Raw genomic sequence first — 144,179 nt, forward strand, 5'->3', positions numbered from 1 at the left:
CCCAAAACCTGATTCTACAGTATTTGCAATATTGTGTTCTGTCATTCCCGATACCTGAGGCGAGCTGTTGCCGACCGATCGATCGATAATGCTTCCCTGTTCACTACCTGTTTCACTGTCTACACAATTATTTGACGCCCGCTCCATTTCCCTATGCATAGTTACCAAATTACTACTTTGAATGTCTGTTAATTCATTACACAGTGGTGCTGGTAAGCTACTCTCGTCGTCACCATTATTTCTCAGTTTACTTTGGAGCCTAGTGTTACGTTTTTCACACGTCATTATTGTCACAATATTTCACACGATAACACAGAAAAGCACAATTTGAAGAGCAAAAATAACAGAACACATTAACATAGCGCTTAAAATAATATCTACTTAATTGCAAGCGCAGCTGCGAAATACTTGGTGCAAATCTACATTCATGCCACAACTGTTTTACTGTACAACAATGAAATACTGCAACTACAAAGGAGATTCTCTCTACAAATACGCGATAGCATTAAACAAAAGCTACACTATTTACACAAACTACAAGAAAAAATCAGAAGATTCCAGTGAGGTATCCTCGGCTAAGGGTCGACATATGAAACGTCCCCTTTGAAAAATTATACAAGACTGAGCTTAAGCTGACACACACTATTTTCAGCGCAACGTAATCTGACTTTCAAAAATCCCTACAAAAGAATGGCCCTGACTAACATTAACCTATACGTTTCATAAATCGCTTATCTCACAAAAATCTTGGTTACTCTAACTACTGCAATACAGCGAGCGCCACTACTGCCAGCTAAATAAAAGATTCAAACTACGGAAGGCACTAACTACTGATAGGGATAGTTAGCAGATGAAAGATTTTAATAGAGAACAAACAATGTATTTACCTTAATATCATCAAAAGTCATAGTATATATATAGCAGATCATGACATCCAATCTTACAAATTTCAAAACTCCGCCATTTCTCGATTGCTAAGTTGTTGGCAACATTATTACGACCGTATGTGGACCAATCGGATTCGTACACCAGCAATTCTGCATATTTCATCAGTAGGGGTCCGGCAGGAGGAAATATTAGTTTTGATGTGGTATCGCTATTCACTGCCGCTCCGCTCATTCAAGTGCTGCAGCGGCTGAATCGAATTTTTCCTCCCGATATTGCAGAACTATTTAACTATTGCCTCACAACCACGATTTCTAATGTAACGATTAGTTCTATGAACAGACGGATGGTGTCGCTATGGGGAGTTCCTCTACGGGCGCAGGTTCGAATCCTGCCTCGGGCATGGATGTGTGTGATGTCCTTAGGTTAGTTAGGTTTAAGTAGTTCTATGTTCTAGGGGACTGATGCCCACAGAAGTTAAGTCCCACCGTGCTCAGAGCCATTTGAACCATTTTTGAACAGAACCACCAACCACAACAAAAGCAAGGCATCATGAAAACATTGGGAGATAGAGCAAAAAAATCTGCGAACCAGAGTTGCTTGAGCACAATTGAAAGATCCCATCTATGCATAGCTCAAGAATGGTTATTCGTTCCCTGAGGCAAAAAATAACATTAAAACCACCGCGTAGAAATCATAGCGATTTTCAAGCGCCGGTGAAATAGAAAGTTTTCCTGCTTTCATTTAGGACTTCACTGACTTCAAAGGAAGAAATCTTGAAAAAGCAGAACATCACAGTAATCTTCAAACTCACACGCAAGATACATCATCACCTAAAATTGGTCAAGGATGATCGCCAACCACAATTCCTAGGATTTACATCGACATCTACATCTACATTTATACTCCGCAAACCACCCAACGTTGTGTAGCGGAGGGCTCTTTACGTGCCACTGTCATTACCTCCCTTTCCTGTTCCAGTCGCATATGGTTCGCGGGAAGAATGACTGCCGGAAAGCCTCCGTGCGCGCTCGAATCTCTCTGATATTATATTCGCGATCTCCTCGGGAGGTATAAGTAAGGGGAAGCAATATACTCGATACCTCATCCAGAAACGCACCCTTTCGAAACCTGGACAGCAAGCTACACCGCGATGCGGAGCTCCTCTCTTGCAGGGTCTGCGACTTGAATTTACTAAAAATGTCCGTAACGCTACCATGCTTACCAAATAGCCCCGTGACGAAACGCGCCGCTCTTCTTTGGATCTTCTCTATCTCGTCCGTCAACCCGACTTGGTACGGATCCCACACTGATGAGCAATACTCAAGTATAGGTCAACGAGTATTTTGTAAGCCACCTCCTTTGTTGATGGACTACATTTTCTAAGGACTCTCCCAATGAATCTCAACCTGGTACCCGCCTTACCAACAATTAACTTTATATGATCATTTCACTTCAAATCGTTCCGTACGCATACTCCCAGATATTTTACAGAAGTAACTGCTACCAGCATTTGTCCCGCTATCATAAAATCATACAATAAAGGCTCCTTCTTTCTATGTATTCGCAATACATTACATTTGTCTATGTTAAGGGTCAGTTGCTACTCCATGCACCAAGTGCATATCAGTCGCAGATCTTCCTGCATTTCGCTGCAATTTTCTAATCTACTAGGTCATTTATATATATTGTGAAAAGCAATGGTCCCATACCCCTCCCCTGTGGCACGCCAAAGTTTACTTTAACGCCTGTAGACGTCTCTCCATTGAGAACAACATGTTGTGTTCTCTTTGCTAAAAACTCTTCAATCCAGCCACACAGCTGGTCTGATATTCCGTAGCCTCTTACTTTGTTTATGAGGCGACAGTGCGGAACTGTATCGAACGCCTTCCGGAAGTCAAAGAAAATTGCATCACCTGGGAGCCTGTATCTAATATTTTCTGGGTCTCATGAACAAATAAAGCGAGCTTGGTCTCACACGATCGCTGTTTCCGGAATCCATGTTGATTCCTAAAGAGTAGATTCTGGGTTTCCAGAAATGACATGATACGCGAGCAAAAAATACGTTCTAAAGTTCTACAACAGAGATATAGGTTTATAGTTTCGCGCAGCTGCTCGGCGACCCTTCTTGAAGACTGGGACTACCTGTGCTCTTTTCCGATCATTTGGAACCTTCCGTTCCTCTAGAGACTTGCGGTACACGGCTGTTAGAAGGGGGGTGGGGGGGCAAGTTCTTTCGCGTACTCTGTGTAGAATCGAATTGGTATTTCGTGTAGCTGTGGGGAGGTGTACGTGGATACTACAAAAAGAATGGTCAAGAAATGACTAGAAGAGAGCAAGGCCAGTTGCAGAAGAGGGGACATTGACAGATCAGCTGTTGTGGAACATGTCTTGCAGCCCGGAGACCAACACATTAATATTGATGGGAAATCAAGTACTGGCAGCCACAAGCGGAAACCATGAAATGGTATACAGAGGGACCATAGAGATCGTAAAACACCCCAGGAATTTCAGTAGGAAGGAAGAGGGCGTGAAACTGAATGACGTCTGGATTCCGGCGCTGGAGAAGAGGCTCACCGGAACAGCACACGACGGCAGTCGAGAGCTGCCCAACTGCGCACTGGTATTCAAAACATGTGACGTCACACCACTGCGCGGAAGCCATGGAGGTAAGAAAAGAAGGGAACTGGCATTACATCACAAACGTGAAGCCGATGTGTGCCATCTTTAACTAGCGCATAACTCTAGGTCTAGCGCATTTGTACCCCCACAGTTCACCGCGGTGACGCTTCCCCGTGACGTCACTCTGACTATGTCGTATTACTAGAGCAAATACGCATTCATGAACAGAAAAGCGTTCGAAATTGTCTTCCTGGCACTATGTTATTCATGTAAGCTGTATAATTTTTAGTATTTAAAGCAGCTGTTGTACGCACACGATGAAATTAGAAAAGAAGCTTTCGTATACCGTGGTCTGCTAATGTTTCGGGCAACTTAAATTGGCGGCTGGATCCGCCCACTCTAGCTTCAAAACAACGTACTGCGTAAGTCTGTAGTTCTTTTTTTTTTATCTCCATGGCGGAAGAACGTGTAAGCGGAATTCTGGTGCAGTCAGTAGGGAACCAGGGTGTGAATCGGACATACCGTTGCAAATGTTCTCCACAGATGGGGACGAAACGATGCGTTTAATGTGAAATCCATTCGCTCGCGAATTGGTCGACTCGCATGCCTGAGTGAGAGATCATGGCACAATATCCCACGGTGCCTTTTAAAAAGGGTATAGCATTACTGAAAAATTATTTTCCACATCTGTATTTGCATAGAAGTCCACAAGACCCTTTACAAGGAGAAGTGACAGTAAAATGATTAGTTAATTTGTCAGTCGTGTTAGAAGCAGAGAGTATTATGTACTACTCTGGCTGCACATATTAAATGATTCACTATTTACAACAAGCCACCCAAGATAATATCGTTAAGGCGTATGATATCGTTAAGCCGTATGTTTCATTGTACTTGCGATGCTATTGGCACCACTTTGTGTGAACATTTAAACGTTGAAATTGACATTATTGCTCACATTACATACTTTCTGCACGCCGTCCGGGGTGGCCGAGCGGTTCTAGGCGCTACAGTCTGGAATCGGGCGACCGATACACATTGTGATCAAAATAACAAAAACTCATTTTAATTAACATGTCGATCTACAGATTTAATTTTCGTGAAATAACTCTCTTTTTTAGTAGGGACGGAGTTTATTACGTATTCACACAATTCAAACATTGACCAAACAATGACGAAACAGGCAGTGACGCTTGATTCAGATATACCCCCAAGGACTCTGTCACGTACACATATACAAACACAGCGACACTGATCTCGGTGTGTCTCACTACTTTTTCACCGCCTCCGAATAATTAGCAGTGCTACCACAGGTGCTGAAGGACCGGGCTGCTTTCCTGGTTCCCGCTAGAAGATATGGAATCGCGTCCATTCAGTCTCGCGAGGCCAAATGAGGAGACGCTGCTTGAATAAAGAGGCGGCGGCATCACCAGGATTCAGCTACCGGCAACAGCGGCGACGTCTTGATCACACGTTCCACGATCATAGATCGCTCCTCGTACTGCCTTGTAGGCAACAGTGGGCCGAACTAGTATAAGACCTAAGCCTTGAGTGCTGTTTTTCATCACTACTGATTTTTGAAGGCAAAATAAGCTACACACTTAAGCGACTTCAAAAAAAAAAAAAAAAAAAAAAAAAAAATTTATGCTGCAAAAACTTTTTTCTAATTAACTTTTTAATGTCATGTAATACTTTTCGAAACACGTCATAGCGTCCATTAAGTGTTGGAAATATTTATTTTTACTATTTTGCACGCGTCAAACTTTAAAAATCTTCTGGCATGTAAGCTTGTACGTTCACATGCGACTATCAGATCATCATACTTCACACTCCCTAGCAGCCTTAGGGTATGTGAAGGATGACCTGCGTCTACAGAAAGCGGACGTTTACCACGTACCATGTGGATGTGGGATGGCATACATCGCCCATACGACCATTACTGTTCACATCAGGTGCAGAGAGCACCAGAGGCACGCCAGAGACAGGTGACCAAGTCAGTGACTGCTGAACATTGTTTATAACTAAGTCATTCTATGAAGCATAATCATGCCAAGATTTTAACACAAACATCGAGATACTGGGACAGCGTCATCAAAGAATCTATTGGGATGAAGGTTGCGGAGTGTTGTGGCTGGCAGGAGAGCCAACACACGGTTTCTGAAGGAGGCCGAAATCCACGAGTTTTAGCTCACTCAGGCTGGCGTGAGGTCTGGAACATGACAAGGGAATTAGAATTGACGTAGCTGGTGGAATACTTAACTTTAATCCATTAATGACTAACGTCGCTCTTGACGGTACATAATTTACAATATCAATAGAAACTGATCCTGACGCCTTGCTAGGTCGTAGCAAATAACGTAGCTGAAGGCTATGCTAACTATCGTCTCGGCAAATGAGGGCATAATTTGTCAGTGAACCATCGCTAGCAAAGTCGGCTGTACAACTGGGGCGAGTGCTAGGAAGTCTCTCTAGACCTGCCGTGTGGCGGCGCTCGGACTGCAACCACTGATAGTGGCGACACGCGGGTCCGACGTTTACTACCGGACCGCAGCCGATTTAAAGGCTATCACGTAGGCTAGGCACGGACTCGTGTTTCAGTAACTGTTGTTCAACATCGATTAAAATGGACAGGGACTGAGATTGCTGTGTTCGGATGAGTGCTGACTTGGCATCCTTTCGCTCACAGCTGCAATCGGCGCTGACTTCGGTCGCGCATCTTGAGGCTGTTGCCAATGGGCACCACTGTGGGGAGCCGGACTTGGGTATCACGGGGATGTCAACCTCGTCCCGTCTTTCCCCAGATCGGTCTTCCGCTGTGGTTGCCCCGGTTGCTGCCCGCAGTGGGGCTGAGCCCTCACCTGTAGTTGATTGGGAAGTCGTTCCAAGGCGTGGCAGGCAGCGAAAGGCGTCCCCGGAGGCTAATCAGAAAGCCTCCCCTGTGCGTCTGACAAACCGGTTTCAGGCACTGTCTCTGGCTGAGCCAGATGCAGCTGCCTGCCCTGTTTCAGAGGATCATTCTCAGCCTCCTTCAAGGTCCAGGCAATCGCACAGGGTGGGCTTACTGGTAGTTGGGAGCTCCGATGTTAGGCGCGTAATGGGGCCCGTTAGGGATATGGCGGCTAAGGAGGGGAAGAAATCCAGTGTGCACTCCGTGTCATTCCGGGAGGAGTCATTCCTGATGTGCAAAGGGTCCTTCCGGATGCCATGAAGAGCACAGGGTGCAGCCAGCTGCAGGTGGTGGTACATGTCGGCACTAATGAAGTGTGTCGCTTTGGATCTGAGGAAATTCTCTCTGGATTCCAGCGGCTATCTGATTTGGTGAAGGCTGCCGGTCTTGCTTACGAGAAGAAGACAGAGCTCACCATCTGCAGCATCGTTGACAGAACCGACTGCGGACCTTTGGTGCAGAGCCGGGTGGAGGGTCTGAATCAGAGGCTCAGACGGTTTTGCGACCGTGTTGGCTGTAGATTCCTTGACTTGCGCCATATGGTGGTGGGGTTTCGGGTTCCGCTGAATAGGTCAGGAGTTCACTACACTCAGCTGGCGGTTACATGGGTAGCGGAGGCTGTGTGGCGTGGACTGGGCGGTTTTTTTAGGTTAGAAGGCCTCGGGAAAGTGCGGGATGGGCTGCAATGTCAAAGGGTGCTTGGCAATTACAGGACGTGCTTGGATAAAGGAACAGTCGGAATTTTAGTTGTAAATTGTTGTAGTTGCGCAGGGAAAGTCCCTGAGCTTCAAGCGCTAATAGAAAGCACAGAAGCTGATATCGTTATAGGTACAGAAAGCTGGCTAAAGCCTGAAATAAGTTCTGCAGACATTTTTACGAAGTCTCAGACGGTGTTCAGGAAAGATAGATTAGGCAGAATTGGTGGTGGAGTGTTTGTGTCTGTCAGTAGTGGTTTATCTTGTAGTGAAGTCGAAGTAGATACTCCGTGCGAATTGGTGTGGGTGGAGGTTATACTTAACACCCGAATTAAGTTAATAATTGGCTCTTTCTACCGACCTCCAGACTCCGATGATACAGTTGCGGAACAGTTCCTAAAAGACAATTTCCATTCCTTCCGAACTGACTATGCGAATGTAGACGAGATGTGGCTCAAATTCAAAGATATAGTAGCAACAGCAATTGAGATATTCATACCTCATAAATTGGTAAGAGATGGAACGGATCCCCCGTGGTACACAAAAAAGGTCCGAACGCTGTTGCAGAGGCAACGGAATAAGCATGCGAAGTTCAGAAGAACGCGAAATCCCGAAGATGGGCTAAAATTTACAGACGCGCGAAATTTGGCACGTACTTCGATGCGAGATGCCTTTAATAGGTTCAACAATGAAACATTGTCTCGAAATTTGGTAGAAAATCCGAAGAAATTCTGGTCGTATGTAAAGTACACAAGCGGCAAGACGCAGTCAATACCTTCGCTGCGCAGTGCCGATGGTACTGTTATCGACGACTGTGCCGCTAAAGCGGAGTTATTGAACGCAGTTTTCCGAAATTCCTTCACCAGGGAAGACGAATGCAATATTCCAGAATTTGAAACACGAACATCTGCTAGCATGAGTTTCTTAGAAGTAGATACCGTAAGGGTTGCGAAGCAACTCAAATCGCTTGATATGGGCAAGTCTTCAGGTCCAGATTGTATACCGATTAGGTTCCTTTCAGATTACGCTGATACTATAGTTCCCTACTTAGCACTCATATACAACCGCTCGCTCACCAATAGATCTGTACCTACAGATTGGAAAATTGCGCAGGTCGCACCAGTGTTCAAGAAGGGCAGTAGGAGTAATCCATTTAACTACAGACCTGTATCATTGACGTCGGTTTGCAGTAGGGTTTTGGAGCATATACTGTATTCAGACATTATGAATCACCTCGAAGGGAACGATCTATTGACACGTAATCAGCATGGCTTCAGAAAACATCGCTCTTGTGCAACGCAGCTAGCTCTTTATTCGCACGAAGTAATGGCCGCTACCGACAGGGGATCTCAAGTTGATTCCGTATTTCTAGATTTCCGGAAAGCTTTTGACACCGTTCCTCACCAGCGACTTCTAATCAAGCTGCGGAGCTATGGGGTATCGTCTCAGTAGTAGTAGACGGCAAATCATCGAGTAAAACTGTAGTGATATCAGGTGTTCCCCAGGGAAGCGTCCTGGGACCTCTGCTGTTCCTGATATATATAAATGACCTGGGTGACAATCTGAGCAGTTCTCTTAGATTGTTCGCAGATGATGCTGTAATTTACCGTCTAGTAAGGTCATCCGAAGACCACTATCAGTTGTAAAGCGATTTAGAAAAGATTGCTGTATGGTGTGTCAGGTGGCAGTTGACGCTAAATAACGAAAAGTGTGAGATGATGCGTTCCAAAAGAAATCCGTTGGAATTCGATTACTCGATAAATAGTACAATTCTCAAGGCTGTCAATTCAACTAAGTACCTGGGTGTAAAAATTAGGAACAACTTCAGTTGGAAGGACCACATAGATAATATTGTCGGGAAGGCGAGCCAAAGGTTGCGTTTCATTGGTAGGACACTTAGAAGATGCAACAAGTCCACTAAAGAGACAGCTTACACTACACTCGTACGTCCTCTGTACGTCCTCTTGCCAGGTGGGATTGACGGAGGACATCGAAAGGGTGCAAAAAAGGGCAGCTCGTTTTGTATTATCACGTTATAGGCGAGAGAGTGTGGCAGATATGATACACGAGTTGGGATGGAAGTCATTACAGCAATGTACTACATGTAGATGTAGACGTAGCAAGTGTGGTGTCTGGCGGTGACACCACACGGAGAATCTTATTAACCGGGACACCGGTTTCCAGCTGAGCTCGGCCTGGAACCCAGCACTCGATCTTCTGAAGACGCAACGTAGACAACATCCAGACCACAAGGGACACAAGTATATAGATGGAATTAGAGATGACAGCCCGGTACATGTAAATAAGGACGTACGTGAAATGACACCTCAGACAACAGACAAAGTATCTGAGGACGCTCTTCCGAGTTTCGAGCGACGATTTGAGCACGATCAGCCTGAAAATGACGCTGCAGCCGCTCCTGGGGGCAAGAGCTTCGGACGGAACCGCTAACACGACACAGCACGGTAAAAGAACGTCCTAATTCACAGAAGGACTCACGCAATGTCAATCTGAAGATAAAACGTCTAGCACGGCTTGGACGCCATTCAGAACTTATTTCAGCTATATTGACAACGGATGATAACGATAAAATATGTGCACAGCGTTCGGAACAGCCGTGGCTAGAAGAAAACGCTACAGCCGTTACTATTGGTCGGCGCAGATCACGGACAGAGCGCCAGATCCGGCGCGGACCGCAGAGGGAACGCCTAGCACAACGTAGGCATAAATACCGGACTCGTTCCACGCTGGAGTCAGTACCAGACAGCACCCGAAGAAGACTGCGAGTCACGCAGCTGAAATATCGTGCAGGAAAGACGCGAATAACCGGCAGAAGCCCAGTTAATCAACATGACAACGCCTCGCCGGGGAAAACTTGAGGAATTACACTATTTCTTTGTTTTGCAAAATAAATGCTGTTCTTTCGACACAAGAATAAGTACACGGGAGTGATTGCATGAGGATAGAAGATGTTTCTAGCACGTGTAATGATTGGCAGCTTTCTCTAAATGTAGTAAAATGTAAGTTAATGAAAATCAGTAGGAAAAACAAATCCATAATCTTCGAATATTATATTAGTAACGCGCTGCTTAACACAGTCATGCCGTTTAAATATCTGGTAGTAACGTTACAAAACGATATGAAATTAAACTTTCATGTGAGGATTGTGACAGGGACGGCGAATGTGCTACTTCCTTTTACTGAGAGAATTTTGGCAAAGTGTGATTAATCTGCGAAGGAGACGCGATATTTTTGGGCAATGGTCAAGTATTTGGTATCCGCACTACGTAGGATTAAAGGAGGACGTCGAAGCAATTCGGAGGGGCGTTGCTAGGTTGATTACCGGTAGGTTCGAACAAAACGCAAGTATTACGAAAATGCTTCGTGAACTTAAATGGGAGTCCCTAGAGTGAAGGCGACTGTCTGTTCGAGGAACACTATTGAGGAAATTTACAGAAGTGACATCTGCAGGTGACCGCAGAACGATTCTACTGCTACCGACGTACATTTCGCTCAAGGACCATGAACGTAAAAAAAGACAAATTAGGATTCACACGGACGCATATAGACAATACCGTTTCCTCCGCTGTATTTGTGAGTGGAAGAGGATAGGAAATGGTTAGCAGCGCTGCAGGTACACCCAGCCAAACACCATACTGTGTCTTGCGGAGCGTAGATCTAGATGTAGGTGTAGAAATCAGAGAACGTACGAGCAAAACAGCCTTATATCACATACTTGATTATACTGTATCAAGGATTTGCTGCAGCTACGAGCATCAATGGCAAGATAAAATCGCATCAGTGATGTAGCTGCCGAGAATTTCTATCATCCCGGCTAAAAGACTCGTTTCAATTCAAGACATGTTACACGAGCGAACATAACATCACAATTCAGTGCAGGGGTCTCTGTGATCGTCGCTGTGCAACATAGCCTGCATGTTACCAGTTTCCGGGGACAACGCCCAACCCAACATTGCTGCTGAATTCACGTCACACAGCTATGCGTCTCGTCTGGCCAGCACAGCCGCTGCGCTGGAAGAATGAAACTGTTTTGAGCTTGTTTGACATGCCGAAAGCTACCGACATACATTCTCTGGAAGCACCAAAAATACTACCGAGATTAACATTGTTTTCACGTGGATCACGAAACATGGGTATTCACGTACTCCTGTTAGTAATCTTATACATCCACAAGAAGAAACCCTCTTAGCTGATCTTATCGTTCCTTCCCAGCCGTGATTATTAGTGTGTATCAGAGTAGATGTGTAATAATACGTATGGTTTGATGCTTTATTTACGTGTCTTTCACCTCATAACTACGGTTGACGTGTATCTTGCTGACTTTCACTACAGAAAGTAGCTAGTGTCTGTGGCCGTTGGGGGAACGTGGTAGACGTATTGGCTGTTTTTCGCTAATACACTACTGGCCATTAAAATAGCTACACCACGAAGATAACGTGCTACAGACGCGAAAGTCGACTGACAGGAAGAAGATGCTGTGATATGCAAATGATCAGCATTTCAGAGCATTCACACAAGGTTGGCGCCGGTGGCGACACCTACAACGTGCTGAACATGAGGAAAGTTTCCAACCGATTTCTCATACACAAACAGCAGTTGACCGGCGTTGCCTGGTGAAACGTTGTTGTGACGCCTCGTGTAAGGAGGAGAAATGCGTACCATCAAGATTCCGACTTTGATAAAGGTCGGATTGTAGCCTATCGCGATTGCGGTTTATCGTATAGCGACATTGCTGCTCGCGTTAGTCGAGATCCAATGACTGTTAGCAGAATATGGAACTGGAGGGTTCAGGAGGGTAATACGGAACTCCGTGCTGGATCCCTATGGCCTCGTATCACTAGCAGTCGAAATGACATGCTGCATCTTATCCGCATGGCTGTAACGGATCGTGCAGCCACGTCTCGATCCCTGAGTCATCAGATGGGGACGTTTGCAAGACAACAACCACCTGCACGAACATTTCGACGACGTTTGCAGCTCGGACCATGGCTGTGGTTACCCTTGACGTTGCATCACAGACAGGAGCACCTGCGATGGTGTACGTACTCAACGACGAACCTGGGTGCACGAATGGCAAAACGTCAATTTTTCAGATGAATCCAGGTTCTGTTTACAGCATCATGATGGTCGCATCCGTGTTTGGCGACATCGCGGTGAACGCACATTGGAGACGTGCATTCCTCATCGCCTGGCGTATCACCTGGCGTGGTGGTATAGGGTGCCATTGGTTACACGTCTCTGTAACCTCTTGTTTGCATTGACGGCACTTTGAACAGTGGACGTTACATTTCAAATGTGTTACCACCCGTGGCTCCACCCTTCATTCGATCCCTGCGAAACCCTACATTTCAGCAGGATAATGCACGACCGCATGTTGCAGGTCCAGTACGGGCCTTTCTGGACACGGAAAATGTTCGAGTGCTGCCCTGGCCAGCACATTCTCCAGATCTCTCACCAATTGAAAACGTCTGGTCAATGGTGGCCGAGCAACTGGATCGTCATAATACGCCAGTCACTACTGTTGATGAATTGTGGTATCGTGTTGAAGCTGCATCGGCAGCTGTACCTGTACACGCCATGCAAGCTCTGTTTGACTCAATGCCCAGGCGTATCATGCCGTTGTTACGGCCAGAGGTGGTTGTTTCTGGGTACTGATTTCTCAGGATCTATGCACCCAAATTGCGTGAAGAATGTAATTACATGCCAGTTCTAGTGTAATATATTTGTCGAATGAATGCCCGTTTATCCTCTGCATTTCTTCTTGGTGTAGTAATTTTAATGGCCAGTAGTGCAGATGGAAATTGCGTTGTGTGCTAGTTACCGCCGACAGTTACGTATTGTAACTGCGAATGGCTCCGGTGTTGAAGCGGTAGGGCAGTTTTTTACAAATTCTTTGTGCGCCTCGCCAGTTTCTCCAGCTATCGGCGTCACCTGATGAGATCTGTCAGGTATTTTCGGCATGCGCAACACACGAGAGCATGCAATTTGTCACCTGACAGTAGCTGTCTTAGCTGAAAGTGAAGAAGGTCTTGTAGTCTTACTGAATAGAATGTATAATGTTATGGGAGAAGATTATAATATGAGAATTAATAAAGCAAAAACAAAAGCAATGGCGTGCGACAAAAAAGATCAAGTGAAAGTCCAAGTTCATGTAGGCAATGAACCGCTTGAACAAGTTGATAAATTTACTTATCTGGACAGTAATATTACCAGGGATGGAAGCAGCAAGGCAGAAAAGAGAAGTAGAATTGCTCAAGCTAAGGCTGCTTTTAACAAGAAGAAAAACATCTTAACATCTAAGAGCATCAGCTTTGAAATCAGGGAAAGATTTTTGAAATCAAATGTGTGGAGTGTGGCATGCTATGGGTGTGAAACATGGACTCTCGGGACAGAGGAAGACCAGAAGCTAAATTCTTTTGAAATGTGGTGCTATAGATGCATGCTCAAAATAAAATGTATCGGCTAGGTCACAAACGAAGTGGTTCTGGAAAAAGCAGGTGAGAAGTGAAGCGTCTCAAGTTTCATTGTTAGAAGAAGAGTGCAATTTACAGGCCGTCTATTAAGACATAAAGTACTCCTGAACACAATCATAGAGGGATATGTCGAGAGAAAAAGACCAAGAGGAAGGCCACGACTGTGGTACATGAATCAAATCGTGAAAGATGTGGGATGTGACACTTATAAAGAAATGGAGAGAAAAGCTGAAGGACACAGAATGGAGACAAGCTGCCATTGTAGCTGTTGCAAACCAATCCTTGGATTCCAGAATGAGGTTTTCACTCTGCAGCGGGGTGTGCGCTGATATGAAACTTCCTGGCAGATTAAAACTGTGTGCCCGACCGAGACTCGAACTCGGGACCTTTGCCTTTCGCGGGCAAGTGCTCTACCATCTCAGCTACCGAAGCACGACTCACGCCCGGTACTCACAGCTTTACTTCTGCCAGTATCCGTCTCCTACCTTCCAACTTTACAGAAGCTCTCCTGCGAACCTTGCAGAACTAGCACTCCTGAAAGAAAGGATATTGCGGAGACATGGCTTAGCCACAGCCTGGGGGATGTTTCCAGAGTGAGATTTTCACTCTGAAGCGCAGGAGAGCTTCTGTAAAGTTTGGAAGGTAGGAGACGGATACTGGCAGAAGTAAAGCTGTGAGTACCGGGCGTGAGTCGTGCTTCGGTAGCTCAGATGGTAGAGCACTTGCACGCGAAAGGCAAAGGTCCCGAGTTCGAGTCTCGGTCGGGCACACAGTTTTAATCTGCCAGGAAGTTTCAATCCTTGGATTGACCACTACAGAAGAAGAAGAAGAAGAAGTGATGACGTAGGTCGTGGCCAGATCTACAGTTGTAGCTTCTGTCTGGCAAAAGAAGTGAAGCATCCGGAAGAGATATTCGGATATCATTGTAACTTAGTACACTTGCACATCATCGGTGGGTAAATAAATGCCTGGAGTTAAGATTCTCTCCAAAAGATAGAACGACCGCGTGGGTGCATTAGTATTGTAAGCAGGCCTGGTAGAGTATCTTAGCGACTTGAACAGCGTAAGTTAATGCACTGAAGAGCCAAAGAAACTGGTACACCTGCCTAATATCGGACAGGGCCCCCGCGAGCACACAGAAGTGCCGCAGCACGACGTGGCATGGACTCGACTAATGTCTGAAGTAGTGCTGGAGGGAATTGACTCTATGAATCCTGCAGGGCTGTCCATAAATCCGTAAGAGTACCAGGGGGGTGGAGAACTCTTCTGAACAGCACATTGCAAGGCATCCCATATACGCTCAATAGTGCTCATACCTGGGGAGTTTGGTGGCCAGCGGATGTGTTTAAACTCAGAAAAACGTTCTTGGAGCCACTCTGTAGCAATACTGGACGTATAGTGTGTCGCATTGTCCTGCTGGAATTGCCCAAGTCCGTCGGAATGCACAGTCGAAACGAAGAGATGCAGGTAATGAGAAAAGATGCTTACGTACTGGTCAGAGTAGTATCTAGACGTATCAGGTGTCCCATGTGACTCCAACTGCACACGCGCTACACCATTACAGAGCCTCCAACAGCTTGAACAGTCCCCTGCTGACATGCAGTGTCCATGGATTTATGAGGTTGTCTCCACACCCGTACATTTTGAAACGAGACTCGTCCGACCAGGCAACATTTTTCCAGTCGTGAACAATCCAACGTCGGTGTTGACGGGCCCAGGCGAGGCGCAGACCTATATGTTGTGCAGTCATCGAGTGTACACCAGTGGGCTTACGGCTCCGAAAGTACATATCGATGACGTTTCGTTGAATGCTTCACACGCTAATGCTTGATGGCCCAGCATTGAAATCTGAAGTAATTTGCCGAAGGGTTGCACTTCTGTCAACGATTCTCTTCAGTCGTCTTTGACCCCGTGGTTCTTATGAAACCCACTTGTTTAAATTTAGAAAACTCATATTCGAGGATACGGCAAAAATTCTGCTGCAACAATTAAAAATCTCGAGTTGCGGTTATCTGACAAGTGAGGTTATGGCAAGCACCGAGGCATGCAAGCGATCATTTTCCTCTTACCCGTACGAGCACGGAAAGGGGCAGACAGTCGCTAATAACTGTGCGAAGTACCATCCGATACTGAAGGGATAGAATTTAATTTTTTCTTCATTTGACGAACACCTTTCATCTATATCTATACTAATAATAAAACTGAAAATCTGGTAGTTCTGTCGTTCGTCTGTTCCAAAACACTAATAATCAAAACTACCAGACGAATTTTAATAGGGTCTTGGCAGTGACTCGAGCGCAGCTTGAGGCGACGTGTAGGCTTTATTTCATCGAAATCGGTTCACAGTAGAAAAACATCTAATAATTTAAAGTTTTATCTAAAATCATCCGCTCATCTTAGTAGTTCGCTGTTAGTTTTTTTTAAAAAAACTCATAATAGATATACTTGCGGAAGCTTACATAAGTGACAGAATTAAGCCCCGTAATATCATCTTTATGAATGTAAACTGAAAACGAATTTACTTGGCTAGAATATACGGATTTCTTATTTCGCTTTGTGTGTTAAAAACATAACGACATTGCTTTGCTCCTTTCGATCGGTTTTATTAATATTCTTTGCTAGCAGAAACGGGTTTATTAAATTTGCTTTGTGATTTGGACGCCTTCTCATTATAAAGTATTTCGATTTCGTTTTGTTTATGAGTAGAAATGCCTAGAAAGCTATCGAGTGTTCCTGAATACACCAGAATGGCTCTAAGAGTGAGGTCTACACGACCTCAAGAATCTAATGGAGATCGTGAGGCGACGGTTGTGCGGGTTCGAGAACATGAGGCATTAACTCGCTCTTTGGAAATACCTTGCTAAAATGAGGCGCGAAGTACCTCTGATGGAGAGCGTCAGGCGTTAGCTCGCTTCTCAGAACATTCCCTCACAGAGGCTTAAAGTTACCTCTTCAGCATAACTTCATAGAATAGGAAGTTTTGACGGGAAGTGGCGCAGGCGAACTAGTTTTACACCCCAAATCCCGCTTGTTCCTAACAATTTACTACTTTGCTTTAAACTTGTAGAGTTAATCACCTCCTTTGATACCAAAATGGGTGGTTGCATTCTCTCTCTCAGTTGCCTTGCCATGCTGTTGAAAGCAAGTCTCTTAATTGCTAATGAGTTTATGTTAAGCCATGACAATAAACAAAGCGCAAGTACAGATGCTGCTTATTATGGACGTGCAACGTAACGCCTGTTGCTTTTCGCACAGAGAACCCCATGCAGCTCTCTCCCAGGTTGCTGAGCAAACAAGCACTTCGTTCATGTCCCCAATCGTAGTGCTTGAAAACTTGTGTCCAAAGGAGCTTTGTAAGCAGAAAACAAATTCCATGGGTACGAAGTCTCGGGTACAGCTAAAAATAAATATACCGGCAGCTAGTACGCACATGAATCTAGTAGCCATCTTCAGCCAGTGAACCTATATGGATTGCATTTATTGTGCAAAGCAAACATCCATAGTCTCTCGTTAATCCTAAACTGCGGATCTTTTATAAGAAGTTTAGGCGTCCTTTAACTGCAGGATAGTTCAAGAACAGATTTGCCGCATTTAAAATTATTCAACGACGAATGGGAAAGTTTTTTCATTTTTTCTGCGTACACATTCTTTTTGATTTGTCTGTCTGGTGGGTGATGCGAATCCCCATTTATGTTTATATTACCTGGATCTTTCAATTTCTGCATTCGTGTGATGCTGTATTCCCTTGCTCGTCTGCTATATATACGTGTTCTACAAAATACTTCAATAAATTTTACTGTCTGATGCTCTGTTTTTAAATCAAATAACCTCGGACAAATTAAGACACATCTCTTTGACTTTCGAGTTGCTCTCTTTCTTCACGTCGGTGAAACAAACAAGCTCTTCGTTCATGTCCCCAATCATACTACTTCAAACATTGCATCCAAAAACGCTTCCTAATCTTCTGCCTTAGTACTTCATTTGTTTCTTTGATATATAACACTCCTTTGTTCCCCAGTGATATGAATTACTCTCATTAACAGTTCCTATAGTGCTCACCAGTCTTTCTGAACAGCCGGCCTCTGTGGCCGAGCGGTTCTAGGCACTTCAGTCCGGAACCACGCTGCTGCTACACTTGCAGGTTCGAATCCTGCCTCGGGCATGGATGTGTGTGATGTCCTTACATTCGTTAGGTTTAAGTAGTTCTAAGTCTAGGGAACTCAGATGTTAAGTCTCATAGTGCTTAGAGCCATTTGAACCATCTTTCTGAACTTAGTTGATTCCAATCAGTCACAGCCTTTTACCTCACTTCTATTATTCCTGTTCCTTGCTGTATCAACAGCAGCCATCCTCGTAACTTGTTCAGCAGTTTTTCAATTTTAATTTTCAGCTAAACTTTTGTAACTTCCTTGCTTTGTTCGTCGTGCGATATTTTGCTCCCAACATAGCAGAATTCCTTAACTTCGTCTACTTGGCAGTTGATGTTTACTGCTAATTTCCTTTATGATACTCCTCATTTCTTACGCCCGTCTTCGATTTGCTCTCAGTCCTTATCCAGCACTCATACGACTGTACATTCCATTCAGTCCTTCTTCCCCTGGACTGAGACTGGCAACGTCATCAGCGAATCGTATGACTGATATCCCTTCAACCTGAATTTTAATCTGACTCCTGAAACTTCCTTTCGTTTCTGTCACTAATCCTTCGATGCAAAGATTGAACAGTACGGTGAAGGACTACATCTGTATCTTACTCCATGTTTCTTCCCTGTCCTTCGTTCGCGGTCATTCATCCTTATTGTTCGTACTGATATACAGGTTGTTCGGAAATTCCTGTTATAAATTTCTAGGACGTGTAGGGGGGAGTGAGTATATAATATTTTGAATCCGTGCTAAAACCATTTGGAAACACGATGGTAACGCGACCACTTTTACAAGTAATTGATTAGGCGGGACCCAGTACATCAAATGTTTTAGAGTTCATCTCATTAGTAGCCAAAGAAATTGCTCGTGTACTAGTTGACGGGTTCTCGTCAACGTCATACAGTACGGTCTCATTCAGTTTTGGTGAACGGCATCTCCTTTCAGAGCACCACAGTAACGCCTGCTAACGGTGAAGGTACCATTTCGCGAAACCGTTGCGTTAACTGTGACGAAAAGGGGAATTTGATGGAGTCGGACTTTGTGGATAACGATCTTGAGAGAGGCGACGCGCAACTCTTCCATAGTGAGAGCTTCACCATTCAGAAGGATTATATCAACATCTACATATATACTTCACCAGGCACGAAACGGTCTGTGGCGGAGAGCACAACTCGCGCCAAAGTCATTTTCCCCCCTCTGTTCCGCTCGTGGATCGCGCGAGGGAAAAACGACTGAACGCCTCAGTACGAGCTCTAATTTACCTTATCCTTGAATGGTGATCATTGCGCGATTTGAAAGTTGGTGGTAATAATATATGCTCTACATCCCCGGCAAAGACCAGATTTCGGAATTTAGTGAGCAGCCCCTACCGTTTAGCTCGTCGTCTATCTGCAAGTGTGTCCCACTTCAAACTTTCTATGAGATTTGTAACGCTCTCGCGATGGCTAAATGTACCAGTCACGAATCTTGCTGCTCTTCTTTGGACCTTCCCAATCTCTTGAATGAGACCCAACTGGTAAGGGTCCCATACAGACGAACAGTACTCTAAGACTGGACGAACTAACGTATTGTAAGCAACTTCCTTTGTTGAAGGACAGCATCGCTTCAGGATTCTAACAATAAACCGCAATCTAGAGTTCGCCTTACCAGTCACTTGTGTAATCTGATCATTGCATTTGAGATACTTTCGAATAGTCACACCAAGATACTTGACGGATGTTACCGCTTTCAAACACTGGGCATTTATTTTGTACTGGTACATTAATGGGGATTTTCTCCTTGTGAGACGCAGTAGGCTACACTTACTAATATTGAGAGATAACTGACAGTCCTTACACCATGCATTTATTTTCTGCAAATCCTCACTGATTTGTTAACAACTTTCGTGTGATACTACTTTCCTGTAGACTACAGCATCATCGGCAAGCAGTCTAATGCCGCTCTTAATACCATCAACCAGATCATGTATGTAAATCGTAAAAAGCAGCGGACCTATTACGCTGCCCTGAGGCACACCTGATGTTACGCTTGTTTCTGTTGAAGTACCCCATTCAGGACGCATATGCCGCATATGCCATCGAATAGACCGTAAACGCGCACTTTTTGTAGCAAGCGACAGTGCGGAACTGAGTCGAACGCTTTTCGAAAGTCGAGAAATATGACATCAACCTGGGAGCCTGTATCTAAAGCCTGTTGTATATCATGCACAAGGAGGGCCAGCTGTGTTTCGCATGACCACTGTTTCCCAAAACCGAGCTGGTTTCTGAAAATGAGCTTCTCAGAGTCTAGAAAGTCTATGTCTGAACACAAAATATGTTCCATGATTCTACAACAAATCGACGTCAGTGAAAATGGCCAGTAATTATGTGAATCCGATTTTCTATCCTCTTTACGGATTGCTATGACCTGGGTATTTTTCGAGTCCCGTGGAACTTTCTGCTGTTCCAACGATCTCTGATAGATGATGAATAAGAATGGTGCTATATTTGTCGAATAGTCAACATATAATCTTACGGGGATACCGTCTAAGCCAGATGCCTTCCTGTCCTCTAAGGATCTTAACTGTTTTACAATCTCAGATACACTAACCACTATGTCAGCCATCCTTGCGTTTGTTCGATAACTGAAAGGGAGATGGTGCTGCAGTCCTCTAACGTATACGAGTTTTTGAAAGCTATATTTAGAATTTCGGCCTTCTGTTTATCATCAACCCGTACTGTCAGCAAGAGAAGGTACTGAATTATTTGTAGCGTTCATAGATTTTACGTACGACCATAATTTTTTGGGGTTGTTTCTAGACTCTGCAGACAAAATATTCCTTTCAAATTCGTTAAAAGAGTCTCTCATTGTCGTTCTGACAGCTTCTTTCATTTCGCATAATTTCTGTTTGTCAGCGGGGCAGTGACTACGTTTAAAACGACTGTGAAAAATTCTCTGCTTTCTTAGCAACTTGCTAATACGTTTGTTGTACCAAAGTGGGTCCTTTCCCTCCCCTATAGTGTTGCTACGCACACACTTCTCTAGCACGTGGTGGGCAATGCCTTTAAATTCCGACCAAAGATGCTTAATATCTTTGGATCACGCGGTGAATGCTTGGAGCTGACTATGAAGATATTCATTAATGACACTTTTATTTGCTTTCCGAACCTAGAAAACTCTACGCTGTTTCTTTGGTTTTTTTTGCAACTTCCACTGACTTAGAAGCCACAACGACATTGTGGTCGCTAATACCTTCTTCTAGATTAACTTCCTCAAAAGGATCAGGTCTGTTTGTCGCCAAGGTATCTAACGTGTTCCCATCTCGAGTTGGTTTTCTAACCAATTGCTCAAGGTTGTATGTTGAGAGCGCTCCTAGAATAACTTCACACGAATCTTTGTTTCTGCCCCCTGTGATAAACGTCTAATTTTCCCAGTCGATAGATGCTAGATTAAAGTCTCCACCTATAAGTAATGGATAATTTGGATATTTACTTCCTATGTACTCAATACTTTCCCTGAAACGTTCTGCGACGTTTGTTGCGGATGCTGGTGTTCTATAAAAACATCCCAATACAATGGTCAATCCTTGTTTGATTGACAGCTTTATCCAGACTATTTCACGGCCCGACGCAGTATCGATCTCAACTGCGTTTAAACAGCTTTTAACTGAAATAAACACACCACCTCCCACAGCATCAGTCCTATCCTTCCTAAACATTGTCGAATCATAGTTCAAAATTTCACTGCTTTTTATGTCTGGTTTCAACCAGCTTTCTGTACATAATACAATATTGGCATCGCTACTGTTTATTTGGGAGGTTAACTCGGGGATCTTGCTACAGACACTTCGACAAGTTACTAATATGAGATTAAGCATATTTAAATCCTTTGGGATGACCTGTTTAGGCGAACTAACAATTTTTACAGTTGGCACACCCACATCAGTCTCATGAACTGGTATTTTTTCGGGCCAGCGGTGTGTTTCCCACGGGGAGCAACCTAATCTAAAAATAACCCCTGTGCACGCGGCAAGTACTGTGCTACCCATGTAGCTGCTTCCTGTGTGTAGTGCACCCCTGACCTAACGAGGGCCGTCCTACACCCTTCCACCCCATAGCGTAGGTCGAGGAATCTACAACCATTTGAGACTTAACATTTGAGATCATCAGTCCCCTAGAACTTAGAACTACTTAAACCTAACTAACCTAAGGATATCACACACATCCATGCCCGAGGCGCGATTTGAACCTGCGACCGTAGCAGTCACGCGGTTCTGGACTGAAGCGCCTAGAACCAGTCGGCCACCGCGGCCGGCTGAGGAGCTCTTCCATTACGGGGGCTTTGCCATTCAGAAGGATCATCTGGCGGTATTCTGCAAACGTGTACTTAACCGTATTGCTCTAAAACTCACAGACACGTGAATGAGGCGGAAACGGTACATTTTCGACTGAGTTCCTGCTCTAAATATTATGTACTCACTCGAATCTACAAGTACTAGAAATCTACAATGGTAATTTCCGAACAATCTGTACATCGTATATTGTCCGCATTTCCCTACAGATTACTCCTATTTTTCTCATAATTTCGAACACCTTGCACTATTCTTCATTGTTCAACACACTTTGCCCAAGTTGACAAACCATTTGAAGCCGTTTTCATTTTTCTTGGGTCTTCCTTCCATTGTCAATCGCGTCAGAACCGCCTCTCTGGTGCCTTTGCGTTTCCCAAAGCTAAACTGATCGTTATCAAACTGATAATAAATTTTCTTTTCCATTCTTCTGTATACTAAAATTGTCAGCAACTTGTTTGCATGTGCCGTGTTGCTGATTGTGCTATAGTTCTGGAAATAAATTGTATGCTGTTGCATTTTTGGCCCCCGTAGAAGCGTTCAGTGTACTGTTTTCAACCAACCGCTCTCTCCTCTGCTGTCAGCTATGGAATTAGCAGTTCTGTCTTAACTCTGACGTCCATCGTTCAATTACAATCCAGTTTGCATGAGTATTCTATGTGGTGAATCAGTCCTACCAGCTACTAATTCTTTTTAGATGTCTTCACATTATCGGTGCAGCCATTTCACATTACCTTCCCTGTATTTCCTGTTTACTTTGTTCCTGAGTTGCTTGCATTTCTCTACTTCTTAGTTTCCCTCAACGTTTTGTGGTTCCTCCTTTCGCCCATCACTTTTATGCGTTACCCAAGTTTTTTGACAGTTAGCTTCCTTGTTTCTATTTTGTCTGCCTTCTGTGATTGCCCTTTATAGAGATGACTATTGCTCATCAAATAAAAAAAAATGTCGTGTGACTAGGGCCTCCCGTCGGGTAGACCGTTCGCCTGGTGCAAGTCTTTCGATTTGACGCCACTTCGGCGACTTCCGCGTCGATGGGGACGAAATAATGATGATTAGGACAACGCAACACCCTGCCCCTGAGCAAAGAAAATCTCCGACCTAGCCGAGAATCGAACCCGTGCCCTTAGGATTGACATTCCGTCACGCAGACCACGTTTTTTTAAATTGATCTCATTTTGTTCGTTGTATCTGCTCGGGGCGGACGTCGCAAGACACCCGTTTCAGTGCATCGTTGATGCGTTCACTCAGTTTTTTTTTTTTTTTTAATTACAGAGGGCAGCTAACCCTCTGACCGAACACGCTGAGTTACCGTGCCGGCATCACTCAGCTACTGGGGGCGGACTGCTCATCTACTGTAGTATTACTTATCGTAGCCTCTGTAGCTTTAGAGAACTTCGTACGTATCATTCCTCAGTATGTCAGTATACAGCGTCCTATCACATTCATTTTTCTGAACGAGTCTGTTACATTTAAGCCTATTTTTCATCATTAGTAAATTTTCTTACTAATCTATATCTGCTCCTGTGTACGCCTTCCAATCCAATATCCAAATGTCTGAATCCACATCTCACCACGATGTCATCCAAACTTCCGTTATCAACAGTATTTTTTGAAGTACATCTCCTCCTCCTTTGGCTTTGAACAGCGTATTCGCTATTACTAGCTGAAATTCTTTCTCACCTCTCACTTCCATTACCAAGCATACATTACTCTGTAATCCTTTGTTCTACTCCTTTCTCTACAACCACGTTCCAGTCACGCATGACTGATGGATTATCGTTTCCTTTTGCCTACTGAATTACCCGTTCAGTATCTTCATGTACTCCCTCCATCTCTTCATCTTCTGCTTGTGATATCGAGATGTGTACCTGAACTATTGTTGTTGGAATTGTTTTGCTGTCGATTGTGATGAAAGAATGTAAGCTACTGGTGAGCGTGAGAGATTGTAGTGGAGGGGTGTAATAGAACCTTTAATTGAATATACTAATATAGCTCTGTATGTCTGACACAAACTAATCATTACCCACCAAAGCAATGATAAGGAAATCTACATGATTACGAAATCACATAAGGGTCTGACGTAACTAAGTTTATTACGCCTAGGATCAAAAGAAGTGGTTTAACAGTGTGGCGTGCGTACTGTAAGACCTTCAGTACACACACCATCAGATTATTTGACTTGTCGCTCTAACGAAGTAGGCGAGTGTAAGCAATATGTCTCGTGGTCTTATCGTGGTGTGTTTATCTTCTGCTGTTAGGTCAGACGACAGAAATGCCACTTGCACGCTTAGAGTAGCAGATTGACGGTGCCCAACTTTAAACAGAACTTGATTAATTTTCACACACATTTATTAAAATAATAAAAAGCATAAAAATTACTTAACTTGGTTCTGGAGGCTATTTACAATTGAAAATCTGAAGTTCCTTTGGTATTGGTAAGTTAATTTTATTCTCACACGTATGTCAGATACTTGACAAAAGTGTCTATACATTTATCTTCATGGACACGTACAGGAATATGGTAATCTTATTAGGCGCAGACTGAAACTTGACTACAGGCCGGTACATACAAATGTATAACTCGTATAGACTGTTGCAGACAAATGCAGACTGACTAATTGGAGGTATGTACACTTGTTATAATACATCGCTCTTTCATATATCACTGTGCGAGTGTGATCCGCGAGGAGAAAAGGTTCTACGTTAGCACCAATCTCATTGGCTGCGTTACATATTAATACACGGATCGGCGGAAGCAGAATTTGGTCCGTCTCTATGGCAGTGCCATCTCTTAGTGTGGAGACGGCCGAGCGCTGCGCCTGCGCTGTTGTGCTCAGCGGGGCGCGCTCTAGTGGGAAAGTTGTGTACGCGCTGGCTACGCGGAACTATGTACACAACAAACAGTCACTGAAAATAATCATCAAATATCTTGGAAAATCTGCACAAGGGATCTGGAATGTGATTCAGATGAAAGCGTATTTGGACAAAACGTTTACATTCGTAGAAGTTGTATCGAGATTGCCGAAGGCTAGTACATAGTGATAGAAAATGCTAGAGAAGGATATGCGTGTAGACATATAGCTGGAGTTAAAGCAGTTTGAACCTCTAGATGCAAACAAGTCTTCCGAATAAAGATCGAAATGACTGAAAATCGTTAAAATTAATTCGACTTTCCCCTCAGTTCGTCTCACTGTTGCAGCTGGATCTCACCATACTCGTAATCTGCAGACAGCATTAGTTCCATGCCAACAAGTTACGTCTAAGTTTAATTCTTCCGGATGAGAGCATCACGCAGCATTCGAGCCTGAAGCAGTCGTCTAGAAGTGAAGTCGACACATGGAGAATCCTACCAGAGAGATAAGTTGTGGGACCTGAGCAAGGCGTCTGTTTCTCGCGGTCTTCAGTGCAGGCGAGGCCTAAACGCTCCTGCACTCTCTAAGATGTCGTCACAAGAGCCCGGCGGATTCTGACTTTCTACGGTTTCTTTCCACAACAGCATTTCCTCTGTGACCTCAACACGCAGAACTGACTAAGAACAGGCTAGGTTTCCCCAGAACAACCTGGGGATACAGTCTGTATCGTGTGAATCCTGGCGTCTGGTGCCAAGGTGGGATTCCTTCAATGCACTCTTCAGACCGATGCTAGTCACGGCCCTTCGCACGTGTGCTGCTGGAACTCACGAGAATGCTGCTAGGGGCCGGTCCCCTGCCGGTTTTATGGCCAATACAGCACGTTACCTCGTCCATAGTAAGTGCAACGTCTCTTCACAGTGGCTTCGTATTTAGCTGTATATGCAATTCAGCATAGAAATTTGTAACCTAAGTAGTTAAGTCGCTGGTACTGATAAATATTTCATTTTACAGTGGAGATTAATTTATTCTGATTTAATCTCGCGTCTTTTTTCGGGCTTTACATCAGTTACGGGACAGTACCAGAAAAAAAAATTAAAATGAAACGGTGATGCAACATACAACCGTACCGTTGAAATGTTCTCAATAAATCACACGCTGTCCTACTTTCCTATGCGTAACGAATTCTACCCTATTTATATCTTTTCTTCTGCTGTTGATATTATTCCATATCCGTTAGACATGAAATCCTTGTCTCCCTTCCATTTCAGTTAGTTTGGAGGGAAGCACTGTCTGGAGGTGAATCACGAAGTGTATGGAAACTGTAAGGCAGAAAATCGAGCATTTGAGACGTACTGCTGTGCAAACATGTTGAAAATTGGGTGGACTGATTTCCGCAGAATCAGTGAAGAAAGGAACATACGGGAAACATTGAAAAAAAGAAGAGACAATATCATAAGGCTGCGATAGCGTATACGACTGTGTATATTGCAAGGAATGACAAGAAAGGCAGGAAAATATTTCTGCTTATCAAGAGTTACGAGATACAAATTGCAGAGTAAACATCAAATATTCAGTGTTGAGAGCGAAGATGAGAAGCACAAATGAAAAATTTTCAAAACTATTATTCAATATGCCTTAGAGAAGTGACTTCCAAGCAAGGTCTTAAAGGATTGTATGATGATGATGATGATTGATTTGTGGGACGCTCAACTGCGAGGTCATCTGCGCCCGTACAAAGCCCCCAATATTTTCACACTCCAGTGTTTTGCGCAGTTCAATCTGGCCACTGTCACGAATAATGATGATGGTGATGATATGATCAGGACAACACAAACATCTAGTCCCCGGGAAGAGAAAATCCCCAACCCAGCCGGGAATTGAACCCGTGAACCCATGAGCCAGAGGCAGCAACGCTAGCCACTAGACCACGAGCTGTGGACTTAAATGATGGGAAAGACCCACCGTGGTTTAATAGAAAAGTGCGGTGTAAATAAAGAGAGTTTCATCACAGACTCAAGAGATGTCAAAAACTAGCTAACAAACAAAAGCTGAACAAAGCGATATCGAGCGTAATAAAAAGAATGAGAGAAACTTTGAATGACTTTGAAAGTAAAATGTTGTCAACCGATCTGAGTAGAAACCCTAAGACGTTTTGGTACATGTAAAAATCACTATTTCGAAACAACCTACTCAGTCACTGAGTTACCATAATGGCATTGAAACTGAAAATGACAGAGATAAATCTTAAATACTGAATTCGGTCTTCCGAAATTGTTTTAACACGGAAGATTGTAATACGATCGGTCCTTTGAATCACCGCACGGATTTCTAAAAGTCAGCTACTGACGTTACTGATTTCGGAATCGGAAAACAACGGCAATCGCTTTGTAGTGGAAAGCCATCAGGATCGGATGAGATATCTGTAAGATTCTACAGAGATTATGTGAAAGAACATGCTCATTTTCTACCAACTGTTTACCCCAAGTTGCTGGAGCTACGAAGCGTATCTAGCGGCTGCAAAACATCGCAGGTCATTCCCATTTTCAGGAAGAGTCGCACAACATTAGAAATTATAGGCCGACATCGTTGACGTTAATCTGTTGTAGAATTGTGGAACGTGGATTAGTTTTCTGAGAACGAATATCTCCTCTGTTAAAATAGAGATACTGCGAAACTCAGCTAGCTCTGTCCCCCACATGAGATCAATCGCGCTGTAGACGTTGGCCCTCAGGTTGATGCATTGTCTGCTCTCTGCATTTGACACTGTCACTTACTGCTGATTAGTGAAAAACAGTACGAGTGTACCGAGTATTGAACCAGGTCTGCAGCTGCATTCCAGACATCCTTGCAGATAGAACTCAACACGTCGCTCTTAACGGAACAAAAAGTTAATTCCGGGAGTTCCCCAAGGAAGCGTGATAAGACCGTTATTGTTTGCAGTGCATATAAATGAGCTATCAGAATGCGTGGGAAGCTCTTTAAGTCTATTCACAGATGATGCGATTGTTTGTAAGAAGATGGCAACGCAAGAAGGCAACACCCATGTGCAAAATGACCTGCACAGGTTTGACCATTGGTTTGAGCCCTGGTAGTTTATACCTAACGTAAATAAACGTGACGTATTGTGCATACAATCCACAACTGTAAAACAGCACTAATGGTGACAAACTGCTGGAAACCGTATCCACCTTAAAATATCTTCGAATATCTAGAGCTGCCGTAAGTGGAATGACCACGTAAAACAAATGGTAACAAAGGCAAATGCCTAACAGATTCATAGTAAGAATATTAAGGAAATGTGATTCATCAAAGAAGTGACTTACAAGGCACTTGTCCGACCGATTCTTGAGTACTGTTTAGCAATCTGGGATCCTTATACGTAGATGACGAGCAGAGCGTTTAATCAAGGAACCGTTCAGTCCGCGCTAGAGTGTTTCTGATGCTCAACAACCTCCAGTGGAAGATGCTACAAAAGACGCGTTGTGGATAACGGAGAGGATTATCGTTGACACCTTCTGGCGGTTTAAAACTTTGTGCCGGAATGAGGCTCAAATTTGATACCGTAGCCTTTCCGGGCAACCCTCTACCAGTTGAGCAACCCGCACATGAGTCATGGGCCGTCCTTGTAGCTTTACTTCCTTTAGTACCCCAACACCTTCGTTCCAAACTTCACAGAGGTTCTCCTGCGTACTTGCGTGACTAGCACTCAAGGAAGGAAAGCTATTTCTGATATATAGCTTAGCCACAGCCTGCGGGTTGTATCCAGAATGAGATAATCGTTCTGCAGCGGAATGTACACTGATACTAAACTTCCTGGCGGCTTAAACTCTATGAGGATATGTCGTGAGTTGTGCTTTGGTAGCTCATTTGGCAGAGCAAAGATACCAAGTTCGAACCTCTGTCTGGCACACGATTATAATCTGCTAGGAAGTTTCATATCAGCGCACGCTTTTGCTGCAGAGTGATAATCTCATTCAGGTTTACAACTGGAATTTAGAGAGAGTAATGTCCGGGAAGAGTCAACGAAATAGTTCATCCTAGAAATGTCTCTCGAAGTGACCACAATAGGGGAAATTCGAGAAATTAGAGCTAATGTAGAGGCTTACCGAGAATCATTTTTCTCACGCGCCATTCTCGAGTGGAGCAGGGAAAAGGGGATTTAACGGTACCAGAAGTTCCCTCTGCCAAGCGCTGAGATGTGGTTCACAGAATATTTACGCAGATGTAGAACAGCAAACAACCTTCGTGGTACTAGAGGGAGCTGTGTATGGTAAAAACTGTATGGGAAGACAGAGATTGGAATTCATCGAACAAATGACTGAGGATGTCGGTTACAAGTACAACTCTGAGGAGAACAGGTTGGCACAAGAGTGGAACTCGTGGCGGGTCGCATCGAGCCAGTGAGAGGAATGATGGCTCAAAAAAGCAGATCGATATTTTCAGTTATAACATCCCACTGAACTTCACAATACTTGATTTCGATTTTTAGCACGTTTTCCTCATATGCACTGCTTTCCTATTTTTCATAACTCTTGTCTTTATTCTCTATAACCCTTCCTCACAATGTTGATAACTTCCATCTAGGAGAACAATGTATTCATCCAACATCAACGTCATTATAATTTTGTCTTGTTGTTGTTGTGGTCTTCAGTCCTGAGACTGGTTTGATGAAGCTCTCCATGCTACTCTATCCTGTGCAAGCTTTTTCATCTCCCAGTACCAACTGCAGCCTACATCCTTCTGAATCTGCTTAGTGTATTCATCTCTTGCTCTCCCTCTACGATTTTTACTCTCCACCTGCCCTCCAGTACTAAACTGGTGATCTCTTGATGCCTCAGAACATGTAATACCAACCGGTCCCTTCTTCTAGTCAAGTTGCGGCACAAACTCCTCTTCTCCCCAATTCTATACAACACCTCCTCATTAGTTATGTGATCGATCTACCCATCGAATTTTCAACATTCTTCCGTAGCACCACATTTCGAAAGCTTCTATTCTCTTCTTGTCTAAACTATTTATCGTCCGTGTTTCACTTCCATACATTTCTGAAAGTATTTGTATGGAGATACAGATACTTCCAGAAACGACTTCCTGGCACTTAAATCAATACTCGATGTTAACAAATTTCTCTTCTTCAGAAACGCTTTCCTTGCCATTGACAGTCTACATTTTATATCCTCTCTACTTCGACCATCATCAGTTATTTTGCTCCCCACATAGCAAAACTCCTTTACTACTTTAAGTGCCTCATTTCCGACTTAAGTGGACTACATTCCATTATCCTCGTTTTGCTTTTGTTGATGTTCGTCTTATATCCTCCTTTCAAGAAACTATCCATTCCGTTCAACTGCTCTTCCAAGTCCTTTGCTGTCTCTGACAGAATTACAATGTCATCGGCGAACCTCAAAGTTTTTATTCCTTTTCCCTGGATTCTAATTCCTACTCCGAACTTTCCTTTACTGCTTGCTCAATATACAGATTCAATAACATCGGGGAGAGGCTACAACCCTGTCTCACTCCCTTCCCAACCACTGCTTCCCTTTCATGCCCCTCGACTCTTATGACTGCCATCTGGTTTCTGTACACATTGTAAATAGCCTTTCGCTCCCTGTACTTTACCCCTTCCACCTTCAGGATTTGAAAGAGAGTATTCCAGTCAACATTGTCAAAAGCTTTCTCCATGTGTACAAATGCTAGAAACGTAGGTTTGCCTTTTCTTAATCTAGCTTCTAAGATAAGTCGTAGGGTCAGTATTGCCTCACGTGTTCCCGTATTTCTACGGAATCCAAACTGATATTCCCCGAGGTCGGCTTCTACCAGTTTTCCCATTCGTCTGTAAAGAATTCGCGTTAGTATTTTGCAGCCGTTACTTACTAAACTGATAGTTCTGTAATTTTCACATCTCTCAATACCTGCTTCCTTTGGGATTAGAATTATTACATTCTTCTTGAAGTCTGAGGGAATTTCGTCTGCGTCATACATCTTGTTCACCAGATGGTAGAGTTTTGTCAGGACTGGCTCTCCCAACGCTGTCAGTAGTTCGGATGGAATGTTGTTTACTCTCGGAGCCTTCATTCGACTTACGTGTTTCAGTGCTCTGTCAGACTCTTTATGCAGTATCATATCTCCTATTTCATCTTTATCTACATCCTCTTCCATTTCCATAATATTGTCCTCAAGATCATCGCCCCTGTATAGACCCTCTATATACTCCTTCCACCTTTCTGCTTTCCCTTCCTTGCCTAGAGCTGGGTTTCCATCTGAGCACTTGATATTCACGCAAGTGGTTCTCTTTTCTCCGAAGGTCTCTTTAATTTTCTTGTAGGCAGTATCTATCTTACCCCTAGTGAGGTAAGCCTCTACATCCTTGCATTTCTCCTCTAGCCATCACTGCTTAGCCATTTTGCACTTCCTGACGGTCTCATTTTTGAGACTTTTGTATTCCTTTTTGCCTGCTTCATTTACTGCATTTTTGTATTTTCTTCTTTCATCAATTAAATTCAGTATCTCTTCTGTTACCCAAGGGTTTCTACTAGCCCTCGTCTTCTTACCTATTTGATCCTATGCTGCCTTTACTATTTCATCTCTCAAAGCTACCCATTCTTCTTCTACTGTATTTCTTTCCCCCATTCCTGTCAATGGTTCTCTGATACTCTCCCTGAAACTCTGTACAACCTCTGGTTCTTTCAGATTATCCAGGTCCCATCTCCTTAAATTCCCACCTTTTTGCAGTTTCTTCAGTTTTAATCTACAGTTCATAACCAATAGATTCTGGTCAGAGTCCACATATCCCTCTGTAAATGTCTTACAATTTAAAACCTGGTTCCTAAATCTCTGTCTTACCATCATATAATCTATCTGAATCCTTCTAGTGTAATAATTTCTAAATCTGATTTGTAGGTGTTAGCGTAATGAAGCAACTACTCTCTTCCACCGTACGAAATACGTGACATTAGTCACAGCTTAACAGGCACCACCGCCCATATTTCAAGTCAGTTTGATAACGATCTATTGTCAGGGCAGACTTAAATTATACAGTAGTGCAATTCTAGCTGTTTGCCGTTGGGAGTACAATGAGCCAATGTCTGCTTAACAGTCGGGTCACGCAGACGTTTTCGGGTTCTCCTGACGCCTTGGTCGCCTTGGTACGTCCCCTCTTGCCAAGTCGTGAGGCGCTTTGCCAGCTTGCCTACGTGTTTAAGGTCTTCCGCAAATCGTGAAGATGAGTCAGCAGTTCTAGTTTAGAGAAACTACTTTTCTTTGTAGTCCGAAGACTGATTTGATGGACTTTCTACTTTAACCTATCAATCTGTTCCACTCATGACTCTATACGTCAGTATTACAATTGACCTCTGCATCCACCAGAACGAACCTACTGTATTCCATCTTTGGTACTCTCTACAGTTTCCCTCCTCACCTGTTTTCCATTACACACACACACACACACACACACACACATACACACACACACAGGCTCGCGCGCATGAACACACGTCAGGCACTACTATTAACTGAAGATAAAAATCATATGTTTTATTGGTGAAGAAATGACTATGGGCAAAACCATCTATTTAAAAGTTACCTAATAGAAATAAAAGTGGAAAATCACGAAATGCAACTCTGCATTAAGACTAGTGTATGAGGCAGCGTTACCTCTTACTTGTTTTAAACTCTATGTCGAAGCAACAACACAGGCAATATACAAGAGCTTATAAGAGGAATAAAAATACAATTCAAATAAAATAGTCAACCAGCTAACGCTTCGCAATAGCTTAACCTTTATGGGAACCGCATATACGTCTTAAATTCATTGCTCCCCTCTCTCTGCCCATCTTCTCATGGCCCCTCTCTCTTCGTATAACTCCTCCCCCCCCCCCCCCCACCCATCTCTATGGGCATAACCTCCTCTCCCCCTCTCTCCGTCCATCTCCTCCTAATTCCCCCACCCCTCCTCTATGACCATTTCCGCCTGAATGTTCAGTGGAGTATCGTGTAAAAATTTGAAGTAAATCCGTCAAGACCTTTTCAAGATTTCAGTTAACAACGTTTCCCTTCTTGTATTGCATATGTATTTATATATGTAATATATTACAAAAATATTATACAGTTTGTTGGTCTGAAACTTCATTAGCGTGTTGTGTAAAAGTTGCAAGAATATCGGTCAAGAACTTTTCGAGATTTGTGGTAAAAAATCTTCCCCCTTTATGTATCACATATCTTACAATAATATATAGCGTATATGCGTATGGCCGTTAGAATATTGTGTAAAAATTTGAAGTAAATCGGTCAAGAACTTTTCGAGATTTGTGGTGCATACACATCGCCTTCTATATATTACATACGTCTGTATATGTTACAAAAATATAAAGAGTATATCCGTCTGAACGTTCATTAGAATCTCATGTAAAATTCGTAGTAAATCGGTAAAAAATTTTTCGAGATTTTCGATAACACCGTTTCCCCTTTACACATTATATATGTATTTATTTGTTATATATGTCACTGTCAAACTAAGTTGATTTGTTATGAGAACATGTGACAGCAGATTGTCAAACTAAAAGCAAAAAAATTTATTTGCATTTTCGTATCAAAAATACCATCTGCATCCATAATTATGAACACAAAAAAGAATCAAGGAAATGGTGTAGATGTTCTCAGCTGATCTTTTACACTTCATTCTACTTTCTGACTTTTCCTCTCGATTTTCCAACAAAAAAAAAAAATATTTCATATAACGTTATCCCGGCAGAAGACAGAAGTCAACAAAATCTGTCGAGCCAAGCCCGTTACCTGCAACTCTCTGTTCTACCTTCTTTCACCACACTATGGCTTCATAGGAAATCCTAGGTCTCAACACTGTGGTGTATATCCAGTGCATACCCCTGGGGCTTAGGCCCCAGTTTTTGCCACAAATCCTTCTAGTACTCACTAGAGTACTTTTTGCCTTGGAGCAGTTACTCTTAATGTGAGGGGTCCATGTTAGCTTCTCATCTAAGGTTACTCCTATATATTTCACTATCCCCTTCACAGGTAGAGTTTCATCGAAGAGCTTCGGATTCCAACTTGGGTGCTGAATATTTCTCTTCGTAAATGGCAACACAACAGTCCTGTTTGATGTACCAATTTTGCACAACGTCGAAGCATCCTTGTGCCATATTTCTAACTGCGTCAGTAAATTTGCCAAGTATTACTATGACAAGTTCATCGGCATATCCTTGGCAGAAGTACTGTCTGGAATTTAATTCCTCAGTGAGTTCATTCACCACTAGATTCCACAATAGAGGGGACGAAACTCCACCTTGTGGGCAGCCTCTAGCAGTGTTAATCACCATCTTTTCATTCACCATGGTAGCCTCTACTTTCCTTCCACTAAGCATGGCTCTGGTCCACCTGCACATAGTGGTCCCCAGGTCCCCCACCTCTGCTGCCCTTACCATGGAATCGAAGGTCGTGTTACTGAAGGCCCCCTCGATATCCAGGGAGATGCAGAGGGCTATTTCTTGGAAGTGAGTGCTTTCTCGACCTTCCCAACGAGTTGGTGTAGAGCTGACTCGCGTGATTTACCTGGTTGATATGCGTGTTGGTTTGAATGGAAAGAGGCCCTACTTAGCCGCCTCTCCCCAACATAAACCAGTTTTTCTAATGTTTTGAGAATGAAGGACAGACTGATTGGTCTCATATCCTTAGCCTTGGTATGACTAGTTATCCTGGCTTTAGAATGAAGACAACCTTCACTGCCCTCCAAGCACTCGGAATGATTCCTACCGCTAGGCTAACCATGAATATCATACATAGGACTCTTATGAGCTCCTCTCCTGCCTATTGCACGAAAGCTGGAATAATTCCGTCTGGGCGAGGTGACTTCAACGGTTGGCATGTTCCCACCACCCATTGGATTGTATTAAAGGTCACAAACTCCTTGGCCGATGCTCAGTCCTCCCTTCGAGTGCTTGGGAACCATTGTCTCTCCGGGATCACATTCTGGACCGTGTTGTCCGGCAGAGCATACTGAAGAAAGTGAGCTTTAAGAAGCAGTTCCAGCGTCTCGTGTGCTGTCTTTGTATATTCCCCATCCTCCTTCCTCAACATACCTCCTGGACTGGTTGGTACTCTAGTGAGAATCTTGTGCAGTCTGGCTTGTGCAGTTGTGCACTCCACTTCCTCGCAGAATACCTTGCAGGATGCCTTCTTTGATTGCAAGATTGTAGTTGAATAGGGTCTCACGGTCTTTAGCCCATTCTTCTTTACGTCTCCCAATATTAAACAATCGCCGCACCTGTTTTCTTTGCATTTCTAAGATGTTACTCCACCAGCAAGGGAACCCGTGGCCTAGCGGTAGCGTCTTTGATTCATAATCAAAACGTCTTCGGTCCCGGGTTTGATCCCCGCCACTGCCTAAATTTTGATAAATAATCAGCATTGGCGGCCGAAGAGTTCCGGCATAAGAAATCAGCCTCATTCTGCCAACGGCCTTGTCAAAGAGGGCGGAGGAGCGGATAAAGGTTCAGGGCACTCTCTTGTCCTAGGGGTGGGAAATTGCCCCCAAAGGCAGAAGAATCAGCAATGATCAACGACATGAGGATGCAGAAGGCAATGGAAACCACTGCATTAAAGACACGTAACGTGTATCCACAGGACATGTGGCCTGTAGTTGAAGAAGTGTCATGATGATCTCTCCATTGGCAAAACATTCCGGAATAGTCCCCCATTCGGATCTCCGGGAGGGGACTGCCAAGGGGGAGGTTACCATGAGAAAAAGATTGAATAATCAACGAAAGGATAATGTTCTACGAGTCGGGGCGTGGAATGTCAGAAGCTTGAACGTGGTAGGAAAACTAGAAAATCTGAAAAGGGAAATGCAAAGGCTCAATCTAGATATAGTAGGGGTCAGTGAAGTGAAGTGGAAGGAAGACAAGGATTTCTGGTCAGATGAGTATCGGGTAATATCAACAGCAGCAGAAAATGGTATAACAGGTGTAGGATTCGTTATGAATAGAAAGGAAGGGCAAAGGGTGTGTTACTGTGAACAGTTCAGTGACCGGGTTGTTCTAGTCAGAATCGACAGCAGACCAACACCGACAACGATAGTTCTGGTATACATGCCGATGTCGCAAGCTGAAGATGAACAGATAGAAAAAGTGTATGAGGATATTGAAAGGGTAATGCAGTATGTAAAGGGAGACGAATATCTAATAGTCATGGGCGACTGGAATGCAGTTGTAGGGGAAGGAGTAGAAGAAAAGGTTACAGGAGAATATGGGCTTGGGACAAGGAATGAAAGAGGAGAAAGACTAATTGAGTTCTGTAACAAGTTTCAGCTAGTAATAGCGAATACCCTGTTCAAGAATCACAAGAGGAGGAGGTATACTTGGAAAAGGCCGGGAGATACGGGAAGATTTCAATTAGATTACATCATGGTCAGACAGAGATTCCGAAATCAGATACTGGATTGTAAGGCGTACACAGGAGCAGATATAGACTCAGATCACAATATAGTAGTGATGAAGAGTAGGCTGAAGTTCAAGACATTAGTCAGGAAGAATCAATGCGCAAAGAAGTGGGATATGGAAGTTCTAAGGAATGACGAGATACGTTTGAAGTTCTCTAACACTATAGATACAGCAATAAGGAATAGCGCAGTAGGCAACACAGTTGAAGAGGAATGGACATCTCTAAAAAGGGCCATCACAGAAGTTGGGAAGGAAAACATAGGTACAAAGAAGGTAGCTGTGAAGAAACCATGGGTAACAGAAGAAATACTTCAGTTGATTGATGAAAGGAGGAAGCACAAACATGTTCCTGGAAAATCAGGAAAACAGAAATACAAGTCGCTGAGGAATGAAATAAATAGGAAGTGCTGGGAAGCTAAGACGAAATGGCTGCAGGAAAAATGTGAAGACATCGAAAAAGATATGATTGTCGGAAGGGCAGACTCAGCATACAGGAAAGTCAAAACAACCTTTGGTGACATTAAAAGCAACGGTGGTAACATCAAGAGTGCAACGGGAACTCCACTGTTAAATGGCAGAGGAGAGAGCAGATAGGTGGAAAGAATACATTGAAAGCCTCCATGAGGGTGAAGATTTGTCTGATGTGATAGAAAAAGAGACAGGGGTCGATTTAGAAGAGATAGGGGATCCAGTATTAGAATCGGAATTTAAAAGAGCTTTGGAGGACCTACGGTCAAATAAGGCAGAAGGGATAGATAACATTCCATCAGAATTTCTAAAATCATTACGGGAAGTGGCAACAAAACGACTATTCACGTTGGTGTGTAGAATATATGAGTCTGGCGACATACCATCTGACTTTCGGAAAAGCATCATCCTCCCAATTCCGAAGACGGCAAGAGCTGACAAGTGCGATAATTGTCGCACAATCAGCCTAACAGCTCATACATCGAAGTTGCTTACAAGAATAATATACAGAAGAATGGTAAAGAAAATTGAGAATGTGCTAGGTGACGATCAGTTTGGCTTTAGGGAAAGTAAAGGCACGAGAGAGGCAATTCTGACGTTATGGCTAATAATGGAAGCAAGGCTAAAGAAAAATCAAGACACGTTCATAGGATTTGTCGACCTGGAAAAAGCGTTCGACAATATAAAATGGTGCAAGCTGTTCAAAATTGTGCTGTACAACAACCAAGAGGGAATAATAAGAGTGGACGATCAAGAACGAAGTGCTCGTATTAAGAAGGGAGTAAGACAAGACCGTAGCCTTTCGCTCCTACTCTTCAATCTGTACATCGAGGAAGCAATGATGGAAATGAAAGAAAGGTTCAGGAGTGGAATTAAAATACAAGGTGAAAGGATATCAATAATACGATTCACTGATGACATTGCTATCCTGAGTGAAAGTGAAGAAGAATTAAATGCTCTGCTGAACGGAATGAAAAGTCTAATGAGTACACAGTATGGTTTGAGAGTAAATCGGAGAAAGACAACGGTTATGAGAAGTAGTAGAAATGAGAACAGCGAGAAACTTAACATCAGGATTGATGGTCACGAAGTCAATGACGTTAAGGAATTCTGCTACCTAGGCAGTAAAATAACCAATGACAGACGGAGCAAGGAGGACATCAAAAGCAGACTCGCTATGGCAAAAAAGGCATTTCTGGCCAAGAGAAGTCTACTAATATCAAATACCGGCCTTAATTTGAGGAAGAAATTTCTGAGGATGTATGTCTGGAGTACATGGACTGTGGGAATACCGGAACAGAAGAGAATCGAAGCATTTGAGATGTGGTGCTATAGACGAATGTTGAAAATTAGGTGGACTGATAAGGTAAGGAATGAGGAGGTTCTACGAGAATCGGAGAGGAAAGGAATATGTGTAAAACGCTGATAAGGAGAAGGGACAGGATGATAGGACATCTGCTAAAACATGAGGGAATGACTTTCATGGTACTAGAGGGAGCTGCAGAGGGAAAAAACTGTAGAGGAAGACAGAGATTGGAATACGCCAAGCAAATAATTGAGGACGTAGGTTGCAAGTGCTACTCTGAGATGAAGAGGTTAGCACAGGGCCGCATCAAACCCGTCAGTAGACTGATGAAAAAAAAAACACCAACCCACACTCCTATTTGTGCCTTTCTTGATGATTTAGCAGTTGTCCTGATATGACGTCACTATGAAAGAGGTAACAATCTCTGCAACGTCCTCAAATTAAACTGGATTCCTTAGCGAGATTTTAATTTCCGATAAGCCTACATCAAGGTCCCTCCCATATGTATCCCAGTCTGTTTTTGTGGGATTACTATAGGTCATGGTCTGTCTGATTCCCATTTCAACCTTGAATTCAATGTACATATGGTCTGATGAGGAATGCTCCAACACCACATGCCATTGTTTGAAATAGCTGCCCATCATCATGGAACCAAATGTTATGTCAATTACTTCTTTCCTTCTGCTATTCCTGAATGCAGTTTTATTGCCCCTATTTAGAACCTCTAGTTGTTAGCTAAAAGGAATTCAAGAAGGTACTCACCTCTACTGTTGGTGACCTTGCTGCCCCACAGTAGGTTGTGGGCACTGGCATCACATCCCACCAGCAGTTGGTCACCTTGCCGATGGCAAGTCTCTACCAGTCTCCTCAGCTACAAGGGAGAAGGAGAGCTGTCTTCGATAGGGAGGTATGCTGAGGCCAAAACAATTTCCCTCGTGATACCTTCCTCACATTGCTGCATTTTAATGGTCACTAAGTCCCTAGAGCAGAAATCCATCATTAGCGTGAAAGAAATTCCTTTACTTACATAGATGCCAGGGAGGTTTTTAGATTTCTAACATAATCCAGCTTACCTCCAGTGCCACCGAGGCCCGATACACCCCCTTTATATAAATAGAGTTCTTGTATCAGGGCCACGTCCACTGCTTGTCTCCCCAGGCAGCGGCTCAGGGCAGCAGAGGCCCCTTTTCTGTGCTGCAGATTAATCTGCAACACCTCCAGGCTCCGTCTTGCTGCCATCTTTGAGGTCTTTGAGAACCCTGACGGTGACCTGCGAGAACACTAAAACAAATTTCAGGCCCTGCTCCCGCATCACCTTTAGGGACTTCTCTCCGACCTACACTACCAGGGCTCGTCCTTCTGGTGCAACCTGCTGGTTGATCACTCTCCAATCTTCTTTCGAAACTTTTGGATTCTGGATCCCTATTTTCCCAAACAGTCTCTTAGGAGACACTTCCGTAAGAATCTTTGGTAACCATATTGATATCTTTGCGGTCTTAAGAAGCTCTGCTGGTGTCTTAACCAGCAGCTTCGCATCTCCCCATGGGGATATCATGGGCACCTTGTCGTTGAGCCATTCCACCGTGTGCACCCCCTCACAGACAAAGATGAGTGCACCACAGTCTAGATAGACCCTCCTGAAGTTGGGACCTGGGCCAGTGTCCCCCCCCCCCCCCCCAATGTTTTCAGAGAGGGCCATCTGTACTAGTTCCTCCTGCTGTGAGGTAATGGCCACCAGTGGATAGCCTTTCTGGATAACTGTCATCCTAAAAACCGAGATTGCAGTACTATAGGTCTGTTTCCCTATTTCTTGCCCTACTTCTTTCTGGACTCGCCTATCCACGAAGGAGGGAGTCTTTGAGTCCTCCCTTATCTGCTTGCTGCCTGTATTTGACGTAGAGGGGATCTGCTTATCCCCTTCAACCTGAGACAGTTTCTTCCTGGGGGTTATAGGTTCAAGTTCTTTTAATTCCCTCAATTTGCCTTAGGAAGCCATTCCTTCCCTTCCTTTTTCCTATGTTCCATTGGTAGTTTACTCCTCTGGGCGCCAGGCAAGCCTTTGATCTTAATGTGGTGTAGCTTCTCGTTTACAAATCCCACTTCTGGCTCATGTCTCGACCCTGATTCAGTAGTGAGAGTGCCTTCCACCGGTACTGACCACAAAGTTTCGGTATCTGAGGTCTGAGTTTGACCCTTAGTTTGGTTTTCTATCTTTTCCTTAATCGTGTCCATATTGGTCCCACGAGATTTGGGAATCTGCAAGGTCCACACCACGAATACCCCACGCAGTGTAAGGCTACTTAATCAGGGAGGTCGCAAGGTATCCCTGAGGCTCTGTTTGCGACACATCTTCCTATGTGCTTCGCAACCCTTGGCACCGATCGCGTCACAACTTGGATTGTGTCAGGGAACTGGGTGGGATTAAGAGTGGGTAGGGACGATGCTACGCTGTGGGACGCTCTTAGTCTGATCCATCGGCCAAGGCCTTTCCGGCACTAGGTCCGGCATAGCCCTCAGCTTCACCCGCACGGACAGTGCTTCGTCTAGGTGATGTCCCCCAGAGAGGAACCTGATGTTAAATTTGCAGGAATTATTACCTGAAAACAAAAGAAATGTGAGTGTATAGAAAAATAAATTTTAAACCGTTTCTTTTTCATGAAACTCGATCCAACGTGGCGAAAATGGCAAAAAAAGGTACAAAAAACGGTTTTCCTTAAATAATTAAAAATCTGTAGCTTCTGTCGAAAAATGTTAAACGAGGACGTTGTAGAGCTTAAAAAGTTCTGTCGGATGCTTTTTTTATATGTACCAAATGCTTTGTTATTTTTCGAGACATATCGGAAAAACGTTAAAAACCGTTAAAAATCGGATCCTCTGTAACTCGTTAATATTCATGCTGTAATATTTGCTGTTTGCTGAAAGTGTAGCCTGCGGAAAGTCGAAAAAGAACTTAAAAACATTAATTATTTTTCGAAATGTATCAATTTTTTTGAAAAAATGGCTGTCCAGCTAAATCAGCTTTCTCTTTTCGTGCATGTTCCTACAGTAACGATTTTAGGCTTATTTTCTTCAAAGAGAGTTGTAATAACATACTACTAAATACTTTTTAAGATTTCAATAATTGTAGATACCAAAAAAGACATAAAAGAACTAGCAATTTTGTTGGACGTGTCTTTTAAATAATTATCTCAATTTTTATTTTATGAAAACAGCTTTTATAAAAAGAAATTGATGACACTTTTTCACGAATTTAAAAGAAAAAGTATTTTTTTTTCTATGAGTTTTGGGAGCGGAGATGAGTTTTTTTTTATCTAGTGGACACAATTAACATTTTCGCAGCGATGCACTTGGTGGAGGGTAACAGCGAATACTTATATTTTCAAGAAAAACTGCCGGATTATCTTTCATTGGTTTTTAGCATTAGTAACAGCATAATAAAGTGAAGCGTGCACGAGCAATGTGCATCAGCTGGAGAGGGCGACGGAGGAGAGGGAAACGGCGCGCGTTCGCTCTCAAAACTGATTCTAAATGGTCGCGCCTACATAATATTTGACATCTCGACGCACTCCGTCGTTTGATCGGTAGGAACCAGGAAACATCCCGTCATTAAGACTCTTCGCCCGGTGACGCCAAAACTGTTCCAGCAGCCCATTGTACTTTAATTCTTTCTATGAACGAACTATAGCCCATAATTGAATTTGTTTTGTGAATAATTAACAAAATAGTGATCACTGAATTACTAGACGCAGTTGAACTACAAAGTGACAACTACTGTTTATAACTTTTAGTGAGTATTAATGTTTGAAAATATAATGGTCTATGGTTCAAATGGCTCTGAGCACTGTGGGACTAAACTTCTGAGGTCATCAGTCCCCTAGAACTTAGAACTACTTAAATCTAACTAACCTAAGGACATCACACAACACCCAGTCGTCACGAGGCAGAGAAAAATGGTCTATGAATACACTAAGCAGATTAAGAAGGATGTAGTTTGCGTAGTTACTTGGAAATGAAGAAGCTTGCGCTGGATAGAGTAGCATGGAGGGCTGCATCAAACTAGTCTCTGAAGATCATAACAACAACAATAACAACGGTGTAGAATTTGAGGACATTGATGTTCTACACGAATAAATTTTACATGGATATTTTCTAAACGAAAATTCTCTACACATTAGTTTCTATTAATTTACTCCATTGCAAAACTCTACTCAGTCGTGAAATAAATTGTTATACACTGTTGCAGCAATAAGAAGCCGAGATCTTCGCAAACACATACTTACTGTATTAGACATACACCGAGTTATGCACATAGTAAACAGCAAGTATGGTGAAGTGAATGTCAAAGAGCTAGAGAGAACCTGAATTTAACAGTTTTGCAAGGGTTTTTCAATGTACCTCGAAACATAACAAAACAGTAGATACTTCTAACAAAGCAATCGATAGATCTTTTCAAACCATACAATTTTCTTACATAACAGTTTTCGATCGGAGCTGTTGTTTTTACTTATGTAAGTGAAACCGTTATTTACAACTTCGCAAATTTTTTTAGCCATATTCGCCATCTTGGATAGAGTTTGATGATTTAAAAATTAATTTCCTATAGGCTCATATTCTTTACTTTCAGGTAATAATTTTGGCAAGCACTCCTCCATAATAGTTGGACTACAAACCAATCTTTGGAATGATCACTACGCCAATATCAGGAGATATTATTTGGTTATGTAAAAAGTGTAAGTTTGTAGCGGACCTTTTTATAGAGCTCAGCTTTCAGATCAGAAATAAATCTGCAGCGAGCAGATACCAACTGATCTAAGGAAGTTTAGGAATTTAGAAAGAGATCGAACAGTGCCTGACCACACGACCTAGGAATTTTGATCACAGAGCGTATTCATCGGTAGAGACCAACACTGGTAATGAACAGAACCCTGAGGAAGTGTTCACAACTTCAGTCGAGGTGTATGTCGGAGGAGAGTTTGGTGGTGGCTTTTGGCAAGGGCATTCGACATTGATGATGAGGATGGCCCTAAGATTGCTTTCCTCTTAACCATCAGTTCCTTCATGTAATGCTTTCTGATCATATATTTATTGCTGTTGTAATGAAGTTTACTACACTTTCAATAGATTCCACAACGAAACACTGTCTCGAAATCTGGTAGAAAATCCGAAGAAATTCTGGTTGTATGTAAAGTACATAAGCGGCAAGATGCAGTCAACACCTTCGCTGTGCAGTGCCGATGGTAATGTTACCGACGACTGAGCCGCTAAAGCGGAGTTATTGAACGCAGTTTTCCGAAATTCCTTCACCAGGGAAGACGAATGGAATATTCCAGAATTTGAAACACGAACAGCTGCTAGCATGAGTTTCTTAGAAGTAGATACCTTAGGGGTGCGAAGCAACTCAAATAGCTTGATACGGGCGAGTCTTCAGGTCTGGATTGTTTACCGATTAGGTTCCTTTCAGATTACGCTGATACAATAGCTCCCTACTTAGCAATCACATACAACCGCTCGCTCGCCGATAGATCTGTATCTACAGATTGGAAAATTGAGCAGGTCGCACCAGTGTTTAAGAAGGGTAGTAGGAGTAATCTATCGAAATACAGACCTATATCATTTACGTTGGTTTGCAGTAGGGTTTTGGAGCATATACTATATTCAAACATTATGAAGGGAACGATCTATTGATACGTAATCAGCATGGTTTCAGAAAACATCGTTCTTGTGAAACGCAGCCAGCTCTTTATTCGCACGAAGTAATGGCCACTATCGACAGGGGATCTCAGGTTGATTCTGTATTTCTGCATTTCCGGAAGGCTTTTGACACCCTTCCTCACAAGCGACTTCTAATCAAGCTGCGAGCCTAAGGGGTATCGTCTCAGTTGTGCGACTGGATTCGTGATTTCCTGTCAGAAAGGTCGCAGTTCGTAGTAATAGATGGCAAATCATCGAGTAAAACTGAAGTGATATCAGGTGTTCCCCAGGGAAGCGTCTTGGGACCTCTGCTGTTCCTGACTTATATAAATGACCTGGGTGACAATCTGAGCAATTCTCTTAGGTTGTTCGCAGATGATGCTGTAATTTACCGTCTAGCAAGGTCGTCCAAAGTCCAGTATCGGTTGCAAAGCGATTTAGAAAAGATTGCAGTATGGTGTGTCAGGTGGCAGTTGACGCTAAATAACGAAAAGTGTGAGGTAATCCACACGAGTTCCAAAAGAAATCCGTTGGAATCCGATTACTCGATAAATAGTACAATTCTCAAGGCTGTCAATTCAACTAAGTACCAGGGAGTTAAAATAACGAACAACTTCAGTTGGAAAGACCACCTAGGTAATATTGTGGGGAAGGCGAGCCAAAGGTTGCGTTTCATTGGCAGGACACTTAGAAGATGCAACAAGTGCACTAAAGAGACAGCTTACACTACACTCGTTCGTCCTCTGTTAGAATATTGCTGGGCAGTGTGGGATCCTTACCAGGTGGGATTGACGGAGGACATCGAAATGGTGCAAAAAAGGGCAGCTCGTTTTGTATTATCACGTAATAGGGGAGAGTGTGGCAGATATGATACGCGAGTTGGGATAGAAGTTATTAAAGCAAAGACTTTTTTCGTCGCGGCGACATCTATTTACGAAATTTTAGTCACCAACTTCCTCTTCCGAATGCGAAAATATTTTGTTAAGCCCAATCTACTTAGGTAGGAATGATAATCAAAATAAAATAAAGAGAAATCAGAGCTCGAACAGAAAGGTTTAGGTATTCATTTTTCCCGCGCGCTGTTCGGGAGTGGAATGGCAGAGAGATAGTATGATTGTGGTTCGATGAACCCTCTGCCAAGCACTTAAATGTGAATTGCAGAGTACTCATGTAGATGTAGATGTAGAAGAATAGACGAAACACATGCTAAGTGTAATGAGAAGATAGCTAGATTTATTGATGTATCAAAGGATTAACTGGTTCTTCCACTGTTTTCAACAGGTAATTAATCCGTTGCCTTTGGACACCAGAAAAATTATGTAATCGTAATGAACAAGCGTATTCACACTCCTGAATGATTTTACTCGCAATCTCAAAGTCACTACTCATTTCCTTTATCTCCAGTGCAATACTTCGACGTGGCATGGACTCAGAAAGTCGTTAGAAAGCCCCTGCTGAAATCTCACGCCATGCTGCCTCTATAGCGTCCATAATTGCGAAGGGGTCGGCTGTGCGGGATTTTGTGCACGAACTGACCTGTCGATTCCGTCCTGAAAATGATAGCGGTGGCCAAATCATTCGCTCAGAAGGTCCAGAATGTTCCTCAAACCGATGGCGAACAATTGTGGCCCGGTAATAAGGCATTGTCATTTCTAAAAATTCCATCGCTGTTTGGGAACGCGACGTCCATGAAAGGCTGAAAATGGCCTCCAGGTACTGGAACATATTTCTAGTCAATGATCAGTTCATTCGGCTAGAGGATCCACCACATTCCACATATACACATTATGGAGCCACCATCAACTTGCACAGTGCCTTGTTGACATCTTAGCTCGGTGGATAGTAAACAATTCTTGTCCGACTGCAAAGTTCGCTGAAGATGGGCTGATGTGATTCGCTAGAAGCAAAGGATGTGGCACGCAGAACAAAAGTATAAGGCGGTCTTCTCGGTAATCGAGCTGACTTGGAACTACAGCCGCCACCTGGACACAAAGTCACTGCCGCGAACGATTACACCGCTGCCAATGAGATGGAAGCATCCCCTCTTCGGAACTCCAGCAGGGGGTGTACATAAGTTCGAACATTCATGCAATGACTCCATTTTGCGTGTTTGCCAGATGAATACATTTACGGACTTTCATAGCGGCCTGGGCTTGACATCTTCTGAATAAAATTCTATCGAAAAGTGATAGGCTTATAAATATTTTCTATCTGTACATATTTCTTCATTCAAATCTACTGTTAGCAGCTGACGCTGCAAATACAGCAACAAAGTTACGTAACGGTATTATTTTTTGTTATTTGACGTTACCTGTAGAATAAATTAATATCTGAATTCTCTGTTCAGGAAAAGCATCTGTCCCTCGCTCCAGTCTCCACTGAAGAACCATACGGCCTGCAGAGGAAGGCATAACATTCCAAATTTGGTGCACGGTCAGTCCGCTGCCTCCCTGGACGTCTGATTGTCTGAGAGGACTTATAATCGCACAAACGCCCAGAAACTGCTTGAAATGTTATGTGATATGGTTGGTGTCTGTGAGGGTACTTGTTTTGGTATAGCTGTGCTGCCTCTTGTCCGTTTCTATCTGCTTGGCGGTCCATAGACACCATCTCGACTTGTTCCAGACAAGAATACCCAACAATTCTGCTGCTTGTAGTACGCTGCATCAATGAGACAGCCAGGAACGCACAAGGAACACACGGAAAGTGGTCAGAGGAACTGTCGTTCATCAGCGCCATCTATCGCGGTAACGATGCATTTCCGGACACATATTCACAGCACCTTTTTTTCTCCATTTCCGTCCCTGCAGTCTGTCGATTGTATTAATGTTCACTCTGGGTATGTACACACATACAGACGTAAAATTTGTGCAGATTGTAACCACGTTGTCCACATCAGTACATGGAACACTAAATAAAATGTGAACGTGCTTAGTGCATTTGTAAATTCAGTAATGTTTATCCAGAGCACAACACAATTTATATCGGTCCCAGCTTTCCACTGTACACAGACTGCAATCGTTCACTGCCCGCACTACAACAGATCGTACCTGAAAGTGTTAATCGTGTAGGTAGTATGCAAGTTCTTGATGACACACCACAAAAATCTTAGTGTATATTCCGAAAACACTTCAATGAAAATGCAGTGCAGTTAACAAACTGCACTTTGTGGTGCCAGTCCTGAAGAAGATATGCAACGAAGTCTGAAACCGGTAAGTAGTAATAAAAGAAGTGATTCATGAGCTGTTTGTTTATTTATTATTACAAGAAATACAGTTTAGTAATGTTACTGAAGTTTCTCAGAGATACATTCACAAACATATTGGCAAAAAAACAGGGCGTTCCAATATGAATGTACAGGATTTAAGGCTTTGTAGCATTGTTTTTTTACAACCAACTTACAATTATAAGTAACAAATCAAAAGAAAGAGCAACTCCACAGTTTTGTTGGTATACCTGGGTGCAAGGGAACAGTACCGGATGACCAACAGCGGCTGAAAAGCTTGATCAACCAGTGAGAGTCCTTCACTCGTAATTCCAAGTAATCGTTTCGGAATGCTGAATTAGCAGTTCCAGTGAAGTCTGTGGGGAGACTTTTAAAGAGACGCTCACAACTACGTCCTTATCGTTCGCAACTCTGAGAAACTCTAAATCAAATGCGTTACCTAGTCAGATAAACGAAAATTGCAAAAAGTTTAGAGGGTTAAGAACAAAAAATTCATGAAACTGAATATCAAAATCAGTTTCAATAAACAATGTTTTCTAAAAAAAGTCACTCCTAAATACGTAAAAATTAATTTTTTTCCAAGCCTGATGTCACGGATGTAAAAAGGAAGAGTAGCGTATTTTTTATGAAAGCCGATATCAGGAATCTCTACAAAGAAAAGCATGGCTTAAACCACAAAATGTGTAAGTTACCTTTATCGTTAGGTGATAAACTTCCCACTGATGCTCTCGAATTTGTTGTCTGTGATAACTGGATAGATTAACTGCTTGTAGGAAGCTATTACCGAAAAACATCAGAAGAAAGTAGACTTCTTAGTAACACAAACAACATAAATTAAAGCTAGAATATACTAATGAGGTGCATGAATTTTACCCCAGAGTTTCAAATTTTACTAACATTCAGTTTACAAACGCTGAGAATGCTAAGCTTAATAAAGGCCTAAAATACAATTTGACTCCCCTTCATAATTATGCTAATATGAAACGATTACAGCTGATTTCAGGATCCCCATCAAACTGGCTAAATGCACTAAATCCGAAACTTGTCAAATAGCACTTAAAACCAAGAACTGTATTCTTAATAAGAAAAACAAAAACCAACATAAAGAAGGTATAGACAATAATTAAAGGAATCAGTGATAATTAGTAGCTAAAATGCCATAATTATAAATGCAGACTGAACTGTGAATTTACTTTCAAAATCTTTTCTTAAACAATTTACTTTTTTTACTAGCGATTCATCAAGAACATTAACACATTTAATCACATTAGGTGAGCGTGGAAGTAGTTGCCAGGAAGTAACTGATGAGAACGAAATTAACTTTAAGAAATAGGAACTTAATCCCTAAAAGCTTTTTCAAAAACAGATTTAAAATTATAAGCAGAATAGCACCCTCTAAATGTCAAGTTACAAATTTATTTGGAGGCAGAAAGAACAATATTAACAATATCAGCCTCTACCGTATCTTTCTTCGTCGTCGGCGTTGTCGTTGTTACCGTGAGGCACCGTTATACCAAGAGGAAAGGCGCGTCGATCTTAGAGCATGAGATATGATGACCTTAAGCCATTGACCACACACAACGGTCACGGTAGCACCTGATTCCAGAATATCTGCAGTAGTTAGGTTCTACGAACTATCCCCTCTTGACCAGGTCCCCAAAACTTAACTCGTAACGAGATCCCTTCAAAGCAAATTGTCATAACGATCGTCTATAAAGGCTTCGTACAACGGAAGAAATGTTACAGTTTATGGAATAACAACAGATACGACCAAACTGTCTTCTCTCTTCTGCTTTATTTAACATAACTTCGTTCACAGTTACATTTCGCATTCACCACTTATTCACCGAAAGCCTTTGATGAACAGTTTTGGTTGCTTGACACCAACAGTCAAGGATAGTAATACAGCTTTTCTCCTACTTATAAATTGAAGCCCGCTCTCCGCGATATAATTTTTTTAAAAAAACGGTCTCAATACCGCGGCCCTCGTGAGATGCGAATAGACTTATCCTGGAACTGACCGCCCTGTAGGTGTACTCAGTTTAATGGCCACACTTCGCTATCCGCTATTTCGCGTAACTGAATGTCCATTTGTTAATCTGATTATACACTGTAGCTATTTAAAATTCGCTCCTATATTTTTCACAACGCACAATTAGCACTTCTTTACTTTTTTTTCTAAGAGTAAACGGAAAAAAAGACGCCACATCATCGGCTTAGTCGATATAAAGCAAAACACCTTAATATGCCCAATTTTATCTCTTCTTATAGGATCGGCTACCCTACTCATTAATTTACTACATATTATTTCCAATAACACTAAACAGTTATCGCCGTTATATTTTAATGGTATTCAAAAGCATGTTACTATTATTATGACCGACCAAATCGTAACAAATCGTGCAGCGTGCGTTTTTAACGATAACTTTACGCTATTCGAGTTCCGTTACAGCCATCTTGACTCGTAATGTTACAAGCCTTCGGGCTGAGAAGCTTGCCTGCCCCCTTTCAACACGGCCGCCGAACACTGTGGCAGACCGGTTCCAGGCGCTTAGGTCGGGAACCGCACTGCTGCTACGGTCGCAGGTTCGAATCCTGCCTCGGGCATGGATGTGTGTGATCTCCTTAGGTTAGTTAGGTTTAAGTAGTTCGAAGTCTATGGGACTGATGACCTCAGATGTTAAGTCCCATAGTGCTCAGAGCCATTTGAACCATTTTTTTTTTTCAACACGGCTGTAGTCACGACCGCTCACAACAATCTCTGAAAGAGTACACAGGTGCAAATCTACAACACACCAGATTACTCAAAACAAAACAAAAATTAACAACTCACACAAACACCAAACTACGCACTCCGTAAGAGGGCTGGTACAAACACTCACATTAAGAAATTATTTGCCACCGAAAGTGCAATTTTTTTAGGACTTATCTGGTGGAAGGGTGGCAACCTTATAACCTAAAAAGTGTATTTAAATAAAACTCATAAATGCAGACTTACATAAAATGTACAACATGCTCTGCATTACACATATACCACCTCGCAAGATGATAGGCAAGATAAAAACATATTTCAGGAATTCGGTCTTTAAGCAATAAATTCGTTAACACCGAAACCGACGAACTGACAGAGGCAGCTATTAACGTATGGCAGATTAACAGTGGGGGGGGGGGAGGGGGTTCTGAACAACCCGAACCGCAGATTGCTCTAAACCTCCCCAACTCCACAAGGGAAAACGGACCACCCAATCACAAATGGTGGGACGACACGAAAACAAAGCGGCTGGTGACCTCACCAAGAAAACAAGTAGAATTTAACAGGTAAATGAAACAACATATCTCCCATCACTTAACTTCTAATAAATTGCGGTTTCTGGCGAAGACCTGGCGCAGCATCCCCAACGCTCTCCCGAACCGTCCGCTGCCAGCCGCTTGAACGGACGCAGGAAGGCGCGCCGATCTCCCGTCTCACGGCGTCGCAGCTCGCCCCGGCCAGCCCGATGACGTGGTTTCGCTCCTGTTGCTCTCGTGTGAACCGCGAAGCCACTACCCCTTTGTATACGGCGCTGCCCACTGGACTCACGTGGGGACCTCACATGGCGCCGACGCTCAAGGCGGAAAAGTCATCTCGTGTCTCAGTGCGCGACCGACCAACCAACCGATCCAACAGCCAATGACCGTTGCCCGAGCAACTCGAGCAGGCTGGCGGCCTTAAAGCCGTCGGCACGCGGACCGTGCAGTCGAACGTTAACGTGGAGCGTGCCAAGTTCAACGTGCTGCTGAACGCTCAGGAGCGTTGCGGCTTGTGTATGCGGTACGTGGGTCCCAACGTGGTATACGCGAACGCAACGCACTCCAGCGGCAGTTGACGGATGTTTCTAGTTCGTAAATCACACTGTTTGCTTAACCGGGTGCGCGTAAAATTCCCACGTTTGCTTTATTAAAACGCACATTTCCTCCATCGTCCCCGAAACGGAAAGTACCATGTCCAATGAATGAGGGCACAGGCTGATTTAAGTTCCACTACAAACAGTGCGGTAGAAATTTGGAATACTTCTCTGCATAAGAGAAACATTATTTCATCATTCCAAATTTTAGTAAAACCCGAAGGTCAGTCTGACTTGATCACTGTTCCTACCCAGTAGCAGAATCTTTGCAACATGTGAATTACGAAGCGTAAAAGAAAAAGGAGCAAAATATCTTTATACAACTAGCGCAAGTTGTCCTGTAAATTAAGCCAATCGAACAATGTCACCCCTCTAAAAAGGTGAACTTATATTTACATAACATCAAATATTATAGCATATAGTTATATAAAACTAATAATAAAGTATCATAACCTAACAAAAACGCGAATGTTAGGGAAAAAATTTGGTAATATTTGGACTCAAACTACCGCCACAATTACAAATACATTAGTCGACACCGACGCTACCATTACGCTAAACTAACAGCACACGCTTGCTGTCTAATCATATTATGTTAACCCATGCTACAAACGTTAATCGTAGATAATTAAGTTATTAATTGAAAGTTAATTATAACAAATTTTTCCAAGAACAAGGCGTTATGGCTGGATCTTCAGTGTGTCACTGCCTTCATATAGCCTACTCTCATAATACGCAAGATACAATAATTCTTTTGCCACGAATATGATGTCTCTCATTATTTTATTGGAACGAATCACACAGTTAACAACGGGTTTTCCAGTGATTCTCCATTTCCTGGTGCTCAGAAACGGCACATAGGCTTGAAATGAATGCCAATATGGCGGCTCACCACTCTGTACTGAAGAGAGACGGCTTGTGTATGACGCAGGTGGCGTTGTGCTACCTCATTGGTCAACGCTCAGACGCACGCTCAGAATGTCTGGCATGCCAGATATTGCTCTGCACGTTCGGAAAGACTCCCGAGCGTGCTATTCCACGCTATGACGTCAGAAAGTCTGCACGGTCAACGCTCAACGTTCGGATGCACGGTCCGTGTGCCGACAGCTTAACGTGCAGACTCAGATGCAGGAACTCAGCCCCGACCGGGCGACCACTAGCTGAGTTCTCTTACTGGCGGAGTGGTAAGACTCAAATTTTCTGGCTTTAAAGTTTGATCCAAATGACAGACATACTAGCATTCCGACGACAGACAGGCACTAACTGCTGCACAAATACCTATACAAACAGGTAGGCTGTCAGCGACAGGCTACGCCGCTCTTCAGCCATAGTGTTGACAATGACAGAACACAGGTTGGAGAAACAGAATGAACATAGTGACGGGCTGAAAAATAGTGGTCACAGATACACAAAAAAAAACACGGAGCCGTTCACACTCGACGATAACGACACCGAAAACACGTTGACACGGCACACAGAACACTGACGAATCCGATGGCACAAGTGAACGTAGAAGCGTGACGACGGACACTAAAAACACAAAAAGATGTCTCACACACACACGAGACACAGATGGCGATGATCTCCGGCGCGCGAAAGTCCACGTAGTGTGTGCGAGTCTGGAGACCTGCCAAGAGGGAATGAATGATGAGGGGGGGGAGAGGGTGGAGAGGGGAGAACAAAGATGCCAATGGCTGAGGAGATGGGAGGAGGGGGAGAGAGACCGGGGAGGGGAAGCCCGGGGGAGGGGTGGGGAGAAAGGGAGGAGGGAGGGAGGGTGCCCAAAGGAACAGACAGAGGAAGAGGGAGGGAGGATCAAAGTTGATAGGAGGGGTAGATGGATGGGAGGAGGACATCATCAGGGAGGGGGAGCTGCCGGAAGCCACCTTGGGAGAGGGTAAGGAGGGTGGAGAGATGGAGACTGGGTGGGACGTGGGAATACAGGCGCGGCAGCGGGTGGTGTTGGGAGAGAATAGGCGAGACAAGTGGGTGAGGAGGGTCGAGTTTGCGAGAGGTGTACAGGATCTGTATCCTTTCAAGGAAAAGGAGGAGGTGGGGGAATGGAATGAGATCATACAGGATCCGCGTGGGGGAGGAGAGATGGATGTGATAGGCCAGGGGGAGAGCATGGCGTTCAAGGATTTGAAGGGATTTATAAAAGGAAGGGGGGGCGGAGATCCAGGCCAGATGGGCGTAGCAGAAGATAGGGCGGATGAGGGATTTATAGGTGTGGAGGAGGGTGGAGGGGTCCAGACCCCACGTACGGCCCGAAAGGAGCTTGAGGAGGCAGAGGCGGGAGTGTGCCTTGGCTTGGATTGTCCGGAGATGGGGGGTCCAGGAGAGGCGACGGTCGAGGGTGACGCCAAGGTACTTGAGGGTGGGAGTGAGGGCGATAGGACGGCCATAGATGGTGAGATAGAAATCAAGGAGGCGGAAGGAAGGGGTGGTTTTGCCTACAATGATCGCCTGGGTTTTGGAGGGATTGACCTTGAGCAACCACTGGTTGCACCAAGCGGTGATCCAACTGCCGAGCTGATAGCCCCCCTTAAATGCACGTGAACAGGCAACCTTCCCGCTTTCCCACCAGAGGGAGACACAAAAGCTGCGACTGCCACAGCGGCGCCACCGCCAGAAACGGAGGGCGACTGCTTCACACAACGCACTGCCGCGCGCTCTTCAAAACAGTAATTTGTTACCACGGCTTACAGATAATGGGAAAACCTTAACAGTAGAACATGAACAGCTTTAGATTTCTAATACCTTAGTATTCCTTAGTGAAAACAATATTTTATAGATCATGAATGATCCAAGACCTAAGTCCGATAAATTTAGAAAAAAATGTTATTCTTGAAAAAAAAAAAAAAGATCTCTGAAAGTTACGAAACCACAGCTGCCGAAATTAAGGCCTCAGACGAAGTTACACAAGACCAATTGTCTATGTGTCCGATAGTTAGCGATGTAAATCCCACACCTTATGAATTAAGTAAAAATGTTCCAAAAATTTTTAATGGATTAAATGACGCTGTACCCGACCGCTGGATTGCCCACAAGGGCCGGACGACACAGCTCGCTTTGTATGGCAACCACTTTCACACAAGTTCTGGCGCCACGTCATTGTTACCTTTTAGTGTGCATTACGTCTATGTGCCTCCGCTACCAGCTGATCGAGGCGACTTTAGAAACAGCATTGGTGCAGACACAGCGGCCAAGGTTGGAAAGAAGTCGCCCTTCGACACGATATGTCATGAATGGTGCTCACATTGAGCACTTGTAATAAATTTTAATTTTAATAATTAACAGCCTCAGTTGAACTGTTTGCCCAGAATTTACCTAGGTTTCAGTCGGGATAACCCAACCTTCTTCAGAATAACAGCAACTACAGTCTTTCCATAGTGGACATCGTCAAGCTAAAACTACAAATCCATAAACTATCGTCAGACTATAAAGCGAATCTGGAACTGCCTCGGCCACACTTGGCGACCGCGATGCGGCACTGTACTGTACTGGAACTGACCGTAGCGGCATGAGGCAAACAGTGCAACTGAGGCTGTCAATTATTAAAATTAAAATTAATATTTACACAGTTGCTGACAGGACCGCGAAATGTTGAAGGTATTTAAAAACTTGCAATAAAAGTTATTTGAGTTGTTATTTCTCTTGATGTATTATTTATAATTATAATTTGAATGTAATGCATGCTTCAAAGCCTTGGAACCTGTATACATCTTGCAGCATTTTCCATTCATTAGCGAATACACTCCACTTCTGCAATAATACTTTCGGCCAGTTCCTCACAACACTCAAACAAAAGAGCAATGAAACGATAGCAGCTACGTCAGCACTTCCCAAAAACGCAATTTCATTAACGACGCAGTGTTTTTGGCTGTTGACATGCATCCCGCTGACTGCCCGGTGTCTGTGCTCCCGACAGTCACCAGCTGTCTCAAATGAAACTGCAAGTAGCGTATTAATGGAGATAACAGGAGGTTCACATGTAGTTGGTCCTACTCTACAAGGGATCGCATTGTATACTGTGCGTGATTTCATTAACAGATGTTGCACTCGCCTACTTGCTTAAGAATTTCACCCATTGTTTCCAGTTTACATTGCTTCAGTCACGTAACCACATAATGTTGGTTTTCTTCCTCTTCGTTGTGGGCATATCTTCATGTAGCCCGATTTTAGCAAACTTGTCAACATCGACAGAACCAAGTCTAATTTCTAAGCCTCTCCGTATTCACTTACAAAAGTTCATCAACGATACTTTTTGTTGTAAGTTTCTGAAGTGGAAACGAGAAACCAAGTTTCACATAAAATGCATATCTTCTTCTCTATGCTGACAGAAGAAAAAAGAAACTAACGTGCTCGGGCTCTTCAAAAACATCTCATGTAAACTCTACAAAGATGCTCAGGGAACAACACACGTACGATGCGTGAAAATTTTCCAAGAAACAACACCAACGCACACCAATATTTTTCCAGTAAAATGCCACAACAGCAGACTAGTGTTCGCTGTCAGATCGCCACCTATAAATGTTTTCTTTCGATTTTCGTGGTAAAGCGCTTTGCGGCAGGGATTACGGGACCTCCCAGGACTTTCTCTCAACTGTAGAAAGCAGAATGGGTTTCACGCTGATCTACACATGCCGACAGCTTCCTGCGCTTTTCAAGCAGAGCCTCAAGAACCTTGGTGTGTATTTATTCTCATTTGCTATTCATTATGTATAGCACATCGAGACTCTTTTCCCGGGCCTCATCTGTGCGAACACAGTCGAGTATTGCCCTGTTCATTGCCACTGTACCACGTCCACAAGGTGCTGCAATGAAACTGCAGGCTTTCAGAATACTCATTAGTAACTGAATAGAGATATCTAACTCGTATAGCGTAGGAACTCCTTTCACTCTGATAAACTTGGCGATGTAGTGTGAGATGTACCACACGATACACCAAAAGCTTTCCAGACCCACCCAACTCAACTCGTGCAAATTGGTGCGAACTGGGCTAAAGACGCCTTCGATGGAGTATTTGATGACTTATCAGGACTAAAGTGAAGCATCCCAAGCACACTGGTGCACTGTCCTGACGTAAGTATAGGTAGCCTATAGAATGCGGACTCTTTAAGATACTTACCACCTATAAGTGATTTTTCACAGGATTAAGAAGGAGAGAAACCCTGTTTATTTCAGTTGTACAAGGCACTACTGTGGTCCCACATGCTTGTATGGGTGGTAGGTGGCCTGTAATTGAAAAAGTGTCATGATCATCTCTCCATTGGCAAAAGATTCCGGAATGGTTCCCCATTCAGATCTCCGGCAGGGGATTGCCAATTGGGAGGTAACCATAGGACAAAGACTGAATAAAAACGAAAGCATGACGTTCTACAAGTCGGGGCGTAGAATGTCAGAGGCTTGAACGTGGTTGAGAAACTAGAAAATCTGAATAGTGAAATGCAAGGACTCAAACTAAATATAGTAAGGGTGAGTGAAATGAAATGAAAAGAAGACAAAGATTTCTGGTTATAGGAGTATAGAGGAACATCATCAGCAGCAGCAAGTGATATAACAGGTGTAGGATTCGTTATGAATAGGGCAGTAGGGCAGAGAGTGAGTTACTGTGAACAGATCACTTATATGGTTGTTCTTATCAGAATCGACAGCAAACCAACACCGACAACGATAGTTCAGGCATACATACCGTCGTCGCTAGCTGAAAATGAAGAGATAAGAAAACTATATAAGGATACTGAAAGGGTAACAGAGTACGTAAAGGGAGATGAAAATCTAATAGTCATGGGGGACTGGAAAGCAGTTGCAGGGGAAAGTGTAGAAGAAAATGTTACAGGAGAATAGGGGCTTGGGACAAGGAATGAGAGAGGAGAAAGACTAATTGAGTTCTGTAACAAATTTCTGCTAGTAATAGCAAATATTCTGTCAAGAATGACAAGAGGAGGACGTATACTTGGAAAAGGCCGGGTGATACAGGAAGATTTCAGTTAGATTGCATCATGGTCAGCCTGAGATTCCGGAATCAGACACTGGATTGTTAGGCATACCCAGGACCAGATATAGACTCAGCTCACAATATAGTAGTGATCAAGAGTAGGCTAATGTTTAAGACATTAGTCAGAAGGAATCAATACGTAATGAAGTGGTATACGGAAGTACTATGGAATGACGAGATGCGGTTGAAGTTCCCTACGGTTATAGCTACAGCAATGAGGAATAGCTCAGTAGGCAGTACATTTGAACAGGAATGGACATCACTAAAAAGGGCAATCATAGAAGTTGGAGGGAAAAACATAGGTACAAAGAAGATAACTGCGAAGAAACCATGGGAAACAGAAGAAATACTTCAGGTGATCGATGAAAAGAGGAAGTACAAAAATATCTTGGGAAACTCAGGAATAGAGAAATACAAGTCGCTGAAGAATGAAATAAATAGGAAGTGTAGGGAAGCTAAGACAAAATGGCTGCATTAAAAAAGTGAAGAAATCGAAAAAGAAATTATTGTCGGAAGGACAGACTCAGCATACAGGAAAGTCAAAACAACCTTCGGTAACGTTAAAAGAAGGGTGGTAACATTAACAGTGCAATGAGAATTCCACTGTTAAATGCAGAGGAGAGAGAGGATAAGCGGAAAGAATACATTGAAAGTCTCTATGACGGGAAACATTAGTATGAAGAGATAGAAAAGGAAACATCAGTAGATTTAGAAGAGATAGGGGACCCAGTATTAGAATCAGAATTTAAAAGAGCTTTGGAGGACTTATGGTTAAATAAGGCAGAAGGGATAGATAACGTTCAATCAGAATTTCTAAAATCATGGGGGGGAAGTGGCAACAAAACGACTATTCACGTTTGTGTGTGGTATGTATAAGTCTTGTGACATACCATATGACTTTCGGGAAAATATCATCCACACAATTCCGAAGACTGCGAGAGCTGACAAGTGCGAGAATTATCGCTCAGTCAACTTAACAGCTCATGCATCCAAGTTACGGACAAGAATAATATACAGAAGAATGGAAAAGAAAGTTGGCGATGTATTAGACGACGATCAGTTCGGCTTTAGAAAACGTAAAGGCACGAGAGAGCAATTCTGACATTGCAGTAGATGATGGAAGCAAAACTAAAGGAAAAACAAGACACATTCACAGCCGGCCGGGGTGGCCGAGCAGTTCTAGACGCTACAGTCTGGAACGGCGCGACCGGCGGTCGCGGGTTCGAATCCTGCCTCGGGCATGGATGTGTGTGTTGTCCTTAGGATAGTTAGGTTTAAGTAGTTCTAAGTTCTAGGGGACTGATGACCTTAGAAGTTAAAGTCCCATAGGGCTCAGAGCCATTTGAACCATTTGAACCACATTCACAGTATTTGTCGACCTGGAAAAAGCGTTCGACAATGTTAAATTGTGCAAGATGTTCGAAATTCTGAGAAAAGTAGGGATAAGCTATAGGCAGAGACAAGCTGTTACTGATTTGTTAGAGTTATGGGGCTGCTAAGTGGTATACCACCTACTGCACTCCCCTAACTTAAGCCCTCGTAAGTTTAACCCGCTTTCTAAACATGTACAAGGGCCACGGAGGGATAATAAGAAAGAACGAAGTACTCGGAATAAAACGGATGTAAGACGGTATGTACTCTTTCACTCGTACTTTTCAATCTGTACGTCGAAGGAGCAGTGATGGAAATAAAAGAAAGGAGCAACAGTGGAATTAAAATTCGGGGTGGAGGGATATCAATGATATGATTCGCTGATGACATTGCTATCCTGAGTGAAAGTGAAAAAGAATTACATGATCTGCTGAATAGAATGAACAATCTAATGTTTACAGAGTATGGATTGAGAGTAAATCGAAGGAAGACGAAAGTAATGACAAGTAACAGAAATGAGAATAGCGATAAACTTAACATCAGAATTGATGGTAACGAAGTAAATATAGGTAAGGAATACTGCTACCTAGGCAGTAAAATAACCAGCGACGGGCGGAGTAAGGAGTACATCAAAAGCAGACTATCACTGGCGAAAAGGGCATTCTTGGCCAAGAGGTCTACTAGTATCAAATATAAGCCTGAATTTGAGGAAGACATTTCTGAGAATGTACATCTGAAGTACAGCATTGTACGGTTGTGAAACTTGGACTGTGGGACATGTGGTGCCACAGACGAATGTTGAAAATAAGGCGGACTGATAAGTAAGGAAAAAGGAGGTTCTGTGCAGAAACACAGAGGAAAAATGTGGAAAACACTGATAAGGAGAAGGACAGGATGATAGGACATCTGCTAAGACACGAGCGAATGACTTGCGTGGTATTGGAGCTGTGGAGGGCAAAAACTGTAAAGGAAGACAGAGATTGGAATGCATCCAGCAAATAACTGAGGAGGTAAGTTGCAAGTGCTACTCGGAGATGAAGAGATTGGCGCAGGAGAGGAACCTGTAGCTGTCCGCATCCAACGAGTCAGGAGACTAATGACCCAAAAAAAGAGTAGTAGAATCATGAGAGGCTCAGTACGAGAGCACGATTAAACGTAATTCCTCCAAACTTTTCAACTGAAGGCTCAAAGATATTTATGCAAAACAAACTTTACTAACACTCTACATCATTATTATTCAAGCCTGCAAATTTACTTCTTGGTATGTTTGACTCTGTTGACGGTGTCCAAACCTCACCGCTGCCTGCAAGACTTCATCGCTACCAAAGTGAAGTCGTCGAAGAGGTTCTATAAGTTTTGGAAACAACAATTGGATGGGATCAAGTAAGGACTGTATGAAGGATAATCAATGAATGGGAATGAAAGGTGTCGGGTTGTTGCAGATACCGCAGCGCCACTGTGTGGTCGGGCATTGTCGTGCTGAAGAAGAGCGTGCTCCTGTTTGATTGAACTCTTCAAATTCATACTTTGTTTTCTAATAGTCTCGATGTACGCTGCGGGGTTTATAGGCGAGTCTTTAGGCATGAATCCCAAATGAACGACACCTTGAACATGCCAAAACACTGTGAGCACCTCTTTGCCTGCTGATGGTATTATCTTGAACTTTCCACACGTCAGTGATCCTTTGTAGGATGATCTGTTTTTTACGGGGCAAAATTATGACTCCAGCTTTTTTTCACCTGTCACAACGTTTTTTAAGGAACCCATCACCCTCGCACCCAAAACGGAAAAGAAATTGTTGGCAGATCTCCAGTCTCCTCTGATTCATGGAAGGAGTGAGCATTATAGGGACCCCCCGTGCATTGCAGGTCTGCAATGATAGCCTCTAAAACTGTCATATGTCACGATTACCTGAGACCTGTGTCAGGGTTATCAGACGATTTTTTCTGATGAGTGCGTCTACCCAATTCCGACGAGTCTCATCTTTTGACGCACGCTGGCGCCCGCTCCAAGCCCTACTGATGTCGATATAATCATCACCGTACAGAGCTTTCATTCTACAGCTGGTTTCAGTTGGAGACACATTTTCTCAGGTTGGAAATTCGAGTACGTCCTGCTGTTTGTCACACTCCTACATAGTTATGTTGAACCCTTCCATTTTACACACTATGGTGTAATAAGCATGACGTACAATGCCTCACGTGATACTGAGATAAGAATTTAAAAAATTTGAAGCATCGCTTTTGATCACGCCCTCACTTAATAAAATCATCAACCCTACGCATTAGAGGGTGCGAGTGTTCTCTGGCGGAGTTTGGTGGCCACGATATGTCACAGGCAGCTCGAAGACGGTTGGAGCTTCTATTGCTCAAAACTTTCCATCAGGTTTTATGTCAAGTGGGCATAGGAAGGTAGGTGTCGAATCCACAGTCCACAGTGCTGATGCGTAATTCTCGAGTCACCTACCGATGGTGTGTTCAGCGCCGCTCTGGAGCCGAGCGAACCTGCATTCTAAGTATTTCAGACCAGCAGCGTATGGGCTGCTTCAGATGCTTTCGTCAGTTTGGCATTGCTCTGCTGTTAGCAAGGTGCACCGTCAGCCTGCCCAGCTGGGCTTGACGCCTGGTTGGTGATGCATGGTGTCGAAGGCTGCCGAGTGGCCTGTTGGCTGGCGGTGACTGAGGAGGCGTGGGGGGTGGGGGGAGGGCCTCAGCGCACTGACTCCTCAGCCGGACCTTTCCAGTAGGCTGTCCAGTCAGGATGATTGTTGTGCGATGGTGCCCTCATGGCGGAAGCCTACACTACAGTGGATGGTTCGCCAAGTTGATGCCCAGCCTGACCAGACGACCAGTATTTATATGTGCCTGAGGGAATTTGTTGTTGTGTGGTGGACACAGGTCTCGCATACGCCACTTGCCGTTCACTGCCGAAGCGTCCTACGTTATGGAAACTAAGTTTGACATTGTCCAGACAGCTGTACTGTAGCTCCCGAGTAGGCAGCATGGCGTAATGCTGAGCCAACAGTATGTAGAAAGTAGTACACTTACAGCTAAGAGCCCTTTCCTTTGACTCGTGTCTTTACATCACTATAAGAGGATAAGGACGACCATGGGTACTGATGTCTCCTGGTCCCCAATGCACATCTAGCGGAGACCTCATGGTGGGAAAGTCAAACTAGGTGACCTTTTGCAGGAAATCCTCTTACCAATTGAAATATATAGCTGTGACTCACAACAAGGACTCACTTCTTTCAGTACTCCTCTCCTACTTTACAAACGTCACTGTTCTCCTGTATATATTGCGGGACTGACGCTGCTAGAAAGATAGATATTATGAATAAAAAGATGGTTTAGGCACAAATTAGGGTTGCTTTCCAGAATGGCTCTTTCCCTACGCAGCGGAGTGTGCACTGTAATTAAGCACTTTTTTCCTGGAGTGCTAGTCCGGCACGGTCAGCACGATAACTGTGAAGTTTAGAAAGTAGAAGGAAACTACAGCAGAAGTGGAACAGTGGCGGTGGGTCGGGCCAGAAGTGGCTGGTTCACTGCCAATTCAGGGAAACTGCAGTGTCTAGAAGCTACAAATGGCTCTGAGCACTATGGGCAGAAAGGTTTAGGGGTTCGTTTCTCCCGCGCGCTGTTCGGGAATGGAACGGTAGAGAGATAGTATGATTGTGGTTCGATGAACCCTCTGCCAAGCACTTAAATGTGAATTGCAGAGTAATCACGTAGATGTAGACGTAGATCACACACAACCATGCCCGAGGCAGGATTCGAACCTGCGACCGTAGCAGGCATTAGCTCCTAGATCCACTCGGCCACTCCGGCCGGCATGTTTAATAGCTCTCATGCCGTGACTCCATTTGGAATCAGTGTGAAAGCAGTGGCTATTGTTACCATCCAGATACCAGTTCTTTCCATGGGACGGACTTAACAGCTACATCAGATGCTGAGGAGATCCAGGACTATTTTAATCCTACTTAAACATAGGGGTCAAGCACTCTCTGTTATGTTATAACATTACATTGCAGTATCTTCGTGAACACCACAGATATTTGTCTACAAACATACAGGGTGTTTCAAAAATGACCGGTATATTTGAAACGGCAATAAAAACTAAACGAGCAGCGATAGAAATACACCGTTTGTTGCAATATGCTTGGGAGAACAGTACATTTTCAGGCGGACAAACTTTCGAAATTACAGTAGTTACAATTTTCAACAACAGATGGCGCTGCAAGTGATGTGAAAGATATAGAAGACAACGCCGTCTGTGGGTGCGCCATTCTGTACGTCGTCTTTCTGCTGTAAGCGTGTGCTGTTCACAACGTGTAAGTGTACTGTGGACAACATGGTTCATTCCTTAGAACAGAGGATTTTCCTGGTGTTGGAATTACACCGCCTAGAACACAGTGTTGTTGCAACAAGACGAAGTTTTCAACGGAGGTTTAATGTAACCAAAGGACCGAAAAGCGGTACAATAAAGGATCTGTTTGAAAAATTTCAACGGACTGGGAATGTGACGGATGAACGTGCTGGAAAGGTAAGGCGACCGCGTACGGCAACCACAGAGGGCAACGCCCAGCTAGTGCAGCAGGTGATCCAACAGCGGCCTCGGGTTTCCGTTCGCCGTGTTGCAGCTGCGGTCCAAATGACGCCAACGTCCACATATCGTCTCATGCGGCAGACTTTACACCTCTATCCATACAAAATTCAAACCCGGGAACCCCTCAGCGCCGCTACCACTGCTGCACGAGAGACATTCGCTAACGATATAGTGCACATGATTGATGACGGCGATATGCATGTGGGCAGCATGTGGGCAGCATTTGGTTTACTGACCAAGCTTATTTTTACCTGGACGGCTTCGTCAATAAAGAGAACTGGCGCATATGGGGAACCGAAAAGCCCCATGTTGCAGTCCCATCGTCCCTGCATCCTCAAAAAGTACTGGTCTAGGCCGCCATTTCTTCCAAAGGAATCATTGGCCCATTTTTCAGATCCGAAACGATTACTGCATCACGCTATCTGGAAATTCTTCGTGAATTTGTGGCGGTACAAACTGCCTTAGACGACAAAGCGAACACGGCCGACGTCTTTAATTTCCTGAATGAATATTTCGATGATCGTGTGATTGCTTTGGGCTATCCGAAACATACAGAAGGCGGCGTGGATTGGCCTCCCTATTCGCCCGACACGAACCCCTGTGACTTCTTTCTGTGGGGACACTTGACAGACCAGGTGTACCGCCAGAATCCAGAAACAATTGAACAGCTGAAGCAGTACATCTCATCTACATGTGAAGCCATTCCGCCAGACACGTTGTCAAAGGTTTCGGGTAATTTCAGTCAGAGACTACGCCATATTATTGCTACGCATGGTGGATATGTGGAAAATATCGTACTATAGAGTTTCCCAGACAGCAGCGCCATCTGTTGTTGACAATTGTAATTACTGTAACTTCGAAAGTTTGTCCGCCTGAAAATGTACTGTTGTCCCAAGCATATTGCAACAAACGGTGTATTTCTATCGCTGCTCGTTTAGTTTTTATTGCCGTTTCAAATATACCGGTCATTTTTGAAACACCCTGTAGATGTGTCTAAATAAAATGCAACCACCACTGCCCAGTAGTATACGCTCATCATATCATCAATTTCTGGCTTTCAAGCGGGTTCACATGGAGATACACGTTATCTATGATGAGATATGCTAGGGTAGGGTCCCCTACATGCAGTTGCCTCATTGTTGAAGCACAGGACTGTGTGTCATTCTGAAAAGCATAGACTGAAATTGAGAACTGACAGGCTACAGCTGGTAAAACCTAACAAAGGAAAAGAGGTTCCAGATCATCTCCAGAAAGGACACTACCCTTTAACACATGGGTTCCACTTCCGGTGGGAGCACCCGCCAGTGCCAGGTTCTTACGGTGACAGTCAATGCGTCACGGCACGCCATACTTTGCAAAAGTTGGTATGGTGCTTTTGGCGCTCAATAGCCAGGTTATCAGCACTTTGCCAAGGATTTACTTTCTACTTTTTGTATGGTGACCCACAGCAAATCTTTGTCTTTCGAGTTCTTACACTAAAGATCGCTTTCCACCACTCAAAAAATTTGTTCAAATGGCTCTGAGCACTATGGGACTTAACATCTGAGGTCATCAGTCCCCTAGAACTTAGAACTACTTAAACTCAACTAACCTAAGGACATCACACACATCCATGCCCGAGGCAGGATTCGAACCTGCGACGGTAGCGATCGCTCGGTTCTAGACTGAAACGCCTAGAATTGTTCGGCCACAGAGGCCGACATTCCACCACTCAGTATTTCTTGTTTAGGAAGTCTTTAGATTTATCGTTTTGTAAGTACATTTTTTGAATTTTCTGAACTGAATCGCAGCTTCGCGATACAGCTTATCGTTCTTAACAATTACTTAACTTTCGTTTGTTTTTGCGATTAAAACATTTTTCAGCGCTGAATTTATTTATTTTAGTTATTTATTATGACTTAGACGTCAATGGCCACAATGTCGGGAGATCCGGGTGGATAACACCAAACAGAGCATTCTTCTGTCATTGTTTTAAGCACAAAACAACGAAAGGAAAATACTGTGGTTCTTCTCTCAACTCTCAATTTATATTTTCTGTTAAGTGTAAAAAAAGGACAGTATGCAAAAACGAGAAACGAGAATGTAAGCAAATTTGTAACTATAACATTTCTCTAATATTATGATTCTGCATAATTTCTACAAGTTAAAAAGTATAATTTTCTCTACCAAGATGCGTTTCGGCTAGGAAACAAGTAATGAAGGTCAGGACTAATGTACGTGATTATCTCTAATTCAAGAAAACTCTGAATACAATTATACACTGGAACACACAATAAAATAAAAAATGCTCAAAATAAGTTACACTGTAGAGCTGAATTTCATACATAAAGCCGACTATCCATAATTATTTTTACTCATTGTGAACAGTTTCTTTAAATTTATCGTAGGTCAAAGCGCAGTTGAAACGTTGCACCGTGTGAGTTTAACAAAAACTAAGCCATCAGATGATTAATTTACACTGACAGAAAAAAAAAATCGCAGCACGAATAGATAATTAACGCAGAATAATGAAATTTCAGCACTTAGAAGAGCAGTTGAGAGGAATGGACAGTGTCTTGAAAGGAGGATACAAGATGAATATCAATAAAAGCAAAACGAGGATAATGGAATGTAGTCGAATAAAATCGAGTGATGCTGAGGGAAACAGAATAGGAAAAGAGGTGCATAAAGTAGTAGATGCTTTTTGCTATTTGGGCAGCAAAATAACTGATGCTGGCCGCGACAAGAAGAGCATAGAAGCTTTTGAAATGTGGTGCTACAGGAGAATGCAGAAGAGGAAATGGGTAGATCACGTAACTAGTGAGGCGGTACTGAATAGAATTGGGAAGAAAAGAAAATTGTGGCAGAACCCCACCGCAAGAAGGTATCGGTTGGTGGGACACATTCTGAGGCATCAACGGATCATCACCTTAGATCTACATCTACATACATACTCCGCAATCCACCATACGGTGCGTGGCGGAGGGTACCTCGTACCACAACTAGCATCTTCTCTCCCTGTTCCACTCCCAAACAGAACGAGGGAAAAATGACTGCCTATATGCCTCTGTACGAGCCCTAATCTCTCTTACCTTACCTTTGTGGCCTTTCCGCGAAATGTAAGTTGGCGGCAGGAAAATTGTACTGCAGTCAGCCTCAAATGCTGGTTCTCTAAATTTCCTCAGTAGCGATTCACGAAAAGAAAACCTCCTTTCCTCTAGAGACTCCCACCCTAGTTCCTGAAGCATTTCCGTAACACTCGCATGATGATCAAACTTACCAGTAACAAATCTAGCAGCCCGCCTCTGAATTGCTTCTATGTCTTCCCTCAATCCGACCTGATAGCGATCCCAAATGCTCGAGCAGTACTCAAGAATAGGTCGTATTAGTGTTTTATTAGCGGTCTCCTTTACAGATGAACCACATCTTCCGAAAATTCTACCAATGAACCGAAGACGACTATCCGCCTTCCCCACAACTGCCATCACATGCTTGTCCCACTTCATATCGTTCTGCAATGTTACGCCCAAGTATTTAATCGACGTGACTGTGTCAAGCGCTACACTACTAATGGAGTATTCAAACATTACGGGTTTCTTCTTCCTATTCATCTGCATTAATTTACATTTATCTATATTTAGAGTTAGCCGCCATTCTTTACGCCAATCACAAATCGTGTCCAACTTAGTAATAGAGGGAAGTGTGGGAGATAAAAATCGTGCATGGAGACCAAGGGATGAATACAATAATCAGTTTCAGAAGGATGTAGGTTGCAGTTGTTACTCGGAAATGAAGAAGATTGCATAAGACAGAGCAGCATGGAGAACTACATCAAACCAGCCCTTGGACTGAGAACCACAACAACAATGAAAATTCTGGAACATATTTGTCAAGGTAACGTACTTAAACACTTAACATTGCAAGATTACTGGTTTTCGTAAGCGCTAGATAACCCTTTGCAGATGTGAAACGCTGCAGCATTGGTAATCGGTGTAGCAGCCAGACAGTTGAGTGTACGCATGCCAACGTGCAGGCATTGTGTTGTTCAGCTGCCGGATGTCAGTGTGTGAGACGGAGTTCCACGCCTGTTGCACTTGGTCGTCAGTTCAAGGGCAGTCGATACTGTTTGTGGGTGACCCTGCAATTGACGTCCGATGATGTTCCGTGTATTTTCGACTGGTCGACATACAACGGTATGTGCGCGGGCGTTATCCCGTAGGAAAACACCCCAGTGGAGTGCTGTTCATGAATGGCAGCAAGACAAGTCTAATCTTCAGACTGAAGTAACATTTGCAGTCAGGGTGCTTGGGGTAACCGCGAGAATGCTGCTGCTGCATACGAATTCTCACCCCAGACCATAACTCCAGAGGTAGACCCATTCTGACGGGCACACAGACCTCCTCCCAACCAAAACATGTCATTCATTGGCACCGAGGCAGATCCACCAGACAACATAACAGACGTCCTCCCTGCCATCCAACGAGCTCTCACTTGACACCACTGAAGTCGCAAATGGTGGTAGTTTCGGGTCAGAGGAATGCACGCTATATTACATCTGTTTCGGAACTATCGTTGAAGTGATCGATTTCTCACAGTTAGTTGTGTCACTGTGGTGTCAATTGTTTCTCAAACTGCTGCTGTAGATGCAGTTCAGTGTGCCAGAACCATTTTGTTACACACATGATGGCAGTTTTTAAGTATATCATTAGGCAAGAAGAAAGGGTTTTTGACAAGGTTTAAAATTTACATGGCTACCAATCAGACTTTTATTTTAGTTGATCAAGACTTTTTCTTGGCTGCATGCTGAACTCATTTCTGAGCCACTGACAGCTTTAACAATGAGTAAGCAAGAGCACTTTTTCTTCTTGTATAAAAAACAAAACTTCAACTTACCACAACAATTTATTTCATCCAATTAAAATTTACGTAAATATGTACAACCAAAAATTTTGAATATAATCGCACCAAAAAGTATTGGCACACGTGCGTATTTATCGTTGCTAGTTACAAACGCCACACCTTCCGGTACACAGCACGTGTACTTGCTACTTCACGTATCAGACATCACAATTCTGCCCACAGTGCGTACCATTAACAAAGAAATGTAGCGTTAAGGGCAAACATATATCTCCTCTGCACACAAAAAGTATTGGCCCAGAGCGTGGCTTCTCGGTATATTGCTGGGTTTTCAGGTACCGGAACGCCATCTGCTGGCGCAATAGACGCTGCGTGTTGTTTACGGCCCAGTCGCAAGTATGTTGCTGTATTGCCGCGATAGTGGTCAGTATGGGGCCGAAGAAGAAGGAACATCCAGTGGCGTGGCGTTACAGAGTGCTATTGCTCCATTCACAAGGGAGAAGCTATCGACAAATCGGAGCACAGGTGTCTGTTAGCTACACCACGGAACGAGCCATCATTCATAAATATAAAGAGACTGGAACAACAGTGAATAAGTGTCGTCCTGGACGTCCAAAAGTGCTTACAACCCGAGAGAGTCGCCGTATCATCGCACTTGCTCGGAAGGAACCTGCTACAAGTGCAGCAACTATTGCTGAGGTTGTTCAGACAACGTCCGGCAAGACGCCCAGCGTTCAAACGATACGAAATGTGTTGAACGAGGCTGACATGCGTGGACGTTCTCCCAAGAAAAAGCCATAACTATCGGAAATTAACCGGCAGAAACGCCTACAGTTTGCCAAGGACTACATCAGCAAGCCGATGAAGATTTGGAACACTGTGATATTTACCGACGAATCGAAGTTCAATGTGTTCGGATTTGATACAAGAAACAATCTGAATACCCACTTCGGCATCAAACACATGCATCCCACAGTCAAACACAGTGGGGGCTGTATCATGGTCTGGGGCTGTAGGGCGGCGTCCGGCGTTGGAAATCTAGCTGTAATCCACGATACAATGGATCATATGAGATACATCGACGTGTTGCGAGGTAATTTACACGCCAGTGCCTTACTGGGGTGTTTGATTTCCAGCAAGACAACGACCCAAAATATACCACCTTGAAAACCCGGGAGTGGTACAATGCCCCCAGAAGGGTTCTAACACCACCTCAGAGCCCTGATTTGAACCCCATTGAGAACCTGGGGACTCATCTTGACACACAAGACAGAAAAAGGCGTCCGTCTGGTAAAAAGGATTTGGAGAAAGTGTTACTGCAGGAATGACCGAAAATTACCCCTGATATCACCCGGAATTTAATATAAGCATTCCTAGGCGTTTACGTTGAAACGTCCCCTTAGAAAAATTGTACACGATTGTGCTTAAACTGACACACAATATTTTTAGCGCAACGGAATCTGACTTTCAAAAATCTCTACAAAAAATGGCCCTGACTAACATTAACCTATACCTTTCACAAATCATTTACCTCACCAAAAATCTTCGTTACTCGAACTACTGCAATACAGCGAGCACCACTACTGCCAGCTAAATAAAAGATTCAAACTACTGAAGGCACTAACTACTGACAGGCATAGTTACCAAATGAAAGATTTTGATAGAGAACAAACAATGTATTTACCTTAATAGTCATAATATATATAGCAGTTCATGACATCCAGTCTTACAAATTTCAAAACTCCGCCATCTCTCTCCCCATATCCACCACTGCTGGCGGCTCACCTCCAACTGAGCAACGCTACGCGCTGTTAGCATCCAGCTGCCGCTGCCCAACACTACAATGGCAGACAACAATGCAAACCAGCCACAGACTGCACACGGCACAGCCAGTGATTTTCATACAGAGCGCTACGTGGCGGCGGCGTACCAATAAAAAAACCTAAACATCCTACTCACAACGTGTTGTTACAGATGGTAAAGGGATGCACACTAGCTATTAAAAGGTGAACATCACTGTAGAAAACGAACACACCGTCCGACTCATACGCGTGTGCCAATATTTTATTGAATGCAGAAGAGCGATGTTTATTTTCATACGACTGTACGTTACTTTACGGACAGGTGATTTGGACATATTTGTAACCTATGTAATGTAAGGTGCCACGTGTCTGGGTTCCGTTCTCAAATATACATTTCGTTTAACGTACAACCACTAAAATATAACCACGCCAATGCTTTTTGGCGCGATTGTGTCTCACCCCACTCAGCTGCTCCTCTTACAGTACTACAGTAATTGTTGTACACAATATTTTAGTTAACAGAGGTTCTACTTGCAGCGAATCACTTATTAATTCTTTGAAAACGTAAAATGTTTTATGTATGTTAAATGGAAGAATATTCACAAGTGTAAAGAAAAGGTCTAGGGATAGCGTCTTTGACAAGTGACCTAAATGTCCTCGATCCCTGGCAGAAACACCGCAACTGCTTACATTTTGCATACAAATGAACATCAGTGGCAGCCGCAGACTTCCGGCATGAGACGTTAACCAGGTTCTGCCAATGGCCTCGTCAAATAGGGCGGAGGAGCAGACACAGGTTCAGGGCAGACAGCCCCTAAAAGGCGGAAGAATCAGCAATGATTAGAGGTTGCAGAAGGCAGTAAAACCGCTGCATTAAAGGCAAATAACATGTATCCACAGGACATGTTGCCTGTAACTAAAAACGTGTCTTGATATCTCTCCATTGGCAAAAGATTCCGGACTAGGACCCCATTCGGATCTCCGGGAGCGGAGTGCCAAGGACGAGGTGACCATGAGAAAAAGACTGAGCAACGAACGAAAGGCTAACGTTCTACGAGTCGAGGCTTGGAATGTGAGAAGTTTTAACGCGGCAGGGGAGCTAGAAAAACTGAAAACGGAAATGCTAAGGCATAATCTATTTATAGTAGGGGCCAGTGAGGTGAAATGGATTGTCTTTACGTTAAGATATTTATTTATGACTGTATTTTTATCCCTCTTCGTTTATTAAATAATTGCTGACGGAGGACAAGCATTTGGAGTCAGGTGAAAACAGGATAATATCAGTGGCAGCAGAAAATGAAGTAAAGTCATTATAAACACGAAGACAGGGCAGAAGGTGAGTTACCATGAACAGTTCAGTAGTACTATTGTTGTCATCGCAGCAGCATCAACTATTCAGGTATACACGCTGACGACACAAGCACAAGATGGAAAGATGAAGGATGTTCACCGGGATACTCAGTGGGTAGTTGATTGCATAATGGGATGATCTAATAGTCTGGGGCATTGGAATGGGACTGTAGGAGAGGCAGTATTAGAAAGAGTTGCAGAAGGAAATGGTCTTGGTCGCAGGAATGAGAAAGGCGAAAGACTAACTGAGTTCTACAATTTCGGATAATAATAGAGAATACTCTGTTCAAGAATCACAAGAGGAAGCGATATCCTTGGAAAAGGCCGGAAGGTACCGGAAGATTTCAGTTAGACTGCATCATGGTCAGGCAGAGGTTCCGAAATCAGATATTGGATTGTGACACGAACCCAAGAGCAGATACAGGCTCAGAGCACAATTTCATAATGATAAAGAGTAGAATGAAGTTTAAGAGATAAACTAGCATAAACTATCATAAACTAGCATAAACAAATGGGTTACAGAAGCACTAAGAATGAAAGTGATACTGTTTAAGTTCTCCAAGGCTACATGTTCTGCAGTAATTAATAGTTCAGTTGGCAGTTCAGTTGAAGAGAAAACGTGGCCCAGCATACAGACAAGCCAAATCAACTTTCGGTGAAATTGAAAGTAAGGGCGGTAACATTAAGAATACAATGGAAATTCCTTTGTTAGATGTAGAGGAGAGGATGGATAGATGGAAAGAGAACACCGAAGGCCTCTATGATATAATAAGATACCGCAGTCCGCAGGCAGATACAGGGGTCGGATATTAGAATTTGCAAGAGGTTTGGGCGATTTAAAATCAAATAACGCAGAAGAAATTTCTAAAATCATTAGGGAGCAGTGACAACAAAAAGACCATTCACCTTGGTGAGCAATCTGTATTAGACAGACTTTTGGAAAACCGTCATCCACATAATTACGAAAATAGCAAGAGCCGCCAAATGCGTGAATTTTCGCACAGTCAGCTTAATAGCTCATGCAACCAAGTTGCAGGCAATAATAATATAAAGAAAATGGGAAAGAAAACTGAGGTTCAGTTAGACGTCGTTCGTTTTGGCATTAAGAAAGACAAAGGCAGCAGAGGGGCAGCTGTGATGGTGCGGTTCATAATGGAAGCAAGACTGAAGAGGGGTGGCCGAGCGGTTCTAGGCGCTACAGTCTGGAGCCGCGCGACTGCTACGGCCACAGGTTCAAATCTTGCCTCGGGCATCGACGTGTGTGATGTCCTTAGGTTAGTTAGATTTAAGTAGTTCTAAGTTCTAGGGGACTGATGATCTCAGGAGTTAAGTCCCATAGTGCTCAAAGCCATCTGAACCATTTTTTCTTTCGCCCTTACAGTTCTGTTTTTACACCAAAGAAACACTACCGGAAATAAAAAAAAGGTTCAAAAGTAGGATGAAAATTCGAGGTGGACGGATATAAGTGATAAGAGTCGCTGGTAACATTGCTATCGTCAATGGAAATGAGGAAGAATTACAGGACGTGGTGAATGGAATGAAAAGTATAATGAGTACATGATACTGATTCAGAGTAAGTCGAAGGAAAACAAAAGTAATGAGAAACATCAGAAATGAGAAAACCGAGAAAGTTAACACCAGAATTGGTGATCACAAAGTAGACGAAGTTAAGTAATTGTGCTACTTGGGCAGCGAAACAGCCCATGATGGGTGCAGCAAGGAGGACATGAAAAAGAGACCAGCGCTGAGTAAAAGGAAAGCGGCCTCGCCACAGTGGTTAACACCGGTTCCCGTCAGATCACCGACTTTAATCCCTGTCGGGCTGTGCCAGCACTTGGATGGGTGACCATCTGGTCTGCCGAGTGCTGTTGGCAAGCGGAGTGCACTCAACCCTTGTGAGGCAAACTGAGCAGCTACTTGATTGAAAGGTAGCGGCTACGGTCTCATAAACTGACATACAGCCAGGAGAGCGGCGTGCTGACTACATGCCCCTCCAGTGACGCGTTCGGGTGAGGGTGACACAGCGGCCGGTTGGTACCACTGGGCCTTTATGGCCTTTTCGAGCAGAGTTTAAATTTAGTTATAACACTGAGTAAAAGGGCCTTTTTAGCCAGGAGGTCTACTAGTATCAAACTTTGTCTTTAATTTGAGGAAGAAATTTCTAGGATCATACGTCTGGAGCACAGCACTGTATGGTAGTGAAATATGAACTGTTGGAAAACCGTAACAGAAGAGAATCAAAGCGTTTGAGATGTGGTGCTACGGAGGAATGTTGAAAATTGGGTGAACTGTTAAGGTAAGCAATGAGGAGGTTTTCAATAGGTCTGGCTAGGAAAGGAATATATGGAAAACACTGACGAGAGCGAGAGACAAAATGAATGGTCGTCTGTTAGGACATCAGGGAGTAGCATGGTGCTAAAGGGAGCTGTAGAGGCTAAAAGAGTAAAAACTGTAAAACAAGACAAAGATTTTAATACATCCAGCAAATAACCGAGGACGTTCGTTGCACGTACAACTCTGAGATGAAAATTTTGCATAGGAGAGGAATTGGTGGTAAGCCGCATCGAACCACTGATAACTCAAAAGGGGCAATTGCAATGTATCCAAAATAGAGCCCTGTACGAATTCATTCCTGCGTTATCTTTCTTTCCACAACTACACAGCATCAGATTCTACTTTGTTTTATGTTAAATGTGAATCAAATTATCTGTGTGTAACACAGTTATAACTATAAATGCTACACATTCGCTAGTGTCATGATGTACGCTGCCAAATGCTTTGGACAGAGCACAAAATAAAACGTGTGGTACTTTCATTATTTAAATGGTGGTTAAAGGTATAGAAGTCATTCTCCGTTCAGCAAAACTATATGGAAACCGTACTGTGATGTACAGGGTAGGCGGTAAGTTATGACGGAATTTGTAACTGTGACAAACTTGTTTATTTGTCTTTAGTTTGCACTGATATTTGGCTGACTTTGAGACCATCAGTGGCAGATTCTTCCGAATTACTGTGGATACAAACTCAAGTCTGTGTCAGCCATCATGGGCCGAAAAGATAAGGGCCCAGTTATGGACCCCTCGTCGCTTTAAGCCTGTTCTGTGCAAAGTAAACTGTGCTGTTGATAACTTGACATCATAGACTGGCTTAGACAAGTATGTCAGTGAGACAACTGTATGATAATTACTTACATTTCGTCTGTAACCATCCAAGTAGTGTTTTATAAGAGCCATATTTTAAACATAGACAATTAATCTGTGCTGCTAATGAATTGGGTATCACAACGAATACGACATGCTAAGTCAGAACAACCCTTCAGAACTCTATCTGAAATTCAGACAACATCAACATTTTTTATATTGAAACCTTACATAATTATCTCAGTTTTAGTGTGGACGTTGCTGCATCTTCAGACACGCACAAATTTTTTGAAATGACTTTTGTAGTATATCCGATTTCTTCTTCAAGTCGCTGTATCATTTACAACGTCGTTATTAAAGATAGGTGTAAAACATAAACTAGCAGTCACGTAATAGACTGCTTAAGTGGGATACTCTTTTATGCATTATTTCTAATATTCCTGTCTCTCAGTTGACAGTATTCTGTACAATTTTTATTTATTTATTTTTATGCAGCTTCCTTCACTGACTGCTTCCTCTCGGGGTAGCTTTTGCACCCTATGTCCTCAGTCATTTGTTAGATGTATTCCAACCATTGTCTTCCCCTACAGTTTTTACCCTCCACAATTCTCTCTAGCACCATAGAGGTTATTACCTGTTGCCGCAACACGTGTCCTATCGTCCTTCCCTCCTTCCCGTCAATGTTTTACTCATATTCCTTTCTTCTCCGTTTCTGCGAAGACATCCTCATTCTTTATTTAGCAGTCCACCTAATTTTTAACATTCTCAAAGAATTCGATTCTCTTCTGTTATGGTTTCCCAACTATCCTTGATTCACAGCCTTACAATGCTATGGTCAAAACGCACATTCTTAGAAATTTCTTCGGCAGCCACGGTGGCCGAGCGGTTCTAGGCGATTCAGTCCGGAACCGCGCGACTACTACGGTCGCAGATTCGAATCCTGCCTCGGGCATGGATGTGTGTGATGTCCTTAGGTTAGTTAGGTTTAAGTAGTTCTAAGTTGCAGGGGACTGATGACTCAGATGTTAAGTCCCATAGTGCTCAGAGCCATTTGAACCATTTCTTTATAGAAATTTCTTACTTAAATTAAGGACTATTTTAATGCTAGTACACTTCTCTTGGCCAGGAATGCCCTTTCTGCCTGTGCTAGTCTGCTTTTTATACCACCTTACTCCGTCCACCAAGGCTTATTTCGCAAAACTGTTTCGCTGCCTTTATTCACGATCCCCAAATTTGTTGTCAAGTTTCTTGATCTTCTTATATCTGCTACTTTTCGTTACTTTTTTTCTTTCTTTGGTTTACTCTTAATCCGTATTCTGTACTCATTAGATTGTTCATCCCATCAAACATGTCGTAATTTTTCTTCACGTTCACTGAGGATAGCAGCACCATCAGCGAATCTCTTATTTGATATCCTTTCTCGCTGAAATGTAATCTCACTCTCGAACTTTCCTTTTATTTCCGTCATTGCTTCTTCGATGTGTAGATTGAGAAGTGGGCACGAAATCCTGCATCCTTGTCTTACACCCTTTTTAATCTGAGCTCATCTTTCTTGACATCCGCTGTTGTTGTTCACGCTTGGTTCTTGTAAATTCCCTTTGTAAGGTGTCAGGCAAATCCAACACCTTCCATGAAAACCCTGACATAATAAGCATATCTAGTAGTATGTCACATATCTCCGAATAAATCGTGACATTAAATTAACCAAAGTAATACGAGTAACGAGTGAGCGCATGGAATACCATAGACTAACACAAGAATGCCTAAATGCATGTCGTACCTTCCCAGCGTGAGTCAGACACAGTTCCGAGGGGAGAAACGAGAACAGAAGCCGAGAGCAGAACCGTGTTAAGCTAGAAGGCCCTACGACAAGGAACTGAGTGGACACCCACGTCGCTAGCTACCGCTAAGTCTACCACCCGCACGTTTTAGCGTAAGACTTTTTAGCGTCTCTGTTACGTTGCAAACTAAAAAAACATTGCCCCACCACGAAAAGTATAACGTTTCTCATTGGATAGACAGAATTTTTGTAGGCGGAGCTTAAGGTTAACATTGAGACCCTGATTGGTCAGATGAAAACATAGCCAGATAGTTTTTTAAACTAACTTCGGTAAATTGTAGTAAGGAGAAGTTAGAGGAGAGTTGGTTCCGAGATGGCGAGCTGGGTGGCTGCTGCGCCGCCCGCTGCCTAAACACCGACAAGGTAATGAACGCACGCGATGCCGCATTTTTGAGCGCATAAGGCTTCACTCAGAACTGCAGAAGTCTCATCTGTTACACCCCCTTTTTGCGTTATACTAGTGTCGATCGTTAATTAAAACTCATGGTGTTCACATTTGCCACTTGAAGTAAAAATCTGAATTTTTCTATTTTTAGTTATTGAGAAGCCACATCAGCCACTGTAATTTAAGACAAGTTAAATAAGTAATTAAAGATAATTGAGGGTCACTGTAGACCTTTTTTATAGTTGTAGACCATTTTGATAGTTTTCTCTTTTGTGAAACTTAAATTAAACCGAGATTATAGATGTGATATGGCATAGGTCATCCTTCGATCGATTGTAGAACTTGGAAACCCATTTAGGGAATATTCGTTAACATTTTTATTGAACCCAGTTGGTTTTTACCATCCTGTATTAAAACATTTCCTTTTATCAATAGTGCAATTTATAAACGATGTTTTGTGAGTAGAATAAAATTTCCAATGGTAAACTTAACTGCCTCTTCGACGTTATTTTACCAGCTAATGAAAAATAGGAAAGCCTTGAACCCTTTCCACTAAATTTAGTTAGTATTAAGATTCTTTTACAGGGAGTGCAGTGGAGCTGACGCTGAGATAATTAAGTAATTGGTTATATCATCGATAGTCTCACTGAACTCATCTGAATTCTACATGTCATGTGTGGTTTGGCGTCTCCTTACCAGCAACAGGTCCAAGGTTCAAACTAGTTAATTCCCTAAAAAACACACTCAGAGCGTCGTTGCGCGAAAGTGGTAGGGAGACACGATATAGAACAATCAGACACCACCATGAATGTTTAGAAAATGGCGACTCTGCCAGGATGGTAAAATACCATAATTGAAGGTCGACCACAAGCCTAATTAGGTCAGAAAAAATCCTGCTGAATAATTTTCGTTGAAAAAAATTTCTTTTCTTGAAGTTATACATAGTAAAACAGTAGCTGCAGCGATAGATAGTAAATGTATAAAATAGAAATGAGTCTAGCAGAGACAATAGCATAATTAAGTTATGAATATTGAAAATTGTTAGAATTAAGTTTTCTCTCGAATGCAAGCGCACAGGTGGCGGATACATCGTTGACAAGTTGGTTCTGACCCAACAAGTAAGTGAATGGATTGTCAGTCTTGGTAGTGTCAAGTCGCGTGAACAAAAAATTTACGAACTTCGTGAGATCGTTTGAGCGCCCTGTGAACAAAAAGTTGATGAAACGCGTGAGATCGTATGAGCGCATGTTGACGCGAAGTAGGGCGCGTGAATTGCTTTTGTAACAGAAAATAAGGGATTTGGAAAGATTAGCTATGGCAGATCGAGACCTTGACCGAATTGAGGTAGAGGCCCAGCATGAAAATGGACAGAGAATAGAGGTCAGTACAACATACGATGCAGTATCGCGAGAAATAGGACAGATAACGCACCATAACGAGGATAATGTACGCCAAGGCACAGAAAACCTAGGTCAGCATACGACAGAGGAGCAGCAAAGTAGAGAGACAGTCGACGAGGATTCTAACTTGCGTCTTGAATACGTAGAACCCATAGTACAAGTAATCAGAGCTCCCTCACCACAATGTACAAGGAATGCGAGAGAAACGTTTCACAGCACAGGTCAATGCAATCGGTTGCGAACCAACACTTGGGCGAAACCACAGAGCTTAAGACGTCGGAAGAAAACGCAATAGCACACACAAATCTGGCAGAATTATTACAACAAATTACGGAAATCATGACAAGGCAAAATAAAGACGTAGCGAACCAAATTCAAATTCAGAATGCAGAAACCACGAGACAAATGCGAGATATTAAAGAACAAAACAAAAAAAAATTCAGTTACACCTAAGTCATATTGAAGACGAGGCAAAAGAATCTCGAGAAGTGATAGGAAACTTAATAACAGGTTACAATCAACTGAGAACAGACATTGACGATGTACAAGTGGACGAACAAACATTGCGTACTGACACTCAGGACGAGATCAAAATATAACATAACAACACCCACGGAGAAGTCAAGAAACTAAAGAAACAGATAAACGAAATTAATAGACGAACAGCAGGTACAGCGCGGGAAATTGTTGAAAACAGTGTGTCACACAAACGTATCACCAAAGCAGCGCTGAAAAGATATGATAACCACATAGTCAAAATAGAAGCGCAAACGAAGCGTCAATTTCAGAAATTGCGAACAGAGTTGTTGCAAACCATTGAAAAGCGTAGTGAACAGGATCGAACAAGCACAGAGTCTGCAACCACATCCGTATCTGTAACAGCACCGGAGAAACAAGAAATTAACGAAGATATTACGCATTTGCGATTCCAATCACAGGCGGAAAGTAGCATATGTGACATCAGACAGCCTGCACCGCGGGTACGCGAAAGTTACAGTGGACAATATCCAATGGATCTACCACAACAGGAAAGAATGACGGGAGAAATGATCAGAAACAAAAGTGGCGAAGAATCGCGAATTTCATATGGAACTATGACGAAGTACGACAATGATCATTTCCTCACAGTCAGAAAATTTCAACACTTTCGAGAAGGAAACTCATTACATCCACGAACTTTTATTGATCAATTCCGAGTAGGATTACCAGAACACTGGACGCTAGCACACAAATTAGACTTTCTATGTGCACACATGTCAGGAACAGTCGCAGAAATCATGCAAAATGTTGCAGAGACATGTCGTTCGTACGAAGATTTCAGAGAGAAGTTTCTCTCACGATATTGGTCCAGGGAAGCGCAGAACAGAGTGAAGTACGAATTATTACAGAACCCATATTTTGAAAATTCAGGAGAGAAGAGTCCCGTGAAATTCTTCGAATTAATGGCAAACAAAAATCAATGCTTAGATGTACCATACAGTGACGGAGAGTTGATTAAATTATGCGCGATGAAGCTACCATTGAAATATCAGCAATCATTAGTAGGTCGCGGAGGCAATGACGTCGAAGCATTTAAAGGTATTCTAAGGGAACTAGAGTTCATATTTTCGGAAGATGACGCAAGAAAAAGATGAAGCGCACGTGAAAACGGAAGCAAAAAGCAGTGGAATCCACAAGACATAGTACGAAAAAACAATAATTACGAACCACGTGATAATTTCGCACCAAGAAACGACAATAGATTTCAACAAAGAACCGATTATGGATTTAGAAGAGAATATGGCAATAACTATAATTCACCCAGGAACGGCAACAACTATTACAGAGGGAATAACGACAACCGGAATGGGTACTGGAGAACCAATAGACCGACAAATTATCAACAAAGAAACCACTATCAACAAGCTGAACAAGAAAAGCGAATACAGATAGAAGACGTGGAGGTAAGACCACCAAACCCCAATAAAAGTTCGAGTTGACAACTAAGCGCCCATGCCAAAGAGAATGACGCACCGACCCAGGACAATTGCAGCACCTTGAACAGAGAAGTAGAACTCTTATCACGAGATGAGAAGAAGGAAGAAACAAATCCGCAGGGACCAGATGAAAACGAAGACAAGAAAATAACAATATCGTGTTGGGACGAAATTAATTGGGAGAATACTGACGAGGAAGATGAATTACCAGAGGCATACACAACGATGTAGGAGGAAAGGACGAAGTAATGAGTATTGCAGAGCTATTTGAGATGGAAACCAGGGAAAGCGAATTCAATGAGGATAATACGCAGTCGACAGAAGTTGAAAATAAGTTACTAGTGGGCACACAACCCAACGTATATAATGAAGGAAGTTATGAAGCGATAATTAGAGCATTTAGATGCGATTATGTGGAAGCAGCGACGAAGAAGGAGAAGATAGACGAGGATGAGGAAAAAGTTGAGGATGTATGAGAAAGCGTAGATGAAGGAAGAAATAGAGAAGAGGAAATAAAAGAGAGAGAAGTAGCAGTCGAAGCTTATCCTACAGAAAGTTCGGATTCACAAGAGAAATTCCTAAAAAGACTCATGTATGATTCAGTGGAGGATTCGTTGATGCAAGAAGAAGAAGAACAGAACCAACCCTTTCAAATTCAACCAATTGTGAAGGCCATGGTAAAGAATATCCCAGTCAATATTTTAATTGATAGCGGAAGTGAACTGACTGCGAGCTCAGAAAATTTATTCATGCAGTGTAATGCCAATGAGGAATTGCCAGTCTGAAAACACGTAAGATTAAAGTAAGAGGTCCTATTAGAAACAATGCTGCGGAAGTTACGAGACAAACAAGGTTAACTCTTTCGTGCCAAGGTCAAAAGATCGAAGCCAACTTCGTGATTATACCTAAACTAACTGTAGATTTGATTATAGGTGCAGATTTTTTAAATTAGAGACGAGCGATAATAGATATAGGGAAAGGTAGCATAACATCCGGGAAAGTCACACTTCTCTTTGAGCTAAAGCTAAAATTAGAAGAAATACCAGTTATAAACAAACAATTAAGAATGATGTGAGATAAAGAGGATGAAGAATTAGAATGGTATGCACAAAAGGGGGAATCGCCTCAACTCATGTTAGAAGTGCAGAAAGAGATCGACGAAAAATTACAAGAAGTTCAAGGTATTTCGGAACACAGTAAAAGAGAATTAGAGGATATTTTACGAGATAAAGCAGAGGTATTTTTACCTAAGGCTGGCAGTATTAAACACTTTCAGTACAAGTTTGAAGATTAATTTTATTACTCGTAAATAATCAGCACAATATTTCAAGATTATGTTGCAGATAAGATGGTCGGGAGAAAGAAGAATGAAGAGAGAGGAAGGTGGGAAAAAGAAAGTAATTTCAATAATAACACCAATAGTACCATAGCTTAAGGTGAAGGGATAAAGCGTAGATAGTCTAACAGCATGAAATACTAAAATACTATACACCACGACACTACACAAAAATAAAAAAACGAATTTGAGGATTCTTGAGTAGATGTTAAGACTCCAAATATCTTAGAATTGTAACATGGAAAGGGCGCCGAAAAATGAAATGCTTTTTAAGAAGGCGTAAAACAAGTAGGTACTAGATATATGTTAGATGATTATAAGTAAAACTTTTCGTAAGAACCATTGTAAAAACACCAGCAAGGAAGAGATGCAACGACCCACAAGTTGCAACGCGAGATGTATCAAGAAAGAAAAGGACGTAATCAGCAAGACACGATTCCTACATAGCAGGAGCGTCGAGAGAAGGGAAAGGACAGCGAAACTAACAGACGGCCCTTGTACAGAAGGTGGAACCTTGCTGGGATGGAACACCGAGACGCACAGTGACAGACCCCTGCTGAGACGCGGCGGGACGGCGTTGGGACGGCGAACGCCGAAAGGGTTTCTGAGCCCCGAATGAATGGAGTGAGCAAACAACGGCCGGACGAGAAGACCGCTTGGGCAAGCCACCATTGGCAAAAAAATATGCGTAAAAGTCACACTACTGCTATTAAACAGCACGCTGATGCACGAAACTGAAGAAAACTTCCACAAAGTAAAAATGACACGCCCAAAGAATTTATCAAACTGTTACTAGGAGGAGAACTTCAAAGCAACTAGTTATCAATAAATATTTTCATATCCTGCCCAGAGAAGAACCAAGAAGCAAGTAAGAAGCAGAGAAAAAGCGGGAAGAACAGAAGTTGAAGATTCGCAAGATTGAGACCAAGAAAGAAGATGGGTGAAGAATAGACGACATACCTTCCCAAATCCCTATCCTACTGTAAACTAGTCGTCTGCGAAGTATTACACTGAAAAATGACCGCATTCAGTGACACATAACGATGACCTTCACGCATACAAAGCCAGTAAACCACGAGATTCTGGACTGTCAGCTCCACTCCATTATGGGACCTCTACAACAGCAACACACACTTGCAAAGCCAACAAGGAACGACGAACGAAGCTGTACATCAAATACTTGCCCACATCCATCTCACTCAAGTCCATCACGTTAATGCAAAAACATTCGCCAACCTCATGCCTGAACATTCATAGGATTATGTGAATGTGTGAAATCTAATTATGTGATGTAGGAATTGTGCAAAAGAAACGTGTGAAAAACTAAATACGTTAAGCACACCAGTCAGCTAATAAACTACAAAATAACAGTCATTGACTATGGACTTAAATAAAGAATAGACTATCGATAAAAATAAGTCATTAATTCTTAAATGGACAGTATATAAAGAAACAATACGCCACTTATTTTCTCCTCATAGAATAAAAGAATAACTATATTTTACTTATTTTCTCCTTATAAAAACAAAGAATAAAAAATTATCTTGTTGGATGTTTTCCCTTTTTTAACATTTGTACCATTTTTTAGGATAATATTTGAATACTTGTGCATGTATATTTCTTTGTCAAAACAATTCTTGGAAATAATTTTTATTTGTTAGTGTAACAATGTTGAAATGCGTGTCTGGAAACAAAAACATTTTACTTGTACATGATATTTAGAAAATGTGTTAGGAATAGATTTTACTTAATTACTACATTTTTAAAAACAATATTTCTAAGAAACTCGATGTCAAAAACTCCTCACTTTCGATAACAAACTTCTTAAAGAACAAACTTCACACTTAAATAAAGAAAGAAAATAATTAAAAATTAACAATAGTACAAAAATATTCTTCTCTTGTCATTTTTAATTACACTCCTGGAAAAGGAAAAAAGAACACATTGACACCGGTGTGTCAGACCCACCATACTTGCTCCGGACACTGCGAGAGGGCTGTACAAGCAATGATCACACGCACGCCACAGCGGACACACCAGGAACCGCGGTGTTGGCCGTCGAATGGCGCTAGTTGCGCAGCATTTGTGCACCGCCGCCGTCAGTGTCAGCCAGTTTGCCGTGGCATACGGAGCTCCATCGCAGTCTTTAACACTGGTAGCATGCCGCGACAGTGTGGACGTGAACCATATGTGCAGTTGACGGACCTTTCAGCGAGGGTGTATAGTGGGCATGCGGGAGGCCGGGTGGACGTACCGCCGAATTTCTCAACACGTGGGGCGTGAGGTCTCCACAGTACATCGATGTTGTCGCCAGTGGTCAGCGGAAAGTGCACGTGCCCATCGACCTGGGACCGGAGCGCAGCGACGCACGGATGCACGCCAAGACCGTAGGATCCTACGCAGTGCCGTGGGGGACCGCACCGCCACTTCCCAGCAAATTAGGGACACTGTTGCTCCTGGGGTATCGGTGAGGACCATTCGCAACCGTCTCCATGAAGCTGGGCTACGGTCCCGCACACCGTTAGGCCGTCTTCCGCTCACTCCCCAACATCGTGCAGCCCGCCTCCAGTGGTGTCGCGGCAGGCGTAAATGGAGCGACGAATGGAGACGTGTCGTCTTCAGCGATGAGAGTCACTTCTGTCTTGGTGCCAATGATGGTCGTATGCGTGTTTGGCGCCGTGCAGGTGAGCGCCACAATCAGGACTGGCCAGCAAGATCTCCGGATCTGTCCGCCATTGAGCATGTTTGGGACTGGATGAAGCGTCGTCTCACGCGGTCTGCACGTCCAGCACGAACGCTGGTCCAACTGAGGCGCCAGGTGGAAATGGCATGGCAAGCCGTTCCACAGGACTACATCCAGCATCTCTACGATCGTCTCCATGGGAGAATAGCAGCCTGCATTGCTGCGAAAGGTGGATATACACTGTACTAGTGCCGACATTGTGCATGCTCTGTTGCCTGTGTCTATGTGCCTGTGGTTCTGTCAGTGTGATCATGTGATGTATCTGACCCCAGGAATGTGTCAATAAAGTTTCCCCTTCCTGGGACAATGAATTCACGGTGTTCTTATTTCAATTTCCAGGAGTGTATAATGTGGAAGAATATAAAAATATAAATTAGTAATACAGACTAGCATAGAACAGAATATCGCGGCTGCACAGTATGCAACAAAATTTAGATAAATTAGAAAATTTTTGACTGACTTAGACAACGATTCAATCATTGCCTAAATTCAGTGCAAAAATTAATTTCGAAGGGTGGTGATATGTAAGGTGTCAGGCAAATCCAACACCTTCCATGAAAACCCTGACATAATAAGCAAATCTAGTAGTATGTCACATAGCTCCGAATAAATCGTGACATTAAATTAACCAAAGTAATACGAGTAACGAGTGAGCAAATGGAATACCACAGACTAACACAAGAATGCCTAAATGCATGTCGTACCTTCCCACCGTAAGGCAGACGCAGTTCCGAGGGGAGAAACGAGGACAGAAGCCGAGAGCAGAACCGTGTTAAGCTAGAAGGCCCTACGATAAGGGAGGGGCTGGACACCCACGCCGCCAGACTACCTGTACGACTACACAACCCGCACGTTTTAGCGTGAGGCTTTTTCGCGTCTCAGGTACCTCAATGACCACCCCCCAGCCCATGTTAAAAGCTAGAGCCCTCCAGAAAAACAGTATAGTTCTTACGATAACACAAAAAGGGCCACTACCACCTGCAAGTTTTAGCGTGGGACTTTTTCGTGTCTCAGGTACGTCAAGGACCACCCCCCAGCCCATGTTAAAAGATAGAGCCCTCCAGAAGAACAGTATAGATCTTACGATAACGCTAAAAGGACCACACCACCCGCACGTTTTAGCGTGAGACTTTTTAGAGTCTCTGTTACGTTGCAAACTTTAAAAACATTGCCCCACCACGAAAAGTATAACGTTTCTCATTGGATAGACAGAATTTTTGTAGGCGGAGCTTAAGGTTAACACTGAGACCCTGATTGGTCAGATGAAAACACAGCCAGATAGTTTTTTTTTTTAAACCAACTTCGGTAAATTGTAGTAAGGAGAAGTTAGAGTGGAGTGAGTTCCGAGACGGCGAGCTGGATGGCTGGTGCGCCGGCCGCTGTCGCCCTGACGCTGCCTAAACACTGACAAGGTAATGAACGCACGTGATGCCGCATTTTTGAGCGCATAAGGCTTCACTCAGAACTGCAGAAGTCTCATCTGTTACACCCCCTTTTTGCGTTATACTAGTGTCGATCGTTAATTAAAACTCATGGTGTTCACATTTGCCACTTGAAGTAAAAATCTGAATTTTTCTATTTTTAGTTATTGAGAAGCCACATCAGCCACTGTGTTTTAAGACAAGTTAAATAAGTAATTAAAGATAATTGAGGGTCACTGTAGACCTTTTTTATAGTTGTAGACCATTTTGATAGTTTTCTCTTTTGTGAAACTTAAATTAAACCGAGATTATAGATGTGATATGGCATAGGTCATCCTTCGATCGATTGTAGAACTTGGAAACCCATTTAGGGAATATTCGTTAACATTTTTGTTGAACCCAGTTGGTTTTTACCATCCTGTATTAAAACATTTCCTTTTATCAATAGTGCAATTTATAAACGATGTTTTGTGAGTAGAATAAAATTTCCAATGGTAAACTTAACTGCTTTTTCGACGTTATTTTACCAGTTAACGAAAAATAGGAAAGCCTTGAACCCTTTCCACTAAATTTAGTTAGTATTAAGATTCTTTTACAGGGAGTGCAGTGGAGCTGACGCTGAGATAATTAAGTATTTGGTTATATCATCGATAGTCTCACTGAACTCTTTTGAATTCTACATGTCATGTGTGGTCTGGCGTCTCCTTACCAGCAACAGGTCCAAGGTTCAAATTAGTTAATTCCCTAAAAAACACACTCAGAGCGTCGTTGAGCGAAAGTGGTAGGGTAGAACAATCAGACACCACCATGAATATTTAGACCGTTTCCCTCTATAGCTTACCCCTATTTTTCACAAAATTTCGGCCATCTTGCACCATTTTACAGTGTCTAACGAGTTTTCTAGTTCCATAAAAACTATGAGTATGTCTTTTTCTTCGTCTTGCTTCCACTATCGAGCACAACAAAAGAACTGAATCCCTGTGTCCTTTGCATTTCCTAAAGCCACACTGATTGTCATCTAACTGATACTTAAATTTCTTTCGATATTTTTCGTGTTTATTTAGCCTTGCTACCTTCGGAACTGTTAGTGGATATTTTACAGGAAGTGTGATGTTACGTCGCCGATCTCACACATTCTACATAATGATTTCAATAGTATTTTGCTTGTAAGTTTTCACAATGATTTTAGAAACTTCTATGGAATGCTTTCTATTCCTTCGACTTTATATGATCTCAAGTCTTCCAGAGCTCTTTTAAATTTTAAGTCTAATACAGGATCCCGTATATTTTCCATATATACTCCAATTCCTCTCCCTCATACACGCCTCCAATACACTCTTTGCATCTCTCCGCTCCCTCTTCTGCTTTTAAAAGTAGAATTTCCATTCCACTCGTAACGTTACCACTCTTGCATTTAATTTCACTTAAGGTTGTTTTGACTTTGCTATATGGTGAATGAGCCCTTCCAACTATCATTTCTTCTTCGATTTCGCCACATATTTTCTGCAGCCATTTCACCTAAGCGTCCTGCATCTACATCTACATGGATACTCCGCAAATCACATTTAGGTTCCTGGCAGAGTGTTCATCGAACCACCTTCACAATTCGCTATTATTCCAATCTCGTATAGCGCGCGGAAAGAATAAACACCTATTTCTTTCGGTACGAGCTCTGATTTTCCTTATTTTATCGTGGTGATCGTTCTTCCCTATGTAGGTCGTTGTCAACAAAATATTGTCGCATTCGGAGGAGAAAGTTGGTGATTGGAATTTCGTGAGAAGGTTCCGTCGCAACGAAAAACGCCTTTCTTTTAACGATTTCCAGCCCAAATCCTGTATGATTTCTGTGGCACTCACTCCTATATTTCGCGATAATACAACATATGCTGCCTTTCTTTGAACTTTTTCAATGTACTCCGTCAGTCCTATCTGATAATGATCCCACACCGCGCAGCAGTATTCTAAAAGAGGACGAACAAGCGTAGTGAAGGCAGTCTCCTTAGTAGCTCTGTTACATTTTCTAAGTGTCCTGCCAATAAAACGCAGTCTTTGGTTAGCCCTTCCCACAACATTTTCTTTGTGTTCCTTCCAATTTAAGTTGTTTGTAATTGTAATACCTACGTATTAGGTTGAATTTACGGCTTTTAAATTAGACTGATTTATCGTGTAACTGAAGTTTAACGAATCCCGTTTAGCACTCTTGTGAATGACATAACACTTTTCGTCATTCAAGGTCAACTACCACTTTTCGCACCACTCATTTTTTTCTAAATCGATTTGCAGTTTGTTTTGGTCTTCTGCCGACTTTATTAATCGATAAACGACAGCGTCATCTGCAAAAAACCGAAGACGGCTGCTCAGATTGTCTCTCAAATAGTTTATATACATAAGGAACAGCAAAGGGCCTATGACACTACCTTGGGGAACGCCAAGTCAATGACTTTCCGTCAATTACTATGAACTGTGACCTCTCTGATAGGAAATCATAAATCCAGTCACATAACTGACGCGATATTCTATAAGCACGCAATTTCACTACGAGCCGCTTGTGTGGCACCGTGTCAAAAGCCTTCCGGAAATCCTGAAATACGGAATCGATCTGATATCCCTTGTCAATAGAACTCAATATTTCATACGAATAACGAGCTAGTTGTGTTTCACAGGAACGATGTTTTGTAAACCCATGTAGACTGTGTGTCAATAGACCGTTTTCTTCGAGGTAATTCATAATGTTATAACACAATATATGTTCTAAAACCGTGCTGCATATCGACGTTAAAGATATGGGCCAGTTATTTTGTGGATTACTCATACTACCTTTCTTCGTTGTGACCTGTGCAACTTTCCAGTCGTTGAGTACGGATCTTTCGTCGAACGAACGGTTGTATATTATTGTTATGTATGGAGCTAATCATCAGCATACTCCGAAAGGAACCTAATTGATATACAGCCTGAACCAAAACACTTGCTTTTATTAAGTGATTTAAGTTGCTTCACTACTCAGAGGATATTTACTTCTACCTTACTCATGTTGCCAGCTGTTCTTGATTCGAATTCTGGAATATTTACTTCGTCTTCTTTTGTGGAGGCATTTCGGAAGACAGTTAGCCTTCTGCCGCCGAGCAGTGCGTCACCAGTGCGCAAGTAGCAGCATTACTGCATTTACTAGGCACTCTTGTATTTTAATAACTGTTTAAATTTTGTATCGAATTGTTTGTGCTCTCTGTAGATTAGTTCAGACGTTCTTTGCACAACAGTATTTAGGATGGATAGGGGTTGCAACTGCTTTGTTCGGATGCGGGCTGAGTTGGCATCCCTTCGCTCCCAGCTTCAGGCAGTGTTGGCTTCGGTCACACCGCTTGAGGCTGTTGCCAATGGGCATCACTATGGGGGTCCAGATGGGGGGGGGGGGGGTTGTTGGGGGCGGCCAGCTCGTCCCACGCATCCCCCGATCAGACTATGGCTGTGGTTGCTCGGGATACTGCCCACATTGAGGGGGACCCCTCACCCATGGTAGAGTGGGAGGTCGTCTCGAGGTGTGGCAGGGAGCGAAAGACATTCCGGAGGACTGAACGGAAGGCCAGGCCTCTCCAGTTTGTCTGACAAACCGGTTTCAGGCTCTGTCTCAGGCTGATTCTGACCTTTGGCCTGACATGGCTGCTTGTCCTGTTCCAGAGGTTGCCCCTCAGTCTGCAAGATCTGGCCGGTCAGAGAAGGTGGGCTTACTGGTAGTTGGGAGCTCCAACATCAGGAGCATAATGAGGCCCTTTATTGATATGGCAGCAAGAGAGGGGAAGAAAACCAATGTGCACTCCGTTTGCATACCGCGGGGAGTCATTCCAGATGAGGAAAGGGTCATTCCGGATGCCATGAAGGGTACAGGGTGCACCCATCTGCAGGTGGTCGCTTATGTCGGCACCAATGATGTGTGTCGCTATGGATCGGAGGAAATCCTCTTTGGCTTCCGTCAGCTATCTGATTTCGTAAAGACTCACCATCTGCAGCATCGTCGACAGGACTGACTGCGGAGCTTTGGTACAGAGCCGAGTGGAGGGTCTGAATCAGAGGCTGAGACGGTTCTGCGACCGTGTGGGCTGCAGATCCCTCGACTTGCGCCATAGGGTGGTGGGGTTTTGGGTTCCGCTGGATAGGTCAGGAGTTCACTACACGCAACAAGCGGCTACACGGGTAGCAGGGGTTGTGTGGTGTGGACTGGGCGGTTTTTTAGGTTCGATGGCCTTGGGACAGTACAGAAAGGGCAACAGCCTCAAAGGGTGCGGGGTAAAGTCAGGACATGCAGGGACCAAGCAGCAATCGGTATTGTAATTGTAAACTGTCGAAGCTGCGTTGGTAAACTGCCGGAACTTCAACCGCTGATAGAAAGCACCGAAGCTGAAACAGTTATAGGTATGGAAAGCTACCTAAAGCCAGAGATAAATTTTGTCGAAATTTTTACAAAGGCACGGACGGTATTTTGAAAGTATAGATTGCATGCAACTAGTGCGGGCGTGTTTGTCACTGTTAGTAGCGGTTTATCATGTTGTGAAATAGAAGTGAATAGTTCCTGTGAATTATTATGGGTGGGGTTTATACTCAACAACCGAGCTAGGTTAAAGATTGGCTCCTTTTACTGACCTCCCGACTCAGCAGCATTAGTGGCAGAACAACTGAGAGAAATCTGGAATACATTTCCTCAGCATGTTTTAGTCTTAGGTGGAGATTTCAATTTACCAGGTATAGACTGGCACACTCAGATGTTTAGGACGGGTGGTAGGGACAGAGCATCGAGTGACATTATACCTAGTGCACTATCCGAAAATTACCTCGAGCAATTAAACAGAGGACCGACTCATGGAGATAACATCTTGGACCTACTGATAACAAACAGACCCGAACTTTTCGACTCTGTATGTGCAGAACGGGGAATCAGTGATCATAAGTCCGTTGCAGCATTCCTGAATATGGAAGTAAATAGGAATATAAAAAAGGGAGGAAGGTTTATCTGTTTAGGAAGAGTAATAGAAGGCAGATTCAAGACTACCTAACAGATCAAATCGAAAATTTATCTTCCGACACTATCAATGTTGAGTGTTTATGGAAAACGTTCAAGGCAATAGTAAAATGCGTTTTAGACAGGTACGTGTCGAGTAAAATTGTGAGGGACGCGAAAAACCCACTGTGGTTCAACAACAAAGTTAGGAAACTACTACGAAAGAAAAGAAAACTTCACTGCAAATTTAAACGCAGCCAAAACCTCTAAGATAAACAGAAGCTAAACGATGTCAAAGTTAGCGTAAGGAGGGCTATGCGTGAAGCGTTCAGTGAATTCGAAAATAAAATTCTATGTACCGACTTGACAGAAAATCCTAGGAAGTTTTGGTCTTCCTCTTCACAGAGGAAGACCGCACTGCAGTTCCTTCTCTAAATCCTCGCACGAACGAAAAAATGGCTGACATCGGAATAAGTGCCCAAGGAATAGAAAAGCAACTGAAATCACTCAACAGAGGAAGGTCCACTGGACCTGACGGGATACCAATTCGATTCTACACAGAGTACGCGAAAGAACTTGCCCTCCTTCGAACAGCCGTGTACCGCAGGTTTCTGGAAGAACGGAGGGTTCCAAATGATTGGAAAAGACCACAGGTAGTCCCAGTTTGCAAAAAGAGTCGTCGAGCAGATGCGCAAAACTGTAAGCCATATATCTGTGACATCGACCTGTTGTAGAATTTTAGAACATGTTTTTTGCTCGCGTATCATGTCATTTCTCGAAACCCAGAATCTACTCTGTAGGAATCAACATGGATTCCGGAAACAGCGATCGTGTGAGACCCAGAAAATATTAGATACAGGCTCCCAGGTGATGCAATTTTCCTTCACTTCCGGAAGGCGTTCGATACAGTTCCGCACTGTCGTCTCATAAACAAAGTAAGAGCCTACGGAATATCAGACCAGCTGTGTGGCTGGATTGAAGAGTTTTTAGCAAAGAGAACACAGCATGTTGTTCTCAATGGAGAGACGTCTACAGACGTTAAAGTAAACTCTGGCGTGCCACAGGGGAGGGATATGGGACCATTGCTTTTCACAATATATATAAATGACCTAGTAGATTAGAAAATTGCAGCGAAATGCAGGAAGATCTGCGACTGATATGCACTTGGTGCATGGAGTAGCAACTGACCCTTAACATAGACAAATGTAATGTATTGCGAATACATAGAAAGAAGGAGCCTTTATTGTATGATTTTATGATAGCGGGACAAATGCTGGTAGCAGTTACTTCTGTAAAATATCTGGGAGTATGCGTACGGAACGATTTGAAGTGAAATGATCATATAAAGTTAATTGTTGGTGAGGCGGGTGCCAGGTTGAGATTCATTCGGAGAGTCCTCAGAAAATGTAGTCCATCAACAAAGGAGGTGGCTTACAAAACACTCGTTAGACCTATACTGGAGTATTGCTCATCAGTGTGGAATCCGTACCAGGTCGGGTTGACGGAGGAGATAGAGAAGATCCAAAGCAGAGCGGCGCGTTTCGTCACGGGGTTGTTTGGTAAGCTTGATAGCGTTACGGAGATGTTTAGCAAAATCAAGTGGCAGACTCTACGAGAGAGGCGCTCTGCATCGCGGTGTAGCTTAGTGTCCAGGTTTCGAGAGGGGGCGTTTCTCGATGAGGTATCGAATATATTACTTCCCCCTACTTATACCTCCCGAGGAGATCACGAATGTAAAATTAGAGAGATTCGAGCGCGCACGGATGCTTTCCGGCAGTCGTTCTTCTCGTGAACCATACGCGACTGGAACAGGAAAGGGAGGTAATGACAGTGGCACATAAAGTGCTCTCTGCCACACACCGTTGGGTGGCTTGCGGAGTATAAATGTAGATGCAGATGTAGTAACTCTGCTTTGGCAGAGAAGGTATTGATTGTTTCTTGCCGCTAAGATTCGTCACTTACGACCAGAATCTCTTTGGATTTTCTACCAGGTTTTCGAGACAACGTTTCGTTGAGGAAACTGTTATAGGCATATCGCATTGAAGACCGTGCTAAATTTCGAGCTTCTGTAAAAGATCGACAAAATTGGGCATTTTGCGTCTGTTTAAATTTGGTATGTTTGTTTCATTGTTTGTGCAACTGTGTTCTAACTCGTTTTTTGTACCAAGGAGGATCGGCTCCGTTGTTTGTTAATTTATTTGGTATAAACCTCTCAATTGATGCCGATACTATGTCTTTGAATTCAAGCCACATATGGTCTACACTTATATTATTAATTTTGAATGAGTGGAGATTGTCTCTCAGGAAGGCATCAAATTAATTGTTATATGCTTTTTTGAATAGGTTTTTTTCTCTTATTTTTCTGGTATTTGGGGATTACAATATTCAATCTCGCTACGGCAAACCTGTGTTCACTAATCGCTGAATCGGTTTTGATGCTCGTTATTAACTCAGGATTATTTGTTGCTAATAAGTCAAGTGCGTTTTCACAACCGTTTACTATTCGCTTGGGGTCATGAACTAACTGCTCGAAATAATTTTCAGAGAATTCGTTTACCACAATTTCGGATGATATTTTATGCGTACCTCGGAAATTAAACATGTATTTATGCCAACATATCGAGGGTAAAGTCACCACCAACTATTATCGTATGAGTCGGGTACGTGTTTGAAATCAAACTCACGTTTTCTTTGAACCTTTCAGCAACTGTATTATCTGTATTGGGAGGTTGGTAAAAGGATCCAATTATTATTTTATTTCGGTTGTCAACAATGACCTCTGCCCATAGTAACTCACAGGAAGTATCTACTTCAATTTCGCGACAAGTTTAACTGCTTCTGACAGCAACAAACACGCCACCCCCAACCGTGTTTAGCCTATCCTTTCGGAACACCGTTAGGTTCTTCGCAAAAATTTCGGTTGAGTTTATATCCGGCTTTAGCCAGCTTTCAGTGCCTATAGCGATTTTAGCATCAGTGCTTTCTATTAGCGCTTGGAGCTTTGGTACTTTCCCATCACAGCTACGAGAATTTACAACTGTTATACCAATGGTTGCTGTATCTACGTTCTTACTGTGTTCAACCTGCTCCCTTGGTGACTGGAGCCCTTCTTGTGTTTTCCCAAGACCCTCTAACCTAAAAAAAACGCCCAGTCGACGCCAGACAGCCCCTGCTACCCGTGTAGCCGCCTCCTGCTTATAATGGTCACCTGACCTATTTAGCGGAACCCGCAACCCAACCACCCTTTGGCGCAATTCGAGGAATCTGCAGCCTACACGGTCGCAGAACTGTCTGAGCCTCTGATTCAGACCCTCCACTCGGCTCTGTACCAGAGGTCCGCAATCGGTCCTGTCAACTATGCTGCTAATGGTCAGCTCTGCTTTCATATTGCAAGAAAGACTGGCAGACTTTACCAGTTCTGTTAGCCGCTCGAAATCAGAGAAAATCTCTCCTGATCATTGGCACCTGCAGTTGGCTGCAGTTGGCTGCAGTTGGCTGCACCCTGTGCTCTTCATGGCATCTGGGAGGACCCTTTCCACACTGGAATGACTCCACCCAGTATGCACACGGAGTGCCCATTGGTTTTCTTACCTTTCTTGCCAGCTAAGTCCCTAAGGGCTCCATAACGTGCCTAACGTTGGAGCTCCCAACAACCAATAATCCCACCCCCTGCGACTGCCTGGATCTTGCAGGCTGGTTGGTTTCCTCTGAAACAGGAAAGGCGACAGCATCAGGCTCAGCGACAGTGTCAGCCACAGACAGCACCTGGAACCTGTTTGTCAGACAAACCTGGGAGGCCTTAAGTGCGGCCGCCTGGTAAGTCTTTCGCTGCCTGCTACACCCTAGGGTGACCTCCCACTCGACCATAGGTGAGGGGTCAGCTTCAGTGCGAGCAGTAACTGGGTTTATCCACCGGTGAGGACCGATCGGAGGACTGTGACGCGCTGGACGTCCGTTGGATCCCCACGGCCGGCCCACAGCAGTGGCGCCCATCCACTGCAGCCTCAACCTGTGTAACAGAAGCCATCACAGCCTGAAGCTGAGAACGAAGCATCCGCATCTGCACACAACAATCGCATTTGCTGTCCATACTAAAGACCGTGGAAAACTAACCTATGCAGATAAACGGACTATCGGCACTTGCTGCTCAACTCTACTGTACACCCTTACGAAAACGCATGAACTGTGTCTAATATTACGCAGATACTCAAAAACCTAACTACCGAAGCACTCAGGTGAAACTAAATAATTCGCCCCTGATAAGAAACTTGTAACATGTCACAAAATCGGTTTACTTTCTGACGTACACGAAAACTCGAGAACTGTGGCTATTAGATTTTAAATTGACACGCAGAAACTCGAGAAACTAAACTATTAAAGCACACAGATACAATAAAATTCGCTCCTGGGTAGAAACTCGTAAATGTCACAGAAGCGGTTTACTGCTCTGTTGCTGCGTCTGTCTCGGTTGGCTACTGCTGCCTGACTGCCTGACTTCCCATTTCTTTGGTTCACAAGTTACGTATACTGCAGTACTCCTGCCTTTCTCTGAACATGTTTGTACTTTGTTATTTCGTCGATCAGTGAAAGTGTTTGTCTGTTATTCAAAATTTCTTTGCAGTTACGTGCCTTGTACATATACTTGCCTGTCCGACATCTGAAATTGCTCTTTTCAGAGATGTCCACTCCTCTTCAACTAAACTGCCTACTTAGCTGCTCCTTATCTCAGTATCTACATACTTAGCCAACTTCAATAGCATCTCATCATTCCTCAGTACTTCAATATCCCATTCCCACCCACATTCTTTCGTAAGATCTCTTAAACATTAGCATACTCTTCATCATTACAAAATTGTGATCTGAGTCTATATGTGCACACAGTTACGCCTTACAATACAAACTCTGTCTGACCGCGATGTAATCCAGCTGGAACCTCCCGTGTCACTGGGGCTGATCCAAATGTGCATCCGGCACTTTCCATTACTGAACAGGATATTCGATATTACCATCTGCAGTTTACTGCAGAAGTCAATTAGCCTTTTTCCTTTCTCATTCCTACTACCAAGCTGATATTCACCTGCAATCACTTCTTCAATTCCTTCTTTTACAACTGCGCTTCAATCTCCAATAAATACTGAATTAATTGATAAATATTCTAATATACTTTTTCCATGTCTTCTCGTTACGTTGGCAGGTACACCTGAACTATCGTTGCCTGCGCTGGTTTGCTGTCAGATGTGATGGAAACCACCCTATCACTTTTCACAAGCTCACTATCTGCCCTACTTTCCTATTATTATATTATCTGCTGCTGTTGATATTATCCTATATTCGTCCAACAATAAGTCCTTCTCTTCTTTCCATTTCACTTCACTGACCCTCAATACATTTACATTGACCCTATGCATTTCTTTTTCCAAATATTTTAGTTTCCTTCTTCATTCAAACTTCTGACATTCCATGCTCCGACTCGTAGAAAGATATACCGTGCTTGGTTATTCCATCTTTTCCCCCTTGGTACGTCCCTACCGGAGATTCGAGAGAGGAACTAGTTCGGAATCTTTCGCCAATGGAGAGAGCATCATGACATTTTTTTCAATTACAGGCCACATGTCCTGTGGACCCTCATTATGTGTCTTTAATGCAGTAGTTTCTGTTGGTCTCTGCATCCTCATGCTGTTGATAATCGCTGATTCCTCCTCCGTTTAGGGGCAGATTCTCACCCCAACGGCAAGAGAAAGCCCTGAAACTCTGCCCACCCCTATTCTCTCTTTCACAAGCTCGTCGGCAGAACGAGGGTGACTTCTGACGTCGGAAATCTTCGACCGCCATCATTGTCGACTTTTATTCAGAATAAAGTTCGTTTTCTGCATTATTAATTTATGTAATGATTTACGTACTTCTGGGCTTTCAATAAGTTTCCAGAAATATTTCAGTAATATTTATACTAGTAATACAGAAACATTACTAGATCCAGAAATAATGTAAATTTTTATTTTCCTTTTACAAGACATTTGTACCCCTTTTCTCTTCTTCTTTCGTTTCACCCTTCCTGTGGTGCGCTGGATCGATCATTTCTTTGTGCGTTGTTCTTTCTTAGGGCCCAGTATTTCTTCATTCTTTCTGATCTTCTTTCCCTCTCTTCTTCCGAGATGAAGGGTTTGGACTTTTGTGAAGATTTGTCTTGGAACCTTATGTTTTCATCTTTAGTAATTAATTTAGCTGTTCAGTCGATAAGTGAATTGTCTGACATCTTTAATTCTACAAGGACTTTCTCAGTTTCTTTAAACAAGTTGGGTTTCGTTTTGCGGTTACGGAAAAAGTCAAAGATTTGTTTGGTTAATCTGTTGGAATTCATTCTGAGAAGATGACCATAAAAATGTATCCTTCTTTTTCGCATAGTATCTGAAAGTTTTTCAGTTTTCTTGTAGAAAGTTTCATTTTTGATGTATACAATCTTTTTGTCTTGAAATTTAGGTCCTATGATTTTTCTTAAAATTTTTCTTTCCCTTAGCTCAAGTTTCTCCATTTCGCCTTTGAAATTCGTGTTTAGTGTTTCTATTGCATACTGTGCTTCTGACTTAATCACGGTCTTGTAATGCGTGGTTTTGGACCCCCACGAAAGGAATTTTTTGTTGTATGTTGTATTTATGTTGTATGTATTCAATTTTATTTTTTCTGGATTCCATTGCTTTGCTTTCCCCAGCATTCCAACTAATCCATTCTCCGATATATTTCAATTCTTTTACTATTTCAATCTTTTGTTCTTTAACTTTGAGGTATTTACATGAGTGCTTAATGTTTGTCAATATATTAATTTTTTGTTATACGTGTTTTACATTTTTCAAATGTAATTTCTTGGCAGTATTTTAGGAAAGCTGCATTCTGGTACTGTAACAAATTTTATATGAAACGCATTGAATTCCACATTTTATTCGGCCATTTCAAAAGGATGAAAATTTCACACAGGGTAGTTCGGAGATGATCGGAAGAATGTGTTATGAAGTGAAAGTTTTTGACCCACAACTAGTATTTTCTTACACGAGTAAGAAATGCGGAATACATTCTACAAGAAAACTTTTTCTGTCTTTTTTCTTTTGTTTCTTTTTTTTCATTCAGTTCGAAGAAACATATAAGGGTCCAGGTTCCTTTCCTAATTCTGTGAATTAGGAGTACTTAAGGGTTTGTTCTTTCAAAAACGTGTAAAGGTAGTAGAATGATTCAGTAACACTTATTACGTGTTTATTATGCAGTGGGTACACGATTAGTGTTTAATACTACATTTGGCATATGTTAGTAGCGTTTTAGTCTGTGATGAAGTCTTCCTATATAGTTCCTATATTGCTTAAAATACTGTACACACATCTGTTGGACTCTTAGCCTGTAAATTCTTTAATGCCTTCCGTTTTAATATATTTCATTTGAACACTTCCGTGGACGAGTTTTTTTACTGGCGAGCTTGGTCGAAAGTGTACTTTTCAAGTCCACAGCTGGTATCAAAGATGATCATCAAGTGCGTTATTCTGAATAACGTTGAAAACTGCATGCCACCCGTGTCTTTCTTGTAGGCAATCAGACACCGAACTGTTTAATCTGAACTATCCTTGGTGGCTCTGTTCACTATGGGACTTAACAACTGAGGTCATCAGTCCCCCTAGAACTTAGAACAACTTAAACCTAACTAACCTAAGGATATCACACAAATCCAAGCCCGAGGCGGGATTGGAACCTATGACCGTAGCGGTCGCGCTGTTCCAGACTGGAAGTGCCTAGAGCCGCTCGGTCACACCGACCGGCCTAAAGTATCCTTCATATTGATATTGTGGACAGTAAATTTGTTGGTTTACTACAGTTTACAATGATGTTGTGGACAGTAAATTTGTTGGTTTACTACAGTTTACAATGATAGAGCCTGCTCAACTGTTCCAAGAGGGGGACTTTATAGAAATAACTGAAAATGTTGTCGTCTTCCTGTGTCAGCACGAATTGCTGGAGGGGTCCCTCTTTAGCATGCCACGACGCATCTATTGTTGACTAGCCAAAAACACGTATACTAAAAAATAGTCGATAGATCCCATTAGAAATGACCAGTTAAATTCGAACGTAAAGATGACGCCACTTAAAGCGATTTTATATCAAGTTGTTTTTGGGCCCCGCACTGTTGCGTTGCATTGATGGGACGTTTATTTCGCAGTGCCACATTTCGTTCTTTTTAAATGAATTCGAAAATCTCTCCATATATGCATAATGTACGACACTACAGTCATTTTTTCCGTGTTATAAGCTATGCGTTCAGCTTCTTTCCGCAGTAGGAATACATCACCGCAGAATCTAGTGTAGCCGTGAACAGATTTTATTTTGTAATATTTAATGTGTCTGTAGTGAATTACAGAACGGCCGACCAGAATTAGCGAGAGGAACTTTGGGCGGAACGGTTTTACGTGACAGCAGTGGGACAGCCCTTATCAAAGGAAGCGCCAGACTGCGATTTACCCTCACACTGTACCCTGCTACCCCCAGCCCCTTTTTTTTGTGCCTTTTAGCCACGGCTCTGCCTCTATCTGGCGCAGAATAAATTCAGCAGCAGCGGCTGTGGCTGCAGATCGTAGCCGCGCTTTCACCGCAAATCAGCGCCAGCAGCTAAGCCCCCCGACAGCTTCCCCTCTTCTCCCCCCCCCCCCCCCCCACTCTCACCAGCCAGCCAATGCACGCGGCCTATGCGTCACGGGGATTCCCTCTTGCGCCTGGCAGCCGTAAATACGGCCGCCCTGATAAAATAGCCCCATAATTGCCGGCGCGGTCAAAACGCACCGGCCTATCTCGTGGCTGTTACACGGCGACTAAGCCGAAACCGAAAGTTGTTCGCCGACGTACAGCTCTAAAACAGATGTTAAACAAATTTATACTCTCAACAGCAGTCTAATCAGGAGTAAGCTACAATGACAAAACAAAAACGCTGCTTTCCACAAAACGCACAAACTCGGCAAAAGCTTTTATTTGTGTTATGTAACAAAGCTACACACACACACACACACACACACACACATATATATATATATATATATATATATATATATATATATATATATATATATATATATATATGGTGTTACAAAAAGGAGCGGCCAAACTGTCAGGGAACATACCTCACACACAAAGAAAGAAAATATGTTATGCGGACATGTGTCCGGAAACGCTTACTTTCCATGTTAGAGCTCATTTTAGTACTTCTCTTCAAATCACATTAATCATGAGATGGAAACACACAGCAACAGAACGTACCAGCGTGACTTCAAACACCTTGTTACAGGAAATGTTCAAAATGTCCTCCATTAGCGAGGATACATGCATCCACCCTCCGTCGCATGGAATTCCTGATGCGCTGATGCAGCCCTAGAAAATGGCGTATTATATCACAGCCGTCCACAATATGAGCACGAAGAGTCTCTACATTTGGTACCGGGGTTGCGTAGACAAGAGCTTTGAAATGTCCCCATAAGTGAAAGTCAAGAGAGTTGAGGTCAGGAGAGCGTGGAGGCCATGGAATTGGTCCGCCTCAACCAATACATCGGTCACCGAATCTGTTGTTGAGAAGCGTACGAACATTTCGACTGAAATGTGCAGGTGCTCCGTCGTGCATGAACCACATGTTGTGTCGTACTTGTAAAGGCACATGTTCTAGCAGCACAGGTAGAGTATCCCGTATGAAATCATGACAACGTGCTCCATTGAGCGTAGGTGGACGAAACTAAAATGAGCTCTAACATGGAAATTAAGCGTTTCCGGACACGTGTCCACATAACATCTTTTTTTATTTGTTTGTGAGGAATGTTTCCTGAAAGTTTGGCCGTACCTTTTGTGACACCCTGTATATATTTCTTATTTGAATTTCTAACTGCAGAAACTGAACAACTGCACTTCTAATTTTACAGGCGAGACAACAAACAGCTAGAAGCAAAAACTCTGGAGCAAGATTATTCTATATTTTTTTCTAAAAATATTTGTATTATGTAAATTCTATACAACTTCGTCAGAGCGTTACTCATTTTTTTACTGTCAACTGAATATATTCAATTTTCGCAGCAGATAATGTGGAATCTTAATTAAAATCCTTATACAAAAGAAACCTACGCTCCACGAAGGAATTGTGCGGACGAGACCGAAATCGGTACATGTGATGCACATCTACATACAAAGAAATGATTACAGTTTCAGGGCCAGCCGCGGTGGCCGAGCGGTTCTAGGCGCTTCAGTCCGGAACCGTGCGACTGCTACGGGCGCAGGTTCGAATCCTGCCTCGGGCATGGATGTGTGTGTGACGTCCTTAGGTTAGTTATGTTTAAGTAGTTCTAGGACTCTGATGACCTCAGATATTAAGTCCCATAGTGCTCAAAGGCATTTGAACCATTACAGTTTCAGGAAAATTGGATTATTTATTCAAGAGGAAGACCTTCACAAATTGAGCAAGTGAATAAGGCATTGCCCCACCTCAGTTGGTATGCACGCTGTTATTCGGTTATGCACTGCAAAGTCCTTAGCTGTCCTCCTGAGGGATACCGTGCCATTTTCTGTCCATTTGGCGCATTACATCGTCAGAATCTCGAGTTGGTTTGAGAGCTCTGTGCATAATGCTCAAAACATGCTCAATTGTGGCCAATATAGGATTTGGCAAGCACGAAGACCAGGGGTAGAAGATCTCGCCGCTTGCCAGTGTGCATCGCCTTGCTGAAATGTAAGCCTAGGATGGCTTTGGCTGACCCCTGGTCAGTAAAGTCACCTCAACTCTCCCCAGTTGAGAGCGTCTGGAGCATTGTGGGCAGAGTCCTCAAATCACCTCGGGGTTTGGACCATATAACGCGCCAATTGGAAAGAATTTGGAAGAATATCCCTCATGAGGTCATCCAACAACCCTCTAAAGCAACACTAAGCCGAATAACTGCGTAAGGACCAAAGTTGGGCCAACACGCTGTAGACTTTTTCAGTTTGCGAAGCTCTTTCTCTTCAATAAATCACCCAATTTTTTTCTGAAATTGTATTTACTTGTTTGTCTGCATAGGTACGAGGGTAATCCGAAAAGTAAGGTCTCCTATTTTTTTATAAGTACATAAACCTATTTATTTCTACAATGGCTTACATAAGTTTACAGCTTGAACATTTAGCTATTTTTCGACATAATGATCATTTCTGTCGATGCATCTTTGTAGACGCTGTGGCAATTTTCGTATGCCCATGTCATACCAACTCGCCGCCATGCTTTTCTGAAAGTTATGAACCTCTTCTTTCACATCGTCGTTGCAGGTGTGTCGCTGGGACCACAGTTAAAGCTGACAGGTACTGTGAGACTTTGAGAAAACTCAAAAAACGGCCAATTCAGAACCGGAGAAGAGGAACGTTGAGCAAGGGCGTACACATTCTCCATGACAACGCTCGCCCACGCATCACTCGGCAAACCGTTGCTCTCCTGCTACAGCTTCAGTTCATAATCACCCACCCACCCTATAGTCCTGACTTGGCGCCCAAATCCCTAGGTTAAAAGAACATTTGGCCGGAAAAGCGATTCAGGAAACTCCGAAGAAAACGTGAGAAAATATTTTATTTAAGACTTTTTCTTAGGACTATGTTTTCCGATCTGATAACTGCATCATGTCATGCCCATAGAAAATCCAGTACCCATGGTTAAAGAAATTAAGTATGTGTTTAGGTTACAGTTCAATAATGAATTGCAATGTACCTTAATTATTGTACAAAAGCAACTCATACTATGCAATGCATTGCTGGTGCTGTGTGACATTTGTCATTTATGTTTTATATTTCATATATAAGATTAAGAACACAAAAGGGCAAATTCGTTTTGTTTTAATTGCGTTGCGGGAATTGACAAAACTGCTGACCGCTTCAGGTTCAAGGGATGGTAGGTTGTTAATGGCCAATGCAAGTCGCAGTGAGCTGAATGACACCTGCTGCACCAGTGAGGCACGCGTTAGCGGCCTTCCAAGACAATGACACACCGCCTCTCGTGCAGAAAAGCTTCATAAGGTTTCATGGGTCTTTTATCAATACGCAATATTGCATCAGCATACTCTGAAAGAAACCTCAGTGGTACACAAACTGGACCGGAGGCTTTGCCTTTAATAACTAATTTAAGTTGCTTCGCTACACCGAGGATATATTTTTCTAAGTTTCTCATGTTGCCAGATGCGCTTACTTCGCATTCTGGAATATCTACTTCGTCTTCTTTGGTGGAGTTTCAGAAAACCGTGTTTAGTAACTGTGCTTTAGTGGCATTGCAATCCGTAACATCATCATATTTATCGTGCAGTGGAGGTGTTGACTGCGTCTTGCCTCTGGTGTACTTCATATACGATCAGAATCTCTGTAGGTTTTCTTCCAGATTTCGTTGTGGAAACTGCTAAAATTTTCCCTCTAAATTTCTAGCTACCGTGAAATATGGCCAGTCTTGGGGATTTTGCCTTCTTTTAAATTTGGCATGCCTTTTTTGTTGCTTCTGCAACAGCGTTATGCCCTGTTTAGTGTACCATGGTTGGCATGGTTCGGGGGCAGTTCCGTCTATTATTAATTTGTATGGTATAAATCTTCCCATTGCTTCGATACTAGTCTCTGAATTTAAGCCACATCTGCTCCAAAATTTCACAGTTAGTTCGCAAAGAATGGAGGCTGCCTCTTAGGGATACATTAAGTGAATTTGTATCTGTCTTTTTAAAACGACATCTTCTGCGTTTATTTTTGGTGGATTTGGGTACTGTGATATTCAGTCTCGTTACAAGACATGTGCTCACAAACCCCTGTATCGATCACAACGCTCGCAATTTACCTGTAGTTATTTGTTACTAAGAGATCGAGTATGTTTTCGCAACTATTTACACATCGAGCGGGCCCCTCAACTACTTGTTCAAAATAATTTTCGGTCGCAGTTCTTTTTCTACCACCGACTATAAACATGTTATTTCTTCAACATACCTAGGGTAGATTGAAGTCACGACCAAATATAACTGTATGAGGGGTACCTTTTGGAAATGAGACTCAAGTGATCTTTCAATCGTTAAGCAACAGCATCAACTTAGTCGGGAGGTCGGTTATTAATTTATTTCTATTGTTATATATAACCTCTACCCATATTAATTCACAGGAACAATCTACTGCAATTTCGCAACAACATAGACAATTTCTAACAGCAACAAACACGGCACCGCTAACGGTATTTAATCTATCTCTTTAAAATTTTCGGCTGAACTTATCTACGGTTTCAGCCAGCTTCCAGTACGTATAACGATTTGTGGTTCGTGCTTTATATTTGCGCCTGAAGCTCTGGTTCTTCCCCAACAAGGCTACGGCAGATTACTACTATAACACCTATTGTCGCTCCGTACCGGCCGGGGTGTCCGAGCGGTTCTAGGCGCTTCAGTCTGACACCGCGCGACCGCTACGGTCGCAGGTTCGAATCCTCTCTCGGGCATGGATGTGTGAGATGTCCTTAGGTTAGTTAGGTTCAAGTAGTTCTAAATTCTAGGGGACTGATGACCTCAGATGTTAAGTCCCATAGTGCTCAGAGCCATTTGAACCATTTGTCCCAAGGTAAACCCTTATCCTACGTTTGACCAACACCCTTTGAGACTGAAACAGTTTTTATACCTTTCCGAGACCCTCTAACCTAAAAGCATCTTCCAGTCCACGCCACATAGGCCCTGTTACCTATGTGGCCGCTTGATGCGTGTAGTGGATCCCTGACCTATTGAACGGGGCCACATACCCCACCAACCTGTGGCTTTACTCTAATCCTCAAACACATAAAGTATTGTGAAGTTCAAGGACTGAGACACAACCTAAATTGTGGTACTTCATTTTTTATTGATTGCATGTTTTGAGGGAGGACTGTTAAGTCTGTGAAATATCCCATATCACTTCTTGCATCGTTTTTCTTTTCTTTGTGACATGCAGTATATGCGCCGTTTGGTTTGTCTGTATTTCTCCTAAAGAATTCAGGTATTTGACCATACCTGCTCCGATAGCCATCCCCTATACTATCGTGACTCAAGTGTACAATCTTCCCTTCCCAGGCCTTTTAGGTGTAGACCACGCCTAATGACTCGAAGATCCCGATTGGTTCCAGAGCATCGCACGCAAAGTCGGCACTGATCAGTGCTCTTTTCAACCGCCCATTTATCAGCCTCACAGCTCCATTAAGACGTTACTGATGGTGACGCGGGAACAGATCGACTAAGTGTACATTAGCGCCGTGAGCCGGGGCAGCTGTCTTATCTATGTCAACACCTATGTCATACGTCTCATCTCTATTCAGATTCTTCTCGCCCCACTCACACTAAGTTGAAAGATCCTTACATAAAGACCTTGAGTCCTCTATCAATTCACTTAGCCCTGGATCTGGTTTGAAAATGCTGGTGATCTGGCGCTAACCCTAAGCATTCCTGTAGCTAGCGGCATGTATCTAACCCATGGCTACTACCAAGCACCAGAACGTTCTTCTTTGCATCATTTTGCACATTTCTAAGCTTCTTGATCTCAGCTTAAGTGTGCTGACTTTCTTAAGCCTGGCAGTGGCTGACACCATTTTTGGCGTTTACAATGAAACTATCAGAAAGCGTTCTCTGTCTCCTTCCTTCCGTCCGATTACCATCCTCCACTCTTCCGCCTCTTTTGATCCTGAACAATTCCTTCCTTGCTGCCTCCATCTGCGCCTGAGGTGAACAGATTTTCCCTTTCTGCTCCTCAAAACAGTTTCTAAATAAGGATTATATTTTATTTGAGAGAACGTATTAATTTTATCAAGGACGCAAATTTGGACGGATGCAAACAGAAACGATTCTGAAACATTTTATGCTGTTTCCACTGTTTTGTACTGTTTTAGGGATATAACGACAGAAGAATGAATCATTAGTTGCTTTTTTGAGAGTTCGTGTTACTAGGATTGTGTGGTTAGGTTTCTAGGCTACAGTACTCAAGTAGTAACCAGTAAGGAAAGTGATTACAAATATAGATTATAAACTTTTAATTGCACTTTTATGGCAAGAGTAGCTACTACTAAAACCAGTAGATGCCTTGATTTTCATGAAATTTATTTATTAAGAAATTTAAACACAATATTCGATGTTTCACACACAGAAAATTTCAGCCTACATAGTGGCTACGGGCTTTCAAATAACGGAGTTGTCGAGTTGTTTTTACGGAAAAGCACAACAGCGACGTTAAGTGTTTAGTAGTGTAACAGGAACAGACATTACACTATCTATTCAACACAAAGTAAATTTAAATTGATCTCTACTTACTCGTAATAACTACATTGTTTTTGGACGGAATATAGCTGTGTCTCACTGTCAAAAGCCATCTTAGGATAAATGTCCATCGTAATAGGCCGTTACGTACTTAACTGTCAATGTGGAATCAGCCCCAGTTACGCATAAAACGCAATTACATTAAAAACTAGTAAGCGTACAACGTCATTTCGAATTTCGAGTAAATAGTTAATCCTTTCTGCGTCTGCGATTCCAAAAGGCGTCATTAAGTATTCCTGGCGTTTTTTATCTTTCCATTGCTTCAATCATACCGTTAGGCATCGCTTCACGTAGTTCCAAGTTGGGCCAATAGATCACAGTGGCGTTTGCTTTCATCACTCGCCGTTTGTTTGAAGAGCAGAACAGAGAAGTGTCGTGAGATGTGCTACTGCATTTGTGAGTGAACAATAACTGTTGCGTTTAGTTTTATTCTGTGCATGCTGAAATTCTTGGTTATGAAACCTACTTCACGTAGTTCCTCAAAGGCAAGGGAAAGAAACGCAGTTTACTATACAGTTATGGATGCATTTTTTCAGTAATTATTATGTAATTTCTAATGATGCCATTTGGAATCATTATTTTATTTATTAACTAATAGCTTCAAAAGAACTTTTGCAATGGATATGGCATATGTGCAACATATACAGTAAATATTCATCACAAAAAAATGTCCACAATTTTTTTCTAAATGTGACGCACAAAGGGTTAAACTGGAAACATATTACTAATAAGTATATTCTAAACTAAATTTGATTCCATAAGGAATTCGAAACACTTGACCAAATAGTGAATAAAGGCAAGCTTTATTATCGTTTAAATCTGATACACGGCCTCGTCTCAAATCTGAATAGCCTATCTGCAGGCCTGAATGTGCCGTGATGACCCTGAAGATGTTTCCAGTGTTGCTCTTGTTGAAGATTAGTGTTCAATAACGTCTGTTATCGAAACAAACCCAAAACAGATTGTTTCGCCTCTACCTGAGATGGAAATAGTTGATCACGTATTATAACAGAGAGCGAAAACGTGTGACGCAGTTTTTTGATCGAGTTCCGAAACAAAATTTATACAAAACTCAATCAACGGCAGCTCTCCCCGTGGCACGATGAACGCGTGCCTGCTCCCCAGTGTTATCTTTGCCGTGGGCGCCATATTGATAATCGAAAGCGCGCCCGCGGTTCCGTGCGGCAGTGAATTTTAGATTGGGTTTAAGGCACTCCACCGTTGAGGAGTCGGACGGGGGTTTTTATTGGGTTTCGCGGACAGGCGGTTCGCTCGGCCTCTAACTTGATTACCAGACCTCGTTCGTCGCGGGGCTCGCCGTGCACGCTGCAGCGCTCTTAGTACCCAAGAAATTAAATTCCACCTCGATATTGGGCGCATACATAAGCAGACTGCGGCAGGTATTTTCTGAATAGCCGGGCATCACGAGGGAAAGCATATATGAATATCTATAATACAAATATAGACATCCGATGATAATACCTGCCTTGCCGGCTCTGAGTTGCTAGAAGGTAAGTGCAATGCTTTTATATGACAGTTGATCACTTACAGCTACATCTTATTGCTGCTTCACTTGTATTACTGGTGTAGTGGTGGAGCTGTTGACTGACATTGCACTACTGCACATTATATTTTTTCACTGAATGCCACTGCACAAGTTGCTTCGATGTCATACACACAGCACGAGATGGCGGACTGTAGCATGTGGATCTGTATCGATTATTGAGGTATTGTATCGATATTCTTGGCTCTGGTCGATTATTTACATTGACATTTCGTGAATCTGTTGAGTTAGAACTGGCTTAAGACTGTTGAAGAATTTTGAGTTTTTGAATACGGTTATTTCATTAAGAATGTTCACTCCATGCTTTGTGTAATGTATGAAAATTTCCATTTCTTCCATGATATCCATTCTTTTACTTTTTCCTATTTTGTGTAAAATTTCGAGATTGTCTTCGATTTTTAAAGGTTGGCCTCTGTCTTTAATGTGAGTTGCTACTGCTGATTTGTTACACTTATCAAGCCTTTAGCAGTCTAAATGTTCTTTGAATCGTGTTCTGAAATTTCTGCCTGTTTGGCCGATATAATATTTATTACATTGGCTGCAGGTAATTTTGCAAACGCTAGATGCATCAAGACTTGTATCTGGTGGTTTTATATTGTGGCTCAAATGGTTCAAATGGCTCTGAGCACTATGGGACTTAACATCTGTGGTCATCAGTCCCCTAGAACTTAGAACTACTTAAACCCAACTAACCTAAGGACATCACACACATCCATGCCCGAGGCAGGATTCGAACCTGCTACCGTAGCGGTCACGCGGTTCCAGACTGACGCGCCTAGAACCGCACGGCCACACCGGCCGGCTTTTATATTGTGAATAAGCTTAATGCTTACGTTATTGTTGGTGCTGAAGCTAATTTTACTTCTGTGTTTTTGAATAGTCTTGTTAATTTGTCAGATACTATTCCAAGATACATATAACTGATGCAAATCTATCTGCGTCCGATACAGGCTGTGATATGCATAGTCATCAACAAAGAAGAAAACCAGCAGAAGACATCACTGACTTCGGTTTCTAGATATACACTGCCCCCCTTCTTCCCCCCCCCCCCCTCCCCCCCATCCCAAATGGCACACCAGCAGCTACAGCAAAAAAAAAAGAAATGTTATAGTTTAATCTAGTTTAAAACTGTTTAAGTAACATTTCTCTATGTATGTATGTATGTATGAATGTATGTACAAACGCTAGAAAATGATCAAAACATCTTCGAAACGCGTTGCATTATGTTTGATTAAGCATAAAATAAAAAGTGACTGGTAGCAGAAACTTGAAATAAATAATTTTCCCACACAGCATGGTTACAAACATAGCCATTATGGCTGAAAATAATTAAGTGCAATGCTGGTTAGCACTTCTAAGTAGAACGAAAAATCTGTAGCGGAGTACTTTGCAATAGCCACTACCAGTTATAACTGGAAACACATATATAGTTAATCTGTCCCACAATTCGACGAGTAATCCAGTTCTAGCCACAAACAGTAATGTTAAGCTTTAATGGCCCGAAGGGAGTCGTTAGAGATGGCTCTCAGGTTCAGAATGAACAAAGGGCAGAAAATAGGGCTTATTGTTCTGCAGGAAACACAGTAGCACTGTACGGTGACAGGAGGCAAGTGCGGTTGGCTCTAAGATTTAATGACAATACGTAGTTCTGAATTCCAGTTATATTTACCCGCTCAGCTGTAAAATACACTGGTAGTGAGCTCTGTACAGGCGACAATCCGTTGAAGACTTTGTACAGAAACAGTGCAACAAGATATGACGCACTAGATCCAGTTTTCAATGCACTATAAGTACTATGGATTGTAAGATACACTCCCAACATTTCACCTGGAAAATAACTACAATAACACCTTATTTCATGTAAAATTCTCTGCAGACTGTTCTCTTTCTAACCTACACTACAAGGTCCGAACAATTTCCTAACAATGGTGCTGAATACCATTTATTTTTTGACTATATAAAAGATATATGATTAGTGTAAGCCGGCCGAAGTGGCCGTGCGGTGCTAGGCGCTGCAGTCTGGAATCACGAGACCGTTACGGTCCCCAGTTCGAATCCTGCCTCGGGCACGGATGTGTGTGATGTCCTTGGGTTAGTTAGGGTTAACTAGTTCTAAGTTCTAGGGGCTGATCACCTCAGAAGTTGAGTCCCATAGTGCTCAGAGCCATTGTTTTTATTAGTGTAAAAAACAAATTTTGGATGTAATTTGTCACAGAGATCACGTAAGCATATGGTCATGACGGGCTTGCAGTTTCACAATTACATTGCTTACGAAACTAAATTTGTATTTAAAAAATTGATTTTTTTAAATTTGCATTTATTTGAAGTTAATTTCAAGCAACTCAGTCAGTCTTGAGTAATTTGTGTGTGTATTTACATCTCTCCTTCATCAGCTTGGTTTTTAGTATTCCTGAATTGTTGTTGTTGCGGTCTTCAGAGACTGGTTTGATGCAGCTCTCCATGCTATTTTATCCTATGCAACCCTCTTCATCTCCGAGTAGCTACTACAACCTACAGCCTTCCGAATCTGCTTATTGTATTCATCTCTTGGCCTCCCTCTACTATTTTTACCCCCACCCCACACACTTCCCTCCAATAATAGATTGCTGATCTCTTGATGCCTCAGAACGTGTCCTATCAACCGATCCCTTCTTCTAGTCAAGTTGTGCCACAAATTCCTCTTCTCTCCAGTTCTGTTCAGTACCTGCTCATTAATTACGTGATCTACCCACATAATCTTCAGCATTCCTGTGTAGCACCACTTTTGAAAAACTTCTATTTCCCTTCTTGTCTGAACTGTTTACCACCCATGTATCACTTCCACACATGGCTACACTCCATATAAACACTTTCAGAAAAGACTTCCTGACATTTAAATCTATAATCGATGTTAACCAAGTTCCCTTCTGCAGAAATGCTTTCTTTGCCATCGCCAGTCTACATTTTACGTCCTGTCTACTTCGACCATCGTCGGTTGCTTTACTGCCCGAATAGCAAAACTCATCTACTACTTTAAGTGTCTCATTTCCTAATCTAATTACACAGGCATCGCCTGATTTAATTCTACTACATTCCATTATCCTTGTTTTGTTTTTGTTGATGTTCATCTTAGATTCTCCTTTCAAGACACTGTTTTCTTTACTGCTTGCTCATCACCAGATCGAATAACATCAAGGATAGGCTGCAACCCTGTCTCATTCCCTTTTCAACGACTGCTTCCCTTCCGTGCCCTTCGACTCTTATAACTGCTATCTGGTTTCTGTACAAATTGTAAATAGTCTTTCGCTCCCTGTATTTTACCCCTGTCGCCTTCAGAATCTGGAAGAGGGTATTTCAGTCAACGGTGAACATTGCGAAACGCTTGCTCTAAATCTAGAAATGCTTCAAATGTAGGTTTGTCTGTTCTTAACCTGTCTTCTAACAATTGTTTAAATTTAAAAAAAAAAACATCCTTGGCAGAAAATCCTAAGAAATTTTGGTCTTATGTCAAAGCGGTAGGTGGATCAAATCAAAATGTCCAGACACTCTGCGACCAAAATGGTACTGAATCAGAGGATGACAGACTAAAGGCCGAAATACTAAATGTCTTTTTCCAAAGCTGCTTTACAGAGGAAAACTGCACAGTAGTTGCTTCTCTAGACTGTCGCACAGATGACTAAATGGTAGATATCGAAATAGACAAAAGGGGGATAGAGAAACAATTAAAATCGCTCAAAAGAGGAAAGGCCGCTGGACCTGATGGGATACCAATTGGATTTTACAGAGTTCGCGAAGGAACCTGCCCCCCTTCTCGCACCGGCGTACCGTAGGTCTCTAGAAAGGCGTAGCGTTCCAAAGGATTGTAAAAGGGCACAGGTCATCCCCGTTTTCAAGAAGGGACGTCGAATAGATGTGCAGAACTATAGACCTATATCTCTAACGTCGATCAGTTGTAGAATTTTGGAACACGTATTATGTTCGAGTATAATGACTTTTCTGGAGACTACAAATCTACTCTGTAGGAATCAGCATGGGTTTCGAAAAAGACGATCGTGTGAAACCCAGCTTGCGCTATTCGTCCACGAGACTCAGAGGGCCATAGACACGGGTTCACAGGAAGATGCTATGTTCCTTGACTTACGCAAGGCGTTCGATACAGTTTCTCACAGTCGTTTAATGAACAGAGTAAGTGCATATGGACTATCAGACCACTTGTATGATTGGATTGAAGAGTTACTAGTTAACAGAACGCAGCATGTCATTGTCAATGGAGAGAAGTCTTCCGAAGTAAGAGTGATTTCAGGTGTGCCGCAGGGGAGTGTCGAAGGACCGTTGCTATTCACAGTATACATGAATGACCTTGTGGATGACATCGGAAATTCACTGAGGCTTTTTTCGGATGATGGTGTGGTATATCGAGAGGTTGTAACAATGGAAAATTGTACTGAAATGCAGGAGGATCTGCAGCGGATTGACGCATGGTGCAGGGAATGGGAATTGAATGTCAATGTAGAAAAGTGTAATGTGCTGCGAATACATAGAAAGAATGATCGCTTATCATTTAGCTACAATATAGCAGGTCAGCAACTGAAGCAGTTAATTCCATAAATTATCTGGGAGAAGGCATTAGGAGTGATTTAAAATGGAATGATCATATACAGTTCATCGTCGGTAAAGCAGATGCCAGAATGAAATTCATTGGAAGAATCCTAAGGAAATGCAATCCAAAAAAAAGGAAGTAGGTTACAGTACACTTGTTCGCCCACTGCTTGAATAGTGCTTACAAGTGTGGGATCCGTACCAGATAGGTTTGATAGAACAGATAGGGAAGATGCAATGGAGAGCAGCGCGCTTCGTTACAGGATCGTTTAGTAATTGCGAAAGCGTTACGAAGATGACAGATAAACTCCAGTGGAAGACTTTGCAGGAGACACGCTCAGTAGCTCGGTAAGGGCTTTTGTTGAAGTTTCGAGAACATACCTTCACCGAGGAGTCAAGCAGTATATTGCTCCCTCCTACGTATATCTCGCGATGAGACCATGACGATAAAATCAGATAGATTAGAGCCCACACAGAGACAAATAGACAATCTTTCTTTCCACGAACAATACGAAACTGGAATAGAAGGGAGAATCGATAGAGGTACTCAAGGTACCCTCCGCCACACACCGTCAGGTGGCTTGCGGAGTATGGATGTAGATGTAGATTGTTCTTGTGAAACACAACTAGCCCTTCATTCTCATGAGGTATTTATGGTACGTCAAGTTTCCAGAAGGCTTTTGACACCGATCCTCAGAACGAGTACTAATCAGATTGCTTTCCTATGGAGTATCGACTCAGTTGTGCAACTAGACTCGTTATTTCCTGTCAGAAAGACAGGAAAGTCATCGAGTAAAACAGAAGTAATGCCTGGCGTTCCCTAAGAAAGTGTCTTAAGTCCTCTGTTCTTCCTGATCTACAAAGAGACTTTAGAAGCAATCTGATCAGCCCTCTTGGATTGTTTTCAGATGATGGTGGCAATACCGTCTTGTAAAGTCATAACCTGAAGAAAACCAATTGCAAAATGATTTAGGCTTGAAAAGTGGCAGTTGACTCTGTATAACGAGAAATGTAAAGTCATTCACATGAGTAATAAAAGGAAACTGCTAAATATCAGTTACAAAATAACTCACAGTAACCTAAAGGCTGTAATTCAACTAAATACCGAGTTACTATATTTAGGAATAACTTAAATTGGAACGAACACATGGATAATGTTGTCAGGAACTGCTCCCTTATGGAGTTTTGCTGAGCGGTGATCCGCATTAGATAGATGACGGAGGACATTGAAAAAGTTCAAAGAAGGGCAGCTCGTTTTGTACTACCGTGTGATGTGGGAGAGAGCGTCACGGATATGATACAGAAATTGGACTAGAATCATTGAAACAAAGGCGTTTCTGTTGCGGCAAGGATCTCCTACTGAAATTTCGATCCCCAACTTTCTCCTCAGAGTGTGAAACTATTTCCAGACTGAAATTTTCACTCTGCAGCGGAGTGTGCGCTGGTACGAAACTTCCTCGCAGATTAAAACTGCATGTCGGATCCAGACTCGAACTCGGGACCTTTGCCTTTCGCGGCGAAGTGTTCTACCGACTGAGCTAACCAAGCCCGACTCACAGTCTCTCCTCACAGCTCTACTTCCGCCAGTACCTTGTATGTGACACTATTTTATTGGCGCCCACCTGCTGGGGGAGAAATCATCATCATAATAAGAAAAGAGAAATCAGAGCTCGCACGGAGAGATTTGAGTGTTCGACTTTCCCGCGCGTTGTTCTAGATTGAAATGGTAGACAGATACATTAAAGATGGTTTGATGAACCCTCTGCCGGCCACTTAATTGTAAGTTGCTGAGTTATCATGTAAATGTAGATGTAGATGTACAGACAGCGTTCTGTTTCTATAAAATGATTTGTTTTTCAGTACAGGGAAGGACTTCCACAGCTTTGGGTTGGTAAATATAGGCAAAGCTTTAATTTGCAGGTACAGATTCCAGGAATAATATACTTATTTGTTTATCCATATTAATTTACACAGTTTTTAATGAGTTTTAGAAGCACGTAGGGCATTTTTACCAGTACGTTAAGATTAGTTCATCGTGAACGTGTCATGAATTATACTTGCAATGTTCATTTTTTAATTATATTACGAAAAAAGATGAAATAATAAACTAGTTGACTGATAGTTTACGTGCGTTTGCTTTGGTTTACGTAAATCTGTGATGTGTCTTCATCTGTGACTGCCCTATTGTATCTAAATTTACATATGTGTTTCTGTGGCCTACGAAAGTTATTATTTCCAATAAATTGTACACTTAACCTGTTGTAAAGTATAATACTTCCATAACGATCCTCTTATTTCCCATCTCTTGGTCATAGGCTTATTTTGTTAGTAATTTTAGTCGATTGGATTTAGAGGGTTTAGGATGCGTTGAGAAATTAATATCTCTGGAAATGTTGTGCAACTGTGAATGCCACTAGCGTGGTTCGTAAGATTCTACGATAACGAATAGAATGTAAAGAAACGAAGAGCGTCTGGTTACAACAGATAAATTTTTAGATAAATTTTTAATAAACTCTATTGTCTTGAGATTCACGTCACTGCTGTGTGTGCCGTACTATTGCACTTGTAATACCACGTTCGAATCTTTTCCTCGCACTTTGAGTTACAGTAACATCACTGACAACTTTGGTGTCTATCAACCATTAAGTCTTCACAAACAGAACAATTGACAAATAGTTGCTGCAAGAAAGCGTTGTGTTGTTATGTGTCTTTCGGGCGGAGTCAGGAGAGAAGTACGGCATCGAAGACAGAATCGATCCTTTTCCGCACCGCTGCCAAGAAAACAAGAGTGATATATTGCCTCCATAGACGTAATGCCCGTGTTTTCTTGTTCGAGCCACCGTACAGTAAAGGAAGTATTTCGGCAGTAATGGCAAAATTTATGCGTACTATCCGAAGCAAGTTGGTACTCCGAAAGAAATTCCATTGTCGCTCCGGAGGCGAATGTGAAAAATTTCTTTCTCTCTACCTCTCATGCATGTAATTCAATAAGAAATGGGCTTAACGGTGCAACTTCTCGGGGTCCGAGGACACGGCTCCTAACTTAAGACTTTCGCAGTTGAGGACGCAATCACGTCGAAGTTTTCGTGTATTTCCGAAATCTGTAGTACAGACGCTTTGTGAATGAGGCTATCCAATAACCCAAGGACGTCGAATACCTTCCGAAGGAACGGAAAATTGCCTCGTTCCACTGGAAATTTTCACGTTCTCTAACAACTCTGAAATATTGGTTCTTGCCTTATTTCACCACCTCAGTTTCTTGTTATTCACAAGTAAGATAGATGTTCATTTCAAACTGTTCGGAATTTCAGTCTAGTATATTAAAAAAATATTAGGCAAGGACGGTTCTTCTTGAATTACTGGAAGAAATGCAGTAACCATCCATTATCTTACCTTGATTTACGCCATAAAATCGTGACTTGTTTCCATATGACTTCAAATAATTTAATTTACAGCCACACCTCATCCATTGTTATATGGATAAAATAGTGTTTCTTTTTATTTTTAGTGAATCATCAGGTCAAGGAAATCATCATCCACTTAAATTTTGGGTCAGTATTATAATATTCTCCTTCCCTAGCGTGATATTACTTTCCAGTTTAAATTTGTAACGTATATGCAGTCTACGCCATTACAAAGAAAATATTAACAGTGAGTACATGCTATATATCTAGCCTTATCTTATTATACAATGCAGAAGTTCCTACTATTTTACTATGGGGACTTGCCGTACCGCACTCTCTGATGCAGTCGAAACTTTTTACGGTGATAGAAGAATGAAACTAAAGGAATGCGTAAGTGGGCAAGTCGCTTACGACCCGCAAAGTAGTTACAAAATTTTACTGTAATCAAACAGGAAACTTACAAGAACATCATTTTCGACATAGTCTCCCTGCGATTCAACGCACTTGGTCCATCGTTGTACATGCTTCCTGATGCCCTCATTAAAGAAGGATCTCGGTTGAGCTGCGAGCCAGGAATGCACCGCTTCTTCTACTGCTTCGTCCGAGGCAAATCGACGACCACTTAATGCCTTTTAGTGGACCCAAGAAGTGATAGAAGGGGCAAGGTCGGGACTATATGGAGGGTGATCCCGTACTCCAAATTTGAGTTTCTGGAGCGTCTCAGCTGTGTGGGCAGCAGCATGCGGACGGGTATTGTCGTGCAACAATGCAACAGCTTTCGACAGAAATCCTCGGCGTTTGCTTCGAATTACAGGCTTCAGCCTGGCAGTAAGCATCTCACTGTAGCGTACACTGTTTATTGTTGTGCTCCTTTCCCCATAATGTTCCAGTACTGGACCCTGTGCTTCCCAAAAACCCGTAAGCATCAGTTTTCCTGAGAATGGTTGAGTCTTGAAAATTTTCTTGCACGGCGAATTTCGATGTTTCCTTTCCATACTCTGCCGTTTACTCTCCGACTCGTAATGACGGATCCATGTTTCGTCACCAGTAATGATCCTGTCTGAGAAGTTATCCTGTTCGTTACCATAGTAATCCAAACGTTTTCTTGCAGATGTCCAAGCGCGTTTGTTCATGCAACTGTCTGAGTTGTTTTGGGACCCATCTTGCACAAACTTTATGAAACCCAAGTGTGTTGTGGATGATTTCGTACGCAGAACGGTGATTAATTTGCAGACGATGTGCCGCTTCGTCAATAGTTAACCGTCAGTCTAGGAGAATCATTCCACTTGAACGATCAATGGTTTCTTCATTTGTGGCGGTAAACGGTCGTCCGGTTTCTTCATCGTGCGTAACACTTGTGCGACCATTTCGGAATTTTTCAATCCAGTAGTAGACACTCCGTTGTGGCAAAACAGTGTTCCCGTACTGTACATAAAGTCTTCGATGAATTTCGGCCCCTGATACGCTTTCAGACTACAAAAAACGGATCACTGAATGTTGCCCTTCTTTGTTGCAAATAAACAGAAGAGCAAACATGATTAACAGCACGGCAGCGATAACGAAAGTAACGTAGGAGCTTGAAAATTGCGAAGACATAAGAACAAATAAACAAAGCATGCGTCATCAACGTAAAACGACAGTACTACAAAAATAAACAAAAATGTAACTAAATTGTATTTTGGCACGGGCCGTTGTGACCTAGGGGTTCTAGGCGCTTCAGTGTGAAACCGCGCTGGTGCTGCGGTCCCAGGTTCGAATCTTGCCTGTGCCATGGATGTGTGTCATGTCCTTAGGTTAGGTAGGTTTGAGTAGTTCTACGTCTAGGGGACTGATATCCTTATATGTTGAGTCCCATGGTACACAGAGCCACTTGAACCGATCTGAACAAAAACTTCGAAAAACCAGTCGCAATGGACACATGAAACATTTCACGCTTCAATCAGTGTAGTGATTAGTGACGTAACCGTCGTGCCCCACAACGCAGACACACATCAATAGGTTCCACATGTCGATGCAACTACAGCAAGAGACCTGCAGCCCTTACAGAATCGCCATGCGGACAATACGTAAGAGGAAGGAGATCATGACCAACGAGACAAAATGGAGAAAGTGCTACGTTTCGACGCGACACAAGAAGCTACCATTACCCATCAACATGTAGGCTGCACTGCTAACTTATACCCAACTACCGACGAAGGGTATTTAATCTAACGCGTTGAACGTAGAGACAGAAATACAGGCAGGCTCCACTGTACTGTACTAGGCAGAATTATTAGATGAGAATGTGAGTCGTCTTTGAAGTACATAAAAATATAACGGCGGCAAGGTAAAACCATGCAAAAATAGAGACTGTGTCAGTATTACCGGCCAGTGCCTTTGTACAACATTTGGAAAAAAGAACACATTGAGACCGGTGTGTCAGACCCACCATACTTGCTTCGGACACTGCGAGAGGGCTGTACAAGCAATGATCACACGCACGGCACAGCGGACACACCAGGAACCGAGGTGTTGGCCGTCGAATGGCGCTAGTTGCGCAGCATTTGTGCACCGCCGCCGTCAGTGTCAGCCAGTTTGCCGTGGCATACGGAGCTCCATCGCAGTCTTTAACACTGGTAGCATGCCGCGACAGTGTGGACGTGAACCATAGGTGCAGTTGACGGACCTTTCAGCGAGGGCGTATAGTGGGCATGCGGGAGGCCGGGTGGACGTACCGCCGAATTTCTCAACACGTGGGGCGTGAGGTCTCCACAGTACATCGATGTTGTCGCCAGTGGTCGGCGGAAGGTGCACGTGCCCATCGACCTGGGACCGGACCGCAGCGACGCACGGATGCACGCCAAGACCGTAGGATCCTACGCAGTGCCATAGCGGACCGCACCGCCACTTCCTAGCAAATTAGGCCGCCCACGCCCCAACATCGTGCAGCCCGCCTCCAGTGGTGTCGCGACAGGCGTGAATGGAGGGACGAATGGAGACGTGTCGTCTTCAGCGATGAGAGTCGCTTCTGCCTTGGTGCCAATGATGGTCGTATGCGTGTTTGGCGCCGTGCAGGTGAGCGCCAGAATCAGGACTGCATACGACCGAGGCACACAGGGCCAACACCCGGCATCATGGTGTGGGGAGCGATCTCCTACACTGGCCGTACACCTCTGGTGATCGTCGAGGGGACACTGAATAGTGCACGGTACATCCAAACCGTCATCGAACCCATCGTTCTACCATTCCTAGACCGGCAAGGGAACTTTCTGTTCCAACAGGACAATGCACGTCCGCATGTATCCCGTGCCACCCAACGTGCTCTAGAAGGTGTAAGTCAACTACCCTGGCCAGCAAGATCTCCGGATCTGTCCCCCATCGAGCATGTTTGGGACTGGATGAAGCGTCGTCTCACGCGGTCTGCATGTCCAGCACGAACGCTGGTCCAACTGAGGCGCCAAGTGGAAATGGCATGGCAAGCCGTTCCACAGGACTACATCCAGCATCTCTACGTTCGTCTCCATGGGAGAATAGCAGCCTGCATTGCTGCGAAAGGTGGATATACACTGTACTAGTGCCGACATTGTGCATGCTCTGTTGCCTGTGTCTATGTGCCTGTGGTTCTGTCAGTGTGATCATGTGATGTATCTGACCCCAGGAATGTGTCAATAAAGTTTCCCCTTCCTGGGACAATGAATTCACGGTGTTCTTATTTCAATTTCCAGGAGTGTATCTTAAGTACCACTCAACATTCGGCCTTTAATTTACCACTCAAAAACATAAAACTAATTCATGGAAGGGCAGACATCAGACTGTGGTCTAATCGTGAAGGAGGTACCTTAAAATACTCTGGTACAACAGACATTTAAATACTGCTCGTTGGTGTGGGAACAGTACCAGCTGGGATTAATAGAGGAAGTAGGGAAGATCGAAAGAAGAACAGCATGTTTCGTCACAGGTTCGTTTAGTAGGCGAGAAAGCATCATGGAGACCTTCAGCTGACTCCAGTGTGCATCACGGTATGGTTTACTTTTAACATTCCGAAAGCATGTGTTCCTAGAAAAGGTCTAGTAATATCATACTTCCTCCTAGGTATATCTCGCGAAAAGACCATGAAGGTAAAATTAGAGAGATTCGCTTTGACACTGAAGGGTCCGTATAATCGTTTCTTGCAAGGGCGGGTAAGTGTTGGCAGTGGTAAAAAAGAAAAAAAACTGCACACTGCACACCATGGGGTGGTTTGGAGACCATAGATGTTGATGTAAAAGTACACGTAGGCTCCAGATTTGAACCGTGTGTGACTGTGAAGCATTGTGATCATGAGAAAATAAGAACAGGTATTCTGGGCCGGTTCAAGCACAGAGTGTGTCACCTATGACATTATAAATAACGTCATCGACAAGTCATGGGATTTCATTACCGTCTGCTGTAGTGCGGTAGAAAAGGCCTTTTCCACACCTGGTGCCTTAGTGCCTGCATCTCCAGATATTCTGCCGCGACGGGTGGAAGTTCTTTATATATCTAGTATCTTCTGCACACGCAGCAGGATGTCAGTTCCCAGATTTTGTCGCCATATTCGCCGAGGAAGAGCCGAAGGAGGAGTTTATTACAAATGAGTATTCGTCGCAGCTTTAACAGTTGTTCATTCACTTCGATCAATAATTCTTTGGTTTTGTTTGACGTGAACGTCCCAGTAACTATACGTAAAGCTTTGTACTGCATAGTACCGAGTCTCTGGAATATGTGTCTGTCGGTGATCCGCAGCACATGCGTCTGAACCGGCCGCTGTGGTCGAGCGGCTCTAGGCGCTTTAGTTCGGAACCGCACTGCTGTTACGGCCGAAGGTTCGAATCTTGCCTCGCGCATGGATGCGTGTGATGTCCTTACGTTAGTTAGGTTTCCGTAGTTCTAAGTCTACGCGACTGATGACCTCAGATGTTAAGTCCCACAGTGCTTAGTGCCATCTGAATTTTTGAACATGCGTCTGTAGTCAAAGTCTGCCCTCATTATAGACCGGTATAAAGGCATCGCTGTCCGCCTATCAGCGCCCCACAAGACTCCAGTCGTAGCTCTGATGGGATTGCGGGCCTTTCAGATTTAATAATGATATGTAGCATACGAGGAGCCCGTCTTGGTTTATCATCTACAGTCATCCCAACACCCTGTGTTGTTTTCACAACTGGAAAATGATGTTGCTTCATTTTGTGATGACACATTCCGACGCAGAGACATACAATACCTTAAAGGCAGCGCCGAAGATTAAATTGAGAGGAATGTAGAATATAATCTCTGTAATGTTCATATTGAATTATCGTTTGTTTCAAACTCCAAGAAGGAGTTAAGATACACTTTCGCTTGTTACCTTGTGGGGGTTGGACGTAATTTTTGGTGTGTGGGGAAAGGCAGCCATCTTGTTAGTATTTATGGTTTGTACGACGAGCAAAGTAAGTCTTATTGTCTTATGAATAAAAAAATAGTGAAAAGTAATTAAGTTTTACGAATTATTTAAAGCTACGTAGCATTGTATTCCTTTGTTTCCACCGTCTTCGTAAAGGAAGATACACACAGTCAGCAAAGAGAAGAACATCGATGGTGATAAATGAATTAATATTGTGGCAGAAGTACCAATTCTACGACTAAGGTGAGAACTCTGATTAAATAAAAAATGGCGTAGAGTTCAAAAATGTAATTAACCGGAATATTAAATTACATTACAGGCAAATTTCACGCAGCACTGAATCTGTCCGCATTCAAGCCGGTCAGCACAGTTCGTAAAAAAGTCATTCAAAAATTCCAAAGTTAAAGTTCCATACCTGTAATTTTTTCTCTTTTCAAAACATCAATAAATTAATTTTTTTTATTTCGCCACAATTTGCATTGTTTGAGGAAGTGACATTCTGTGGCGAGTAAAGAAGGTAAGACTAGATTTCTATCAGAAATTTCGAGACCTCTTTCTCTCATACAGACTTATGAGAGGCGAGTGCATTTTCAGTCTGTTGGACTTCGGAATATTCGCATGTGTCGTCTTCGTACTGTAATATTTGGCAAAGAGGTCGCGGAGGTCTGTAGTATGGAGACTAAATAATAACTGAGCCGAATTGAAGTTTCACTGATCTTTTCCCTAAGATAGACAAGACGACTTTGTAATTATTCCGATAGAAATTTTTTCTGTATGTCAGTAATTAACTGTTAAAGTATTTGAGTTGTCCCTTTTCCTTTTGAAAAACAAAATTGTTATTCCGGTAATAAACTCCTGGAAATTGAAATAAGAACACCGTGAATTCATTGTCCCAGGAAGGGGAAACTTTATTGACACATTCCTGGGTTCAGATACATCACATGATCACACTCACAGAACCACAGGCACATAGACACAAGCAACAGAGCATGCACAATGTCGGCACTAGTACAGTGTATATCCACCTTTCGCAGCAATGCAGGCTGCTATTCTCCCATGGAGACGATCGTAGAGATGCTGGATGTAGTCCTGTGGAACGGCTTGCCATGCCATTTCCACCTGGCGCCTCAGTTGGACCAGCGTTCGTGCTGGACGTGCAGACCGCGTGAGACGACGCTTCATCCAGTCCCTAACATGCTCAATGGGGGACAGATTCGGAGATCTTGCTGGCCAGGGTAGTTGACTTACACCTTCTAGAGCACGTTGGGTGGCACGGGATACATGCGGACGTGCATTGTCCTGTTGGAACAGAAAGTTCCCTTGCCGGTCTAGGAATGGTAGAACGATGGGTTCGATGACGGTTTGGATGTACCGTGCACTATTCAGTGTCCCCTCGACGATCACCAGAGGTGTACGGCCAGTGTAGGAGATCGCTCCCCACACCATGATGCCGGGTGTTGGCCCTGTGTGCCTCGGTCGTATGCAGTCCTAATTGTGGCGCTCACCTGCACGGCGCCAAACACGCATACGACCATCATTGGCACCAAGGCAGAAGCGACTCTCAACGCTGAAGACGACACGTCTCCATTCGTCCCTCCATTCACGCCTGTCGCGACACCACTGGAGGCGGGCTGCACGATGTTGGGGCGTGAGCGGAAGACGGCCTAACGGTGTGCGGGACCGTAGCCCAGATTCATGGAGACGGTTGCGAATGGTCCTCGCCGATACCCCAGGAGCAACAGTGTCCCTAATTTGCTGGGAAGCGGCGGTGCGGTACCCTACGGCACTGCGTAGGATCCTACGGTCTTGGCGTGCATCCGTGCATCGCTGCGGTCCGGTCCCAGGTCGACGGGCACGTGCACCTTCCGCCGACCACTGGCGACAACATCGATGTACTGTGGAGACCTCACGCCCCACGTGTTGGGCAATTCGGCGGTACGTCCACCCGGCCTCCCGCATGCCCACTATACGCCCTCGCTCAAAGTCCGTCAACTGCACATACAGTTCACGTCCACGCTGTCGCGGCATGCTACCAGTGTTAAAGACTGCGATGGAGCTCCGTATGCCACGGCAAACTGGCTGACACTGACGGCGGCGGTGCACAAATGCTGCGCAGCTAGCGCCATTCGACGGCCAACACCGCGGTTCCTGGTGTGTCCGCTGTGCCGTGCGTGTGATCATTGCTTGTACAGCCCTCTCGCAGTGTCCGGAGCAAGTATGGTGGGTCTGACACACCGGTGTCAATGTGTTCTTTTTTCCATTTCCAGGAGTGTAGATAAATAAATTAATGAAATCAATGTGAAGTGAAGTAGAAATTAGAAAATAAATGAAAAACTTAGTTTAGTTTAGAAGAGTTACACACTGGCAAACAGCGGGCAGAGCAGCAGTGGCAACAGCCGGCGCTTTCAAGTCAGCACATTAAGGAAAAGCCATCGCCCTCCCCACATAAGCAGGAGCTGTCGATTCAGCCGTCAGGGCATCACCCGACCGGCTCACGTGTTTCTCAGTTGTCGCATGTGAGCAAAGGCCCTCGCCTACATTCCAAGAGCCAATGACCGACGTTAAGAAGATTCTTCGAGAAGCTTTTCAACGTGACAGCAGAGGCAATGACCGTGAAGTCGTTCGCCTCCAGTGTACTGAAGTAAATAAGTGCGCGAGGTGCAGTGGGCCCGACAGTAGTTTTCAGTTCAGTTTTGGTTCGAGTTCAGTTTCAGTACAGTTCAGTCGGTGCCGAAGACCGCCATGCAGGAAGAGACTACATCGTACACAGAAGCACCAAGTCCGACGCTGTAATGGAATAGCAAGCAGCAGCCTCGCCGCCAGAAGTTAGAAGGTATTTGGAGACTGGTTTTTACGTACCCGGGTGACTCGTGAGGACGGGAAGAAGACGGCCTCACATCAGCAGTCACCTGTGAGCTGGTGATGATGATCTGACAGCCGAAGACTGGCAAGCGGGAGTCTGTTGTTCGAGTCCGGGACACTGGCCTACCCCCGCTGGCCCACGCACAACACTGACACACGCAGTCGCATTGAGAAGAGAAACGCTGGGACGCCACATCCAAGGTATCACCATCTGATTCACGACTTCGTTCTCAATAATTAAACAGGCCACCTCACGATGCGTGTCTCCAGTCAACTGGGTGAACACAAGGTACACACTGCTGTGCATAATCAGACGCCGCCGTATACACAGCAGAAGGCTTCGCAAACGACACAGGTGCAGGTCTCCCAGGCAGAACAATCCTCTAAGGAAACCAGTAGCGACCAAGCTGTATAATCCTGCCTGCTTGGCCATTAGATCAGTTAAAGTGTTGTCATCATGAGTACATAGGTATTTACGCAGAATTTCAAGGCACTTGGACAAATGCAAGAGGTTCAAAATGGAGCTTTAAGATTTGACCTAAAAATTATACCATGAACTAGGGTCACTTGAACCAAAAGGGAAAATATTTTGACCTGTTGTGACAGGCCACAGCTACCGATGAGAATTTTAGAACTATGATTTACCGATAGGTAGGAGCAGTGTCTTCAGTATGGACAGATTTCTTAGTTCATAAACTGGTCACCACACGCTTTGTTTTGGCACGTTCGTCACAGTGAAAAATTGTTTCGTTTACTCCCTAATTTTCGTCTCTGCAGGCACCATCAAATGATACAGATTGTTGACAAATGATTTCTTTTTTCAAATCCGATACCTGTTACAACTTTATCTGTACTCATTTTAATATTTTGTAAGGTAATCCACGTGAAGAGGTAGATTTAAAAACTTCTCAACATAACATGCGAAACTGGGCTACTTTGGTCCATTGGTATTTTTATATATGATCTGGGCTCACGTGATCCGAATCATATTTCTGATCATCAAATGCGACATTACTATTGCTTCAAGTTACCCATAAAATACATTCACTGGCAAAACCCGTCTGACATTTGTAAAATGTAGTTTATTCAAGAGTCTTGAGTAATTACCAAAGAGAAGTCAAAGATTCTTTAATCGAACGCATGAAGGATGTCAACAAGATCTGGAAAAGGGCAACATCGAAGGATTTTTGCTCTACACATGAGGAGACATTGCTGGAAAAATTCAGTTCCCAAAACTTTTGAAGAAAGTTCTTTTTACAGTCCCTTTGAGGCACAACAGATCAGGCCCGGCGGTTCATGTTTTGTTTGAGCCGGTAATTGCCAAAAAATGGGTCTTCCCTTCTAAATGTAATTCAGAATGATTCGAAAATGTTATTTATTGTATCAAATGCTGTTCTGTACCAAAAAGGCACCTGCATGATGTAAAAAACTGTGCTGTGCTCTTCGTGTTACGAAATAAATGTAGTTAACAAATCATCTAAATCTAGACATATGTTTTTAGATGGGGTCCGCCTTTAGCAAAACACAATTTGGATTTTTGTCCTACACATGTTTCACTGCAATTGAAGCATCTTCAGTGGGCTTTTATTTCATGGCTGTTGAAAATAAAGAATGTTATTTCCTGTTTGTATACATGTAAGTATTAGTTTTTAAAATCGTAATTACAGATTTTGCAAGAAACACATAAAATTATGAATTCATACCTTTTTACCACATGGTGTGGTTTCCCTGATGTATTATGTAAATACAGTGACTGTTTTCTTTCACATTTTGTCATCTGAAACCACATAAACCTTAAAGTAGACAAATTATTTAAACAAAATTAGCATTTGAAAATTGTTATGGCTATGCCTGATATTAATTAATTCTGTGTGGAAGGTTGTGTGTGTGTGTGTGTGTGTGTGTGTGTGTGTGTGTGTGTGTGGGTGGGTGGGTGGGTGGGTGGGTGGGAAAAGTTAGAGATTAGAGAGAGAATGAGAGAGAGAGAGAGAGGGAGAGGGAGAGAGTGACAGTAGGTTTGAGAATTTTTCTTTTTTGTGTGTATGTGTGTGTTATCTGATAATACCAACCTATAGAGCTCTCGGCCCCTCCTACTCTCACCCCACACACAAAAAAAGAAAATATCTGAAACCTACTGTCTCTCTCTCTCTCTCTCTCTCTCTCTCTCTCTCTCACACACACACACACACACACACACAAAATGCACAGACACTTCTGAAAGATTAAGAACAACTTCCAGGAACATCTTCAACTATTCCATGTCAGCCATCTTGTTTTTACACCTTCAACTGTTCCACTGTCCGCCATACTCGTCTTTACACCTGGCAAACAATGAAAGAGTTACAGTGACAGCTCAATAAATATTACTTCACAGTGAAGAAAATGAGGAAAAAAGAAAACTAACTGGAACATCATGTAAATAGACACACACACACACACACACACAGAGAGAGAGAGAGAGAGAGAGAGAGAGAGAATTAATTAATTTCAGGCATAGCATAACAATTTTCAAATAGTAATTTTGGCTTGAATAATTTGTCTACGTTAAGGCGTATGTTGTTTCAGATGACAGTGAAAGAAAACAGTTACTGTAGAAACATAATACATCAGGAAAACCACACCAGATGGTGAAAAGGTATGAATTCATAATTTTAAGTGCTTCTTCAAAAATCTGTAATTACGATTTTAAAAACTAATATTTACATGTATGCAAACAGTAAAGAAGATTGTTTATCTTTAACAGCCATCAAATAAAAGCCCACTGAAGATGCTGCAACTGCAGTGAAACATGTTTGGAATAAAAAACAAAATTGTGTTTTACTAAAGGCGGACCCCATCCAAAAACATATTTCTTGTTAAAGCAAACACGGGGAAAAAAAGCTTCATCCCGAACATGATCATCTAAATCTAGTTTATCGGCAATGTCGCAGTAGATACGTAAAATAACATGTGATCGAGACGATTTTGCAACATGGTTGAGCTTAAACAAGATTTTAATGGACTTAAAAGGAAACCTACCTTCATCAAAACAGGACGATAAAGGATTGTAATACGCAAGCGAACAACGTGCACAAACGCTTGCAATTAGTCTTCTTGTGCATTCATATTTTCTAGCATCTCTACAACTTCCCTCAAGTTCTCTTCCTCCTCATTTTGTCTCTTGAAGATTTGCAAAATCATGTCTCTATCGCTGATCAGCCCCTCTCCATCGAAATCATTTTTGCAAAAGTTTGCAATTTTATCGATGACGGCAGTACGTCCAAGAGCAAATTTTTCTAACAATTTATAAATTTTTGGAGAATGAGTGTCGAATCTATACTTGAATGACGCAAACAATTGGCTTAAAACTTCAAAATATTATCTGAAAAATCATCGAAGCGTTTTGAATCCGATGTATTCTTTCTTATCTTTAAGTTCCGTTTCGTCAAGGTCAAGATCAGCAACACCTTGATCACCATTGCGCCATATTTCCTCAGATTTAAGATAATAAATCCTGTGCTCTAGACTCCGTAAGCTTACTTATTAAATGTTCCTAAATCTCAAGTATGGAGGAGAATCGTTTTAGATTAAATGTTCCAGCCAATAGGTGGCTGACAGGCAACCTCCCCAAAATTTGAAGAGAATTCGGAACACACGTTGGAGAGCAAGAGGGGATGGAGTAAACATGACTAAAAATGATTACAACGAAATTTTGACAATGCTAGAGAAGCTAACAGAAACAAACGAGAGCTTGAACACAGGTAAGGACTCAGAAACATTGTTATTCGGAATGCAATCATTTTCGTTTCTGCGTTTCTTGGATCTCTGGCAACAGATGCAGCAAACAGTGAATGATGCCCAAAATATTTGCAAATGAAGGTGAGGTGGACTCCATGCAGATAAGTGTGCTAGGAAAGTAAGCACCTCACACATGGTTTCGGAAGAGAAGGGACTGGAATTCATAGACGACGGCTTAAGTTACGCTAAAAACTCGCATGAAGAGCCTGTCGTTGCCACTGAACATACAAGACGAAACAGGGCGGTGGAAGTGGAGATGCCCAATGAAGACGACTTAAAATAAAAAATGTTTTCTTCGGTACAGAAACTACTGAAATTCGATAAAGGTTCAGCAGATCCAGTATTTGGCCTAAAAATATGCCTGCGATAATAGTGAGCATTGATGAAGAGGAATGCAAGCTTAACCAAGCTTCTTAATTTATTTGCAGAGAAGAGTTACAGCTTGCTTGCGTGTGGAGCTACAACCGATTTTACGAAAGAACCTACTGATTCCGGCCCACTGAGTTTATTATAGTTTCTTTTGAATATAAATCTGAAGAACTGTTACCTGATGTAGTTATAACGCTGAACCATAAGTAATGCTAGTTGTGAGGAAAGTTTCCCTACATAGAAACTGATTACAGTTATTTAATATTTACAATATTCTTGGTAGAATGAAATTTCCTCACTACAGCGGAGTATGCGCTGATATGAAACTTCCTGGCAGATTAAAACTGTGTGCCGGACCTAGACTCGAACTCGGGACCTTTGCCTTTCACGGGCAAGTGTTCTACCAACTTTTTTTTCTCCTTGTAACAGCAATAAAGTAAATGACAATCCTAGTCAGGGGCGGACCCCCCAGCTATCGGGAGGATTGTGAAAAACACTTCCTAAAAAATTGGAAAAGTAAGTCCTGTATTTCGTATGACTCCGTATGAGCTCGTGTTGTTCTTGTAAATACATCCAATAATCCATCACGGACTTAATGTCGTACGAAAACAAATATTTCGTCGCATGTCCAGCGATCCAATTGACCGCATTTGTCTTTTGTTTCGGAAAAAAGGTCTTGTCCGGTAGAAAAAGTACATCCGATGTGATTTCTGTGTAGTTAGTGCGCTGAAGGAAGGCCAGTATTCGACGCGTCAGCATCCAGACGTCCCTCGCTGCGCCACACACTAAACCATGTTCTTCCGTTGCTAACAGTCCACAGTTGGCGCAAAGAGGAGAATCGACCATATGAATTGTATGTAATCGACTCCTGGTCACAAGTTTACGGTTTATAAGAATATACCACATCGATCTCGCTGCTGTTGACAGTAATGGAGTATGCACTGCACACCAAATGTGGTTCCACGTTCTCGACGGGTAGTTGAATTCCATTATATTGCGCCCATGGTGATCCATCAAGCATCTATAGATCTCCCGAGTCGTGGGTATTCTCGTCGAAGGTACTTTCAGACGAACATAACTGTAATCAACAAGAAATGAGGCAATGTGTGCAAGAGAAGGCGAAATATTGCCCATCGCTATAGGGGGTTCGTACGAAGGCGGAACAAGTACTTCTATCAGAACTGACGTTATGGTATGCCTTCTTTGTTGCCAATTTCGTATCATCGCTCGCATGTAAAGCGCCAGAGCTTTGTTTCTCACGTTTGTGAGGTTGAGGCCACCGTTCCGGAACTGTAGCGTTAACGTATCATACTTGATCTTAAATAACATCCCAGTACTAACATAGTAACCAAAGGCAGCCATGAGGCGATCTGCAATACCCTTCGGTATTGGTAGGATCTGCGCTAAATGGGGCAGTCGTGACGCTATGTGAACGTTGGTGTATACCACACGTTGGATCATGTCAAAGGCTCTCAGTGAGTTGTTGCGTATCGGCAGACGAACATTCTGCAGAAGCCGCCGAGAACTCGCCGCCGCTGACCGCCGTAGTGAACGGGTAAATGTAATCCCCAGACATCTCAGCGATTCCACCGTCTGAAACGATCCCGGTACGTCTTCCAGACCCCATCCAATGTGCATAATTTTTGATTTCGTCATGTTAAAGACACTGCCTGCCACCGTCCCGTAAGAGTCTAGATGTTCAACAGCCTGACGCACTTCATGTCCTGACCTGACAAGGAGGATCATGTCGTCCGCATATGCGCGGCAAACGAAAGAGTTCTCATTAAGCACTATCCCAGTAAGTGAGCGCCTCATAACACACATCAGCGGCTCAAGCGCTACCGCAAACAGCATCATGGAGAGTGGGCACCTTTGTCGGACTGAGCTGTTAATGGGAATCGAGCCCGCTTCCCGGCCGTTTACAATCACCTTCGATGTAGCCCCTCGTATTAGCCTCATAACGATGGAGATGAAAACAGGTGGAATCGCCATTCGGCTCATGACTGACGCCAAGAAGTCATGGTTTATCCTACCGAACGCACGATCGAAGTCCACAGATATCATCGCTGCTCGCATTTTACACGTTTCCGCAAGGGCGATAACGTCACGGTATTCACTTAACGCCGAGGAGATGTTGCTTCGCACCCCTAGGCAAGCCTGATCAGGGGATATTGTCCTGGATATCGCCAGCTTGAGACGAGACGCTAGTAGTCTTGCAAAGATTTTATAATCGGTGTTTAGCATAGTGAGAGGCCGATATTGATTAACATTGCGACTCCCCGCCATCTTCGGGATGGGAAGAAGAAAGCCCGTCACAAAATCCGACGGTAGTCGCATGTCCGGACGCATCGCCTCATTGTACATCGACACCAACTGTGGCATCATCATGTCCACGAATTCTCGATAAAACTCTAGCGTAATCCCATCTGGCCCTGGTGATTTATGGGCCGCTCCTTTTTTGAGTGCCACCTTTATATCGTCTTCCCCCACCAGATGGTCCGTCGGTGTACCGGCATAGAGGTGGCGGAAATGCTCTAAAAATTTATCTGCAATGTCCTGTTGTGTTGTCAGTTGACGGCCATCTAAACCGTGGAGCACTGTTACCAATGCCCGGTGGTAACGTTTATGTTCCCGCGACACATGGTGCATCGAGGTACGTTCCCCAGTGATGGTGTCGAGACATCTTGCCCGTATTGGGATGCCACCCAGTCGTCGTCGCGTGATCGATAGGATTTGTGCCTTGACACGATGAACATCCGCTTGATCTTCTGGAGACGGCACCTGGAAGGACAGCTCACGAAGCATGGTGTAATAATAATCAAGAGTGTCTCTTTGCCATCTCGCCTTATCCCGACCATACTGTATGAGCGCTCTTCTTATTGCCGGCTTAGTACACTCGAGCCACCATTGAAGCACGGAGGTATATGTTGGTAGACGGCGTTGACATGTGGCCCATACCTCCTCGACTCTCTGACGACATTCGGTGTCTGCCAAACGTGATGAATTGAGCTTCCATGTCCCGCGGCTTCTCCACACACTTTGCCTAGGGAGTGATATGGTACAAATGTAAGCCAAATGATCAGTAAATGCCGCAGGCCATCGTTCCGCGTCGATCACCTTATCCTGTAGGCCAACCGAAACATATATTCGATCGAGTCTGCTCGCCGAGTGACTGGTGTAAAAAGTATGTCCCTCAGGGTTCCTATGAATCACGTCCCAGGTGTCGCTTAACTCCAGATCCCGGCATAGCAGATGCAATTCACGAGAGGTATTGTAATGTGGATTCTGGTCTTTTTGGGCTAAAACACAATTGAAGTCACCACCTATAATGAAATGATCGAATCTGCCGGTAAATAATGGCACAATCTCTTCCGAATAATATCTCGCACGCGGCCGTGTGTTGTCGGTGCCGGAAGGGGCATAAACATTGAGAATGCGAATTCCATTAACAGTTATCGCCAGTCCTCGTGCCGAAGGTAGATAAGCCAGGTCGCGAACCGGAATCCCGTCCCGGACCAATATCGCCGTTCCACTGTCGTTGTTCGAGTGCGGCGAGGTGTAGGAGATGTAGCCATGGACTTCCTGGAACTCAGGAATGTAGATTTCCTGCACCATCAGTATATCCACATCCGACGCGTATATCATGTCCCTAAACAACTGCTGTTTCACGAGCGATCTAATGGTATTTACATTCACTGTCCCTATTCTGTATGCCTGGGTTCGAGTAACTGTCATCTCCACATGATGTTAAAGTTTCACCGTATCGACAGTCCCTTTGCACATCCGCAGAGGGTCGCCCGACGGACGTGTCCCTGCGGTATTAGGTTTCTTGAGATCCAGACGGATGCGAGTCCCCACCAGTAGAATGGTCCGCATCGGTGATTTCGTCGTCCTGCTCATACCAGCTGATATCATTGTGGTGCTCCAAATTTTCCTGTGCAGCATTGATGAGTGACAGCTGTTGTTCTTTCGCAGCTTTAGACTCCACCGCAGAAGGGGTAGCAGGCCCCTGAGCGGATGCGTCGTCTGAGCGACATGACATCTTTTCACTGTCCGAATTCATATGGTCTGCGACATCCGAAGCTTGTGGTTCCAAGTCAGACAGGTCCATAGTGTTAGTCTCCTCTGGGCTTCCAAGAAGAGAAGATAGCGTCTCCGCAGAGTTTAGTCGGCGCTTCTTGCGGCGCTTTGGCGAGCGTTGTTTGCGGGCCCTCACCTCGGCCTCTGGTGTCGGTGAATCTTGTATCTCCTGCAGTCTCGCCGTTGCCACAACGCCTTGGGGCCGTTCCACTTCAGCTTCCATGCCTGTTGTGATACTGTCAACCTCTTTTTGCACCACCTGTAATGTCTGGGATTGGAGGTTGGTCGGAGCCATTCCTTCGTCAGTGGGGTCCGAAGGCGCCTCAATCAACTGCGGCGTCGGTTCGATAGTGCGTTCCGACCTCGGCGTCACCTCCCCGCGAAGCGCCGCCACGTAAGTCATCGGCAGTGACGTTGGTGTAGTCGGGTTCTGGAGGTCTCCGCTGGGGAGTTGCACGAGTCTCCTCTGTATACACGCAGATCGAAGATGTCCTTCACCACCACACCCGGAGCATGTCCGGGGCTGTCCATCATAGATGACAATAGCTCGACAGCCGCCGATGTTGATGTACGATGGCACATGTTTCGTAAGGGCAATTCGCACCTGTCGGACACCATTGAGCACTGGATACGTGCTAAAACTTGCCCAACGTTCGGCCGTATGACTGATAACTCTGCCATATGTCTTGAGCGATTCAGTGACCAATGATTCTGGTACCTCAAAAGGCAGCTCGAAGACTCGAATCGTACGCACGCCCAGGCCCGAATGAGCAACTAAAACTTCGCCAATATGACCATCGGAGTGTCGGAACTGGAATCCTCGTTTGGCGGCTTCAATGATCCTAGCGCATGCTGCGTCGTCAATCATCTTTACGTAAAGAGTGCTGCTCACGATTGATAAATGAATTCCAATGATCTCCGTGTAATTAAGTTGCACTTCGTCCCTCAAGAAACGTTCGATTTCGAAAGCCTTCGGTCGTGCTTACTCGTTACAGAACGTGAACTGTATCGTGGTTTTTCGAAAATTATGTGCCATGGCGTTCGATTCAAACAGTAACACACGCGAGTGACGACGGTGTAAACACCGCTTCTTCCGCGAACGTTCGCAGCCGGGACGTAAACAAGTCCGAGCTGCTCCGCGGCTAAAGGCGGACTGCGCCAACTGAGCTACCCAAGCACGACTCACGCTCCGTCCTCACAACTTTACTTCTGACAGTACCTCGTCTCCTACCTTCCGCGAAAGGCAAAGGTCCCGAGTTCGAGTCTCAATTCGACACACAGTTTTAATCTGCCAGGAAGGTTCATATCAGCGCTCACTCCGCTGTAGAGTGGAAATTTCATTCTAGAAACATCCCCCAGGCTGTGGCTAAGCCATGTCTCCGTAATATCCTTTCTTTCAGGAGTGCTAGTTCTGCAAAGTTCGCAGGAGAGCTTCTGTAAAGTTTGGAAGGTAGGAGACGAGGTACTGGCAGAAGTAAAGCTGTGAGGACGGCTTGGGTAGCTCAGTTGGTAGAGCACTTCCCTGCGAAAGGCAAAGTTTGAAATTAACAAATCTAACTATTCTGGAATCGAACAAGAGAGACCAATTGACACTGAAAAATATAGTAGAGTTCGTGTGAAAAAAAGGAGCAGAATAAAATCTTTAAAAAAACGTTTAATTCGCAACCCGCCTAAACTAGAGACAGAGTATGAGACGTTTTTATTTCCAATATTTGCATGCATTTTACATTCAGTGTAAGATAAGACAGTGCTTTCGTGAACTTCGAGACTTTTTGCTGATCCTGAATATATTTGGAGTGGCTACAGTATTTCAGGTTCATTTGTGAATACGTTCTAGTCTTTACAAAGTGATGTCTTACATCCTCGTGTGTCCGTTCTACAAGGGAGAACATAATGATATTTATAGATTTTCCAGGAAATAAAAAGTTCGTCTATAATGTTGTATCGTGTTAAATATTGTATGTTCAATCTCCCCTTAGATTTATCGTTGCTCTATTAAAACACTTCCTACGTCTGAATATCTCAAACAGGTTGAAGTCAAATCTCGTACTATCCATTCATAGGAACAAATTGGATGTAAAAATAGAAAAAATTTCAAAGCATTTTGACTGAGGTCATGCCAGTTAGGAACTCTTCTTTTTAAAAAAAAAAAAAGCGTAGGAGAATTTCAGACTATAAAATGTAGTTGCGAAATACAGATTGGAAACGTGTACAGAATAAACTTGGTGACAATGAAAACTTTAAAATATTTTGTAGGATAGCCTAGAGTAGCCCTGTTACAGCGTTCCAAAACAAGGTTACTAAACTTCACACCGTCTCATATTGTTTCTTTCAGTTACTAGTCAACATAACGAGATCAGTGCCGCTGGTCCTAAACACAACACTTCATTTTCCATAGCAGTACATAAAGATACAGTGACATTGGAGAGAATGGTTGAAATTGCTTGCGAAGTTTCTCGTGTGTGATAGTGCCAAGGAAAGAGACCGATTCCAGTAAATATCGTTGGATTGTGCGTGTGTGTAACCACAGCAAATTAATTGTATGAAGCAGAAGGATGTTACAAATAATAAAACAACGTCATTAGATGCTTATACAGACAATGTTCATAATTTTGATTTCATTGCACAACTTCAATTGATTTCATTGTTCTGTCTTGCACAAGATACCTAGGACATTAGAGGCGAACGAATTCAAAACCTATTGAAGTTGTAATATCTCTTTTGCTGTTTTTGCGGAGTCTGCTACCCTCTTCCCTGTGACGTGAGACGCACTCTATTTCGTTATGCAAAGTAATCTTAACTATATCACGATTGCCAAAGGAAAAGTCAAATGCATTTTTATCGGCAGTTCTATAAAATAATTAATGAACTTGGGTAAGTTCATTTCCTCAGTCATAACCCTTCTTCAACTAACTATTCCTGTATAACTTAACACATGGCAACCACCGAAAAATAACGCCTTGCTGAACTTAATATCTAACCACTCACCCTCGAAAATCAGAGCTGCAAAATAAAAAAATCTACTATTTGTTCCCTATACCCCGCAGGATGTCAATCTACCTGTGCTCTAGACACTGTTAAAGCTTTTTGTAAGGTCCTCTAAATCTCTAGTCTGGAAATTAGGTTAAATGTTTCAACCAACAAGGACTATGGTGACAAATATATTGGCTTCCACCCAAGTATAACCATTCCCTTTCTCCTCTGCTACAAACACTTTTCTCCCTGTTACTAGTGCATTTCTCCTTGGTGTCGCTTCTTGGCAGGACTGCTCGTTACTACTATCTTCATTGTAGGTTTATGAAAAGTTCATACATCATTGTAAGCTCTTGTGAGTGCTGAAATTCATCTGAACCCGACATAGCCTGGTTTAACTGTATTCATCCCGCCAGCAAGCGGTCTGCCGACCAGTTGGAGCGCGGCTGCCTACACGCAGACTGGATGGACCGCTTGTAATGGGCAGTCAAAGTGCCAACTCAGGTCCTACTGAGAAGTAATTATCATAGAGTTAATATAAGTTGAGCTACGCCCCAAACTTAAATCAGAACACCATAATTTATTGCTACGAAAGCCCATTCCCTGTAGGTTGAGATGTAGCAAATTATTTACTTCTCATTGCTTGAATGTACATATTTTCGTTCTTGAAACAGGCCTAAGATATGTTAGTTTTTTCCTGTTGAGGTAAACTCACACGAACAACTCATACAAATAATATTCGAAAATGAACTGCTCAGCATTGCCGAAAGCGTAGAAGTCACTCAAATATGCAGGAAAAATAAATTTTAACGTCCCTGTCTTCAGCTTATAAGTATTAACCAAATATTGCTACTCATTGTCGAAGGTATCAATTATTTGTTGCTTAGTTGGAAGAAAAGGGGGCGCTAATTTAGGGATCCCCATAGGGTGGCAGAAAACCACCCTACGCCACTGACTGCATCATGAGTTAACAGCCTGATGGAGAGTGCACTTGGTCATTTACACACATTTGGAACAGTAACGGTTCTGTAACACGCTACTGTGTTACGCCCCAAGTTATTTAGCTTTTGAAGATTACTCCCCATTAAGAATGACATGTTGTGTTGAGAGCCACTCTTCAGTCGTGTGACAAATCTCATCTGGTATCCCGTATGCTAGTCCTTTTTGTTCACTGGCCATCAGTGCAAACGGTATGGAATGCTTTCCGGAAGTGAAGTAACACGTCATCAACCGGGGCGTTGTACCTACTGCCTTATGGGTCTAGTAGACGAATACAGCGGGCTGGATTCCACACGATCGTTCTTTCCTACAGAGCAGACTTTATATCTCTAGAAATCTCACGTCCTCAGTTATTTGCTAGATTTATTCCACCCTCTGCCTTCCTTAACAGGTCTTACCTTCTACAGCTCCCTTCAGTACCATGGAAGCTATTGCTTGATATGTTAAAAAATTCCATAGAGAACCTCACTTCTTACATTGTCAGTCCATCTAATTTTCGTACCTAGCACCTCATCTCAAACGCTTCGTTTCTTCTCTGTACCTCATCTCAAACGCTTCGTTTCTTCTCTGTTCTGGTTTCGCCCCAATCCATGTTTCACTACCACTCAATGCCGTGCTCCAAACGTATATTCCCAGTAATTTCTTCCTGAAATTAAGGCCTATGTGGATGTTACTGGACTTCTCTTGGCCAGCACTTCGTTCTAGGTCGCTCGCTCTTATTATTACCTCTTGGCTCTTGTACATATTGTGTATTACCCGTCTCTACCTATAACTTACCCCTATTTTTCTCAGAATTTCGAACATCTTGCACCACTTTACAGTGTCGAACGATTTTTACAAGTCGACAAATCGTATGAACGTGTCTTGATTTTTCTTTACACTTGCTTCCATTATCAATGGCAACGCAAGGATTGCCTCTCTAGTGCCTTTACCTTTCCTAAAGCCAAACTGATTGTCACCTGACACACCTATTTTATTCTGCATTCTTCTGTATATCATTCTCGTCAGAAATTTGGGTGCATGAGGTGTTAAACTGATTGTGCGATAATTCTCGCATTTGTCAGTTCTTGTAGTCTTCGGAATTGTGTGGATGATATTTTTCCGAAAGTCAGATGATGAGTCGTCTGCCTCATACATTCTACACACAAACCTGAATGGTCGTTTTTTTGCCACTTCTTGCAATGATTTCAGAAGTTCTGATGGACTTTTATGTGTCCCTTCTGCCTTATTTGATCCTAATTCCTCCAAAGCACTTGTAAATTCTAATACTAATACTGGAGCCCATATCTCTTCTAAATCGACTCCTGTTTCTTTTTCTATCACACCAGAAAAATCTTCCCTCTCGTAGAGGCCTTCAATGTACACTTTCTACCTATCCGCTCTCTCCTCTGCATTTAACAGTGGAATTCCCATTGCAGTCTTAATGTTACCACCCGTGCTTTTAATTTCACCGAAGGTGTTATGAATTTCCTACATGCTGAGTCAGTCCCTACCATTTCGCCTCAGCTTCCCTGCATTTCCTATTTATTTCATTCCACTGCGATCTGTATTTCTGTATTACTGAGTTTCCCTAAACATTTTGTACTTCCTTCTTTGATCGATCAAGTGAAGCATTTCTTCTGTTACTCACGATTTCTTCGCAGTTACTAACTTTGTACGTATGTTTCTCTTTTCAACATCTGTGATTGCCCTTGTTAGAGACGTCCACTCCTCTTCAACTGAGCTGTTCCCTATTTCCGTATCTATAGCTTTAGAGAACTTCAAGCGTATCTCGTCGTTCCTTAGTACTTCTGTATCCTACTTCTTTGCGTATCGATTCTCCCCGACTAATCTCTTAAACTTCAGCCTACTCTTCATCACTACTACTTTGTGATCTGAGTCTATACGTGCTGCTGGGTATGATGTAATCTAACTGAAGTTTTCGCGTATCACATGACCTTTTCCAAGAATACCTCTTCCTCTTGCGTTTCTAGAACAGAGTATTCGCTTTTACTAACTGAATTTTATTACAGAACTCAATTGATCTCTCATTCCTTGCACCTAGTTTATTTTCTTCCGTAAATTTTTCTTCTACTCCTTCCCCTACAACTGCATTCCAGTCCCCCACGATTATTACATTTTCAACTCCCTTTAAATACTGTATTACCCTTTCAATATCCTCATATACTTTCTCTGTCTCTTCGCCTTCATTAAACACACACGTCACAATACGCGGGCGAAAAAGTACGTCATACAGTATTAACCAGCGCGTTCTTCCCTTCACATAATGAATCCGTGTTTTTATCTTCAGACGAAACACTAGGAAATCAAGATATATTTTTGCGTAATAGTGACCCTCGTTTTGGATTAGATGCCCCCTTAACTACAGAAGGATAGGTATTCCCACGGATTTTAAGCCATCATTTACTCTGGGTATTATACTGTTGATTTATTTGTTTTGCTTTAACCTGAAAGATTACATGTTGATAACGAAAGTGAATGATATTGAGACCACCCTGATGACAAGCACTTAAAGGGTGCCTAAGAACACCGAAATAATAAAAAAAAAACGAAGATCTACAGGCGACGTAATTAGATGCATATTATTTCTTTGCTGGATGTCCTATACCTAGAACCAGATGATGATGGTGAAATTCTTAGGCCATCGTATATTCTCAGCTTACACAACCACAAAACTGGAAATACTTATAGTTTTCAATGCCTAAATATAATTACTCAGTGGTTGGACTGAACCATAGACAAACCAAAGTACAAATAAAGAGAACCTCCGCCAGTGCTTATTTGCTATCAGAGTACTTCAATTATGCATTTTAACGAGACCTCGCACCGTAGCTGAACGCCCTATCAACACGCATAGCACGTAAAAACGGCGTGACTCGCCTGCAACAGCTGTTTGTGTATGCAGGCGGCGGTCGAAAGCTATAAAGTTACGTCGGCTGCGGGTTATGAAGTGGCCAGTGACAGGAAAGCACCACAGATTATACAATCGTATGCGAGGGACTAATGCAAATTGGTGAGAGAATGGTATGAGGGATGCATGAAATGGTTAAGAACTACAACAAGCACAAGCAAGGGCCACGTAGATAACTCACAACTGGGGACTTAACGTTTGTTCAAGAAAAATATGGATAGAAAAGGAATTGACAGTCAAAGCAAAATTAAATATCGAAGAAAGTGAAACTTGAATTCCAACATGAATCCCTCTCTGAATAATGTGCTGCCTCTTTTATGCAATTTTCTTTCCCATCGCTGCACTGCACGATAATAATCTGGTTGTAGGTGCTCTTTAATTTTTCTGTCTTGCTGATGTATTTCCATACTTCCTCTGCCATCCAAGGTTTTGCTGGTCCCATATCTACTGTTACCTGATTTTTAACTCTAATGATGTTGCTTTAAATTCCCAAGTTGCACCGAAGTGGCACTATCGATGGTCACCAGAGTACCAACACAAGAAAATCATTGTACACGAAATACTTCAGCCGATCGAAAGAAGGAAGGACAGAAACTTTCAAGGAAAGACGGGAAGAGACTAATATAGTCATAAATCTTTTAGGAAAGAAATAAATAGCAAATGAAGGGTAGCCAAGACGAGATGGCTACAGGAAAGATGTGAAGAAATCGAAAACAGACTGACCGTCGAGAGCACTGAGTCAGAATTTCCGAAAGCCAATATAACCTTTGTTAAATTGAAAAGCAGGGATATAGCAAACGAGAAGGTGGAAAGAGGACACTGAAGGCCACTAGAGGTGTATGTGTTACAAGACGTGGATAGGGATGACATAGAGGATCCAGTTTTAGATATAGATTTTAAAAGAGCTATGAAAGACTTAACATCTAATAAGGGAGATGGGGTACATAACAGTCCATCGGTATTTCTAAAAACCTTTGGGGGAAGTGGCACCCGCTCGATTACTCAGCTTGATGTGTAGAATCTGTAAGACACACTTTCGGAAAACTGCCATCCACACAATTCCGAAAACACCAAGGCCAGGTAAATACGAAAACTATCGCACAATTATCTTTACAGCTCGTGCAACAATGCTCCTGACAAGAATAATATAACGAAGAATGGAAAAAAATTTAGTATCTCTTAGTTGACGATCAGTTTGCCTTTAGGAAACGTAAACCACTAGGAACATAGTTCTCACGTTGCCGTCGATAATGGAGGAAAGGTTGAAGAAAAATCACGACATGCTCGTAGCATTCGCAGACCTCGCCAAACCTCGAAGAAGACTCAAACAACGTGAAATGGTGCAAGATGTACAAAATTCTGAGATGTAGTAGAATAGAGAGAAACTTAACGTTATGAAACTTCCTGCTAGATTAAAACTGTGTTCCGGATCGAGATTCGAACTCGGGACCTTTGCCTCTCGCGGGCAAGTGCTCTACCATCTTTTTTTTTCTCCGTATTTTTATAATTTTTTTTTTAATTTATATAAAAAAAACCTCTTGAACATGAAAATAAGAGACGACGTTCTTCATAAAAGAACACAATACCCTTTGAAAATGTAAAACATAAGAGGTAGCTATATTTCCGCAAAGGCCTTATATTTTTATTCTTTTTTTTTTTAACATAAAGGAGTATACAGTCTCACCATCAGCAGCAAACTCTTTTTTTTAGTCTTTTTTTTGTTTTTGTTTTGGGGGAGCACAGGAGAAAGAAAAACAAATAGGCTGCAGATAGAGAGCTATGTGTGAAAGGGATAAACATGTATAAGGAGAAAAAACTTAGAAGAGGAGGAGAAAAGAGAAGTGAAATAAAATAGGAATACTTTCCGCGCCATGCTCCACTTTGGCGCGCCATCAGAATAAAATGCATTCTGTCATTGACCATTGAAGGGGAACGTGGGATCGTCCAGTCTTGGTTGGCAATGTTCGTTGAGATTCCAGCTTTGAGGCGGGTTGGTGAAAATACTCTGTAAATAGTTCGCGAAATGGGCCCGATAGTGTCGATGTCGGCGAAGGGTGTGGTGACGTACTTGGAGGCGTGTCCAGAAGTCCACCGGAAGAGGTAGTTGACAGCCATGCCACTGATCCATGTGACGGCGTGCCACTTAGCCGGTGGAAAGTAGGTCGTGTCAGGATATATAATTATAGTAGGAGAAACATGATGTGGTGGTACTCGGAGGTAGAAAGCCACAATCTTCTGTACGAGGGTCCAGACAGCTGCTGCTGGCCCACACTCAAAACGATGTAAATCTGTATCTTCGACATTGCATTTGAGGCACAGGGGTGAGTCCACCAGTGCAATACGATGCAGTTTCTGTCTTGTAGTATACTTGCCGTTGACGAGAAGGTACCACATAGAGGTGGTGTCAGTGGTGTGATATGGTTGATGGATCGTTTTCCAAACTGTAGGCCATGAAACCTGAGGTTGACGTCGTTTCGGCGGGGCTGCGTGGTGGAGACTTTCGGAGAAGGCGGTAGATGTCGCGGGTGGTCGTCTTCCTGGTCCTGGGGAGCTCGGTGCATATGTAGCTGTACTCCAAAAAGAAACGGCCGATATGTGACATCGGAGGTGGGATGTGCGCCAAAGACGTCGGTGGGCGTCTCGAAACAGGTGCGAGCTCGGTGGTCAACATTCCAGTAAAACTAGCATTTTGGCTTTTCCATAACCGGAGCATAGTATTGGTGTAAAGTGCCGTAGTCCTGGCTCTCACATTAACCAGGTCGAGGCCACCACCTCGCTTCGGTAAGGTGAGAGCTTCATACTGGACTTTGAATATGTGTCGAGAACAAATGAAATAGCCGAAAGCCGCCTGTAATCTGGCCGCCATTGTCGCAGTGATGGGCAGAATCTGCGCTATATGGGGTATCCGGGTTGCCAGATGGTTATTGACGAAGGTGACTCTCTGGCACATATTCAGCGGGCGTAGAATGTGATTTTGTATGTTGGCCCGGATGCGTTGCAGCAGCGTCCGATAATTGATCGCCGAGGTGCGGCGAATGTCTCGCGTGTACACCAACCCGAGACAGCGAAGAGTGTCCACCAGTTGAAATGGGACGACGCTGTCTGCGGGAAGGCCGCGGCCGATCTTCATGGCGCATGATTTTGCCACGTTCATAGCGCTCCCTGCCCCTTCACTGTAACGGGTAATCCACTGCATCGCAGCTTGTACGTCGGCCGCTGAACGTACGACGAGGGCCAAGTCGTCCGCGTAAGCTCGGCAGCGGAACATATGATCCCGGAGTGGAATACCTGTCAAACGTCTCCGTAATCCGCAAATGAGTGGTTCCATCGCAATGGCATAAAGCACCGTCGACAAGGGGCAACCCTGCCGTACTGAGCGTTCAATCCGTATAGGTTCTGTAAGTCTGCCGTTGACGAGAAGTCTGGACGTTGCTCCACGAAGGAGCCGCATAACCACTTGCGTGAACGTCGGGGGAATTGCCATTCGGTTCATCACTGCGTTCAGGAATGCATGATTGACTCGGTCAAACGCTTGTTTGAAGTCGATGGAGATTAAAGCGCCTGGCAGCCTCGAGTGTGTTGCCACAGCGATCACATCTCGATATTCACTGAGGGCTGTCTGTATATTACGATCGCCGCCTAAAGATGTTTGTTCGTGGGAAACAATGTCTCGTAAGACATGTTTGAGTCGCACTGCTAGAAGGCGTGTGAAAATCTTGAAGTCGGAATTGAGTAACGTGATCGGCCGATAACTGTCGAGTCGTGTTCCTCCTGCGGGTTTCGGGACTGGTACAAGTAAGCCTTCCATGAACATTGGTGGCGGGTTCGCCACGCCGAACAAAAGTTCCCAGTACATGTCCCTCCATCGTGACATCATCGAATCTTGGAAGGTTCTGTAAAATTCGAGAGGTAAACCATCCGGGCCGGGAGATCGATTCAGAGACCCTTTAGCCACAGCGCCTTGGACGTCGTCGTTGGTCACTTCAGAAGTCAGGAGGGTAGCCGCTGCTGCGCTTAGAGTACCAAGTGTCTCCTGGGTAACCTCAGCAATGGCTTCCGCACCGGCAGGTACCTCTTGATATAAAAGTCTATAGTGCGTTGTGAATGCATCCGCAATGGTAGCTTGCGAAGTCAGCCGGCGTCCATCAGGTAAGTCTAAAGTTGTCATTAAAGCCTGTCGGCGTCGACGAACATTTTGAATAATATGATGCATAGAAGGTTCTTCACCGTTAATCCTATCTTGGCTGCGTGCTCGTACAATAGCTCCCTCTAGACGACATCTGGTCAAGGTTAAAATCTTCGCCTTAATGCGTTGAGCTTCTTTTAGACGATCCGGGGATGGAGGTTGATCCATGAGTTCACGTAGAGCGCTATAGTAGAAATCAGTTGTATGGTGATTCCACCTGGCTTTGGCTCTGCCATAGTGTGTCAATGTGCGTCGGATGGCCGGTTTGGCGCACAGCAACCACCACTGCAGTGTGGTCTCGTAACGCGTAATTCGTTGAACACAGGTGTGCCACGTGTCGGTGACCTGTTGTCGACATTAAGGGTCCCGCAGTAGTGCTACATTGAGTTTCCAAGGTCCTGCACTGCGCCATATAGATTGTCGACGTAGGTTCATGGTACAGATGTAGATGTCATGATCCGAGAAGGCAGACGGCCAACGTTCCGCGTCGAGGAGAACTGATTTTAGAGCGTTAGAGATGTATATTCTGTCAAGTCGGCTGGCGGAGTGGCTCGTAATGTGTGTATACCCCGGGCGGTCGCCGTGTACCACTCGCCAAGTGTCGAGGAGACGAAGGCGGCGGACGAGGAAGCGAAGTTCCGGACATGTGGTGAAATGGGGGTATTGGTCTGTGCGCTCGAGAACGCAGTTGAAATCTCCACCTACGATGAGATGATCGTATCAGCCGAGGAATAAAGGTGTGATATCTTCTACGTAGAACTGGGAGCAATCCCTCCGTTTATCAGTGCCCGATGGGGCGTACAGATTAATGATTTTGAGTCCGTCAACTGTGATGGCCACCCCTCGCGCTGTTGGGAGGTATGCGACATCGGAAACTGCAATCCCTTCTCGGAGGAGGATGGCTGCGCCTGTGTGTTCCATAGCTGCAGGGGCGGCGTACGTCTCATATCCATAACACCCAGCCCAAGTTGCTGTCCTCAGTTCTTGTAACAGGGCGATGTCGATGTCCGCTGCTCTTAGCGTGTCACGGAGCAGTTGAAGTTTAGCGTGGGAGCCGATATTATTAGTATTGATAGTAGCTATTCGGTACGCCTGATGGGAGATTCGTGCTGCCGATAGGGTCGTAGCTGGTGAAGATTGTTGTGGTGGATGCTGGAAGTCCATAGAAGTCGCAGTAGTCGCCGTAGAAACTTCCCCCATTTTAGTGTTGGTCTAACGGAGGAACAGATCTCATTTCCACATCAGATGGAGGTGGGAAATCCGTGTCATCCGCCCATGAAAAATGTCCGACAGGTTTGACATCGGCGAGAGGTGGCAGCGCCGGCCGAGTCGGTTCAGTTGCGACGGTGACAACAGGCGTGCTATGTTCCATGGCTTCAGGGCGCGGGGCTTGCGCACGCTCTCTGTTGGACGGTTCACCGTCTTTTGGATGACGCGTCTCCGTGGCAGAGGAGAAAGTGTTATCGTGTTCTCCTTCAGAGTGATGTGCCATCTCTTCGTCCTGCGGAGGGGGCTCAATGGTTGATTCTGATGTCTTGCGGCGTTGTTTTCGTCGTTTGGGCGACTTCTGCTTTCGGCAATGAGTTTCGGTGTCTGAGGAAGGAAGAGA

The sequence above is a fragment of the Schistocerca gregaria genome, chromosome 2 (genome assembly GCF_023897955.1).
Source record: "Schistocerca gregaria isolate iqSchGreg1 chromosome 2, iqSchGreg1.2, whole genome shotgun sequence".
In the NCBI taxonomy this organism is placed as follows: domain Eukaryota; kingdom Metazoa; phylum Arthropoda; class Insecta; order Orthoptera; family Acrididae; genus Schistocerca; species Schistocerca gregaria.